At 42.8% G+C, this 143,549-nt stretch overlaps 2 protein-coding genes across 7 annotated transcripts in view; both read left to right on the forward strand.

Annotated features, from left to right (window-relative positions):
* The first annotated feature begins 12,347 nt into the window (after nucleotides 1–12,347).
* Nucleotides 12,348–108,100, forward strand: MARCHF8 (membrane associated ring-CH-type finger 8). Of its 6 annotated transcripts, none has more exons than XM_082311037.1 (9): nucleotides 12,348–12,435; nucleotides 34,685–34,863; nucleotides 51,928–52,059; nucleotides 83,657–83,707; nucleotides 94,981–95,060; nucleotides 95,366–96,211; nucleotides 98,149–98,329; nucleotides 100,949–101,096; nucleotides 103,545–108,100. In XM_082311037.1, exons 2-9 carry the CDS (start codon nucleotides 34,768–34,770, stop codon nucleotides 103,847–103,849), a joined length of 1,839 nt encoding a protein of 612 aa, XP_082167163.1. In that variant the 5' UTR covers nucleotides 12,348–12,435; nucleotides 34,685–34,767; the 3' UTR covers nucleotides 103,850–108,100. The 6 variants fall into 6 exon arrangements, with proteins under 6 accessions (XP_082167163.1, XP_082167166.1, XP_082167168.1 ...); XM_082311038.1 differs by lacking the exon at nucleotides 12,348–12,435 and adding an exon at nucleotides 12,917–13,015; XM_082311039.1 differs by lacking the exon at nucleotides 12,348–12,435 and adding an exon at nucleotides 32,930–32,999.
* A 9,532-nt stretch (nucleotides 108,101–117,632) lies between these two features.
* The window catches only part of ALOX5 (arachidonate 5-lipoxygenase), a 32,213-nt gene continuing 6,296 nt past the window's right edge, over nucleotides 117,633–143,549 (forward strand). Inside the window, exons 1-11 of the mRNA XM_082308757.1 lie at nucleotides 117,633–117,884; nucleotides 125,983–126,181; nucleotides 127,990–128,071; nucleotides 129,617–129,739; nucleotides 135,133–135,239; nucleotides 138,151–138,323; nucleotides 139,044–139,190; nucleotides 139,289–139,492; nucleotides 139,721–139,807; nucleotides 141,569–141,747; nucleotides 142,750–142,795. Coding sequence (XP_082164883.1) covers nucleotides 117,735–117,884; nucleotides 125,983–126,181; nucleotides 127,990–128,071; nucleotides 129,617–129,739; nucleotides 135,133–135,239; nucleotides 138,151–138,323; nucleotides 139,044–139,190; nucleotides 139,289–139,492; nucleotides 139,721–139,807; nucleotides 141,569–141,747; nucleotides 142,750–142,795 — 1,497 coding nt within the window. The 5' untranslated portion in view covers nucleotides 117,633–117,734. The remainder of the gene's footprint in view (nucleotides 117,885–125,982; nucleotides 126,182–127,989; nucleotides 128,072–129,616; nucleotides 129,740–135,132; nucleotides 135,240–138,150; nucleotides 138,324–139,043; nucleotides 139,191–139,288; nucleotides 139,493–139,720; nucleotides 139,808–141,568; nucleotides 141,748–142,749; nucleotides 142,796–143,549) is intronic.

Consider the following 143,549-nt stretch of genomic DNA (forward strand, 5'->3'; position numbering starts at 1 on the left):
ACTGTGTGCTTTAAATAAACCTCCTGAAGTTTTACAGATGTACTAGCAAAGGCAAAATGGGTGTTCAACAAATGGCATATATTAAGCTGCAGCCTTTCTCCCCTCCAGCTGATCCTGTACAAAAGCAGTTCAGTAATTGCATGAGACACGTCTATGAGCAAGCAGGTACTGCAGAATGTGATGTTGGAGGAATATACCTACTGAAAGCCTTTCCTCATTCATTCCCTTAATGTGTCTGAAATCTTTTTGTACGCTTACGTTGCTTGAGGTGTTCTAGTATAAACAGATTAATAAAAAACCTACAACAAACCACCAAAACAAAAGAAACCCCTCCACATTGCATCTAGGTAATTGAATGTCATGGTCCCTTTCTTGCCAGAGTCCTTAGCTACTTAGTTGGTTGTGGTATTAAAATGATCTATGCTGCATTCCAGTCGAACAGTAGAAGCTGATGAGCATGGCAATCAAAAGCTGGGCCAAAAAAAGAAAGAGGGTCGCTGAAAGGGAGAGAAGTAACTTGAAGAGTTATCATCCTTGGAGGAAATCCATTTCATGTAGTCCGCATGCAACTTCTTAAACCTTGTGGAGTTTTCAGAGAGTGATGATCTCGGGGGGTGTGGGGGGGTGGATTTCAAAAATCATTCTTCTGGGCAGTGATAAGGTAAAAAAGTAGTTCTCTGTGTGTGTGTGACCTCTAGGCTTATTCTTACTGGACAAAGTTGCACCTAGTATGAAGAACATGTTACTGAGCAGTGCTAGGTACTGTGAACATGCCTGTAGTTTTTATTTCATCTCCAGCATGGGACAGTATTTGATGCCGAAGGAAAAGAATAAGGAACAGGGCAAACATACTAGTGTTTGCCCAGCGATTACTCATTTGTGGCTCAGCAACTTCCTTAAGACAGAGGTATTGGTCTTTTTGTGGGTAGAGTAGAGATTTGGTAAGAAGTGGAATTAAAATAATATTGGCTGTCATCACTTAATCTGATTTTGCATAAGTATAATTGTCAGGACATTGTTTTGCAGCACATGAGAATGGCCGTGCTCAGATTTTAGTAAGACTGCGTAACTGAGACGTGCAGCAGGAAGTCTCTGAGTCAAACCTCGAGTGTGACTCTCCCTTTCTGCATATGCATAACAAAGTGCACAACGATACTTTTCAGAAAATACAATGTAGTAATAATCTAATTTCCACGTGTGTAGCTTCTCATAATTTTTATTATACCTCATTTTGATTATACCTAATACAGAGGTTTCTTGTGCAGAACTCTTCTGGTTTTGTTCTCATCTCCAATACTGTGTTACAGGCACTCTTACTTTCAACCAGTAGTACAGCCCTAAGAGCACTTAAATTTGTAATTAACTGTTTTAGTTGCTAATTTATATGCTATCGGGTTTTACCAAATCCTGTGTTAGACTGTGCTATGGATTAATTACTGTTTACTACGTAAACTTAACAAAATGGTTTGGTTCTCTGAGTATTAGTCAGTGCGCTGTGCTGCTATGGATTTGCTGTAGACAAATGTTTAGTTTTTGTTTATTTGTTCATGTAATTAGATTGTATCATAAAGCATATACATAATGATGGTTTAACCATGACTTTGGTGTGTGCTTCCCTCCCTTCCTGCCATATTTTTTGCATGCTGCTTTTATGCTTGAGGACTTGTGAGGCATAACCAGGCTGGTCTCTTGTTGAATGACCTCCAGGATTTTTGTGTCAAATTGATAAGCTCCACAGAGGTGTCAGAAATGTTTTTGGATCTTGGATGAAATATTTCCTTTTTCTGAAATCTCTAGAAGGCCATGGTGATAAAAATCTTTCTGCTTGCAATTCCCATCTCTATTCAGTTTGCGGTCCCCTGGGATGTAATTGCACTGGTGCCTTCTGCTAACAATCTTCAGTTGTAGACAAGGCTAGAACTGTTAATGCTTTATATTACAAAAATGAAGTCTTTCTAGTTTTTTTATATATAATGAGTTAGACACTTTGGTTTCTTTTGAAGTACTTCCAACTTTCATAATGGGGCACCATCTTCTGGGTGTAAATTGTGGGTCTGGAGTTGCTTGTGCCTGTAAGGAGTTGCTTCCACCTGCAGCTTTTGTGTTGGGTCGTGTTTTGCCAATTTTTATGTAAATCAGGTTCATCTTGAAATGTATTTGACACTTTCTCTGGTATCTGTGTTAGCACTGAGCTACAGTTGCTCACGTGAGGACATTCATGTAACTAAGACAGCCATGTGAAGCTACGGGACAGTTGTGTGAGCCTGTGCTGCTTCTGATTACTGTAGTTCTTACCCTGATTTTAGTTTGGGGTAGTTTTGCAATGTTTGTAATGGTTGGAATGTTGGGTGGAAAACAGTGAGAAAAGGTGATTTCCTTCCTGTAATTATTGTCCTGTTTAAAGATTATTGGCTAAAAAAATCAAAAGATGTGCTGAATAGAAAGATGAACTTAGGCTGTTTGTGAAGCAGATGTGTTTAGAGCCATTGGGATATTGTGGACAGTAACTCTTGGTTTTTAATATGTAGAACTGTAATTATTCACTTTCTCAACAGAAGTTTGCCAAAACAGTCTCCTGTTCTCTTTAGCTGGTTTCAGTTCCTAGTTTATATTTGGTGTTTCTAAAGTTACTTATGTGTACTATTGAATGTTGCAATCATATCTGTGCACAGGTAAAGGGACATTCCTTTTCACAATATTAGTTTTTATCCTCCTTTTCCCTACACACACTAAGCAAATATACAAATCAAAGGTTTTGCAAGCAAAACGTTTTAACTAATCAGAAATGCTTTTCTACCCCTTTTGCCAGAAAAGAGCAATTGCTTGAAAAGATAAGGAGGGTTGCGTTTCAACCGTGACATGTTACACAAAGGCCACGAGATGTCAGTGGAGACCCTAGTCTGAGAGCAGATTTGGGATAAACCAGTCAAACGTACAAAATGGGCACAGAACTATGTATTTCTAATGATGCTTAGGCTATTGCTTGTTTTGACCTATTTTATATTCCTAGGCTGTCTTTATTTTCTAATCAGTGAAACGTGGATTCCTTTATTTATCAGGTAGCCTTCTTGAGCAAAGTATTTCAGCAATCTGGTCTGTGTCCTCCCCCATTCCTTTGTTTACAGTAGGGTGGATGCTTGCCTTATTTTTCCTCTTGAGGGAAATCCACCACTCCCTTTTTATTAGAATTTACAGCCATAGGTTAAAGAAGGGGTCCTCTACTTTAGCTCTTTGATCCTCCTGAGATCCTATAGGATTTTTCCTGATGAATCCTTCCATCTGATAAGAGTTTCACTAAGACAGTTGCGTGGTTAAAGAACAAGTTGTACTTCAAAGCCTTTCAAGTCTTTCAAGAATGATGTGCCAGATTTTCTGTATATTTCTCTCTCAAAAGATGAAACCATGTCATCCAGCCACATGGGGATTGACTCCTTGAGCCAAGTTCTTTCCTGCAGCTAACTAAATCCATGAATAAAAATCCCAATTGTAACCAGTTTCTCTTGGGGCCACTGGCAACATCTTATTAGAAAGACTCAAAGGCAGTTGTTTCAAAGCCATCAAATGTGTCAAAAGGAATGCACTATTTGAGAAAACTGCAGAATCCAACACGCGTCTTGCCTTACCAATATGTGAATCTCTGTCTATAGCTTAGGTTCTGCTTATTCCAGCCATTCCTTCTCCCTACCACACATGCACACACGTTCAGTGACTGCGAGACTTTGCATTTTCAGCTCTTCTGTGTGTCAGTCTTGGTCTCCTCCATCTTTTTTAACAGTGAGTCCATGAATAAGCCAATATATTTGGGTTTGTTGTCAATGCAACCATGTAATATTTTTGCTCTATGTTCTTTGATGGCCATTGCGTGCATATTTCTTGAAAAGTATTCTAGCTCATTGTTTTGCCTTTCCCATTAACAGTTCTTCAGAAAAAAAGAAAAAGAAAAAAAAATCCTTTCATAAGCAGCAATTTAGTGGCATATCTACAAAAGTTTGCATAAAAGAGGAAGACAGCTATTTCCCAGCTTACTGTAAGTCTTCCGTGCAGTTTATTGGTACTCTGGCTAATTTGAAGCAATTTCTGTTGGCAGTGTTCACTGTATAAGATAGGTTTTGTTAGTTCTGCAGTATCCTACTGGAATGAGGCTTGCCTCGTAATTAGATCTTTTTCAGAAATTATTATAAGCATCAGTCTGCAAAAGAACTGCATCTAGAAGTGTGGTCCACTAGTTTATGCGTAACTGTTCTCTTACACAGGGACTTTGTGGCAGAGAACTTGCTGAGGTGTTAGCTTGCTGTGTGAAGCTGCAGTGAAGAGACACCAGGGGGCAGCGGAGGCATTTAAGAATGGCAAAAGTGTTGGGTTTGTCCAATAGTCAGATTTGCAAAGAAAACCATAGATAAGGAAAACTGTGATTATTTCTTTATGACCCTTATTCAGCCCACTCTGAAGAGATCTGAGGACGTCAGCAATAGGGTATGTTCCTTCCTTTTTCCTAATTCCAAAGTTTTTCAAAAAACTTTGAAAAGAATGGAAGAGTGCATCAAAAATATATGATTGTATGCTGGTTTTTATGATGTAAACTATTAGATATCTTAATGTATTGCAGAATAGAGAGCTCTCCTCTCTTCCTCCTCACTAACCCCGCAAGTAGGAATTTCAGAGGTGTCTGCTAGCTAGGTTATGCTGGATGCTATATCTGCAGTAAAAATACTGCCTGTCCCCATGATTTCATACTGTAGAATGACAAATATTGCTTTCTTTTTCTTACAGATACAGGGTGAGGATATGAATGAATAAATTCAGTGGTGTGTGAGGAGTGTGCACCAGTAACTGCCAAAACAAACACACCACTGCTTACTACTTGTCGTTTCTGGCCTTGCAATTCAAGAAGCTTTACAGGTCTTCAGCAACAGAAGTTTGTTCCTAAACCACACTTTAAGGCTGTTTTCAATCCTTTTTAATCCAATCTTCAGTAGAGCTGATTACTATATATCATATATATAGTGTGTGTATATATAGCTACATAAGGATTATGTATTCTAATCACATCTTTATGGTGAATTATTGCTGAAATTAGGTGTTCTGCCCAGCACCAGAAATTCAAAACAATACCTAATCATGAAAATAGCATGATTTACATGGTATATGATTAAGAGGGTTAATGAGTTGGAAATAGAAACATTAAAGTTTTCTAAAAGGAAAAATCAGGCGTTTCGAAACATCCTCTCTTCTTTCTCTGTGGTTTTTTTTTAACAAATGAATATGATTTAAAAAAAAATGTGAACAATTATGGTTTTTCTGTCCCTTATATCCATAAACTTAATGTGCAGACAGTCTTTTTATTTTACTTGAACTGATGTTGTTTGAACAGTAGACTTGGATTTATTTTGCATGAATCTAAGTTGTAGTTAATGCCAAGTGCTGGAACTGTTGCCCGTAATGGGCCATATTTGGGAGATGGTAGTGGTTTGCTAAAAACCTGCACTGGCCAGTGCAAAGTTATAACACATATAATGAAATATTATTGGTTTTAAACATGGTCTTGAGACTGAGAGTTGAGTGACAGGATTTCTTCTTAGCATTGTCTGTCTTCCCAGTGATCACAGGTAGTTCACTTTAGGGGAAACATGGGACTCATCAAAATAGATTGGATTAGCTTGAGATCCATCCAGTCCAGCGTCTGTCTCTGAGAATAGGAGGTAACAGACACTTCAGAAGAAGGTGCAAGAATTCTTCTGTAACCGAGTGTGCAGGAACCTGTTTGCAACACTGGATCTTACCTCCTATGCTAATGACTGGTCTGAGTTATGAAGAACGTTCTGCCTCAGTGTACAGTACAGTATTAATTTGGAGGCCCGTAAAGGTCTAAAATTATTTTTGAGTCTTGATAGATTCACAGTCTCACTTATTTCTATTTACGTGTTATGTGAAAAGCATTTTCTTTCACTGTAGTTTTGAATTTCCTACCATTTTTTAATTGAAATTCATTTGGTCTAGTGTTACGAGAAAGGGAGAACAGTGTCTCCTGAATATTCAGTATGTCCTGTGTTTGTATCGCATCTCCTCTTACTCATCTTTTTTATGGTAGCGATTCACTGTCTTTGCTATTCCAGAGCCTTAATTATGCTTGCTGTCCTCTGAATCTCCTCTAATTTTGCAGTATACTTTCAGAGATCCTTCTGTCTTATTTAGTTCCCTGGTTTCCATTTCCCTGTCTTGTACATTTAGCTTTAAGCTGCTCAAGGTACTGTTACAATGGAAACCTCTAAAATTGCAATTAAAATAGCATCTGGTAAAATATGTCCAGGGTTCTTCCAAGGGAGGTCCTGTAGAAATGCTTAGTGTTATTAATCTGTCTGTACTCTGGACAGGATATACACAGCATTAGTTAGAGTGTGAGGAGAAAATGTAGGAAAGCTCTGTAAGGGGAACATCTAGCTGAGTTCAGCACAATAGCTGTGCTTATGAGGAAGATGATGTCTGGGTTTTGTTGCACAGAAACAGGCTGCCTATTTTCATGCCTTCACCACATCTGCATGTTGGATGCATGCAGTCTATGTATTGCAGTAGGGAGAGCCAAAGCTGAAATATCAACTGCTAAGAAGTAGGCTCAGAAAATGTCTTTCGTCCTCTGCATATTTGGGTTTGGGGGGAGTAAGTTAATGTAACTTTCAATGCACTCCTCAGTGGTCTGAGGAACAAACCTGGAAGTGCCGCACACCAGTCAGGTTCTTTTTCTGAGTTCTGATCAGTAGAGCAGGAAACTTTTTTTTTTCTCGCTTTTTGCAAAGTAGAGGAAGAAAGTGGTGAGCTGTAGTCTCAGCTGCAGTACCACCTAACCTTTGAAGATGCATCACTTGTCACTGAGCTTCACTTTTTCCTAGTGGTGCATATCCTGCCTTGAATAAGCATTAAATTTACTGGGGCACAAAGAAGGGACTAAGGTACAGACTTCTCCTTTATTTTATCTGGATACTAAATGACTTGCAGTACTGTAAGGCGTAATCAAGTGTGACACCTTAACGGTGTTGATTGGATTTCCCTAGAGCCAGTTCACCCATACCTAGACAATTAGTTTTATCTAGAGAAATTACCTTAAAAGGTAAGTTTGTTGTATTTGCCAACCTTTTCCTTAGTTTTGAGGCTCAGTAATGAGAAAATCCCTATGAACACTTCCACAGAGGATAGCATTTATGAGGCCTGGGTTAGGCTTTATGACTGCAAAAGCTTATCTGCTCTGTGACAGATTCAAAGCTGTATCCAATCTTGTTGGTCTTCAAAGGCACCCTCACATGACTGTGAAGAGTTGCTGAAGTCGGCTGGGGTGCGTAGTCGTATGCCTGTTTGTCACGCACCATGCCAGATTAAACCCACTGCGTGTAGGGCAGGCTACAGTCATTGTCTGCCGAAGCCACAGTGTACGAGGGCCTTACATCACAGGACTGGGAGACAAGCGACAATTTGGTTTGCAGGCAGAAATGCTTTTTTCTCCTGTTGCTTTCCAAGTGAGACTTTAATGGCTGATGCCACTCTGTCTCAGAGATGGGTTTCAAGTGATCTCATCCTAGTGATTTTCCAAGGCCAGGTTTTAGTAAAATGTATTTAACACAGTGCTAAGTTGTGTCCTGCATCTGGACAGAAGAAAGTCGATAAATTTCAGGCACTTTGGAAATACACTTGTGAAGATATCTGCAAATCACCTGCTTGGAGCTGTGGTGGTGTTTTTATTAAAGGTGATACAAACTTTGAAATCTGGTGCTCTTCTAGTAAAAGCTGCTTCCTTAAGCAGACTTTGAACAGTGCATTCTGCTGGGTCACTGCTTGCAAGTCACCAAAAATGGGGCTACAAAGATAAATTATCTGAGAAAGAAAAATGGTTTATTTTACAGTGACTGCAGCTCTTTGGATAAGTTGCATGTACATATTTGATGAGTAGCCTCACTTCTGGACTTCCTTCCTTCTCAACTCACAAAGGGTCAGTGCTTTAACACTGTATGGTGCTTGTTCAGTGTCGCAACATCTTTCAGGTGCCTGCCATGCAATTCTCATGCATCACGTAATTTCTTCTTTCATTCAGTTCGAAGCTGTTGCCATTTACTGCAGCAGAATACAGTTTCCAGACAGTGAGCATCTTTCAGTCATCACATGTCTGAACGTTCCTGGTTATAACATGGATGTTCTGGGCTGGCAAAGAAAAGGCGTGTTAGTTGCTCCTTTCCTATTCTTGAGGGAATCAGGAAAACACTTAACTTTCTGTATTCTTGAAACTATCTCAGCAAATAATTTTCCTCCTAAAATTGGCAAGAAAGATGCATCTAGTTTTCTTGATGTTCTAAGAGAGAAAGAATGGCAAAAAGTGCTCCCACCTATCCTGTAGAGCAGACTTAAAAATACTGCTGTGTGAAGCACATTGATAATAGATTTTAAAGAATTCCAGATCTTACAGAGCTAAGTTGTTTTCTTTCCTTTTCCTTTCAGAACCTGAAATGGTCTTTGTGTGAATGAAAAACAGTCAGGAAGGATGTAAACTTTATTTCCTTCCATCTTTCTACTTGAATTTGCAGCAGTTCCTTTCACCTTCCGCTCTTCTTTTTCCTTCTCGTACCAGAATCTATGTTATTCACCTAGCACAGGCAGAAAACAGTAGAGCAACAGCGCAGGCAGCAGTGAACCCTGGGCTCACCTTCAGTAAAACTAAGGGTCATCAGAGAACTTCTGGAGAAATTCCCCTCATCTCTGCCAGTAGTGTGCATAGGAGAGCGTGAACAGATGGGGAACGCACAGGATGTGCAGGTGGAAGGAAGTAAAGGAACTGAGCCGACTTGGAGAAAAACTAGCAAAGAAAAAGCCTGTCTGCATGCATGTCATGTTTGCATGTGCGAGGGCGTATGCCTATGTGTCGATTTAAAGCTTCCTAGTCATCAGGCTTACATTCTTTCCTTTTAGTAGTTGTTATCCAGTCTAACAGATGTGTTTCTCTACATTTTAAATGAATAGCCACAGATGCACATACATGCATGTGAAATGAATGAGCATGTATGTACTTGAGTGCATGAAGGCACTTACACCTATCTGTTCTTTGCAAGGCTGCTTTTGGGGATGTGGATTTTTGGGATTTACAGTCTCCCATCAGCCCCTCACATTAGTGTGAGCCCCTGCAAGACTTCTGGGGATGCTTCCAGCCCTGAGTCCATAATGGCTGTTCTGATTACAATGATATAATATCACGTGGTTTTGTACAAAAAGCTGCAAGGAAGTGTTGCAGTTTCTTAAGATGATAACATAGGAGACGGGTATAGCTCATTAAATATATGGTAGCAGTAGTTTTAATTTATATTTGGAAACAGATTTTCCCCAGAAAATCTAAATAACTTCAGAGACCCAAACCACAGTGGAATACTAAAGTAATCCCCTAAAGTATTGTGGAGTTGCTATGGAAACATGCAGGTGCTCAGACCGATATTGATCATTTATAATCATCTGGGAAAAATGAATTATGCTTTTCCACATAAGAACTACTGTATGTATTGTCATAACTAAAGACAAAAAAGAGGCCACAGTTGTACAATGCGTATTTTTTACCATTCGGGATTTCTGCCCAACACTTTTCACGTCTTACTGCTAAAAGGAGTAAAAGTATTTCTGAAAAGCATAGTCTTAATAACCGTATGCTAGATCTGTGCTGCTTCTAGAGAGAATTGGAGTCTCCTGGGCACAGAGGTACTTCTCTTATTGTGACTTTAAACAAATTGAATTTACTGTTGATGGCAAGTATTTACAAAGGGCACATGTGTATGCTCACAGTCCAGATCCTCTGTGCAGGGCATCAGGGCATCAGCTCTTTCTGCAGACCCATCAGTATCTTCAGCTAAGCGTGACGTGCATTTTAGGTGCATATTCCCCAACTACAGTTTTCCCTTAACTTTGAGCCAGAGGTATCCAATTAGCGAAGTGGAGATGTTCTGTTCCCATAAATTTTTTAAAACCTCGTATCTCCTACTGAGATTGTGAACAGCAACACTAGCTGGAAGAATGTAAGATTTCCATTTGACTAATGGCCTTTAGCTTAAGTTTATTCTTTCTTCCCTATTTTTTAAATCAGTTGCAAGTTTGAAGGGGGAACATTTGCAAAGGCTTAGGTTTTCATTTTCTACTGAGGGCTGTGAGGCATGCAGAGAGGATGTTCCACAGTAGTGCTTGCTCTTCAGCATTGAGGCTTTAGTCCTAGCTCTGCAGTCCTGTGCTCAGGAGGTTGTTGCAGAGACTTTTAACTCAAGAACAGCAACACATGTTAAAATACTAGACAAGCTTTCTGGGGAAACTTAGAGACTGTGGACTAATAGTTGCAAAACACGGGGAAGGCTTAAATCTGCAAAGGAATTTAGGCACTTTGCTCCCCTTGAGAATTAAGGGGGTTGTACTGGTGGCTTATTGCAGCTTTTTACATTTCAGGCCTAATCATTAGTTATTCTAGTTTGCCTGGAAAATCTGCTCTCTGTGTGACTGTATTTCTGTATAATTTCTGCTTCTATTCCAGTGGTGTCTACAGGCATCTTTCCTGGTCTGGCAGCCAGTACTGGGTGGTGAGCTATGCTATACCCACAGTGGGATACAATCCTAGCCTGAAAAATAATTTTAAAAAACCACAACAAAATGGACTGAGAGTATGAAGGAAGAAAACAGCCTCCTCTGAGATATCCACGTGGCCTCAAGGTAAACCAGCAGTACAGCTTAGGATGGCAACAGATTCTCTTTACAAGCCAGCATTACGATACACTGCCTATCAAAGAGGAGACGGTTATCACTACATATGCGTGTTACCATACCCTGTCTTATAAGGGGATATGATCTCTTTTTTAACTTCAGTCTACATGGGACTAAATAGGAATTGTAGACACGCTCTCTTCTTCCCAGAAGACACACTCTGTACTCTGTGGGTGGTGCTTCTCCCACCTTCACTACGTGGGTGCGCTGGGTCCTAACTCTGAAATGTAACGACGGAATTTCAGCCCAGCATCTTTGTGCTCTGAAAACGTATTGTAACATGTCATTTTTCTGTAGGGGGTGGTTGTACTCTGCGTCAAAAGGGGTTACCTTACTCATTTCACGCTTTTGTCACTGTTCTCTAAGGGTAAATGTCATCTCCCTGGAGTCCTGTAAATTATTGATGTGAAAAACTGCAGACTCAGGAGATTAAAAACTTATGACTAAGTTTAGTGAATGAACTTGCACGTCAAGTCAGGAGCTTTCCTTGTTTTCTGTCTGGTTTCTCTCTTAATAGTATCTGCTCTCTTGTCTGTGCTGCACCGACAGAAACAGTTCGGCGAGGCTGCCTGTCTTCCTGCTCTCTTTCACTTATTCCCAAGCGGGCGAGACACCATGTCTGGACAGAGGAAATCTCTCCCTTGGCATTTTCTCGTCAAACTCTCTCTGCTTTTTTCTGCTGTGTAATTGAACTCGATAGTATAGCTCACCTATTCCAGCATATTGCAGATCTTTTTTACCAATTTTCCGCTGTGGGAAGAAATGACAAAAGTATACTACTTGCAAAACGTTAAGTGTAAAACAGCAACAGAGAATATGACACCCAGATGTAGCTACGGGGCAAACTCCATTTAGTACTCCAACCTTTTCATTTACATAATCTTCTGCTGATAAATCAATACATGCAGGTGAATAACTAATACAAAACACTTTACGAAGGTGGCTATAAGCCATCTTCAGGCTTATAGCATGCATAAATTTTTCAGAAGTTAAATGTCACCTTATGAAGTTAGTTTAGCTATTTTCTTCCAATTCTGCCAAAGAGCAAATCGTTTTCCCCTCGGACACGACATGAGCGGCACCGTTTGTGGCAGGAGGAGGTCAGGGTGAGAGCAAAGCTCGGGACAGCTACAGACGGCTCGCTTCGCTGGCGGTTTTCACCTTACGGTTCCCGGTAGGCTGCCGCCGCTGCCGGCCCCCGGCCCCCCCCCGGGCAGGTGCCAGAGGCCCCGCCAGGACGGGCACGGCGAGTTTGGGGCGGAGGCTGCCGGGGCACCAGGGGCGGGGGCGCGGCCTCACGCGGGGATGCATCTCCGCGCCCGCCCCTGGCGGAAAGCGCCACGGGGAGCCGGCCCGGCCCTGCCCCGCCGGAGGGAGCCGCGTCCCCGGCGCGCTGCAGCCGCCTCGCTTCCCCGTCCTCCTCCGGGCCACGGCGGCGGGGGCGGGCCGGGGCGGGGCGGCGCGCTGACAGGCAGCCCGGCCGGTCGGGGAGCCGCGGTAAACAGGAGCCGGGCGAGGGAGCCGGGGGTGCCCCGGCCCCGCAGGAGCCTCCCAACCCCCGGCCCGCCGGCGCCACGGCCCGCCGCCTCCCGGCCCCGGGCATGGGCAGCAGCAGCAGCCGCCGCAGCCGGAGGAGGAGCCGCCGGCCCGGGCCCTGTGCGGGGCACCAAGGTAGGCTCGGCCGCCGCCCTGGCCGTGGGGGGCCGCCCCCGCTTCCTCCGCGGGGCCGAGCCGGGTCCGCCGCCCCTCCGGCGCGGGGGGCCGGTGCCGCGGGGGGGGCCGGTGCCGCCGCCGCGGGGAGCGAGGCCGGGTCGCGGGGGCGGCCCGCCCGCTGTGTGCCGCTCGGCCGGCGCAGGGGCCGCCTGCCCCGGGGGCCGCTGCCCCGCGGCCGCCGCTCAGCTCGCCCCCGCGGGCACCGCCTCGCCCCTCCGGGTCCGGCGGCGGCCCCGCCCGCCCGCAGGTGAGGCGCCTCCCGGGAGGCGCTCGGTGCCGCCGGCGAGCAACAGGCAGCTGTGCGGGGGCGGCGTGGCCCGGCCCGCGGCTGCCCCCCGTGGGACCGGCCGGCGCGGCGCGGCGCGGCGTGGCGGCCGGGGCAGCAGGGAGCGCGGCGCGGCCGCGGGGGTCGCCGCCGCCGGCCCCTGGGGCGGGGGCTGCGGCGGAGCCTCCCGTCGTTGGCCGGTGCGGAGGCTCCGCTGGGAGAGTTCAGGGCTGTTCCTCTGTCGGAGCCGAGGAAACGGCACCTAATTCACTGGTAAGAGGCTTTCCCACCTCCGTCGTCTTTGTCTGCTCAGCCTCAGCTCGTCTGTGTGCGCGTTGGCGCTGGGAGTATTAGTATGGCTTAGGAGAAACCGATGAGCGGATCAGCTGGGTGGGAAAGGCACTGTGTTTGCACTAGGTCTCCGGTGTGGAGGAGGACCCGAATTTGCATTCAGTTAGCGGTGCGGAATGAAGATACACCAGAGATAAAACTGTATGCACGATGTGCTGGTCACAACGTGTTCGTAACGCATGGCGAAGTTTCACGGCAGACTGAGAAATAGTCAGAATTCCTTCATGCGTCCTGGAGCTAGCTGGCAGATAGAGTCATGCTCAAGTTGTTCTGAACTGTAACACTTTAACTTTTCCTCTTTTTAGTAAGCTGGAAGTGCAAACAAAGCTGGAATTATAACGTGCCAGTGCGAAATCGGTTTGTTTCAAACTGCAGTGCAAGAGGGCACACAGCTCAGACTCTGGAGTTGGCAAAGGACTTGGATACTTCCAAGCGTAGCAGATTTGAGAAATAACCCAGCAGCGTGAACATGGAAGAGACAATTCAGGTAGAGCTTCAGTGGAGGTGGAAAGAGATCTTGGAAGGAAGATGGGGGTAGAAGAGGAGAGCTGGTCTGACAATAACACTTCAGCTGAAGCAGCAGCACTCTTTATGAACTTTTGCTGCTGAAATTAGCTTTGGAGTAGTGTCAGATGAGGCTGAGATTGATCCAGTAATAGCCATAATCAAAAATTTTCAGAGGAAAGAAGTTTTCTTTGAAACACACTTATTTATCAAGATGTTTTCTTTGAAAGTTATCAATGCTGATGAATTTCCACTGATGCAGAGCTCTGCTAAGTCTGCCTCTGGGCCAGGATTGCTGGAAACATCGAGGGTCCTGGCTCAAGGGTATGCCCCAGCACCCAGGATGGTATCTGCTGAGGGGTGTTGGCAGCTTCTCAGCTGTGGCCCAAACCGTTTGGTGCCAGACTGCCCCGAGCAACCCTGTAGCTGCTCGGAGAAAGTGAGACATTCCCCAGGATTTGGTTCTGCTGCGGTTGCTGAAACTGATAGGACTCCTGAAGTCAGAACAGCTGCCCCTTTGCTGGGGACTTTGAGTGACTTTCGTTACAGTCTGATGTGAACTTAAAAAATTCACAATTCACTGAATATTTGTTGTTATGGAGTTGGGTTTTGTTGTTGTTGTTTTGGTTTTTTAAGTTGGCTTTCAGCTAGCCCTAGTCAGCAGTTTTGCTTATAGAGGTAAACCAGTTGAAAAGAAGCGATTTTCTGGTTTGGGGTGTCACACGGGAAGAAAGGCTGCAACCCTTTTCATGCCTCAGTGTATGGATATGTGGCCAGAATTGGTGGAGGTGTCCTGATGAGGCAGTTATGATCCCACTGCTAGAAAATCCACCTGTTCCCTGGCTGCTTTTGCCTAGTCTTAAGTGTTATGAGTATAGATGAATTCAGCACACTGGATGAACTTCCTATATTTTCAGGATGAGGGGTTTTTTTAAAAAACTTCCATTATTTTAGGTCTAACCTTTTGGACGAGCAATTCTCCCATGGTCAAGGGTGAAAGGACTCAGTCTTCTCAACTGCTGAGGCTGTCACACATATGTTGGGCAATGTACTGAAGTCTCTTCTCCGCCAGCCTGATTTCCTCATTGCTCTTCGCAACACTGGTATTAGTGGGGGAGGCAGATCGCTGCAGGAGTGCGGCAGCTCCCAGTAGTAATGCTGCTCAAGGAAGGAGCGGTAGGTGGTTCTTAGAAGTCCTGAATTGATTCTGCTGCCTAAGAAAAAGGAGTCTCCTGCTATGGGTCTTTCCTACCATGTACCCCAGAAGCAGTCAGCGCTAATGTGACTGACTGATAGCCAGCTTCAGAAATGGTGAAGAATAGAGTGAGCATGGCCATTTGCCAGAAAAAATGAAAACAGGAATGAAGTGTCCTCTTATTTATTTATTTTGGGGTTTGTTTTGTTTTGCTCTGGTCCTGCCCTTCCTCCCTCCCCCCAAAATATAAGGAACTCTTGGTCCTGTGGAAGTGTCTAGTATTCTGTAAGAGGCTGTAGCTGGGCTACTTTAAAAAACGAACAGGCTTTGAAGGAAGGAGCTTGCAGGAACCCTGGACATCATTGTGCTTGGACTATGTCTGCACGTGGCAGACAAATAGTGAATAGCAAAGCTGTAGAAGGCTATAAAGAATGGTATACTTCAAGTCTGGGAAAAACTTCACTTCTAGGGCATAAGGTATTAGAGGGGAAATCTTCCTGGGGAACAAGCTATCCAGTTACTGCCTGCTCCAGTTCTTTCTCTGGAGCATCTAGTGCTAGCTGCTGCAGGAACTGAGTGAACCACATAAACCACACATCTAATTCACTGTATTAATTTCCATAGTGAAACAGAACTCGTGCAGGTTTTACTGTGACTTCTGTTTTGCTGACTTGTGCATTGACTGCAAGATCTGGTGGCAGCTTGCTTTGGCATAGCAGAGCTGGCATTAAACTTGCTGAGTGGGCTTTGTTTGTCGTGAAGTTTCACAGCTCCAGGTCCTTGAAACCCTCTTCACAAAGTCAGGGCCAGTTTTACTTGTTCTGTTGTCTGGCTTTTACTGAAAACACTACTTGTCCAAAGAACTCATCATTTCCAAAACAGATTCTTTTTCACTGCTTCCCACAATGTTTTTGTGGGTCTTTCATCAAGGTATCTAACCACATTCATGTGAAGCATTAAAAAACCAAATAACAGATTACATTGTGTTTATTGATTCTGGGGTAGGTAAATGGACAAGAGCCCTTGGAAGCACAGTCTTTTTGCAATTAAAGATATGCTTTAAGAGCTGTGTTATTCTTAAATGTAACTCATCACCAGACAGCCAGACAGTTCACAAACAGCAAGAGACAACTCAACCATCAGCATTTTCTAGTGCTTGCAGTTTCTTTCCCCAGGGACCAGGGGGAAGACTGGCCTCTATTATGTGCCCAGCTGGTTGTGGGGTTTGGGCCATATTAGATCAAAGAGATATGTAAATGTAAAAAAAAAAAAAAAAAAAAAAAAAAAAAGACTGTTGAGCTTCCCTATTTTTCAAAATAGGTGCCTCTCTGGAGTTCACCTTTGATACCTGCAGGCAAGTAGGGGAGCTTGGTAGCACATCTTGAATTTAACCAGAGACCTGGCAGAATGTTGTGGTTGATTGAGCTTGACTGAAAACAGTGTTGGAAATTTTGATGCCAGATATATGTCTAATGGGTGGAAAATACTAAAAGATTCTAGAAATCATGGATGAGGTTTTCCGTAGTTTGATGAAATCAGGTCAACTCGTAGATGAGCACTTTATCCCTGGAGACTCATTTAAGGATCCCAGTTGTAAACCTTGCAGAATATATGGCCGGAATCAATATAGAATATAAGCACTGTATATTTTGGGGTAGGTAAATCCTATGTATCAGTTAGGTATGCCTTGATATCTGCCCCTTAAAGTTTCTGTCATTCAAAAGGCATCAGGAGGACAGAATACATGTCACCAGTCCGATCTGCAGGTGAGGCTGGTCATCAACAACTGTGCCAGAGTTTCTCCTTGGGAAAACAGGCATTGGATTTAGGAATGTCATTTAACAGGTGACTGAAAACCACTAAGGGTGAGTTTGACCCTCAGTTTGGCCGCGGCTTCAGTAAGATCATGTGTTTACACACCGTCAAGGATAAGAGGTTCATTGCAAGGAATAAAAATATTCCCAGCTGTTCTTCCCTGAGCAGGTAGCTTGGCTTCTGTCATGTCCTGGACACAGGACAAAAAACATTTCTTTTTGAATCAAAGGGTCAGTTGGATAAGACAGAGGGGAAGGAAACAAAGATAGAAGGATCTAGGGTGACAACCAAAAAAAGAAGGAAAAAAAAAAAAAGAAAAGAAAAAAAAAAAGTGCAAGGTTACACAGGAAGTTGCTAATTTTAAAAAAAAGCATACAAATCCTTTGTGCCCCCCTTCCTCTCTTTATTTTTAAAAAGTCTTTCGCTTCCTCTTTTTTGTGTGTACTGAGCCTGCAAGGAAAAGTATCTGTAGGAAAAAAAACCAACATTTCTTAATAAACAGATATGCTTCCCCTGGGTCTGATCTGCTGATTCTGATGACCAGAATAATTTGTCACTCAGATTTACTTACTGCTAATAACTCTGTGCCATCGGTGCAGCTTGAGGAGGTTGGATGTACTTCTTGTCGCCAGAGTTGGGTTTTAAGTTCTGCTTTCTTTTTACACAAGAATTTGTGTGGGGACAGCAGTGGGGGTCTGCGTATTGCCGTGACTCCTAGCGCTGAAGGTTACTGACTTCTAGACATAGCTTTTGGGTGAATTTTGCCTGTAGAGGATCATTTGAGTAGTATTAACTGAACAGGAAGCAACCGACTCGCTGTGTACAGCCTGCCCTGTAGCACCGATTGAATGCTGAGGAAGTATTCAGTCAAATCTTGCTACCGTAAGTGCTTCTCTGGGCAGTGGGGCTGAACCTGGCCTTTACCTTCCTGGGAGAAGGAAGGTGATGTCAGGGGGATTATCAGTGGGAGCTCCTCCTCTCCCAGGTACTGCAGGGCTTACAAAAGGGATGCCTTTGTTTAATTTCATTCATAATGACCTCTTAAGGCATCTCTTGGTGGAAGAGCCTTCTTCGAAACCAAAGGGGGCTGTAGCAAGACAAAGAGCCTTCTCTGCCTATTTATATTTGCTTTCACTGTCACTGGCTCCTCATGTCATCCAGGACAGAGGATTAATCTCTCTGATCCCTCTATTTCTAGTTGTAAAAGCACAGTGTGCTATTGAGGGTGATTCACTACTAGGCCAATCCTTGTTATAATCTCTTGTAACTACGAACACGTCAGAAGAGGAAGGCTAATGGAAAAATGTGGCATATTTCTGTGTGTGTATATATTTTTTTACTGTGTATATATTATGGGAAGATTGATGGATTGAAACACAGGGAGTGATGCAATACAGGGCTCTGCCGTGCTTTCATAACATGGGCCACATCATAGCAAGAAATTCTGGCAAATGCCTCCTCTTGCCCTATCTGAGTGTGTTTTTGTCCCCTTCCCGCTTGTTTCCCATGGCCTCCTTCAGCAAATCACTCTTAGGGGACTTGCACTTAACAGCATGATGAACTCTGCTACAATAGATAGAAAGTGAAAGTTGGCAGTGGCTTTTCTGTTCTTAATAAGCCTGGTGAAGTCTGACATACCAGAGCAATGTGAAGAGCACGAGGTAATAGTTTACCGTAGGTGATGACAGAAAGGAAAATACACATGGGAGCAGTCTGGCTCTTTCTGAAGGTAACAGTAGGCTTTGTTCTTTTCCTTCCTTTCTGGTAAATGAAATGAGTTTCCCTTGTAGTTCTGCATCCAAAATGTTGTCCGTTTAAATGTTATTATTGTCATCATAGCTTCCAGGGTCATTTTCATCTAGAGCTTGCCTGCCAAATCTGAACTGGAAGTGCCGGGACTAGAAAGGACAGTTGTTGTCAGTGGTTTTTCTCTAGCACAATCTGTGACCAGTCATTTCCATTGAAGCTGCTTCTATAAAATGTGTGTATATGTGTGTGTACATGTGCGTGCATATAATACATAAAAACAAGGAGACTGAAGACTTGCAGAGGAGCTGCTGCTCTTTGACATCGCAAATGATCTCTAGATGAGAGGGTTTTCTTATACCAAACAGCATAAATGCATACTGAACTAAATGCTGTCTTGTTGCAAAGAGGGGGAAAAAAAAAAATCTGCGTAGCTCTAAAAAGAAGAGGAAGTTCACTTGCAGCTAAAGGTTTGTTGTGAGAGACAGGAAATCTGAGTCTTGTTCCTGCATCTGGCCTATGCTTTCTGGTTTAAGCTACTTCACCTATGTGTACCTTAGTTTACTGCAACTCTACTGTCATCTGTATCATGTTTTTTGTAAGGTTTTTGGATTTTTTTTAAAAATATTTTTTTAGCCTGCTTTCCAAGGGGAAGCGGGCTTATGCAATCATACTGCAAGTAACTTCTGAACCTGTTGGCTAAATGTCAAATACTTGCTGGAACTGTAGACATCGTAGGAAGAAGGGAATGTAAATTGCAATGTCACGACCCAGAGCTGCAGCCTCACCCTGCGCCGAAGCCTGTGGAGATAGCACTTTTTTAGACACAAGATAGTTCACATGAGGGAGTGGCCCTTATGAAGCCTGCAACCACAGAATACCAAACTGTAGGATATCAGACTGTACTAATCCTTCTGCCCATGGGATGGCCTTCTTCCATTGCAAGGCCTTCTGAGAGCCTGGGGTAAAAGGTTAAGTATTGTTACTAAATTAGAGGTGGCACGGTGGAGCAGACTCTTCACAAAACTAAGTTTTGATAACGTAAAGGGGTGAAGGAAGGAGAGATTCCCTTGTAAAATTACAGGAGTCTTGTCAGGCTGGCTTGATCTTGGGAGTTAACAAAAAAAAGTAGCATGTTTGATTAAAAGGTGGAAGGGGATTTTTAACTTTGCTCTTGGCATAACAAAGCAGAAGCCAATAAAAATGAGATCAAATTTCAGCCTTCTAAATGCATCGGTGTTCTTATGCAGTGTGTTAACACTGTAGCCTTGAAATATCTTATTGCTTTTGGGCGTGAAAACTCTCTATACTGCCTTTTAGCAGTTCCATTGCATGAGATGTGTATTTTGTTTCTGTGATTCTCGTGACAGCGATGTTCAACTATTTTGTACCCTTTGTTCGAGGGTCAGACCTGACAGGGCAGGATAACTCTATCGGTCTCAGTCAGAAGTTAAGTCTTTCAAATGTTGCAGAAATATTCACCAAGTTGCTTTCACCACAAAATTGCAGGGCTTGAGAAGTCTCCATGTTGTTCTGTACAAGCTGCTACATGCTCTGGCAGGTGTATGAGAGAGAGTCCTTCTCTGGTGAACCTGCGGAGCTCCCAAGGCCTTTTAGAGATGAGATTTGTTTAATGTGCCTTCCTAGGAGTGTAGGAAAACTGCACTGTGATGTTTTCCGGGCAAATCACTGAGAAGGTGGGGTTCACAACTCTGTTGTATTTTCCACATGGCAAAAGGTTCAAAATTATTCTTCTTTGACCTTTCCTGATCCATCTGATTGCTTTCTTAAATGAAATGTGTGGCTTTGTTTCTCGTGAAGCAATGTGCAAGTGATAGATTAGAACTGCAGCTTCAAAGCTACATGTTCAAAGCAGCAGGGGATGGCCCTGCCAGAGCCCTGTGCCTCGTACCAGGGTTGCCCAAGTGCTCCTTGCTTTTTACCCTTGTTCCGTAAGGCTGCATCTGAGATGCACATAGTAAAGTGTGGAAGCATCTCCTCTACGTACCTACATGCCAAATGCAGCAGGGCAAGTCTGATATATTCCTTTTAGTCTTTTGATGGTTTTCTTCCCAGGATTGGAGTCTCCCATCGTCAGCATCTGGTGTTTTGGAGACCCTGAGGCACTTGTATCTGCACCAGGCCTAGGCTAGTGATATTGATATCAACTTCTCCAACCACAAGGCAAGGATCCCAGCTCAGTTGCTGTTGAGCATGTTTGATTCAAGATAAGATTTCTCCCTGACTTTCCTTTGTTAGTGATACCCTGGCAAGAAGCAAGCATAGCATTGTGTGGACCAGCTGCCTAAGAGCAAGGAAGCTGAGTCAGGATCAGTTCCTTACATAGAAAGGGAATTAGATACATCATGCATTTTATTCTTGGCTGTGATCTTCCATTGTGTCTGTTAGATGTTTGTTATGGTTGTTTGCTTTCTCTGTGTACTTGAGCTCTACTTGTCAGCTGGGACACGTGTTCAGTCTGTCTTGTCCATCTTTGAGTGCCTGCCGGGAAATTTTTCAGTTGGCGTGTTCTCGCTATGCAGTGCTACAGGTGCTTTGCACAGACTTGGTAGGACTGTGATGCCCTGCAGGCATCCTGCTGGTTGGCTGCTTGGCAGCTGCCTTTTCAAGTCCTCCATAGCTGCTGTACTTAGGCTCTCTGGTTTGTAAGAAAGACCTGCATTGGTTTGGCTTAGCCTGTCTTTGCTGGCCGTGCCTGGTGCAGGGCTTGTGGGAGGAAGCTGCAGGGATGGTTCTGTTCCAGGGTGGATGCTCTGCTCAGGGAAGGTGTGTTTGCCAGTTGCATCTTGGTGCTTAGGTATTATCTCCCTTTCCACATGACCCCACAAAGCATATACTCATCCCTTGTCACACAGTTTGCATTGCTGCTTCTGTGAATAAGGGAGGAGAAACTCAGAGAGCTGATGATCCAGTCTCTGATTGGCCTCCTTTGAGCTGTATGCTGTGTGGCCCGTGGACAGGTCTTTGTGGTTGATGTAATCTAACTAAAGCATATGAGAGACGTCTGAGCCAGGAACAGGGAATTTCATAAGATGATGAAACTGTTGGGTCTCAAGTCTGAAAGTAATTCTTGTCAGCAGGGGATGGGAGTGGAAAGCAGCTTGACTGTACACAGTGCATCCCACTGAAGCCAGTAACATGGACATACTGCTTTTCTGAGATGCCGTTTATCCTCAGTCTCCAGCAACCCGTGCGAGTCAAGGATAGTTGGCAAGTTTCTGAGCTGAGCCTTTCTTCCATGGGCCTTTCCTTCTTCCTTTATTGGAATGTGCCAAAAAAAGAAGAAAATCACTGGCAGGCTGTCATGGTTTAACCTGGTGAGGAATAAAACAGCACAGTACACTGTCACTAGGCCTTCTGTGTCTCCTTCTATAAAAGATGCCACTCCAACATGACAGCTGTCAGAGGGACGGGTTACTTGAGCTTGTAAGTGTCTTCACCACTGGTGAGTGAAGGCAGCTGTGCCTTTCCAGACCTCTTCATCTCTCCTTGACATTCTTTCTAGGCTTTGAGCGAGTACCCTGAAGGCCTTAAGAAGTCTCTTCTCAGCTATATGATAGCTGCTTCCTCTTTCCTCTTTTCCTTGCAAAGATGACTGATAGATCATGGCTTTTGAAGAGATACTAAATGTTGCATTGGGAGTTGGTGTGTAAAATGTAGTCTTAGAAAAAGCAGTGACTAATTTACAACTGACTGCAGCTCTGGCTCAATCAGACAATTGCTAAAAATAATCCACCTTTAAATTCCAATTCCACAGTTGATCTCTAATTAGAGAAGTATTCTAATTCATAACCTGCAGATAGGACAAGATTAGGGACTGACGTGATATCTCTGTTTTGCCAGTCAGGAAAGTCTGGGCGGAATCAGTGTTTGGGAAAGGAATTTTGGGGGGAGACCAGGTGCTGTGAGGGTGATGGTACTGACTTTGCACTGGATTCATGCGGAGTCTTTGCCCCAGCTAGATGCCGTAGGGTGCAGTTTTGCCAGCAGTGTCTTTTTTTCAGGCAGAGAAGAGGTCCTCCTTGGTGGGCATCTTCTTCCTAGAGAATTTTTTTTTTTCTTTAAAAAACCCACACCCAAAAAAAAACAATCCATGAGCACACAAACAAACATTTGTATGTGTGTTATGTTGTTGTTTCTTGCTTGAAGCTGTTAGGTAGCATTGGTTGAGCACTGTAAGACAGCTGCCTGGGTTTGCTGCAGAAGCAGCCCAAAAAGGAAGAGGGAGCCTTTTCAGCTGAGATATTTAACATTTTCTAAGATTGGGGCCTGAATATTTTTTTAGCCTCTTTTTGGTTTTGTTTCTAAGTTAGATGGTTACTGTCCTCTATAATGGGGCAGTGAGTCAGCTGGCCTTGCTGAGCTGCGAAACTGTTAACTCTGCAGGAAACGTGGGTGATGTGAGATTGTACCAAATTGCTTCTTCAACAGAGGATGGTAATGGGAGCTTTTGCCGTCGCCAGGTAATACCATTCACTGAATAGCACGTGTCCCTGTAAAACAAGAAGTGTAACTTCCTCCAGGACCAAGGCTTTATGCCTTATTCAGAGAGAGCACGGCTAGCGGAGAAGGACTGTGTCGGGCATGATGTCACTTGTGGCACAGAGGGGACCATGCCTGTTCCTAAGCACAGTGCTGCTTCCTCTAGCACCCAGAGACTGAAGGGAATGGTTAGGTCCTCCAAGGAGAAAGCAGCAGTGTTTTGGTCACTTGTGGATTCCTGTCACTTTCAAAAATAGCAGAATTCATATCCTTCATCTTTAAATACTTTATGACCATCTTCATGCTGCGGTACAGCCCATGTGTGGGAGCCTGTGCCGAAGATGGGACTGTCTCTGGAGTGGAACATGCCAACTGTTTTAAGTGAGCAGAAAACCGAGGAGATTTTGTCTTGATTTTCTAACATCTGTTCCATTTGGAATAAGGAATAGTTTTCTTCTTTCAATTAAAAAAAAAATAAATCTTGCATTTGCCATTTAAAAATGGTTAATAAAAAAATAGTCCTTATATCTCCATTAGCCTAATTCAGCAGACATTCAAATTATTTGTCTGTAGTAATTTTTTTGTCTACTCTTCAGAAGAGCCAGTGTCCTTGAATATTATTGTAATTGTAACTGCTTAGAGAAGGAAACCACATGGTCAGCAAATATGGGTACTGGAAAATATGAAGGAGGGTAGGGTGGGGTCAGGTGGGTTTATCTCACTGCAGCTCTGAATGCAGTTGATGCAAAATTCTGATGTGGCCTCAACAGGTTCAATCGTCCCCTCTTTCCAGCAATACATTTTCCTCCAGGACTGATGAGATTTAACTTAAAAAAAAAATTAAATTTTTTCTTTTTGCCTTCAATTTCAACAGATACCTGATAGAAACTGCTGTTCCTTCCGGGTTTTGTCTTCACGAATGTTTCAGATTTTACAACAGTGCTCACGTGCACCAGAATTGCATGGGCCTTATTTAGCACACTTGGCTCATCTCTCTGGCTTCTGTCTAAACTAATTTAAAGCACAGAGCATCTGTTATGGGAGAAGGCAGAAAAGCCACTTCTAAATGTGATTGGATTGAAAAATGTGACATGTCAATTGGTATCAGTGATGTGGCCATGATCCTGAATTTTATTTTAAGCGTTTCCCTGTTTGGACAACTTCCCATATCAACTTCTTTCACTTGCCCTGTGGATATGCAATAGCACCCCAGAATCCATTCCACTGTATTGCCCCAGCTATCACCAGGTTCCTTCTAAACCATCTTTTGTCTGACAGTATGTTGTTCCCTAATGGCCTGGGCTTCTCCTCACCCTTACTAGACACTTGAAGCATCTGCTGGCGGAAAAACTAGAAGTCATTTAAGCAGTAGGGCAACAGAGCACTGCAAATCAGCCTCTTCTCCAGCAGCAAGAAACAGACCTGTGCAATTCTCAGGGTTTCTCATGAGTAGGCACAATTTCTCTGTACCTGGATACTTCACTCTGTCTTAGGAGCCTTCTGCAGCTGGTGGTCGTTGACTGGAAATGAGCAGCTAGTGGATGACAGACAGACTTCAGAAATGCTGCTTTAGTTCTGGTGATAGAAAAAGCTGTGATGGATTTGATTTAGTAGGATTGTATACATATCTTGCAAGTGCGTAGGAATGGATTGGTGGAGTTTAGTGCTGTTTCTCTAAACTTCTCATAAAATCCCTTAAGTTTCTAAATATTTGTAGAAACAAAGGGACTAATTACCGGATGGGACAGAAAGGGTCAACACTTGATTACTGAACTGAGAACGAGGACAACGGGTGAGGGTGCAACTGCTGGACACTGTTTTCTTGTCCATGTAAGAAGGCAGTGATTTAAGGAATCCACAGTCGTGCATTCATCTCGTGATCACATCCAGTGGCTATTTTAGGTACGGTGGGGATGAATGGCCCTTTATAGACCATGGTAAGGAATGCCTTGTCTGTGGGGTTCAGTAATGCCAGTCCCTTTTTTTTCGGATGGTGCAGAGCACCATTGTGGGGGGAGGATGGGCAGAACTGACATACGTGTGCCAGCACGCTCGCGTGAAATAACACCCTAATGAAGGGAAACTGTTTGTGCTGATGCTTCTCCGCTGCCAGTGCGTGTTGGTGTCAGTGCTGGCGTGGGGAGCTGGAATGAGGGAAGCCAGGCTGTTTGTCAGCCCTCTGAAGTGAGTTGCCTGGCCTTTAAACTACACCAGGGACACTTGCGATAAGAAGAGCACATGCAGCCTTTTTAACCACGCAACATATCCCATGATAAGGTTGCAGCTGGAAGAAGCCATCTTGTTCTGGCACTGCAGGGGAATTAATTCTATTCACAGACCTGGACTCTGTCTGTAGGCTTTATACAGCTTTACTTTTTAATGATAATGTGGTGACACAGAGATTCTTAAACTCTTCATAGTGTAATTTTCATGTTGAAATTGATGAGAAATACCATGTTTGTCTGGCTAGCAACTGTCTCAAATCAAGATCTGGCAATTTTTGGTGAGGATGCAGGTGTGAAACTGAAGGAGTGATTCAGATGTGTGCTGCTTTTACTGCTTGTCTTACTGTAGCACTTCAGTCTGTGCTCTTGGTTGCACCAGGTACCGTCTATTGCCATGGTAAGGAACAATACCACCCCCGCAGAAGCTATCTGTGCCTCTGAAACAGCCTGGAGGAGGGAAGTGGAAGTACTGTTATCCTTCCATTGCACAGAAGTGACTAAACTGAAGAACTTAAATGATTTGCCTTCCCGAACCACAGCCAGAGAGCACACCTCTGTATTGGTGATATTTGAAATAAAGTTAAAGATGGGCATTTATGTCTGTGGGGCTGTGGACCCCCCCCCAGCTGGTTATTCTGCCTGGAGCACAAGTTCTTGTGCAGCTCCCAGTACTGGTCCTTCCCGTGTTGCCCTCTGGAGAGGGACGTTCTTGTTGGACACTGGCAAATGTATAGAGAAGGTATCAGCATGGAAAAAGATGGAAACAAAAAACGTAAAGCAGACGTGCTTATGCCTGAATATACTTCCCAATAAAAATCTCTCACCGAAATCTGTTGTACTTTAATAACTCATAGTATTGCACTGTATTTAAAATGTATTTAAAATTTAAAACTTTGAACTTCAGGGGATAGCAAATGACTTCTGGTAGCTAGTTTTGCATGAGAAGTTCAGGTTGCTTTAAAAGTGGGAAATTGTCATTGAAAACATAATTTACCAATGTCATGCAAGTTTGTGGAAGAATTGGATACAGGATGCTTGGTACGTTGCCCTTTTTACTCTACACTTGAACTTTTGAAGACGCTGGGTTTGGGCTCTCCAGTTGCATTGTGCAAGTCCTGAAGAATGTGGTTTATAGCTATTTCCTCAGAAAGAGTTTAAAGGTTTGTCATAATGATCCAGAAGTCTAGATTTTATTGAGACTTCCAGAGCAAAAATATATTGTAATTTAAACCTGTGAAGAGTTACCTGGCATTTAACTCATAAATCATTCAAAAGAAATACATTCTTATGCACACCACTTTGGAAATTTCTTATTCACCCAGAGACAAAGAAGGAATGATTTCATACTTCTTCAAAACACAGAATCATTTAGTCAATAGTATTAACTATTCTTTTTTTTTTAATATTCTTTTTACTCTGGCGTAAGAGGAATGTTTTGCCTGGTAGCAGTTAAACAATAGTGAAGAAGGTTGCTCAGGCGCCTGTTGTGCATAAATAGCTGTTACAACTGTTAGCCTCTGATGTAATGGAAAATAAGTGATGTAGCACAGGATTTTCCTAAAAATGCATCATTGTTATCTGTGTACAATACAGAATGTGAGCAATGTCCTCACTGAACAATGATGAGACTGTTTTATTTCATCACTATCTCGCGTTGTAAATATTTACATTGTTTGAGAAACATAGGCTTTCATTGTCTTCAATGTAAATTTATGCATTTGTTTTTAATAGTCTTTATTAATTTTGAAGATAAAAATACAGAGCAATTTTTTGATGGATTTCAGAACTGATTTAGAGTTTTGTGAACCCCAAAAGGATTATAGTAGAGAATGGAAAATGATCATAAATTATCCATAGGTGTTACATTATATCATGTGGACTTGTGTACTAGACTAGAAATTTGCCTGCAACTGTATGTTGGTGCAGATTTCTCTCACTGGTATATACATGTGTTAGTATGTCCCTCTTTCCATTTGATTATAACCTTCATTAACATTTTCTTTTAAAAAACATCGATCATCATGTGGAGTGCTTTGCCAAATCATAATGACCATGTGGGTGTGTTTCTCAATAGATTTGCTGTTATTCTGGAGGTCTGAGGTGTTGCCTTGTCCTTGACATCACTTGCTGTCTTTCCCTGGCATGTCATAGTTTTGTGGGGTTTGGCTTTTGCCCATGAATAGCGGGGAGGGAGTGGTTTTTGTACCCCGTGGATGTACTGTGGACCCTTCTGCGCTGATTGCAGGGTCATCTACAATTGCAGGGGACCAACTGTGGCAATCTTAGTGGGCCATTCCTGAAGCTGTGTTCACAGTAACCTGACCTTTTTTATTTTCCTTTAATTTAAGAATTTCAAATTGTATGACACCTCACCATTGCTCTCTCTAACCATTTCTGTGGGTTAGTAAGGAAAAGGTGCATTGACCACTGCATCACCAGTGTACACACTGTGATGGAATCCACGTAGGTTACTGCTGTGCGATGCTTTTGGACAGGTAAAGAAGAAGGAAAAACAGCTTTTCTCAAAAACTGTAGCAATAGGCGTGGTACTGTGGCATGTTGTTATCTGACAATGAATATAATGAAGAAGCAGGTCATCATCCATATCTTTACAAAAAATTTTATTTGAGCCGTGTGATTAAGGCAGCCTAATTTTTGCTCTGCCAGAGTGGCTTCAGTGCCAAACCAGAAGGAAGAATGCCTCTTCTGGAGGGGGGCATTAATTTCCCAGGAAGCCAGTCTCTTTTTGTTGTGGGAGTTGATGGGAGCATGGCTAAGAGTGATAACAAGGCAAGTCCCGTACATGCTGTGATAGTGCATCCTGCTTGCAGCGAGGCTGAAAAGACTCACAGCTTGCGGTGTGATTCAGGTGCTAGACATGCTCTGTTCAGAAGCACCTCGGGGCAGGAAGGTGTGTTTAATGTGAAGCGGTGAGGTGAAATGGTGACTATCTAGGCGAAAGAACAGTGGCACCCCCTTATGCAAATAGATTTTCAGTGGAGCAGGTAGAGCAACTTGCTGGCTGAGAAAGCAGCAGCCCTGACTGTTGACCTCTCCCAGGCCCCCACCGTTCGGGCTTCCCTGTGTAGAGAATGAAACTTCTGCTTTACCTCCGTTTCTTTTTGCTTGTTATAGTTAGAGACTATCCCAGGGATTATTGCTGATGTTATTATGGACTGTTTCATCAACAAGGGGAGTACTTAAAAATGTGTATTACCTAGCAGACTACAGATGTAGTTAAAGAAGTTTTGCCTCTGTAGCAGGAGCTTGTCTGTGTGTGGGGAGAGCGCCTGGCACTTTGTTCTTTCCTCAGGACATCAGGAAAGATCACTGATGCTTCTGATGCTGGTGAGTTGCTATTAGTAGCATAAGCAGACAAAAGTAATTTCTTCTTTCTCAAGGGACTGTAATATCCATATTATTTTGTTATCGGAACAGAGGGGAATGACATTTGTTTTCTTCTGAATGCTACCAAGCTAGTTCATAATTGCACTTAGCAGCTGGTTTGATTTGAAGGGGACAGATTTTAAGGAATCTGTTTTTCAAAGGTGCAGATCCTGCTCAGCTTCCACTGAAATCAAGGGAGGGGGTTGCTAAGAGCTCTGGGACCATTATTTATTGATGCTGTAGTTTAACAGCTTGCTTGTCTAGTTTTATTATGTTTGTAGAAACAACCATATTCTTATTTTGAGAGGAGTCAGCCAGAGCTGGCATATACCTCTATTTCTCTATGCGTTGTATGTAGTCTACAGCTATATATTCCTGTATATTGAGAAGCTTTCAAAGGGAACATGGGGAACATGTAGAAGGATCTCTTGTCCCCTTTCTAAGTCTTTCTTTTGATTTCAACTACATAATAACATGATTTTTTTTTTTAAATTATTAGAAGAAAAATATTTTTAAGTCTTGAAGCTGATTATTTTTAGGACACTAGCAGGTGGAGGAAAGAAGGAACTGAGATAATAAAGTGAGAAGTTGCAGCTGAGCTAGTAAACAATGCAAGATATATGGGCAGAGGCATAGCTGTAAATAGCAATAATCCAGAATTATATCTGCCTGGTCTGAGCACAAAGGTTCTTTTCACTTCTAACATTGTACTAGCCCTGAAATATGAAAGGTACTGCAGGGAAAGAAGTGTTAGTTTCTTTCCCGTAAGCTCCCTTGATTAGATTTGTTTGTCAAGTTAACAAATGCATGTGAAGTGCATGAGCCTTGATAACATCTCCTAAATAATGCTGTTAACAAAGTACTGATTAAGCTACAGTAAAACCAAATGAAACGCAGATGCAGGATTCTCTTTTTGAAAATGCACATCTGTCCTCTCTAGAAGAGGATTATATAAGCTACATTAGTAGGGGAGGAGTCCGGACAAGCTCAAAATAAAATAAAAAGCTTCCAACTGGAGCCAACGCAAGCTAATAGGATTGGAAATATTTGCAAATACGGAAAATGTAGTCTAGAGGAAGTAGACATAAGCTATATCCAGCTGAAATGCCAGGGTAGGTAAGCAAAGGTAAGATGCACACAGGAATTTGCTAAGGTCACTGGTGGAGTGCTTCTGTTACCTTCAGAACAACAACAAAAAACAAAACCAAAGGATTTTTATGTTTGTGGGGCTTTGAGACTTCACATCAAGACCTCCAGCAGAAAAACAGATTCCAAATCTGTGTTAATACATTATTTCAGGTCTCGCTAGGAGAAAGTAAGCCAGCTGATGAAGATGTTACACCATCTTGCAGCAGTCAGAGGTTTCTTTGGAGGGTTTCCATTCCTGTTTAAGTTGGTTAGGTTTCGTGCTGCGTAGAGGGGAAGTTTCAGAAGACCAGAGCTTGGGGCAGCTGCAAGCTGGTAGGTCCCCTGAAGTCCACAGACTGCATTCATTCCGCGGCAGGATTGTTGTGGCAATGCACAGAGCTGCAGTGTCTGGATTATCTGGACAGCAGAGATCTGTTGCTTTGTTTTTAACCTGCCCATCCCCCAACAGATTATCAGACTATTGACCTATGTGATACAGCTCCCTGTCATTAATGGGGCTAGGGGAGTTGAAGAAAAGTGTGAGAAGCCTTGGGGCAGGCAGGAATGACTCACAGGTGAAATTCCATCCAATTCCCTTCTGGTAGTGACTATCATCTTGCTTATACTACAGGTTACAAGGTTTATCTTTCATGCACATACATGCAGATTCTTTTATAATCCAGGATGCCTATTGTACTTTAAATAGGAAAACAACTGTGATATTTGGCTGCTATTATTTTTTTCCCCCCCTCATGTGAGTAATGCAAAGCATGTGTACATACCTACCTACATCCTAAGGATGCTTTTCTTGTTGTAAGGCCTGTGTACATCTGCAGCCAATGCCATTACAGCTCCAGAGCTTCTGCTGAAGTTCTCCAGTATATGCTGTGTAGCAAGGGAATATGGTGGACTTTCTGAAGTGTAAATGACCTAATAAAATCTACAGTTCATACTGCGTGGATTTAGATTCCGGCGGATACCAAACCGCAGACAGGAAACCATGATTTGTGCTTACTTGCCCCAATCTAGCTGGGAATTTTTGGCAAAGAGCAGTTTAGCCTTTATTTTGAAATGTGTAATGGGCAGAGAAGCAGCAGTGGGTGGCAGGTGAGGGACAACAGAATAGTTTCCTCCAGCGGGGGTTCTTCTAATGGCACATCTCATTTTAACAGTCCACCAATTCACAGACTGTTAGTCTCATTTTATGGCTGATTTATGTTCTTGTTCTGTCAATGAGGAAACTGAGGTCCTGGTGGGGTGGATGATGTAAGTGGGTTTTCAAATGGTCTACCATCTGCTTCTGCTATAGTGAGGTTACCTGTTGTTGTCAGTTGTCCCCTCTCGTGTACTTAATGCTGATAACCCAGGGGAACATAATTTTCTGCTTCTGTTGCTGTCAGGAGACATACTGCTCAAGGGAATGCCCCAGTCACCAGGCCCAAGTCACATGCATGCTCGGCCTTCCTTTTCTTAACTACCTTCAGAGACGGTTTGTCTTATTCCTCTGAATATGACTGTTCTTGCTGCAGCTTCATGGTCCTAGCAACGTAATGAGGACCCAGCTGATGTGGTTCCAGGTGTCTGCTGGCATTTCTAGTTACTGTTTTGCCTGTCCTGCAGAAAGCAAAACTGGACTACCTGGGCAGGTGAAATCTTAGCTCCATTGAGGACTCCTGTGGGCTCTGAGGACAGGATTTTGACCCCTTTTGTCTTTTGAAATGGCATTGGTTTCTGAAGGCTCTCCACAATGGCAGTATTGCTGGAATCCATTTTGCAGGAACTAGATAAGGCGAACAGTAGAGCTTCAGGCTCTCTTCTGTCCTGGCATTCCTATATGCCCCAGCCAGGTCTGCAGGAAACCTCCTTGGGCAAGAACAGTAATCTGTATTTGTGGCTTATAGGCTGTTGGCAGCATCAGTAAAGAAATCTCTAAAGGGCCCAGCTGTGAAAACAGGCTTAACTTTATTATTGTTTGCTGAATGCCCAAACTCCTCAGAGGTTTTCTTAAGTATTTTCCTCCAGTGGATAATATGTGAACAGCCATAGGGGCAGGAGGAGAACAGGATCCCTCCCCCTTCGCAGACAGATGACCGCCCTGCCTATGGGACCTGGCTGGTGCATGTGCCCTCTCTCCCCCTATCCTGCTATCCTATGATTACTTCAGCTTTCCAGGCAAAAAGGAGCTGGAAAGTCCTTCCTCCATGAACAGAACAGCATCTACACCGGTGGTCATGGGACTTCCTTTGCTGGTGAGGTTTATGAACCAAATCCCACACAAGGGAGGAGGAAGTTGAGCCCTTATCTGCCGCCTCCTGGGTGAGTACACTCAGCTGTTGGGTGGAGATGCTGTAACAATGAGGATGTCTTACTTTGAGGGATGGTCTGAACATCTAACTGGAATCCTGAAGAGAAGGAAATATCTAGGAGTAGTCCCCTTGCCTTAGCATTTAATCCCTGGGGGCCTTTTTGGCACGCCCCCAGTTTGATGTGCTTGAAGCTTGGATCCCTCTTCGCAGGTGCCCAACTCCTCACGCCTGGATCAGGGAACACACGGTGTTAACTTAGCTGTGGAAAACATCCTGTGGAGCTTGTCATAACTTGCTTTGTGTTGAGTGGCATTGCTTTTCTGGCATCTTTGTCTGTTTGCACTTGGTATTGCAGATGGTCCGTTGACTCATGTAACTTTATCCTTTAATTAGCACTGTGGTGTTAACATGCTTCAGGTTGATACAGACAGGCTCTGAGTGTGTGTGTTGTTAGGGACCTTCCAGATTGGGGGTGCTACAGTGTGACATCTGGGTTAAGTTTAGAGCTTTTTCTAAGCCACCCTTGAACAAAGGCAGGCTTTATTAGAGCATCTGCCAGGCTTCTTTGCCAGAGCAGGGCTGTTTCACATCATCTTTGAATATCTAATTGGATTATATCTGCTGGTTGAGCTCTTTCAAAGAATTCTAACACACGCTATCCTCGAAGTACCTGCAGCAAAACTGTTTGGACTTGTTTGCCATCATCAGAGGGGTTTAACTGTGTTTTCTAGTAATTTTCCTTGTTCTCTTTATGGTAATACCATGTCCTTGCCTGCAAGCCCAGAACCCTTTTTGAGGGGGACACAGAGTGGAGTCAGTCTCCTTCCCCTTGGCTCAACTAGCACTGGCAGTAGCACAGAACATATTACCCGGCTTATTTTCGTTGGAGCTTAACGTTCTCTGGATTTCATTTCCTTATGTTTCCTTGGGAAAATACCTTCCCTTCCTGCTTTGTTTATTGCAGTTTGATATTCCTGTCTCAGCCCACGTTTCACTCTCCTCTGGCTTGGCTCCTTTAGAGGATGAAGCTGAACAGGTGTGTGGAGGACCCAGGGAGGTTCTATGTTTTCTCTTTATGCTGAGGTTCAATAGTGCTGGTAAGTCCCATGTTTCCCTCTGTCCTCCAATAAGGAAGTGTCCTTGTCGTTGCTTGTCTATGCATATAGATGTGTTTTATTTTTAAAATCAGTGATGCCTAGAAGTTATGGAGGCATTGCCTTCAAAGCTTTCATGCATGCTTTATGATGCGCCGCCTTGGCATCTATGGAAGTAGTATAAATCCTGACCACGTGTCAGTAACGCTTCTGAATTTGGCTGAGCACTCCAATGAGCAGATAACATCATCCAGCAAATGACGTGTGCGATTGGGAAGCAGCAGGCGTTGCCTGCATTTTTGGTTTTGCTCATGACTTGCTCTGTGACCTTTGATAACTCTTTCTCCCTCAGTGCAAAGAGGATACTGAACTATCATTCCCTGTATGAAGTGCCTTGGGATATGTAATTAATTTTTTTTTGCCGTTTAATCAAAAGCAGTCAAAAGATTTGATCCCGTTTTTATTTTACACAACTGCAGTACTCCTGTGGAGTCTAATGGAAATAGAACCACATCAGCCTCTTTTGCAGAATCAAAAACCTAGGAATCTTGGGCTACCTTTGAAACTTCCAATTAATTAAATATTCAATAAAAATTTTGTGCAATATAAGTTAAGGGTATGCACTAAGTACTAGGCTATAATACTTCCAAATTGTTAAGCAACATAATATGTAGGCCATCTAGTTATTCTCCGTTTTCTGCTGTCACAGATTCAAAAACAAACAAACAAAAAGTTGATGTGTTACGGAAACAGAAGAACAGTGCATCATCCAGTTGCCCTATTTAGTATAGTCCCTGCTGTGTTAATTCGCCTCTAATCCTTTCTTTAAACACAACTGATTGTGTCTCATTTGTGGCAGGTTACATTCCAAATAAACACTCCATGATCCTACATATTTCAAAAAGCTTTTTATTTAATGCAACTTTGCTAATCTAATAAAAGGTATGGCTAATTATGCCTGCCTTTCAGATTAGTATTGCCAGTTTTGGCTAATTTATGTCTATCGCTGTCTTTCCTACCTGTAATGCTTCCCTGTTGTATTAGTAAAGGAAGAATAAAGTGTGTGTAGTCCAATGGATTCCCAATTCCTAGCAAGGGATTTTGATTATATTATTCTCTAATAACCTTAAGAAAGGAAGAGCTCATATGATGCATCCTCCTATTGCCAGCTGGTACATGTTTATATGAATGACAGGAGCTGAATGGAGGCCACTGACTGTTTTCAACCAAAGTTATGGCATTCAGCCTGATTCAGGACGATGCCTGAGGCAGTTTGATCCAGTGTGGTGGGGTTGGCAGTTTAGGAAACTACCTGCACGAGCTTTGCTCTCTGCACCTCCAGGTAGCACGTTCCCGCTGCTCAGCTTGGAGAGCTGCTCTTCCTCCTTCTCCTTATCCATGCAGACTTGAGCGTGATCCCTGCCCTCTGGCTCTGCTCTCAGACCGCTTTCAGAACTGGTTGATTATTTATTCATTCACTTGTATAAATTGTGCTCTGACCTGTCTAGTTGTAGCTCTTCAAAACTCCTGTGTCTTTTCTCACCCAGCCAGTGCACCAACCTCTCTCCTGTTCAGAATACGGAGAGAAAATAAGAAGTGCACCTTGGTCCAGTTGATGGCTTAGCTTTGGTTTCAAAGTAATTGCATTTCAAGCTACTTTAACATCATCTAGTATTTTTATTTTTTAGGTGCAAGGCCTGACAATGGCACTGAATGAGCGCTGCCTTCAAGCCTCCTTCCTGTAAATGATAGGACCAAACAAGGCGGTGTGATGAACATGCCACTGCATCAAATCTCTGTCATTCCAGCTCAGGATGTTACCTCTTCCAGAGTCTCCAGGAGCAAGACCAAAGAAAAAGAGGAACAGGTACTGTCAGATATGCTTGATTTTCACAGGAAGTTATTTAAGTATAAAATAATAGGGATTATCAAATCAGACCTGATTCTGTTCCAAAGCCCCAACTCCTTGCATGACTGCTGCTTTTAGTGAAGATGAATGTCACCAAATTATCTATTTATTCTCATATTTGCTATTTTAAAGCAGCTGGCTGTAAAATTGTAGACATTTTTTTTGAGTAACTTCTGCAAAGTGCAACCTACGACCTTCTATTTTGCATAAGAATTCAAGGCAGATGGGATTTTGGATGATGGCTCTAATACTGTTGTCACAGAAGCTGTTACAGGTGTATTTTACCTTTCTAAAAGAAAACCATGTGGGGTGTGAACCCCTGCATGCAGCCGTGTTGTCCTTTGCTCTTGGCAGCATCTAGTAGCCATGTTGTGGTTTGTATTGACTGGAATATCACAAGGAAGGAAATACACACCCATATGTACACTTACTGTGCTGTTTTCTAGAGATACGACTTGTGTTCTTAACTTGGGCGCATGTGTGTGAACGGAATCATTTTGAGGTCCTGTTGTGCTACGAGAAATGGAATGCAAAAATATCTAAAGTATCTAATGATTATAAGTGTAATAGATTCTAATTAATAGGATACTTAGTAATTTTTAATAGGATACTTAGTAATTTTTAATAGGATACTTAGTAATTTTTAATAGCATACTGTGTCTAGTCTTCATGTGTCAACCTTATTTACCCCTGTGGTGATGGAGTTTAGGAGGCCAATCAGATCAAAACAACTTGTGGTAACTCTGACCATGCAGTGAGCCCAGAACTGGCAGTCCCAAGTCTCCTCCTAAACTTGTTCTTCATTTCTAACACAGCAACTTCAGTGTTAACAAATCTCCCCTGTGTTTCCTTCATGATAACTAGTTGCAGTGTTGATTAGCGTTTCCCTTGCCAGGCTGCTATTGTACTTTCTTGCCTTGGGACATTTGAAACAGAATAAAGTGTTTATTTAAGTATGTGCAATATTGCAGAGGAAATAATAGGGACTGGAACTATGCCAGCAATAAATTAGGCTAACCTGGAAACACTTCATGTTTCCCAAGTCTTGTCCTTCCTGTCCCCATAAGCATGTTCATTCATCCCCCAAGTGTCCTGTGTTCTGCCAAAACCACAGCTGGAACAGCTGGAGCGCTGGGTGAACTGTCTGCCGTCCTTGATGCACAGCTGTACTGACACCGCGGCCGCTCCTGTGCACGCAAGCCACAGCCTGGCCCCTCTGTGCTCTTCCCTGCTCCTGCAGCTGTGTTGCTTCTGGTGTTAACCTTTAACGCTGGATCTAACGAATGAGCTGGAGGGCAATCAAGTTGTTAATGTGCTGACTTTGACCAATCCATGTAAATTTTTGTGTTGCATGTTAGGACATTCAAGGCTACTTGCTAGTCAGAGTCCCTGTCAACCCTTGGGCGCAATCAGGACCCGCTGGCCATGACTGTGAATTTTGCTTATATTTGAAGTATACAGTAAAGGGGAAATAGGGTGCAAGAGAAAGAAATTGTAGATTATCGCTGCCTTATTTTTAATCACTTCAAAATGCCTGTTTTCTGTTTGAGGTAGGAACCACTGCAAGATAAAGAGCAGCATGCGGAGCGAGCATGAGCCTGTGTTGAGCAAATCTGCTGAGCAGTTGTAGATGATTTTTGTGCCCTACGTAACATCTGCTGTACAAGAGAAGGACACTAGGTAAAACTGAGAAAGAAAGCATTTGCATTTCAGTTTTGTAACTTCAGTACAAAGTCAGTGAACTAAAGTACTTTCATATTTCAGTTGCATAACTTTTCATTACACAACACAGCTCGCAGTTATTTCTTTGTGTTGTGGATAGCCTAGGCACAGTTCTCATGGATTTCTGGAAACACATAAAACAGTTTTTCTGAAGCAAATGCAACATTTCACAGTTTGATTCAAGTGCCATGATTTTCTTACCTTACCTTTACTATGTAATAGAAACATTCCTTACCTTTTCTGTGTAGGAACAACAGTAAGCACCTCAAACAAACGTGTACACTGTGGTCTTAAAATGTTTTGAGTTGTACAAAGCCGCTTGCCAATCTGAACAAAATCAAACAAACCCCAAACCACAATCAAGACCAATATTACTACTTCAAAGATAAATATGTAGGTTTGCTTTGTAATACCAAGCTGCATTCTTAGACCAAGTGCATTGCCAGGTGTGTGCTTTGTAGATTGAGCAGACTTAGGTATCTGTCTCCCCTGTTTATTACCAAGCTCTGGCAAAAGCAAAGGTGAATAAAGGTAGAGTGTTAGCTAGCAGATGAAATTTCGGCTTGCTTCTGTTCTTGCTATTGCAAACTAGACCTTTGGCTTGTCTGTACCTGCATCCTGCATCATAAGAAGTCTTTCAGAGGAAAGGCTCAAGAAGCACAGCAGCGGAAAATGAAGTACCAGTGTGTCTGGAGAGGGAACTTTGCCAGTCTGTGAAAAATCCGTGTTTGTCCTATTCCCCAGAAGGAAGATGCTTTATAGCCTGTTCTCTTATCTTTTGCGCTTATGGATGCGTTTAATTATCTACATTTGTAGTAGAGGTGCAGAAGAAAAATTCTCAAGCTGAACAGTTCGGATCTCTTACTATTTGTTCTCTTTCATGCTTCTGGTCAAGATGTAGCTCTTGTATTTCAGGTTAAGGCTTGACTGGTTTTAGAAATAGTTTTTCTTGCTACAAGAGCAAGTTTTCTGGGCTAATGATTTGTGACTAACAGTCAAGAATAGAAAGAAATCCTTACCATCTTTATCACTGCAATCCAGTTTCTCAAATTGGGTGATCTGTAGTCCCTAGACATGCCTCTTGGCAGATTAATATGTAGATTCAATACCTGTGGAAGTCTGGGGCAAAAATCCTGCTGAATTTGAAGAGGTGGTAAAAGGCCAAGCTCCTGCCTACCATTTCTGTTTTAAGTCCTCAGTGATGTGTATAAATAGCAGAGCCTGGTAGGTTCTGATTCAGGTTAGTGTAATTTTCAAGATTTGAAATAGTTGAAAACTGTGGTTAACAGGAATCTTTCATGAAACTTTGTCCATTTCCCCATTAAAAATGGAGAAGGTCATAAAGGGATTATTACTCTTGCATTTAACTCAGGTGAACTGTTAGCTTTAAGGGCTATTAATAACCATCATTAGCTTCTTTCTTATCCTTTACTAGGAATAGCTTCATACTTACCTGATTTAAGGGAGAGTCACTCTATTGTTTGTGAGATGCTGCAAACCCCCCCACCCATTTGGTGGGAAACACACTGGCAGTGATGTTTCCTAACATATCCAAAAGCTAACAGCTTTCAGGATTTGGACTGGAAATGAGGGAACTGACGCTGGCATGTGGTTGAGGTGTTGCTCTGGTTTTGTTTTGTTACAGCATTGCCTATTCGAGGGCTTTGTGCCTTGCTTGCTGAAGCACACTGATGTGTACCACAAGTACTTAGTAAACGTTACTGCAGTGAGTGAAGCTCCCCGAGCGATAGCTTTTACACTGCTCTTCTAAAAATGTGTGAGCAACTTCACAACCGTGGTCTCTTGTGCTATAATCTCTGCAGATCTCCTAAGCGGATCAGGGATGGCCAGGATCAGTGTTTGAATGAGAGATCATGAGATGTTGGTGCAAGTCATTCTGGGTGTGCAGTACTCTTTCTTCTCAGTGGCCTGGGAAGCAATACTTTGAGTTGTCATCAAAGGTCACATAGCATGTATCACAGATACAGATGAATGTTCTAGTCAAATTTAAACTTGCTAATTCCACTTGATCAACCGAAACTCCCGTCTGCCCTCTGCTCTAGAGGAACTATCTTGTCTTCCAAGTGCTGTGTAGTGTTACTGGCTGTGATGTGCTCAGCAGAGATGCTATGATCATCTCAAACATCTCCAGGTGCTTCTCAAAGCTGTCATCTTCGAGATACAATGACTACCTAATTTGTCTGGATGAAATCATGGTGAGAGAAGTACACTGTGCTGCATCTTGCTAAATTTCTTCTGCCTTCTTAATGATCTCTTGCATCCTATAACAGAAAAAGCACTGTGGCCTATTGATTCAAATAAGCCATGTCTTAGTGGAAAAGCAGGACTTACTTGAAGAAGAAAAAAAAGCAATAGATGCATTTGCAAGAATTTTTAGTCCTAGATCAATAGTGCAATATAAAGGTGCATGCTTTTACATTGTTGAATCCAGTGTGACACTTTGAGGGCTATTGTATTGTTTTTAAGGTACAGAAGCACTCTGTGACCTTTTTCATTCACTTTTTGAACTTTGAGCTGTGAATGTGGGCTCTGACTGGCTGAACTTGATCCAAATACTCAGGCATTTGTAAGGCTGTGTGTGTTTGGTTTTGCTTGCCCATTGAACCAAATCATTCATTAAGCAGCCAGGCTGCAAATCCTTTGAGAATTTCACCCCTTATTATTTTTGTACTGAAATTTGTGTGTTTGTGAGGCTACGTAGTATATTAACACTGTGCCTGGCATTCTTCCTTTATTAAATTGGCTTTGTACAGAAAATGGTTAACTATTGAAGAATTTTTGTCTGAGTATCCTTTAACTCTTCCATGGGAAGCAGAGTATGTCTCTTGCTGTGCTGCTTATAGGCTTAGCCTTGAAGTGGGAATTGCAAAGTCCTTTCCTGACAATTCAAACCTTGGCTTTTACTTAGCGTGTTTTTCAATGGATCATAAAGCATTTCTCAGAAAAAGTTGATGTCGCACTTCCCACTTTTTAAAAAGTAGCAATTAGACAATTTTTTGACAGAGCAGACAACCTGTGACAGAAGCACCCCTGAACAGCTGCAGTGAAAATGCTTTCATTTCTGCAGTCTGGGAGCAGGTAGGAATATTTCCCATACCTCGTCGTTTGAGAATACACCAGATGACTGAGGCGGTTTTAACATCCTTCTGAACTGTATCCCTGCAGCGATGCTGTCGTGCTGAGCGTGTGATATTTCCATGGCTGATTTCTATGCTAAAACAGACATTTTATTACATGTCTGTGTAGGAGCAGGTGCCTGAATGTACTCTCACTCTGATTACCTTCAGCAGGTAAACTGTCTAGTGAGGAGCACTAAGTAAATAGGAAAATAGCTTGAGAAACTGCTTCACACCAAATGCCTCTCTTCTCCATGGGTGCATTTGTACACGCTTGAACACCACCCTGCTTGTGATCGCTCCTTTTGGTTATTACGAGAGTTGTTCTTGTGCTTGTCAAGACAACTTAACTGTTACTTGTATCAAACCCTTTCTGGGCATAGCACTTTGCATTTGCTGTCAGGTGCCCCTGCGAACACACTCTTACGGGGCATTGCCTATTTCTTTACTCCTGTAAGTGTCTTGGCATCTGGCGGTAGTGTGAATGCCTGAGGTACTTCTGCCCTTGCCTGCCTGCCTTCTCCCCATGGGCAGTTGCCACCATTCCCATCCCTTGCCAGCTTTAGGGCTTGCTTCTTCTCTCCCATGTGTTCCTGGCACGAGCACCACTAACCTCCCCTTCTGTGTGGTACCTGGAGAGCTGGCAGGAACCACACAGAGTGCAGCCAGGCCTGGATGAAACTAGTGGAATTTGGAATTTAATTTGTTTGTCTCTTACTGACCTGCTACATGGTGTTGGGCAAGTCCCTTGGGTCCCTGGGCCATCCTGCCTCCCATCTGTCAAAGAGGGCTAGCACTGCTGACTAGACTTGTAAAGGGCTTCAGGTCTACAGATAAAAGCTGGGCAGCTGGAAGCATTTGTCACTAGATCCTTTGAGATGACTGCTTTGCCAGTCCCGCTCTGCAGCCCCTTCTGCTGAGCTGGACCAAAGCTCAGCTGCAGAATGTGGTGGGCACGGGGCGTGTGGAGAGCAGAGGGGTCTTCCTCCTACAGGTAGGCATTGCTTGACCTCGGTCGTGGTGAATGTGCAAAATGCTGTGACTTTCCCAAATTCTGCTCTTTTTGTGTTTGTGTGCAGGATGGGAAGCTGGTCCTCTCAAGCCCTGTTCTTGGAAGCTAGAGCATGCTGCTTCCCAGCAAACCCCTGGTGAAGGGGAAAGAAAGGAGGGAGGGGACGGGGTGGGAGGGAGGGAGGGAGCTGCTCCCGCTGGAGCAGTTCTAACAAAAAAGAAGTCACATCACGCCATTTGATTCTGCACTGTGTTTGTCTTGGAGTGTGTACAGCATGTGTATGTGAGGAAAGGAGCAGATGGCTTCTGAGTGGAGATGAATTACGAAAGGCAAACTGCGGGAAGTGGTTCCTGAAAGGGATATGAAGGAGGAGAAAACCCTTTATTTTAAAAATTCAGTAAACATTACAAAAACTAACAGCAGTTGATACAGCAGCAGAGTTTTTTTTATATAGTGATGCTTCAGAGAAGAAACTTTGAAAGTTTCAGGTTTTGCTGTTTGCTTGTAATCAGACTCATTTATATATGATCTCTGTTTTGATCTTGTCTGCTTATTGCATGTGAACTTCTTGCTTTGGTGTCTCAAGACCAGAAACTTAGTTAATTATTATGATCTGCAGCTGTCGCATTAACCTGAATCCTTAAACCACCTCTCTGATATTAATGCAATCTCTGTCTAGCTTTCACTAGCAGTTCACTTGAACAAGCTGAGCGTCATTCTTAGAAAAATATGATTTTATAAAAGAAGTGCTGGTGTTAATTATATGATAGCCAAGTATGTTTTGGTGGTGGTGTTTTGCACGTCTGTTGATGTTTCTGGTGTATGTTAATGCGCAACAGCTTTCCATAAAGGGAGCCCTGGATCTGAGCTCGTGGTCTTAGAGTTTATATTTTTTATTCCCTGGCAAAAGCATGCTTGCTTGTTTGCTTTCTAAGGGAAGTGTGTGTCAGCCATGATCCCACAGAGAGTTGTATGTGTGTAATAATGTCTGTGTTGGTACAGAGTGCCTCTGAAATCATCACAGCTCCACAAAAACATGGGTCAAGGTCCTACTCATACTTTGCAGTGATTTTCATCATCCTGTGGCTATACTGTTTCTTTAAAGTGATGCTGTCAGGTTCCTGCAAACTGATTTTTAAAGTTCTTTGTTTATGAAAGGTAATTTCTGTAAATGAGAGACATCAGAAGTACAGGGGGTTTTCTCCTATAGGATGTTTTGCCTCATGCATTGATGCATAGTGAATGACTTTGTTGGTTTGCGCTTTCAGACAGATGTGTTTCTTTACCTGGTGAAATACTTAAAGTAGGTTGGGTTTTGGGTTGGTTTGGGCTTTTCTGGGTTTTGTTTAGATTTTTTTTTTTTGAGAGAAGAATAAAGACTAACAATTCTGTTTAAAGGTGTAACTTCTGAGAAGTTTTATATAGCCTTAGATTTGCACCCCTGAACTTAGGTAATTCTGCTTGGCCTTTATGGCATTTATGAAGAATTCTTGATGGGGGCAGGGAGAAGTTATTCTCTGGAAATTGCTCCTCTGTGCTTTGCTGAAAGCTAAGCTCTTAGGAGTACAGCCTTCTGAGTCAATAGTCCTCACACCTAGCAACAAAATCCACCTTTGGGATCCATTCAGCTTCTCTTAGTCCCAGAAGTGATGGTCTCTCATCTGCTACTAAACGTGTTTCTCTTTGGTAGCAGACATTGCTTCTGTTTTAGGAAGTTGCTTATGGAGATTTTTCATGACAGCCACAAGTCAAAGCATGCTTTTATCAGTGAGCAAGCCCAACTGTGCATTCGGTGAGGTCAGTGGCTGAAATTCAGAATTTAATTTTCTAGGAGTCAAGAACTGAATTTTGACATCTTCAAAGACAAAGGGAAGAATGGGATCACCTATTTGTGGAGCTTTAAGTTTATCTACAACCCAATTCTCTGTTCTTGTAAATAAGCACTACTTTGATGTTGGTGCAAATGAGTAAAAGTGGCTGATTATAATTTTTTCATATGCTTGAATGTAGACTGCATCTGATTCCTTGTGGACCCGACAACAGGTGGCTGTGTGGATCAGGGAGAGGATCGTCCTCACATCTGCAGCATTTGGCTTCACCCCTGCACTAACTGCACGCTGTGTGCTCCCACCATGTTCTTTAAGGGTGCAGCATCTATAGTGTTCCTGGAGGCAAGAGTCTGGGACCATGTCACAAAATGCTTTCCACGCACATTATGCATCTGTCACTGTAACTGCAAGCGTGCATGTTTAGCACAGATATTCATATACTCAGATTCTATGAGTAGTATGGGTACAGTTTTTGGTATAGTTTTAACATTAGAACATTTTCAGTAATAAGTTTGCATCTTCTGCTTAGGTCTTTCAGGGACCTTATAGTAAAGAAATGGGATGTACATCTAAGTTTTTTTTTGTGTCACCTACTTGAGCCTACAACAAAGCTGGATTTGGAGACACAGATTTCCAGTGTGCCTTACTGCCTTGAAGGATAATTGCATTTCCTGCTCTTAAATACTTATACCTTGGAAAAATCACTACTCTAGATCTCACAGACATAGAAGTATTTATGGCTATTTATCTATAAAAAAATCAATCATTTTTTTTCTAACTCTCAAGTCAAATTCACTCTCTGTGTTAACCGGAACTAATGTGTGGTTGTGTTCATTTAGTTAAGTATATTGTACTTAGTATCTCAATGAACCTGTGAGATTTTTGGAGGATTTTTTGGCTCCATTTTTATTTTTAAAGTACACTCTAAATTGCTTTAGGTGTGAAAAATTACTTGTTGCTCGATGTTCTTGAATTAGCTTATAAGCAGTTCTTGACTCAGGCGCTTCCAATATGAGATGAAACCTTAGAGATCTACAATATCTTAATATAAAAGCAAAAAGACTTCTTTTGCCTTTGCTTTCACCTTCAAGCCCATTCTTCAAGGAAAAAAGAAAGATAAGAAAGCGTATGTGTTCTGTCCCTTATTTAATGGCTCTTCAGCACATTATGCCATATGTTTTTCCTTTAGATAATATGCTGTAGCACTGGAGAGTGTATCGTTCAGTCTACAGAGCATAGAGCCGAGAGTTGTCTTTTGGTTGTAATTCTGTTGTGGTTTTGCAACCCCTCTGTATCACATTCTTACTGCAAACAAACACAGCAATCTTGTCAGTGGGGAGGAAAGTATCAGAACCCTGTGTTTCTTACTAGTCTTTCAATTCATTAATTCTTCTGATTGCAGGTTTAACTTTTACTGCAGAGATCATATTCTAGGTTTCTACACTACTAGCAACTGTCTCCGTACAGGATTGTCTGTGCAAGATATCCACAGCCTTAATAGACATTTTGATCTTTTCACAAAGGAAACAGGTTTATGTGGCTTGTCAGCTGATTTCAGTCATCGTTACTATATTTATGTAGGGCTGTTTGTAACAGTGCTGTATTTACCCTTTGTCCCAGCCTTCTTGGACAAGCTTCAGTATGCCTAGGAAGTGAGGCAACAGTATATCACCACGTAATTAAATATCATCACCCACACATACACACTTAATTTATCCAAGAGGTTGTCTACTGCTCCAGCATGTACCAATTTTCTTTCCCAACCTAAAGGTTAAGACCGGCAGTAGAAATTTGGAGTGAAGGGGCATGTGATGCCTCCCTGCAAGCCAGGATTATCCCGTTACTGTGTAAAGCAGTACTTCCCAGCACCCTGATGTTGACACTGAGTGGCGGCCCCTCCCAGGAGTCCCTCCCTTCCTCTGACACTAGCATCCAGCCACGTGTGTGCCACTCAACATCTTCCAGCTCTGCCTCTCCAGCTCGCATGCTGGCAGTCACCGCTTTAACTACTTCATGCTTCAGTTCCTTTGTCTACACGGTTGTATCATGAGGATTGTTCACATTAGCTAATATGTATAACAGGCTTCCAGATGATAATTGAAAATATTGACTAATGCTTGGCTTAGCACTGATCTTGTGGAACCAGCAGGAACATCTTCATTTGATTCTCTGTTGACAAGGCCAACTTCAGATCTGTCAGGAGTCAGGTCTTCACCATTTAACATGTTTTCTGTTGGTATTGCTTCTTCCATTTTTAGGTGGAAAAATAAATAAAAGGAAATGCTCCACCATATCAGACATAGTAAAGATGGGAGTTCTGGTGAGCTAAAACAGACTACTAGGGAGATGTTAATAGGAGATGATAGGCTGGCAAAAAAACCAAAAAAACCCCAACCAACCAAAAAAAAAAAAAAAACCAGATGGGGCAAGTATGTCTACAGCAAGGTAGCACTTTCTCCCAGTCATGTCCTGAGCTCAGCTGGTCTGAGGGATGTTTCTTCTGCAAGAGTTGGCAGGGAGTGGGTAACACACCCAGGTATTAGGGCCTTCTTTTACACTGTTTGTTCTGTGTGTTTTGGAGCCTGAATAAGTAATGCTGTTTTGAAAGATGATACTTTTTAATGGTTACTAGAATGAGCTGACTGAAGTATAGGAGCTTGCAGTTTCCATGGGAAACTGGGCTTTTCTCATTAATGTGACTGGGAGCAAGCAGCCAGGAGCTCAGAGACACAACCTGTATGGCTGGGCTGCGTTTCCCCGCCCCCGAGCTTCGGTTCTCACTGTGTCATGTCCATGCCATGCTGTTTTGTTCTATTTTTTTTTTCCCCTTATCATCTATAAACCTCTGTTTCCGTTTGAATGTAGATACAGCAGAGAGCACAAAGCACTGCTGTTGCTCGTAGATTTATGAGCATTTTGAACTCCCCCAGTCCACCTGGTCTCATGCCGAGTAGGACTGGTGGCAGCTGCTTATCTCCTGAAAGCATTCCCAGTTTTAGCCTCTGCCCAGCCCTGCTGCTTTACCTCCAACCTGCCAGGAATCCTCCCGCTGCCCCCAGGAGAGATCGGTAATATGTGTTGGATGTGCTAGACCTCATCTCCAGATCAAAGTATTTGCTTTCAAGGGTTCTGATACCTGGGTCTAAATGTTTTAGCAACTTGGTTTCAGTCTGACCTTTGTGACACAAGCTCACCTGTAAAGCAGCTAGCAGCTAGCTACCATTACGAGAGCCCTGCAGTTCCTTAAAGACTTCTCTTTGACCTCTCCCTGCCTCTGGTTCTACAGCTACTCATTTAAAGGAACTACTTGAAAAGTGTCATTCTCCAGTACCTCATCCAGCAAAACCCAGATGTGTTTCCTCCAGCCCCCTCTGAAATGCACTCTCACCATTTATCCTCTTCCAGCAAATGTCTGCTGTGGTCTCTCCACTCTCACATCCACCACCAGCAATTTGGCCGCAGGCTCTGGTGCCGCCATGCCGTCTGTCCCCAAGGATGACGTGGGGGTAACAAACTGGAATACAATAAGTAGATCGTTGAAGTCCTTCTTTAAGACTGACTTCTGTCTTGCTGCTTGTAGTAAACCTAGCCAAGGCGCACACACAAGTCTCAGTGGAGTAGAGTGAAGAAAGGCAGATGAGATCAACCCATTTTCATGACCCTGCTGTTTTTCAGTTCAGACATTAAGACAGAAATAACTGTAAAGTCTGAAGTTCTGGTTTATAACCAGAATTTTTAGGGGTGTTCAATGCAGAGCCCTGACCCTCATGTCTGTTGCATCCTTTCTGGTTAGTTCTTGTGCAATATTTAGGTGGGGTTTAGCCGTTGTGAGTTTTGAATCTGATTTTTTTTTTTTTTTGAGGAACTTCTGAGGAAGCTCTTGCAGTTCCTCTTTATAACAAAGTTCTGGTTTTTACTTTTTTTCTTAAATTTCTCAAACGTGTGTGAAAGTGTCTTAACTAGTTCCTACATGTGCAGTTTTGTTGGGGAGAACTTGTGTGCAATCCACTATTCTGAACTCAGCTATATTTTCCGAGGCCAAAAAGCAGAACAAAGAGCCAAAACTGTAGATGTAAGGGGAAATAAAACCAGTTAGGAAGCTCAATATGCCCCTTAGTTGCTTGGCCTTTTCAATTCATGTTCAGTCACCCAGTTTTCTCTAGTCTGAAGTGCTTTTTGTGGATTTGGTTTAGGTTTTGTTTGTTTGTTTGGGGTTGGGGGGGGTGGCAATCAATCTTTTAATGCTTTTTTTTGGAAAAATTCTTCAGGCTCTGTTGTTATACTCCACTCTTGTAGGTGCATTAGTGGCACCCACAGTACTTGGATAAGCACCATTTTTGGGTTGATCTCATCTGCTTTGCAGCATTGTGAATTTACTGCTGCAGTGACAAGTATTTGAATTAGGCACAGGCAGCAGCCAAAAGTCAGCTCCTACCTGCAGGTACTGCTGTCTTTCTGCCTATTCCATGGAAGCATGGGATGCTATGTGGTATTTGTTAATGCTTGGTAGAGAGTTTGGATACTGGTGCTAATTTCCATTAAAAACAGATATAAAATCCTCACTTCTTTTTTCCACTGTGGAATTCGCATAGGCTCAGAGAAACATCTGCTGGATCAAAGTTTGTTAGCTCCTTCAGTGTGTTCGTGATTGGTGAAACTCCTTCCAGCCTTGTTTGTTTGTAAAAAGTCTGGTGTAACATTGGATCTGCACAGCCTGCAGCGTTTCACAAGCCAGAGAGGAGCAGTGCAGCGCTTGCACAAGCATGATTATGCGAATTCACAGACAGGAAACACTGCTTGCTATTTAACATCTCCTTATCCCATCTTTCCCCCATTACGTTTGTGCCATCCAAACTGGTTCTTCCTTCCCTCCACCCTCCTTCGGGGTTAGACCTGGGAAATGTCCATCAGCTATTACCAGGCAGTACCAACCGAGATGGTTGCAGACGAGGTGCTTGGGCACACACAAACTTGGAAAGGAATATAATGAGGTAAAAATGGGAGATAAATTGTCCCTGGATCATGACTGTCCTTTCCTAACCTGTGGCCAGGGAGGACCATAAACATTCATCCCACTGAGAGTGTATCTGCCACTTGAGATGCACTGCAGAGAAATGCCCAGCTTTACTATTGTTATTTTACTCATCAGGGGATAACTGATCTTTTTGTACCGCAGGTTTCAATTCAGAATAGTTGTGTTTTGGTTTTTTTTTTCACCCAGACATCAAAGAAGTTCTGATTGGCAGCTCGGAAATTTGCGTAAGGTCTGAAAGGAGGATTTATAGGAAACGAGCAGATGGTCTACTAGAGAATTTCCCCAGGAGGCTGCAGTTATTTAAAAATGGGAGAAATGAAATAGACTGTACAAAATTTGACTGTAAAATTAACTGGCCAGCCAGCAGCTAAATACTTAACCAAAATGATTCAGCTTGGCCCCTAGCATAAGCATGTAATGAAGTGATGTGTCTGTGAGCTGACGCCACACACATTATTTTGAGTTTCACCTAATAAGTGCGCATGAATGAAAGATGATTTTGCTATGCACGGTTCTTGCTGTGGTGGGGCCTCTCCTCTCACAGTGGCAACGTGATTGTTCAGGCATGCAGGAAAATGCTACAAAATGCTGTTCATTTTAAATGAAATATAAAGCTGTTCAGTGGAATTTCTTTAATTTTTAAACTGCTCTTTTTAGCCTCATAAACATAAGAGTTAACATATTGATTAAATTCCAATATTTGGTTAAATAATCAAATATTTAATATTTGAGGAAAAAAAACCAAACTGCTTTATTTTGGGGATGCAAGACTCGAGGATGTTAACCGTAAGTAGTCAAATATCATGCCACTTTAAAAAATTAGTGAACTCATGTCACTTTGGAGTTGTTTGCCACGTGGCTTTAGACTTTCAATATCCACGTTTCCAACGTTTTTTCTTCTGAATCTGTGATACATAGAAATTAGGGGATTTGTGTATGGGTGGGTGTTTTTAAATGGACAATGAGATTTTTAGTGCAAATCCCATCATTTCAGATGCTAAAGTTTTAAGAAACGCAAACTTTGTATGCCACATTAAATGAACGATGGATTCAGAAACCAATTGAGTTCATTATTCTTTAAAAAGTTGAGAAAACACCATTTTTCAAAATTTAAATCCCTACGAAGGACCCTTTGGAGAAGGCAGATAGGCTTTAATTCTCTCATGTTATGTTTTAAATTGAATACCCAGCGGAGGGAACTGTCTGAAATAATAAAAAGCGTTTAATTACTCTCATGCTCATTTGTTTGTGTTCTGGTTTGCTTCTCCCAGAAACTTACTCATAGCACCTGGTGTCATGGGAGTAGTCCCGTGGGCCACGTGCAGCCATAGTTCTGCTGGGAGTCCATTGGCGTAATGCTGGTGCAGAATGTAATTAAACCGGATTTCTCTTCCAGCCTGCTGTGTTTGCATAATTCTTCGTAATGGTAGTAATACACCTATTGAATTTAGAAACCAGCCTTCATAACCTTTGACCTAACCTCCTGAAGTGCTAACGGGAGAGAGTAAATATCCAAACGGCTATGTGAAATTCTTAACTGAGCCTAGATACGTACTTCCCTGTACATAAAGCCTTACAAATGTGTGTTTATGGCAGATTTTCCCCCTTCCCTCCAGCATTTAATTTCCATTAGCCTCAGAGTTAGAGCCTCTGGAAAAAAAAAAAATCTCATAATTCAATGCTATCTTCCAGAAATTAAAAAAAAAAAACATTTGGAGAGTGAATTCATGGCAGTGCAGTTGCTCAGGTTGAGCTAAGGCAGAAATTTTGTTTGCGAAGTGCTAGCTCACACTAGTCCCGTATGAACCAAAACCAGGCACCGCCCTGGGGGTGTGCAAGAGTCTGCAAGGCTGACACAGAGGGTGAAGAGTATTCTGTTGTTTAACCAAAGTTCATCTGGTATGAAAACATGGAGAGGCGAGTTTTGAACCCTGCCATTGATAGAACTAATCTTGCAGTTTATTATTTGCTATTTGCTGATGTTTCTGAAATTAAGTCAGTTGTATAGAAATGAACAGAACATACCATGTTTCAGAGCTATTGTGCTGCACTCTAAAAGATTAATTTCCGATGTTTAATCTGCTACTGTTTGTTTATAGTGTAGAATCTGAGTCTGCCATATGATTATGTGTCCTATAACAAGGTGTAGTCCTTTTGGCTTCCTTTGCAGAAACAAAAGATCTGTCTATGAAGTAGTCCTCCTGCATCTGTCATGTTCAGCCCAATTGCTTACCTTCTAGTTCATAGGGTACAAGGCCGAGTTTATGCAGAGCCCCTGCCTTCTGACTTTGGGCAGCCCTGCTAATTCCCTGAAAGCTTCTTGGTTCCCATTTTTACAATCGTGATGGAGGAGCTGGAGGAAGACATTAAGGCCCTGGTTTTTAAACGTTAAGAGCCTTTGCCTCCTTGAGGTTTATCCGTAGAATATTGATAAGTGAAGTATTTTCATAGCCTTTGTTATGGATCTGATAATATTTGTGTTGATTTGATTTTTGTATTGGATTTCTCCTTTCTAAAAAGGAATGTTCAGTCTGGGGGGAGAGAGAAAGAGCGAGTTATGAAGAGTGCTCGGGGTATGGGACCAGCTGTGGTGGATGAGACAAAAGGTCCATCTAGCTCAAGGTCCTTGGCCTGAGTGAGAGAGAGAAAGAGAGAAACAAAGTATGTACAGAGTGATCCTGGCCGCAAGATTTGCACCATGTAATTTTGTGGTACAACTAAATTTTGAATGGGGTGCAGTTATCTGAAAACCTCAGTTTAAAAGTGGATGTGGCAGGGAACTGATGAGGGTGAGAAGATGGTCTGGAAGAAAGTGCAGTTGAAGGGAAAGGAAATCCTCTCCTCTGCCGTGTGGTGTGTATAGCATTCCCAGGGTCAGAGGGTGTCCCAGGGAAAGCATGACGATAAATGCAACTGTCTGGATAATGTCCTCTGGAGAGGCCTAAGGTTAGCTTTGATCCTTGCAAGAGGATCACCCTTAGCAGAGGTGAAAGAAGGGTCCTTCGAAAGTAACAACCAGTCATGACTGAGCACTAAGTGACTCTAATGTGTTGAATATTCCTTTCTCTTTGGTCTCTCTCAGTTGTCTTCACCTTTTATCTCTCATTTTCTGCGTAAGTCACCTGAGGCAGGGGTAGAAAGCAGGGACCGACTCCGAGTTTTGATGTGACCTGAGGAGTGCGACCTCAGAGATGTCTAGAGAGTTATGTTATGGCCAAACTGAAGAGCCACGGTTCAGGATTTAGGAAGCTGGACGCATTCTCTCACTGTAAACCATACATTAAAGCCATGTTTCCTTTACAGGAAACTAACAGCTTGTGAGAGCCTTGTCAGTTGTGTTTGGATGGCTATGTCACTTGTATTGCAGCAGGTAACTGATAAAGAGATGCCAAATAATTTGTTATCTAACAATGAAATCAAAGCAAAACAATTCTGAGAAATAGAATTGAATCCGCAAGTGGCGTGTATTGACATTTGCCTATTGCAGTAATTGCACTTGCAAATTAGTCCTGTGTTCGCTCTTTGGAAGAATATCTGAAAGTAAGTGATTTTTGTAGTTAACTTGCAAAGTTGTACTAACATAGCGGAATTTATTGCTCAAGAGAAGCAGCATGTGAATTTATCCCCCATATTCTTCCACCCACTAAGTTCTTCTAAGCAATTTCTTTTCTCTGTAAACAGTCAACTGAACTTGCCAGCTACAGCAAGCATTTTTTTTTTTTCCACCTTCTTTGTGCTGTATTATTTTCTGGTCTGTCACATTCTTTCTCTGTCTTCAGTGTTCATCTTTATACAGCTTCTCTTGCGTCGCAGCCCTAAAGAATAAGAAAAATTAATTACTGAGCCAGTGAATTTACTAGTATTGTGTAGTCCAGAGATATGGCTCTGTGCTTATCATGCTTTCTTTGACTTCTAGGTGCATAGATTTTTATCTTTTTTAAAAAAAAGAAAATCACCAGATCTATTTGTTTGACTAATGAGTAGAGGAAAGAAAATTGATCTGGGAGGGGCATCCTCCTTGCTCTTTGGACATTGGGAGAATTTTTATGCTTCACAGCACAAAAATTGCTAGGGATTGCTTTCGGGAAGGGGGGAGAGGTGGACATCAGCTGCTGCAAGGAATGGAGCGTGTTCACAGGAGCTCTCATGCATTATTCATCACAAGCTCTTTTCACTGGGATCAGCTGGAGGAAGTAGTTAGTCTAGTTTGAGCTACACTAATATTATATTTTGGGGGCTTAAACAAGCCCAGGCAAGTACAGCACCAACTCTTTCTCTCATCTGCAGGCAAATGTAGGGCAGCCAGCAGCTCTGCTTACACAGCTCCATCTCTTTAGTCTGGATAACAGAAGTCATGCAACCAGGGGAAGCTACACGGAGGATACACACATGCATTCATGCTGGAAAATGAAGCTTCAGGTAGGAGAATGCCTTGTCAGCAGAGTATCTTGGCTTTACAGTTCATTGTAGGGATGCTGTTAAGCCCTGCAAAATAAATATGTACGTCAGGGCAGCCTGTCAAGAGAGGCTGCTGTGGAGGCTCCTCGTTAGGGTGCTGCATGAACGATCCCTTTTAGTGTGATACTTCGTTCAGTTCTAATTGTGAAGCTACTTTTTTTTAAGCACCTTTCCTTCATTCACGCTAACATTCTTCTGAAGGTGCTGAGGATTAAAAGTAGAGAGACAACTTGCTGGTTTTTGGAAATTTTTGGGGTTGTTTTTATTTAAGCTGGCTTTTTAATTGTATTGGTATTAGCACTTTTATTTGGGGGGAGGAGGTAACTGTAAGAGATTCTGTTAAAACACAGCTGGATGTGATAAACCTTAAGCTCCAATTGTGTCCTTTCAGAGCATGTGCATTTGAATGGCTGCAGTATTTACTACCTTTTTTTTTTTTAATTTTCTGAATAAAGATGCTTGTAAATTGGGGCTTCTGTTCTCAAAAGCTTGTCTGTATTTTCTAATGTTATCAGTTGTTCTAAAAGAAATCTACATTCCTTCTCTGTACAAGCTTTGTATATTTAGATATCAGGACTCGAGCAACACCATTAGTTCAGTTTTAGACAAAGAAGGGGATTTTGCAAAACCTTATGGAACAATAACAAAGGGTCTTTGTTCTGTTCTGTGAGCATTATTTGCTGTGCAGTGTGTGGGTTTGTGCATGTGTAAGAGAGGGAGGTATACAAACACATAATCTCATTTGGCAAGAATGTTCAAATGTTACTTGCTTTGTGTCTCTGAAGTATGTGTGCTGCTTCTGGCTGCTGACTGCATTGGTGCGTGTGCGTCCCGCCTGCCTGCCTTCTCTGGTTGGGGGGGTTGTTTCGGTTTGGGGAGGATTTTTTATTTATTTATTTATTTAGGTGGGCTGCTAAAACCCCCAAACTTGAAAGTGCAAAAATCAAGAGTCCCTGCTAGACAACTAGGACTAAACAGTGCTTTGCTGTGCAGACAAGTTGTTTTCTTCTCAAAACAAGAGCTTGAAGTCCAATCCAGGGTTTAGTAAATAAGCATTACTGGTGGAAGCAGAAATTGTCAGCTTTATGTGAAATCCCCTCGGAGGAGATTAATGATCACGTGCTTCTGGTGAAGCTTAAATGTACGCTGCCTGCCAGTATGTTGTCTTCCAAGATGACTTGATCATCTAAATAGAATTTGCATGTACACAAGAATGTGATATTTATTGACATTTATTTTCTCCTTTTGTTAACAATTGGGAATGACAATATTTTGTCACACACATTATCAGCCTGTGACTTCGGGGGTGGGAGTGGTGGGAGACACATCAGGACTTTTGGGAGTCCTAAATAACTTGAAACGTTGACTTAAAAACTTTAAAAGCTCCTTTTGACTTCGTATGTTAAAGTTTTTGAAATTTATATGCTGTACACACAGAAAGAACTGATCTACTACTTGAATTTTGCAGATGCTTCAGTATTTGTCGTGAGATAGAGAGGTGACAGTCTAATACTCTTACAACAGATTGTGTGACCTTTCAATGCATAAGATCCTTGTTTCATGTAGGCTCGCTAGCAGGATTCTTTATCTGATTTTATTAGACTTGTGAGGTCCTATGCATTCAGTTACTTGATTGAAGTCAGCGGAATTAAGAGATGGATTTGGGATTATGTGATTTAAACTTTAAGATTTTTTCTTTTTAACATTAAAGTGTATTTTACTGCTTCACTACTCAGTTACACCTGGAGTCCAGAGTTGTGCTGTCTAGTCATCAGGGTACAGGGAAGGAACAGTTATTTCTGCACTTGGCATGTTTAATGTACTGGGCTGATGTGTTGATAGTTTAAAATGAAGTTTTCTAAAAACATCTCTGTGGTGTTCTTTTTCAACTGTCCACATTCAGATTTTGTCTGTACTCAGCCCTGTTGACACCCACTCAGCTGATTATTTTTTTTAATAATCAAATAAGATTTAATACTGTCACTGTAGCACAAAACAGCAATTACAGCCTTATTGGCACAGAGAGCACTCAAGCGCTTATGTTCGCCTCCGGCTTAAACCAGTTTGGGCCCAGATAAGAGTGTCATCATTGCCGTGCCATCTGAAAGTGCTCAGGCTTATGCCCATGCTTCAGAAATTCCTCAAAATGCTCGTACAGCCGAGGCTGAGGGACCTGGAAGGACTATGACACTGCAGAACATAAAATCTCACTCTTGCGGAGAGGAGTGTTATTCTGGTGTTTACCATTTTTTTAGTCAGACATTATTATTAATAATAAAATAAGGAACTTTCACATATCTGGGAAATGGTTGGGATCAAAACATCTGCAAAAATTCCCAAAGATTTGCTCCATCAGCTAAGAGTGAGGACAATATTTGGGCTGAACAGAGCACCTCAGGCATTACTTTCAGATGCAGGAAGGTGAGAGTTTGTACTGAACAAACAAAACCAGCTAATGAATAAGGGGGAAAAAAGGGCACAAATCCAATTTTGGTTATTTTTCTGTAGATCATTGTGAAGAACTGGAATCAGACCAGAACAGGAAACATGATACTCTGTGTTCAGACTGTGGCAGGGAGCAGGACTGAGACTTATTTGATAAAACTCCTTACCAGTTTCATCTCCTATCTCAGTGTCTCTTTGTAATGGAATATGAAGGTTCCTAATGGTAGAGTCAGAAATATAATTAAAATATTCAGTATTTGGCAGCAGCAAGAAATGATACAAACTGAAATGAAGAGTATGCTTCTGTTGGTATTAAAGGAGTGAATGGAAGAGGAGTTACTAGCTAGTTCTGTGATATAAAGGCAGCATCGTATTGTAACAACATTTAAATGGAATGGTTGCAGCTGCGATGTCCTTCGGAAAAGTAGTAAAAACCAGGGAAGGCTAAGCATGGTGGCCTCTTCATAGGACCTATCAAGCAGTGGAGAAACTTTAGGGTTTTTTATTTCTTGCTGACGAGATTTTAAAGGTAGGTCTATGGTGGGAACAGATGTAAGTTTGTGTTTGTGGGGTTTTTATTTAAAAAAATAACTGAAGAATAAATTTAGGTTGAAAATCAATTTTTCAGTAGTGCAAAATGAACATATTTTCAGTCCATGGCCTTCTGCCACTAGGCTGTCTCCCAGAAAGCTTAGTGGTGGCCAGTATTCTAGTGCCATGGTGGGGCTGCAATCAAATTGCTTGTGATGACAAATGATGTAAAATTGATCTGGAGCGTATATTACTCCGCATTCATGATTTCAGTTTTATAGCCTGCGGTACACCATCCAGCCTTTTCTCAGGGTCAGCCAGCTTCCTTATGGTTTTGCCACTGTCCCTTCCCCCAGAGTGGGGTGGCCCTCTGCCTCCGTCCTTTGCCAGCAGTGGGGAGGGACAGTGTCTGGCTCCCTCCCATGGATGTGGTTTGAGGGGGAAACAACAGTGGGGCTGCAGGAGGGAAGCTCCTCTGCACCTCCTTGAGGAAGTGCAGTATGCCAGGCTGGAGCTCTCCCCACCTCCGTCTGGTGGAGGAGGGCAAAGGAGTGCCATCGTGTCCTTCTGCTTCAGCCTCAGTACCGGGATGGATTTGGCTACTTCATCGTGGGCATGTCTTGGCCACTGGTGACAAGCAAGGGTCAGTAAGAGGAGGGACAGAGACTGTTTCCCTGCAACCACACTTCCCCAGACCCCCATGTCTCGTTGTCTAAAAGGCACAGGATGCACCGATACCATGATAACAGAGCAGGAAGGACCAAACCCATGTTGTCCATCCTTTCTTCCCTCCTGGAAATGACTGCAGGGCAGGCAGAAATACAAAGCTTCCAATAGGGAAGTACCCTATGTAAGATTTGGTGGAGACAGGGATATCGGGCAAACATGCACCTCCATGGATTGACTGCAAGTCAAGTAAGTCAGGACTTGACTGCCGATACAGCCAAACGGAATCCAAAAGCTGTGTCAGCACATTAGTGCGGAGACGTGCAAACCCGCACACCGCCTCTCTCTGAGCAAGTCTCGGGCACAGGGCTCAGCGACATGCTGTCTTGGCTATACAGCTCTGGTTTGGGCTGGTATATTTGTGCATTCATATTAAAGTAACAGCAAATTAACAGGTTGGAGGTAAACTAGTGTTTTGATGTTTTGCAAGGTTTTGTGTACAATAAATGGTAGTGTGTGGTTGCAGTTGGGCTTTGGAGCTTCCCAGTTGTATATTTGCCTTTCAGCAATGTTTAGAGGACAATCGTGAAGTGAGATGACTGTAGACTCGTACAACATCCGAGCTAAAAGCTAACAGAAACACATTTCAACACTGTTTGTAAATGTCGGCATATGGACGCTTATGACCTTGGGTTCAGGTACAAAATCATGAATACGGACAGGCCAGTGTGGGACTGCAGACCTCTCCAAGGCAGACCACCTGTGTATTGACCTCTGTAGAGAGCTTTAGCCTTTGTGCCTTTCCTGTGCTTCTGGAGAAGTCTGTGTGAAACTAGTGAAGGCTGGCAGCTTGAAAGCACTGAGAAAATGGAGGTCAGGGAAGAACTGACAGCAACTATTGCAGTCTGGAATCTGGGGAGTCCGTTTCTGGTCTGTCTGCAGGGAGGAGCACAGTCCTCTTTATAGGGTCATCCTAGGATATTTTCATCTGACCTGGGTCGCTGCACTACAGGTATTTGAGGCGCTGGCGGCATCTTTTTTTTTTTTTTTTTTTTTCTCCCTTGCTCCCTTCCTGTCATGCATTGTTGTTTTCCTGATTTGCCTATTTTTTACTAAGGTCAAAATTCAATTTCTGGAGGGAGTCATCCCCTATATGGGAGCATGAAAAAATGTTTTCTTGAACCATTCAGGACTAAATGTATATCATGAATGACGATTATTCCAGAGATCTGACTCAAAGACCCAAACAGTCCTTTATGCTCACAGTAACAGGAATGCTAAAGTTGTCAACGAAGTCAAGATCGTAGCTAGAACTGAGAACATGAGAACTGCTGTGCCAGGTTGGACCAAAGCACTTTGTGGCAGTGTGCAACAGGAGATGCTTGGGGAGTAGTGTAAAAACAGGCCTGTGATTATGTAGTATGTCTAAAAGTAGGCATATCATCAACCATATAATGATGCCTCCCCAGAAAGCTCTCCCAGCCTTCACTGATTTATAGCTTAAGGACTTTTCTTTATTCAATAGTTCTCAATAGATTCCTGTTCCACTAATCTCTCCAATAGCTTTTTGAACCCAAATAAAACTTTGAGCATCCACAACCACCTGGGGCAAAGAGTCCCACCATTAAATATGGATTGTGCAAAAAATAGTCTCTTTTTTTGTTCTGAACTGCTCATTTCATTGGATGGTTTTCATTCCCTTGTTCGTTTACTGGAGAGATGGAAAATTATTTCCTAGTTATTTTCTCCATGACCATTGGGGTTCTGTTAACTCTTTTCCATGTTGAAGAGCCCCAGTCATTTAGTCATTTCTCACATGGAAACCATGTGATTCATTCAGTCACCCCATTACCTTTTTCATATCCTTTTCAGTGTTACTAACTCCTGTTTGATTTCTGTGGGATGAGAACTGCACACAGTGTATAAAATAGCATTTCTGGGTTTGCAGAAGATGACAGTGGTTTCCTGGTTTGTTTTCTGTCCTTTCCTTAATAATTACAAACAGTTGGGGAGTTTTGGTCCACTACTGAGCCCTGAGCTGATGTTTCTGTAAAATTATTTTTATAACCTGAAGATTTTATTCCTAAGTACCAGGTCCCCAGCCTTGAATATGTAAAATTCAGCTTGTCACTTGACATCTATCCAGCCTGCATGTCATCTGCTATTTTACTAGCTGGTACAATGAGGTGGTTCTGTACCTTGCCTTGGCTAATGACAGGAAGCTGTACAGGAAGTAAACTTTACCACCTTGTAATTAACCTTGCTTTTCAGGCTGTTTTGTATTAACTCTCTCCCTGTGACACTCCACTGGTGACTTCCTTCTGCTGTGAAAACTGATTTTGTTTAAAAAAACAAACAAACAAACAAACAACAAAACCACCTTGGAAAAAAAATCCCAAACTATTTAATTTGTGAAATAACTTTCCTTTACAAAAGCTGCAATATATAAGATTTATTCACTAGACTGCTAGTGATTGCTTCACTGATCCTTCCTAGTATAGACATTGGCCTTCTTGCTCTGTAGTTTCCTGAATATCTCCTGGCACCTTTGCTAGAAACTGGTGTTGCACTACTCGCCTTCCATTCCCCTGTTACTAAAGCACTTTTAAGCAAGAGGCGATGCTCTGTGGTGATTATTTTAATTATTCCATCAATCCTTAACTTTGGGGCCAGGCTACTTTTAGAACGTAATAGAATTTAGGATTTCAAAACCAGATGTTCACAAATACCATTGATTTTAGAAATATTTTCTTGACCAATCATCCATGTGCAGATAGATATAACAATCAAGTATTCACTTAAAACTAAAATTATATCTCACAATTATTTTAAACTTAGTTCACTTGTCTTCAAAAAAACAGAACAGAAGATCTCCCAGCTTATTTACCTAATATGATTGTGCTAAATTTTTTGTAACTTCATGTATCAAATCTTTCTTTAGAAAAAAAATCTTGATTTTTTTTCCTTTGGATTTTTTTTTTCCCCTTTTTGTCCCAGACTACTAGCTTTTCTCAGACCTGGTTCAAAGATGAGTTTAAGTAATAAGAGTGCTGAAGTTTTCTTGTTTATTCTCCCATGCTCAAGGTGGAAGAATTCAAAGGAAAATGAGCATAGCCAGAGTGGCAGTTCTTTAAAAAAAACTTTTTTTTTTTTTAACTCCATTGAAATTTATTTCCTCTTTGAAATGTCTTTAATAAAAGTTCTGATCCTCAGTCACAAAATGTTTGTTATCTGATTTGGAATATGAATTCAATCAATTTGTAATACTGCTTGCTTTTGGGTTTTTTGGTTTTTTGGGTTTTTTTTTTTTTGTATGGAGGTACAAATAGAGGTACAGGCTTGATCTGTCAAATGGCTGTGAAATTAATATGGCCTGGGCATTGTATGTAAAGATCTCCAGAGAAAATTCAACTTCTAATTGAACATGAAGTAGCTTCCCCGCCCTGCTGCCCCCAAAACATTAGCCTGACGAACCATCTCAGCAGGAGGGTAACAGTCTTCAAGTATATCAGAAAGCAAGAGGTTAATAGGAGGAGTCAAGAATGCAGACTTAGGAAAGATTCTGACTTAGTACAAAACTTAGCTTTTCTGTATGAGTGCATTTCCTTCCTAAACTAAGGGTGTTTTTGCTGGGGTGTCACTGTAGAGCTGTCTGCCAGTATGCTTCTTTCTAAAGGTTAATCCCTAGCATTAGTCATGGTGAGGTAATTATTACTACTATTGATTTGTCCAGAAATATTTTTTACCTTCTATGTTTTAAACCCTTCCAGATATTCCTTTGGACTTCCTGCAGCAAAGCGAAGCTCTTAGTATGGTCCTTGCCTGCTCCACTCCCAGTTTTTGGTGACATTTAGAGTCTCTGTGGGGTTGATAGCAAGGCTTCACTTGAAGTCACTTTTGAGAACAGGTACTTTCACTCTTCAAGCATTATTTTTTGGTGGCATGTGACAGTGGCACTGAAGACCCCTCATGTTATGTCCTGTTTATTAGGTATTAGGTATAGGTATTGTAGGTATGTAGGAAAAGACCACCTTTCATCTCTCAAAACTGTCAGTCTACAAAAGTGAGCATGCACAGCAAGAAAAAGTTTTGCTTGCTCCGTTTTACCCCTAAGGAACTGAAGTATAAATTGAAGTGGCTTGCCCAAGGAGCACACAAAAATGATTAAACTACAAACACATATTTCCCTGACTCAAAAATCAGTCATGTATCCTTGACCACTTCCTTCACTAGAACTGGTGTTGGGCTGTTCCCTTCTGAGGCCTGAATTCTCTTTCAGCACAGGTACTAGGAGTACCTGGAAATGCAGGGAAAGGGCTTGTCTCCAGGTTTGCCCATTTTACTCTTGTTTGACCTTCCTTTTAAATAATCGTATGTGATTACTGTAATTCTCAAAGCTTTGAGTGTTGATTTCTGAGGGGTGTCCGTGGATTTTAACTCTATCTGTTAAAGGCAGCCTGGTCCTAACTAGCATTGGTGATTCTGATTAGCAGAATTTGTTGTCTCTTCATGAAAACTACTCAACTGTACTGCCGTCTGCCCACACTTTTCTTCTTTCAAGAGATAAACGTGGCTTTCAGTAACGGTATATGGTAGTAAATTTTTAGAAGATGATGCAAATTTCTAAAACTTTTGCAATAAGAATGGTTTGACAGAGAATTGTGTCTCTGTCATATGCAGCATGGTCACAAGTGTTATAGATACCAAGCCATACCTTCTGTGTTTGTTAATAATGCATCACACGCCACATAGACTCCTTCACTCTGAGCCATGTCAAAGGACTACAAAGGTTTTGGAAGAGCAGGAGTCCTGTCAGCTACAATAGAAATGAGTCAGCCTCTATGGGGAAACCCTACCACTGCATGACAATGTTAGAAGAGTGTTTACAGAAAGGCAAAAATAGGCAGTTGTCAATAGACAATTCAGACAGAGCTATAAAGCAGAGCTAAACTTTGCTAAGTTACTGTTACATTGAGTTGCTGAGAAAAACAAGACACAAAAAAAAAGGGGCGGGGGGGGAGAAAAAAGAGAAACCTTTTCTATCTGGATCTTTAACAATCATAAATCTGTAAAGAACAGAGAGAATTTCAGATTATGCACTTCTTCCCACCTCCTCTCCTTTTTGATGTCTTTTTGTGGCTTGCTCTCCTTCCCTTTCATGTCTCTTCTTGATGTGTTTTTGACATTGGGATTTAATTTTTGTTAAACATCGCTTCTTCTGGGTATGTTGTTTTCACTTACAGATTCTTTCCACTTGTTGCTAAAGCTGTGCGTTTCTTTCTTACGGTTGCATTTGCTAAAAATACTGTTTTGTAATGTGTCTTGGAATCCATACATTTCTTTGTTAGCAACATCCCTTTCTCATCTGTGTGCTATACATGGACAAAAGACACAGACCATGATTAGGGACCTTCCTGGCGCTACTTTATTACCTTGACTTCAAGCTCACCAAGTAACTAGTGCTGCTAAATGTATTTGCTTGGTGGTTGTTACAGGTGTGTGGGAACCTTCCATGGCTTAAACCAAGATGATCAAGAACAGCCAAGCAATCAATGCCTTTGCCAATCATCTCAGAAACTAGGCTTTAATGAGTCAAATTGGCTGGAAAAAAGTAGGTCTCTGAAGACCTATGTTGTAAATTTCCTCTGCCTCTTTTAAAAGCAAAACCTGTGAGGTTCATGTCACCTTTTACTCTCGCTGAAGTGATTTTAGCTTCTCACAAGAGCAGTTCCACAATGGGTTTGAATGAGATAGCAGTTGTCTCTCTCAGTATGGCTTCACAGGCTCTGTAAAGTCTGATTGGGAGCTGCCCTTCTTCAAATGAGTTAAAATACCCTTGCCCTGAACTTTGTCTCCTGCTTGGTAGTGAATTAACTTTTCAGTCATTTGAATTGAATTAATGTGCTTTCTTTATGAGGCTAGCCATAAGGAAATCAGAAGGGCCCAACTCAAGCCTTTCATCATACGGCTGGACAGAGCATATCCACAGACGCCACTTCTTCCAAGTTCTCTTACTTTGTTGTTATCTGCAGACACCAGAAGGGTACTGTAAAGCTGTTCAGAAGTGCCTAAAGACATGGGATGTGCTCCAAGGAGCTTATTGTCTCAGGGAAGGTAAGGTAATGTAGAAAAGCATTGTGAGAGGGTGATTTTTCCGTTTTTTTAGTTAAGGAGTTCAGTACTGAAAGACTGCACAGACTATTATCTCCTCCTTCCCCTGCCCTTTTTCTCATCCCTTGTTTCTCCATTTTTGCCTTGTGGCAAAGGACAGGATGACTTCAACCTGTTGGCTAGGTGATAACCTGAGGCAGCCTGGCCTCTGTGAATGGCAGCTTCATTTGGTGAAAAAAGCCCTGAATTTCAGTCCCAGTAAAGAGAAAAAAAAAACAACAACCGAACAAAAACCCCCAAATGGCCATCTCCACCCCCCAGCCAAAACCAAAAAGCATACTGTTCCTTCTTCCTGAGATGTAACACTTTCAAAAGCAATATCTAAACAGTGGTACTGAAAGAATGAGATGATTATGTTAAAAGAAATGGTAATTTTTTGATCTCTGGATTGAGCATGAAAGGACCATACCCATGCATCTGTCCTGCATATAACTGAAAGAAAGGTTATGAAGATAAAGGTTCCTTTTGGTTTTTTTTTAATCTTACTCTTTTTTTTTTTTTTTTAAACTAATGCTTGAAACATGTATTTTTAAGATTTTCTTCCTGTCTCTTGCGGTTTACTAGGCAGTGTTGCTAACTTATTTTTATCATGTGTATTTTGGTGTACTCAGCCTTTGTGATTGGGGGTGTGCACACTCGTTTCATGAATTTTAAACTAATTTCATTATTTTGAAACTTGAGTCATGTTTTTTTGTGTATCAGAGGTTGACAAAACTGAATTGCGGTTGTTTAAAAAGTGGTGAACAGTTTGGCTTCTAAGTACTAGAGCTGGTAGTGCTTCAGTGGCAATTTGGTAACTTGAATTGGCATATTCCTAGACAAACTTTATACTTGGTCCTAGTGTGGACTGTGGAAACATGTGAATCTTTCACTTTTACTTTTTTTTTTTTTTTAAGTAAAAGTGAATCAGTGGTAGAAATTGGCAGTTCAAAAGAAGAAGGCGGCACTGAGGTAGCAGCAGAGTGCTGGGAAGAGGAAGAAATGTCTTTAAAATACTCTTCCAGGGCCTGGTTTTTGCACCTTCTGTTGGGCAGCTGGGCTGCTGTCAACATGGGGTTTTGTGTTTCTCTTGTTTGGGGATGTTTTTTTCCTTTCTTTCTAATTTAACGTCAAGTTCCCAACTTAGCCTAGCATAACAGGAAGCAGTCTTAAAACCAACCAATTTGAGCCCCCTTATGTTGACCTTGATGGTTGGTTGGTCTCCATATTGAGACGTTTTGTGGTTACTACACACTGTTATTTCTTTCTCTTGATATTAAGTTAATAGTTTTCTTTGAATAGTTTTTGCCATTCCATCTGGTTTCTGTTAACAGCTAATTTTGTTGTTTCTTGTCATCAGTTTCTCTCTTGCTGGCTAATGGAAAATTAGTGTTTTATGACTCATTGGGGTGCTTGGTTTATCTCGATTGACAGTCAGTTGTTAACATTAGGACTTTGAAATGTAACAACGCTCTTCCCCAAGGAAGTCTTTGTCTGTCTCAAAGGGGTCAGATTAGTTTGAAGAACCAGATGTAGTACCTTAGGCTATTTGAGGCACCAGCTCTGCTTTCAAATCCAGGCTGGGCCATCATGGTTAGAGTAATAATCCCTGTGTTTTCTCTGCTTTATTCAGGAACTATGCTTCTGCTATTTTTTTTTTTTCTTTTTAATACTTCCTTCTCCCGTAATTGTGGCCCTGCACCCACTCTGGTCTTCAGGAGAGCACTGACTGTGTGTTGCTCTCCCTAAGAATATCCCTTGTTTCAAGTCAAATTAGTCTCCTAATTTCTGTTGGCTTCCCGTTTCCCAGGTTACAATCAGGGGTCAGAGTAGGAGTTGACTTAGCGATCATCTGTCCTGCAGTCTGTTGTAGTTATTACAGTTAGGCAGAAGCTCTTAAATTAAGAAACGATGAGCCTAGCTGAAGCCAACATCCCTGAAACGGCTTTGTGTATGGGAAAGCTTGGGAGCTGCTGGTTTCAAAGGGTCAACAGTTTATAACTGTCCCTGTTGTTTTTCATCAACCTTAAAGTAATGAACTTTGACAAATTATTGTTCATATACTCCATCATTGCCACATTAGCATTTTAGCTGAGTGGCTTGCCCCCACTTGACCAGCTGTTTCAAGCTGCCTGTGTATTTCAACTGGAAGCATTTTCACAACGAAAAGACTTTTTATCAATTTTTTCTTGTGGCTGTAAGGGTAAGAGAGCTAAAAACTTGAGCTGTACTTTGAAGGCTCATGATTTACCGCCATACCTGTACTCAAATGGCAAACACACTGTAGACAGGCAAAAGAAAAACTAAAAAAGATCTTGCTGTCCATAAAGCTTATTTTGATTGGGAAACTAATACCGGCTGTGTGAGGCTGGGAGTTTTGTGTGGGTATAAGTTGCTTTTGCACCATGGTTTTTCATGGCATACCTGTGACATTTAAACAAATTACAACCCTATCCAAGCTTTTAATTAATTAATTTTTAATTAATGCATTGAGCATTTTCTGTCAAAAACTGCTATGTTAAATGTAAAGGGGAGTTGAAGAGTGGTGCCAGGACCAAGCCAATTCCAAAGTAAGGTAGCCTTAACCTACACAGTGTTTAAAAATAAGAGGACATCAGTCTTCCTAATAAACCATAAGCACCGGTGTTACAGATAATGAGAATTCTAGCTCATTACAAGCTGAATAAACCATTTCTATAAACCATTCTATTCCTCTGTTTCCCTCAGCTATACTGGGGCAAAGCTCTTGCAGAGGTAAGATTGAGACTATCTCCAGGTTATCTAGCATACAATGTCACTAGCTGTCCTGGGTGGAGAAGAACAGGTGTAAAGCAATGCATGTGATAATTCAAGAAATAAAACAAAGGTAGCCTTTTTAAAAAAACAAATAAAACGGAGGCCAAATTCATACAATGCCATACAAAAATCAAGCTAGGTAAATGCAGTTGATAATCTGACCCAAAGGCAGATTTTTTTCTTGTTTTTTTTAAAAGATATTTTAACGTTCTTTAATCAAGAAACTCAGCGTATTCTACAAACTCAGTATAATACTATGGCAGATGACAACTGGGAGAGACTTAGTGATGGGAGCTGAGGTTCTTTTGTCAAATGATTTCTGAGATGCAACAGCTGTAGGATGGATGTTAACAGTCTCATTTCTGCAGCCCATTATTTTGAAAGTGGGCAAGCTACAACAGGGACAAGGACATTCCTCAGGTGGGTACAGTTGGAAAGTGAATTCCTCATTCTCCTTTGCCATTAGATATTCTCCCCTAGCCCATGAAGAAGCATGTGAAGCAGGCCCTTCAGTCCACATTTTGTTGATGCTTCAAACCGTTAATGGTTTCTGCAAATTGTCTCTCATCAGAAGACCTAAATTTCTCATCCCAAATTGAACAAAGAAATGTAAGAGTCATCTTGCCATTAAAAAAAAACAAAACAAAACAAAAAAACCCAAAAAATTAGGGGGAGAGGAGAATTGTTTCTTGTTTCTCTCTTCCTCAGTTGTATTGCAGGTTATATTGCTTATTACTTGCTATATCCTCTTCCCCCTTTTTGCTCTTCTGCTTTTTATTTAAAAGAGTTTTCACTTCTGCCATGCCGCGTAGCAGCTGCTTTTGATTTGTGGAAGCACAAGTAGAAGTCTTCTTACGTGTCTCACTCCAGGGAACATGTTAACATGCTTTTCACTGAAAGGAAAAGAAAGGTGAACACAGATATATTTGAAATGAAAACAGAGCATCCGCAATATCAAGAAGTGTGAATTTAACGAGGAAACATGAGCTCCTGAATAGCAGTGGGAAGAGAATTTAAGTATGCTTAGTGTGATGCAAGCATTTTTTCAAGTTGTCCTCTTCTTTACCATTTATAGATATGAACCAGTTTTGCCTGTCAGTGCTTTTCAGAGGTGATCTCTGACTTTCTGTCCCATTCTTTTCAACTGAGCTTTGGGAAGGTTTGTTATCCAAGGCCGTAAAGGACTGACTACAGATAGTGAACCTCCTGGTTCCCAAGCCCTGGCTCAGTGGTCATCCTAACTTTTGCTCTTTTTGTTTGATGCTGTCTGTGATACAAATGAAATCAAGTACCTTGTCACTAAAATTCAGATGACACTTGCAGGACTTCTCTTTTTTGAGAGGGTTTCTTTGGCTTTAAACTAAGCCTGTAGCCCTTGGGATTTGGCCCTGTCTAGTGCAGATTCTTTCCATTAAATGAAACCAAAATGTAGTTTGTAGGGGTTTTTTTAATATATATGTATATACGTGCATGTGTGTGTGTATATATTTTAATGCATTTGACATAAGCCTGGCAGCTTTTACTCAATACACCAGTATCCATGCCTCTTAGTGTCTTTTGGCAGGTTGCTGTAGTCATCTTTAAATTTTCTTGTATTGCGTTATAAGCTCTCTGAAGCAATTCCAGCCTTTTGCCATGTGTTGTGCTTAGCACCACATTGCCCTGCTTCTGAATTCTCTTCTGTCTTGAAAGCATCAGTTGAATTTGGCAGAGTTTTCTATTTTCTAAATTACATCCAGATAGGATGTTCCAGTTGTTCTAGGCCCTCTGGCATTTGTAACTCTTGTTAGTGAGTTTAACTCCATATCTTTCAAGGAATAAAACTATCGCTTCTGTAAGTGTTTGTTAGAAGGGCATATTGAACTGGAAGCCAAATGTAATGCTCCACCTTTGAGGAGTGTTAGCTAGCAGAAAAATAAAATCCTCCTGGATTTAAAAATTATTTCAGTTCTTTTTTTATAAAGCTTAAAAGAGTTCCTCTTTGTACCCAGGATTAGATCTTGTGAAGACGGCTATATTTCTATCCATTTTAGTTTCTTGATATGGAAGTCACCCTCCTTTATATAGCATCCCAACATCCTTTTCTTGCATTGAATTAAAAAGTATTTCCAAATTGTTTTCCAGTGGTGATGGGGAATGATACAGAGAAAGATGATATAGATGATAATAGAAAGACAGGAGAAAAGGGCTAGTTCATGTGGGAAGAGCAGCAGCTAAGAAGAAACAAGGGTGATAAAAGGCACAAGGAGACAGAAAATGCAGGTATGACGTGAGTTAAGATGGTTCTGGTGACGGCGGAGGTGGCTGAAGACACAGTTGATGTGGTCGCTGGTTCATTTGCTGTTCAGCTTGCTGCTGAACAATATAAAGCAATGCTTACTTATAGGCAATGTTTACATGTGGGCTTTGCTGGTTTTCACCCTGTCACTCTCCAAGCAGCTCCTATGTCTTAATCCCCTTAAGCCTCTAGCCTCGCACCAAAACATGTCCCTCCTGAAATGTAATCCTCTTACTTCAGTTCCACTGCTATGCTCCAGTTATGCCCATGTGCTTGTGAGCACAGGCAGCAGAGTTTCCACGCATGCCAAAGGTTGGAAAAATTTAAATATCAAAGTACTTAGATGAGGAATCTCCACACAACTATTGTCCAAAGTAGTGTTTCTTAATCTTGAATCCCAAGATCCCAACATCCCAAATCCCAACTTTTTTGGAAAAGCCTGTAGATTCCTTATGCTGTGGTGCCCCACCTGTAACCAAAAAAAAATTAGGCATCTTTGAACGTTAATTTATTGTTTGTACTGCCCTCAGTTTGCTTGCCTCTGTGCACGGGAATGAGGGCGTTGTGGAGCACCTTCTGCATTCTCATGGACCTCCATGCTTAGAGATCTAAAGGCCATTGTACAGCCAGGGAAGTGCAAGGAGAATTTGGAATCACATTTACAAGTAGTGGGGACAAATAGAGAAGTTTCAGGGAGGAAGACTGGTGGGGTGAATGAGACCATTCTTCTGACTTGGAGGAAGCACTTACTAAGGTGTAGTTAGTGCTTTGCCAGGTGGTGGGCTCCAGGAGGCAGCTCTTAAGGCAGAGCCCAAAGTCTGATACTCCATGTGAAAATCAATGCGCTGACAAGATCCAGCTTGAAGATTTACATTCTACGACCAAGAAGAATAGAAGGGAGAGATCTCTGTCATGTTCTCCTTGCTTCAGCAGGGCTTCACTGTACGTGGAGCTCGTCCTGTTCAAACCACATGCACTATTCAGCCATGTGCGTGTAAGAGGGCACAGCTGCTGGCTGTGACACTGAGCAACACCACGTATAAGCGTAGGACAAGTAGGGATGAATTTCACTCAGGGCAGCATAATTTCCCTGTGCCTCAGGTTTCTGCTCTGCCAAGTGACTGCCACATGTGCCTGCTTCGGGATACTGATGTCAAACTCCAGGATTGTATTTTGCAAGAGACCATAAATTGCAAACTGGCCTCATCATGTCCCTCTTACAGTTATCTTAGATATCGTCTTGTTCAGCTTATTTTGAGCTGCTCCCTACTGCTGTTCAGCACTGAACAACTGCAGTATTTCCCTTTGGAGGGGGAATACTGTTTTGAAGGAAAGGTGCTATAGAAGAAGCACGTTCATTGTGTGCTAAAGTTTCAACCCGGTAGTACAGTCTTATTTTCAGTGACAATTTGGGTGTTAACTAAATGCACGCTGGTATTAAGAGAGGTTCTTCCAATTTTACATCCTCTTTTTGATGTCATCTGTTCTGTCCTCCAGGATACTAGGAGCAGATGGTATTAAGGAACCTCACACGAAAAGTATTAGTTTTTCTGAGCGTGTTCATAGAGAATTGGCCACTTATCCCTTTGAACTCTTGCTTTTGCAATTTACCTCTCTGCCATGCTACTTTGTTCTTAGCTGCAGGATAAGATGGCCCATTTCACTACTTTGAGTTTTTAGAACTCTGAGTTTTAAGTGACTGGAAGAGGTTTGTCCATCTGCTTTTCTCTAGAAAAGAGATGTTTTCTTCCCTTTCACGTGTTGAACAAGAGTTTACAAGGGAAGCTTATTTAGAGCCTACAGGGAGCATGTCGAAGGAGCAACAAGCTTTTTGCAGACCTGATATTTAAATGTCCCCGTCTCCCTGTTTTGAGGGTTATTAAAAATTGATATGTAAGATTAATAGGTAGCTGTCATAACTACAGGGTGAACTGTACCTTTTGGTCAGTTTTTAAATGGTTACCCTCTCCAGGTGCCAGTCCTTCCTGCACTTTCCTCTGAGTTGGTTCCCATTGTTTATGATGTTTGTTCTGTTGCAGGAATCCCTGCTCACCAGCCTCAGGTCTTGCCTGACCTAACAAATTATTTAATCCCATCAATTAATTTCCTCCTGGATGCCTGTGAAAAACACAGTGACATTTGTAACTTCCTCAAAGCAAAGCACTTACGTGTGGAATGGTGACAGGGAGGAAAAGGGTTAAAATGCAAAAGACAAAATGTAAACCATATCTAGCCTTTAGCCTTTCCTTGCAAATTGACATCAGTCTTGCTTACCTTTTGTAAATGTCTGTACTGAAATGCAAAATGGGGAAACTCCAATATGGGGGAGTCTGAATGTGGACCAGGATGTTCTAGTTTGAGTCTTCATGCTTTTAAGTCTCTGTATTTCAGAGCACAATCCAGTTGTTCTTGCAGGTTGCATCCTTATCCTATGCTACTGTTTCATCAGTCCAACCGCTTGCACTGATGCAACTCAGCAGCATCTAATCCTTCCCCCTGGATTGCTGCCTTTCCCCAAGTGCTTATCTGGCCAAATCATCTATTTCACCTTTTAAAGAATGCCTGCACAGTATCTGGTATTTCTTTTTTCACTGGATGCCTTCTGAACGGCCCCTTTAAAACTAAAATCTCAGGGAGAATTTTGACATTTTGTAATGTCCAGATAGGCAATATTGCTTGTCTGGAGTTTGGCCTTTAAGAAAAATTGATTTCCAAAGCAGCAGTAACTTGTTCTTTAATGTCCTAGAAAATACTTCAGTAGTCATTTCAAACTGGAAGGACAGTACTTACATTTAAGGATAACTTTATCTTTTGTGTTTTCAAAACTAAGAGGAATCAGAAATAGATTCCTTTCTAGGAAAATAGGGGGAGGGAGGGGCAGGGTATGGACTGGGAAGTTCCAGTTCTGGATCAGAACCTTCTTGTAATGAAGACGTTTGTCAATGTGATGCCCCAGGCATAAAAGCTGACAATCTGAGGATCCTACCTCACAAATGAGTACTCTCTGCTGGCTTCTAGAGCCTGTGGTGAAGCCCCTATTTATTGCTTCAACTTCTTACTCAATTCCAAGTGTAGAGCCCAAGAGAAAACAGCCTCCATAGAGATCTGACTATATGTATTTTCAGAAGGTATACAGAAATGCCTTTAATAATTTACTGGTTCTTTGTGGGGTTTTAGAAGTTACTTTTAAAAAATACAAAATGTATTTTTAAGAACATGTATTACCTTCTAGAACAGCTGCAGATTTCATAGATGTCCAGATTTCTGCAGATAATTAATGTGTAAAGTAGAGAACATAGAGGAGATTGAAACTGAATTTTTAAAATCTAGCTTTGGTGGGGATCAAGTTAAAGGCAGTTTGACAAAAGCAAATTGTGTAAGCTAATACACTTTTTCTGAAAACTTTGATGCAATTTCCTGTGACAAAAAACCACCAGCGCTCAAAGCTCTAGGGAATGAAGGGCAGGAGAGTTACTGTGAATATGAGACATATTTGTAACCCTTTCCCCTTGCAAAATAAACTTTAGAAAATGCTATGTCAGCCTGTGTGCAGGAATGCAGTGCAGTCCCCAGTAGGTCAGCCAGCACTCTGACAGCTGCAGTTCATTTTCTGTTTCATAGGAATAAATGCGAGAGGTAGAGGAACCCAGTGAGGTGAGTTGTTTAATACTGCTCACGTAATATCAGTACTTTTAAACTAATGCATGTGTTTTTCCATAAAAAAACCTCTGAAACCAAGCAGGATTTTACTGGAACTGGAGCATGAGAGATGCGGAAAGAGAATGAGTAAATGTCTTCAGTTAAGTGGAAAAGCTTCTATTCCAATAGGCTAATGACCCAGAGATTTTATTTTAGCAGAAAATGCAGGCATTCCTGGGACTGCGGTGGTAAATTTAGTTCTTACGCAGCTGCTGGCATTCAGCTCATTCAGACATACAAAAACCTCAACCCTCCTTATTAGACAGTGAATTCAGCCCAGCTGAAGTTTCTCAACTGGTTGAAGAGCAGTGCTCTTTTGGAAGGCTTCTCTTCATCCAGTAGTCTTTGGCAGTCACCCATGTGATTGCCTCAGACAGTCTTCCACTGTAATCTGATGATTCTGGGATTACAGTGATGGGAAATGAGGCTGCCTACACAGAGCATCCCATCCCCTTTTCAGCCACAGCTGCCCTGCCCAGGAGTGGTAGTTAGTGGTGCTCTGAGCACCGTACTCTGTATTCACACCACCTGCTCAAAAAACATCTTTTTTTGCTTTTACTGGTTGTTGGCCTTAAGGTTGACTGCCCTACTGTGCTGGGTCACTGGGCTCATCCCTGCTTTATTTAGCCAACGCAGCTCCATTGGCTTCAGTGTTGCTCAGTGTTAGCACTGCACAGCGGTCCCTTCCTGCACAAAGGTTCTTTTAGAAGTGCTCCTGCTTCTCCCTGCTGAACGTGAAGCAAATGTAGATTTCCATGTGCAAAGGCAAACACATGTTTCTCTAGCTGACTCTTATTGCAGTTTCGTCTTCTCTGCTTCTCATGCTTCAAGGCAAGTCAGTATTTTTAAAACTACTTTAGGTCCCAATCTGCTGAAGTGTGCCTATTACCAGTTGCAATTACTGAAATGCTGTTTTTCAGATCAGGATGTTGATAGTGGCTCAGTCTGAGTCTTCCTGAGACCACAGGCATTTCTTCTTGGTTTTGGTGGGACCACTGTGTCCACATGGAGTGCTGGTTTATTGCTTCCGCCAGGAAATAATTCATCCAAGTGTGTGTGTCTTAGCCTGCAGCAGCTGGCTTGAGTCACCTGCTTCCAGGTGTTCTTCTGAAGGTATGGGACACAGCTGTGAAGTCTTGTTATTTAGCTATGTGTCTTTTCTTCACTACACCTTATTTATTTACTTTCTCTTTTAATAATCTGTTGCTTCAGCTGTCTTCATAGAAAGACTTGTCTTATTGTTGCTCACCCCAGCTGTATGTTGCTGAACTCCTTGCATTTGTGCAATATCTCTTACTAACAGAGGCCGAACTCCTGACCTGATTGACATTAGTGGTGGAATTCCCCCTGACGTTCCATGAAGCCAAGATTTAATTTTTAGTGACCATATGCAAAAGCTGTTGACCTGCCATTGTTTTTTATACTGTTTCAGTGTTCATTTCCACCTGGTCTTTCCCCATGTTGGCATTCTGTTTGCTTTGTTGACTGCTGCTATATTTTTGAAGAGAGAAAAGATCTGATAAGGTCTCCTTTTCAAGAAGTACTGCTGCTGAATACAGAACTAAAAAAGACAAAATGCGGCTCACCGTTTTGCTTTCTGTGCCTTTGTGGAAGACTTTTCTCTTATCCTGTATGGTCATACCATCTTTTTTCTTCAATAACTTCTTTAAATAAAAAAGTTGAAATGACCCTCCTAAACAAAGATAGATCTCCTGTTGGATTTTGTTTTCACCCTGTTGGCCTCTCGAGTTGTGCTTATCTTCTCTGAGAGTAGGAAAGGTATCAAAAATTTAGAGAAGCTAAATCTTCTGAGCACTTGTCTTCTACCAAAAAGATTTTTTTTTAATCGATTTTCATTTGTGGGCATAACCGTGACTGCCTCCCGGGAGGCAGTCACAGTGCCAAGCCTGACAATATTGTCGAAGCATTTGGACAATGCCCTCAGACATATGGGGTGAATTTTAGGGTTGTCCTATGCAGGGACAGGAGGTGGACTCAATGATCCTTGTGGGTCCCTTTTAACTCAGGACATTCTATGATTCTATTGTGACAGACATAGCAAAGAAGGTGGGAACATGATGTACACATATACCAACGATCAATATCGGTAAACTGGATAGCATCAGCTGTTAGACATGGATTTAGGTGGTGTTAACTGACTTGATAGATGCTGAATTCTTATCCTGCTCCTTTATCAGGGACCCACTTGATGAGTGATATACAGGAAAGACTAATGGAGTACATTAAAATTCCGCTTCTGTCCTTTACTTTCCCTGCATTTTCGTTCTTCTTCCCTTGATATCTGCGATGTATGGTGCGGTACTTTCCCAGTTCCCACTGTATGGTTGGAAGGTAACCAGAATCAGCAGGATTTTCTCCTATGAGTAACAGGTCCTAAACATCCTCTGAGTGAGAGACTGCCAGAGTATCTGCTTATGACTGAAGAATGCAGTATTTCTCAGCATGCCCCTTGTTTGCTGGTTTCTGAAACTTGTTTATCTGTGACTCTTGGTAACCAGCACCCTCAGTTCCTTTAACATTACTGAATATGTTGGAATTTCAAGTGCAGCACCCTGAATGTGGATGTAAAGTTAATGACTACAGATTTTTAGCTAAAAAGGAAGCACATTTAGAGTGTGTTAAATCCTCTGTGTTTAGGAGAAGAGGTTTTTGCAGGTTTTAGCACTGTGCAAATCATAGAATTGCTTTGTCAGTGAGAAATGGCTGTCTTGAGTCACTGTTGTTCATACAGGACTCATAGCAAAGGGCATGGTCCTGAAAGACAGACCTGTGAAAGCAAAGGACGTGCATTGGCTACTTCAGGTCTGAGTTTTGCAGAAAGCCCTGAAAATCGCAGTTGCAAAAAATGCCCTGGCTGGGCTGGGCTGTGGGAGGAGTTGGTTAGTGATAGCATAGGAGGGTGGGGGTGTAGCCAGGTGTTTCAAACCACTGCCTTACCGGGTTTTTGCCATATGCTGGTACTTTAACAGTATGATGACTTTAAATGTTCACAATGCCAAACAGTGCAGAACACTGATAGCACCAGTAGGTGCTAAGGAATGATGGTGTCCCTAGTACTGCTCTTCTGCCTGGTCCCATGTAGCCTTCTCTGGGCATGCACTGCTTGGCTGCATCCCAAAGCATCAGGTGAAGCCTCATATGAGACCAACTGTGCTTCCCTGACAAAATGTTATAAAATACTCTTGGTTACTGGTTGAAGTAGCCTGCTACACCTAGAGACGTGTTTTTGCCTTTGTTTCTGGTATCAGGGATTGTGGTTTTGGGGAAAGAGGGGGTAGTTGGCTGTGTGTGTGCTTTCTGCAGGGGTTTTTATTAAGTTTTAACCTAAAAAAGATATGTAAGTGTATGCATTCATACATGGCTGTTCTTAAAATGACTTGGGCTAAATAGCTGACCTCTGAATTTCCTGCATAATTAGCCAGGAACTCTGAATTGTCACTTAATTTATGTTTTTTTTATTAGCAGATTTATGCTTTAAAAGATTCTTGTTCTGCAGTTTAAATGCACTACCCGTTAAATGAAGAGTATACCTTTTCTCTTAGCTGTGCATCATCTTTCCTCCCAGAGCAGTGTTTTCCATAAGTAGTTTTGGCTTATTTCTGTAAGGATGGTTGAATGTGTTGTTTTTCTTAGATATTATTCTTTGTGTATTCCTTACAAACAACCATTGTGAGAAATGTAATGTGCTTAAAGCTTTCCAGAACATTACAGGTTAGATTTTTACAAGGAACTCACTCTAACCGGTGTTTGGCTAAGTAACTTTAATGGGATCTGTAGGGCCCAGTTCCTCATTTACCTAAATTTGTGTGATTATTTAACACTAAGTGAGTTTGAAATGCTGCGGGTCAGAATACTTTGCAAACTGCACTGATAAAAATGGGAAGATGAAATTTCAGGTAAAACCAAGCTGGTCTGTACTGTGTAGGTGTTGCTAAACAGGTCTAATATGTACAGTTGCTCTTTCGAGAGCTCTTTGTCACGTACTTTTGGCCATATCATGTTAAATGTTACCAAAAATATCCTGAACGCTTTCCCAGCATCTTTTGGGAAGTGATTTCTCTAGTTGCTATAGGGAATATTGTTTGCCCTTATGGTCCATGCAGTCAGAAATAGGTTAATAAGCAATCTTAATATCTTAAGATGGAAAGGGAGGAAGAGAAGAGAAAATCCTTGAGAAAAATAGAAGCAACTTGAAGTATCAAGTTTCCTTTGGAAAGTGTCCAGTTTTCTAGTATTGTTCTAAATCTGTTTTTAGATTCACGTGGCCTTTGTAACCTTGGCTAAGAGATGATTCTGTGATTCACTGTTTTAACAGTATACTTCGATGGTATAATATGAGTGGGAAATCAGAGAGGCTTTGTGGACCTTCTTAGCTGAGCAGAGGCAGTGATCCAGGCACATGCGTCATGTCCAAGTTGCACACGATGTGCAGACCGTGCAGCCGCCTGCCACCCTGCCGGAGGAGCACGTGCTAGCACGCAGCCTGGTCCCACAGCAAGCGACTGAACCTGCAGGGTTGCGTAGACGCTGAGAAAGGTCAGCTCTTCATAGAGTTCATCTAGACTGCAGGCTTCCTATGTCTGTTGGCAGCTTGAGAAATTCCAAATTGCCAGTTGCCTAGAGGGTTTTTTAATCTGTTAATGTTTAAAATAGGCAATTGCTATGGCATATTGACATGTGAAGCGTACCATGAGAATTCCAGCAGTTGCATTAAATGCAATTGCTTCACAAAAGATAGAATGTTATTCCTTTTAATCTGTTTATAATTGCTGGCTTTCTCAGTGCTTGTATCTCTCTTTCTGCTGTTAAATACATGAAATTGTTTGAAACAGCATTTTTGCTGTCACACAGGTAAGCTTAATGCATACTGCTTCCGTTATCAAGAAAGGTGTATATTTTTGGATCATGTCTTTTGTAGTTCATATAATTTGTTCCCTGAGGGAAGAATTCATTTTTATGTGTTGCATCACATAAAGGCGTGTATCCATTTTAGGCAGGTTGTCTGGCAACAGCAAGATAAGAACATCCATAAAACATGCTGGATGCCAAACTTTGCAGTTTACTTTCTTTGTTAGGAATTGGGCACGTGGCAAGCAAATCAATAAGTGTACAAATGAATGTAATTTTAATGAAATGTATCAGACTGATGGTCTTGTGCAGAAATAAAAATTTGCTCTTCCAGGTGAGGCAGCCTCAGCTCAGCAAGATGAAGGCTTTTATGTCATCTTCTAGCTCAAACAATTGAAGAGGGGAGATGGAGATCAGATCTCCATTTTGAAATGGCAGCTGGAGACGCAGGTTACCCATAATCAGATGCACTTTCTGGAGCCTTTGGAAGTAAAGCAAAGCAATGCAAAAACCAGAAAAATGGTTTGTTGAAAAAAGTCTGGAGAACAAAGCCATGGAGAAAAGGGCTTTTTTGAAAAGAATGTTCTCCTCACTTTATCCATTGTATGGTTGGACTCAAGAACAGATCCAAGCATTGTATCCCACATACTCCTAAGACCAAACTGACAAGACTAAGCACACAGCAATACACAATGAGTAAGGACTTATACAGAAGTGGACCACATCTGGATCATGTAGGGACCTGCATGCCTCTCAGGTTTGCATGGTATCAGGCACATCCATGCAAGCTCCAAGAGCTATTCACACGGCACGCTGGAGATGAAGCGCATTGTGCTTCTGGCCGTACTGTGGTGCAGACATAGGCAAGAAATTCTTATTTAACTTCAACATTCTGCTGTGTTTGCCTTGTTCTTTGAATTCCCTCTCATTTATATTTCTTGTTTATGATCTGTTAGCCTTCTTGACTCCCCTTCCTAAGCCCCTAAGGGGCCTGTTCTTTGAATTCCTTGAACTCTGCCATTAAAGATACTCGATCTGTCATCTTTTCCCTTCGTTGGTCTTTCTTTTTTTGTTAAAGCCATATGATCTCATGATTTTATTTCTGTTGCTGATGTTCTCAGGCACAGCTGTAAGTTCAGCACCTGAAATAAAGCTTGTTAATTTTCCTGTGTTTTACTTCCAGCCTTGTTTTTTGCCTTCAGGTTATTTTTCCAAGTTTGTCTCCCACTATGTGAAGTGGCTTGATGTGAACATGAATGAGCAAGTTAGTGAGCTGTCTGAGTAATCTACAGTGAACTTGCTGTAGATTTTTCCACTGTGGTGGAAGATCTGAAATCTTATATTGGGTTTCTGCACTCATTTGTGAATGGCTGGGCTGAGGGAATCAAGTGGGATCATCCAAGAGCAGAAGATACTGGACTAAATGGACGGGACAGATCGTTTGGATTCCTTTTTTGATATTTATACTGGGTCTCTAGGAAGGCAAAGAAAGGAAATAGGTGGCATGATTTCCATCACCCCTCTCAGTTTTCAGTGTCCGGGGGTAAATACTGGACAAGAGCAGAGACGCAGCAGAGACGCCATTACTGTTCTTTGCTGAGATGCCATTATTCTTCCAGCTGCATGCAAAGATCATTGACGAACCTTGATGATATTTCATCACATTTTATGGACGAAAATTTGAAATGAGTGAGGTTTAAGAAGTTTGCCAAGCACTGGCTTTATAAACTGTTAGTAAGTTTATTGCTCTTCCATGATGACCTGGTGACTGCCAAAGAAATAAAGAGCATATTCAGTTGATATGATGCAAAATACCATTTCCTACTGAAGTAATTAAATGTTGGGTTCTGTCAGTCCCAATATCTAGTGCTGACAAAGCTTTTATAATTTAACAATCCGTTGGTTTTGACAGATGAAGGAAATAATTCACAAAGCCTTCTCCCATTTCTTTCCTCTCATTCTGTCTACTTCAGACAATTAGGTGCACATGCCGATATTGTCAAAAACAACAACAACCCCTCTCCCCAGACTAAAAGCATATGTTCTTTTTAATTTCTACTGTTCACGTATAGGGTTGCAGTGCAAGATTTGCATAAATTCTGGGAAGTGGTTGTTAGGAAATCTGACACAGTTATAAAACCTGAAACAATACCTGGGTGCGTATGGCTGTGTGTTTGTAGAACAGCTGTGCACTCATACTCTGGTCATGGGACTTGATGGAAGAACTGAGTTGTACTTGCCAAGCACTTCAGCGCCTCACCATTTCAAGCAATGCCATTCTGTGTCCCATTCTGTAATTCTCATAAGATCTAAGAATGAGAGTTGCTGTATGAATGGGAGGAATTATTACTTATTCATTCTCTTCTGCGAAGTTTTTTATTAAGGAAAGCAGCCATTTACCCGGAAGACTTTGTTGGAATGGTGCCCATGCCACTCATTGTTGATAACAGTAAGTGCTAGATATTTATCTTGTGCTTAAACTATCGTTGTAAAATGCAATTGTACGGCACAAAATGAGATTAAAATGGCTTTCAGATTCCACGTAGAAAACCACAAGTAGGCAGTGCCCTAGCCAGTCTGCCCTGGTTTGTTAACTGTCTCTCTATTGGGCTGAGGCATTAGCACTTGCCTTGTAGGGATCTGCAGCTGGAGCACTGCAGTAAGGAAATCATCAAAACAAAGGGCTCTGCTCTTCATTACTGAGATTTTAGTTGGAGAACTCTTATCATTAGATGAGGATCTTAACCCATTTTATCATGTAAGATAATGTAACATAAAAGCTGTATTGCAAAATGGGGAAGAGTGCCCTATCAGGCCACTGGTGTGTTAGAGAATTAAGACTTCAGCAAGGAGGCGTGTGCTAGGTTCATGCATAGCCATTGGTGGCTTGAGGAGGAAGGAGGACCCTCCTCTGGTGCCCTCTGCTCTCCTTTCCCAGAGCAAAAGAGAATAAAATCACCATGCTAAACCATTGAGAACTGCCTTGCAGTTTCTTCTCCAGGTCTATGAGCAGAGATAAAGATGGAGTTTAGTATTAGCTATTCTTAGGACTGAATAGGTCTGTGGTCAGGGATGTAGCCAGAAGGCAGCTACACAAGCTGTGAGACTGCTTCCTCTATTGTCTTCTATTTACCTGTCTTAATGACTGAAACCCAGAATGTTGGAAACACAAAATCCAAACCATTTTACCAAGATATTCTTCTCCTTCCATCCTGGCAAGGACATCCAACTTGTATTTCTTTAGGGTGCACGCTTGCTGCATTAAGTCTACAGCTGAGTTTGGAGGAAGGTCTGCATGATACATTGGTATTCTAAGTGCACAAGAGCAGCTATGGCTGCCTGAATTGTTATCAGTGGGTGGGGACCCTCCTTCTGGCTCAGGTGATAGGAACTGGTGTTTTGGGGTTCACAAGGCTTCTGGGTTTGGCTGTGTAAGTTAAGTAGCTGTTGTGCTTCGTGGAAAATGGATATGTTATGGTAGGAAAGCAAGGGCAAAATAATTTGAAGTGCTGAATGTGGAAGACTGAGGTAAATGGGAAGATGGGAGGGAGGTGTTGGCTTCTAGATCTCTGAACTGAGAAGGGAGAGGTGTCATGCAAGAGTAACCAAGGAATGGTGGCAGAATGGAAAATGAGCCAGCAAGGTGGTAGAAGGCAAGATGAAGAGCCCTGCAGGAAAGCAGATGTGAGGTGAAGCAGCTGCTGAAGGAAGGAGGCAGCCCTGTCACTCACAGTAGGGAGCAAATTCAAGGGGAAGATAGAAAAAGAAAGGAAGGTTGGGAGGGGGATTCGGGCAATTGCAAGCAAGCGCACCCAAAGTTTAGAGAAACGTGTCACTGTAGGAATGGGTAGCAGTTTTTCTGTTTATCAGTGATTTCTCTGCCTCTGCCTTCCTCTTTGTTTCCCTGGAGCCAGGCTCTGATAAGGACCTTAGAGCAACAGCTGGCAGTGAGTGGCTCAGGAGAAGTTACAAGTTGCACTTGTAATTTTTTCCTACCTAGTTTTTTTTTTTTTTTTTTTTTTTTTTTCTTCCAGTGCCTGCCAGGTAGTTCTAGTTGAGTAGGATGATTTTGAAAGGCAGGATTCCCATTATCCCATACAGAAAGACTGGTCTGCTAAAGTAGAGTGACACTTGCTTTAACTGGTGATAATTGTATGGTCCATGCTGGCAGATATTGCATTTGTCTTGACCTTTCATTCAAGTGCAAAGACCAATGCTTTTGCAAGAGGGAAGGAGAGCTTGTTTGGAGCTGTAATTACCAGACTAGAATATGTTTTACTGTGCAATGAGAACATGCTAGAAAAAGTCTCTGAAGACCTTTATTTGTTGCGTAGTGATAGTACCATAATAGAAGCTTAGCCTTTCCACTCCCATGTCAGCGTTAATTTGTGAATAATTGGTAAAAGATCCCACCGGTGATGGATATAGTATGAAAAGTGAGCTTTTGTTTGCTTGCCTTTAAAATAATTTTTATCTGTTTAATGTTTCTGTTCCTCACTTAGTAATTGTGCCTACCATTAAAATCTACCTATTCCAGGAGCTCCTTCTGTGACTTTACAGCTCTTTTCTGTCTTAATGACTGGAAAACACACGGCATCCTTAATGGAGTGCAGCATGGGAAACACCAGCAAGCACTGGCTCTGTTTAAAGGCTTCCACAGTGCTTTTTCCTGAAGGGTAGATGTTTATTATTTTATTTGCAAAAGAGAATTAAACAGCACAACTAGACTTATGCACTGTATTACTTAGAGGTGTTTCTGTTGCTGTTTAATGATTTTTAAAAAAATAAATAATTTTTTTGGTCCTTTGCAGAAGCTGGCAAGAAAGCACTGTATGTTCCTTCAGCGGGAGCGCTACTTGAGTGGTCATAGTGAACTGGAAATTGCTGTCGCGCGGCGGAACTCAGTTGTTTATCTGTTTTCAGCCCAACACGTTTTAAAGTCTGCATGTATGTAAACTGTGAGACTTGGAGCAGCTGTTTCAAAAAATGTCTCTGATTAGGAGACAGGCTAAGACAGGGTCAGTTGGTGTCCAAGGGCTGAAGCAATTTTATCTGGGTGATGGGGCTGCTTGGTAGTTGACAGGTCAACCAGACTGGAAAATGTCAAGTCTGTGTTGGATCTGGTAATGGCTATTGGGTCAGTTATCACTCCTTGGTGCTTCTCTTGCTAGTCGGTGTAAGTAGCCCACTAGAGTACAGATTTTGGCCAACCTGGGCTGAGGCTGTAGTGAATTTCCTGTTGACTTTATGGATGTACCGGCTTTATGTGGTAGAGCAACTGGGATCTGAAAGAGCGCTTAGGTGTCTAGGAGTCCTTTAGAAAGATCACTGATACTTAAATATATGTGTGCATGCAGCCCGTAACCCTTAAGGGAATATTTTTCAAGACCGCTTTTTTGTTTAAAAATGATGACTTTTCAATATCAAAACCAACTGTTTGCAGTCATCTACTGACTGAAACCTCTGATAGGTATGTTTCCAACAGCAGATCAATAAAGATAATATGAACGTCTGTCTTTTAGAGGGTGCTGGCATCCATCAGATAAAATCAGTTCTGGGAGCAGAGCAGAAAGAATAGTTTCTGTGGCATGGCTAAGAGTGTTTGCTCTGCATCATTTACCATGTGCAAATGTAGGTCTTGTGCTCTAGCCTGTTCATGCTTATTGAATTTTACCACATCCTTTTCAACACAGGTGCTTGTGTAAGTTCAGTCATGCTCCCTTGCAGGCATCTTCTTCAGCTAGACAACAGTATTTGGGGAACGTTGAGTTAACGTGAAGAAACCTCTGCTCTGTTTAGTTTTTGTCTTCAGGAATTTCACCCAGAAGTCTTTGACATCTAGGGCTGGATTTGAGACTGTCACTTGTGTGGAGCCTTATGTGTTGCTTCAGGCAGGCTTCTTGGTCGCGGGTCCCAACTTCACTACAATTTTCCCTTGTCCTAAATAGCCTTGCTTTGTTTACCTCCCTCGCATCCCTGGAAGGCCAAGCATAGCCTGCTTCCCCCTGCACCTCACACGTAGGCAATGACAAGTTTTTGCGCTTGCCAGTTTGTGTTGGTCTCTTAGTCATAGCTTGTGAACGTGTCCCTGCCCCCTTTTTTGTTCCTTCTGTCTTCCATAGCTTCAATGAACTTCTTTTTTTTTTTTTTTTCCCTGTTGCTATAGTTACACTGCCTTTGATGAAATCAGCTAGGTCCTTCCCTTACAGTTGGAGTAAACTCTCAGCCATACTGGTTCTGGCAGTAGTCCCGTCCAATGTTAGTCTTCACATAACCATTATGTCCATGTTTTTGGGGGTCTTTATGTGGTCGTTTCTGCTCCAGGAATACTGTTATTTATGTAACAAAAGCTCATAGTCATCTCAAAAATCAAACTCAGCCTTGCAATATGCAAATCTGGCATTCAGTTCAATGGTAATTTAGGCCACAACTATTTCAGACCTTAAACTGATCCTTGCTGATTTTTAATTTAGCCATCAGTCAGAATTGAGGGGGGTTCACTGGTTGCTTCTCCTCTCTTCTTCTGAGAGACTATTTTCCTGTCTTCTAGGTACTCAAATTCCTACCTACAGACGATTTCAGAACGCTGTATTTGTTTCCTCACATTTTTAAGGGAGGAAGTGCAGTTTATATCCATCAACTGAGGCAGTGCCCAGGACTGTATTGAGAGACAACTGGTATTGTAAGGAAGGGACTAGCTGCTTTTGTAAGCATATGCTGAAGTTTTTGCCTTGCCTTCTCTTTTCTCAACACAAAGCTTTGAAGTTGTTCTGGGGATGTGCTGTAGGAGGAAATGTCTGGGAGTGCAAGGATCTCAGAAGTGTGGGTGTAGCATCTGGGTGCTGAGCCACCCGGGCTGACTTGATGTGGGCTTTCATCATAGAAGGTTGCTTGAATTATAACAAACCACAGGCAGAAGGTCTGAAACCAGTGTGTTCTATCCAAGCTGATGTAGGAGTAACTGCAGTTGACTGGGTTTTTTCTGTCCCCATTTGTTATCTATGCAGGACTTCTGATCTCAAGCTCTGTCTGATCAGCCAGTGCCAATGAGAACTGAAAGAGATGTTAAGTGTCTCTGTTAGGTTAAATTATCTTCAGGAATAAATGTGAAAGAGTTTGGTTCCTAAAATCCCAGGTAAAAGGATGCACTTCTAGAAACTCTAATCCAGCATAGAGTCCATAGAAGAAAGTAGTAAATTTGCCCTCTTTTTCAGGGCATTTATATCTCAAACCAGTTTGCATCCCAGCTTCACAGACTTAGAGGAGCATAGATACTGTTCTGTAACCAACCATTATGACTTGCTCTGTTTGTAATATTTGTTTAGAAGGAAGTATTTCTTGTTGGATTTTATTCAGAAAAGCTTTTGCAGAACAATTTCTAGGCTCTTACCAGTGGAGCAATCATGTCCGGTTATACTTGTGGTAAACTCATGTTCAGAAACTAGGAGCCCTTAAAGGATGAAATATCTTGGTGAAACCTACAGTTTATTTTGGTAGGAGATAAGATTGTCATCCTTATCAGTCAGGATCTGTGCACTGAAAAGTGAGTAACATACATTCGTCACTGATTTCAGTTTTGAGAATTGCAGCTTCTGTGTTTCCATCTTGTATGATATTTCCAGTTTAAATCCGAGTTCTGTGGTAAATAGGAAGTTCCTCAGTAATTCTACTTCATCTCCTGAAATGACATGCATGTGGTTATTCACAGTTGTTTCTGGACGTCACTGTGATACTTTTGTTTTTCTTTAAGCAAGAGCTTTCCGTTTTAGTGGTTGGATGTTTGCCTTTGGATGTAGATGAGGCAGGGCTAAGACATATCGTTTCCAAAATAGATGTCATCTGAGGAAAGGGCTTTGCAGTATTAATAGAGAGAAGAAATCATTGTTCCAGTATTTCTCAGTTTGTACTTGTCTCGCCTATGTGATTTTCTGCAAGGTAATATCTTGTTAAGCGAACAAAGCAATTTAGTGATTGTGGTAAATCAGGCTGATGTCAATAGAAGCAACATCCTTAAAAGCCACAGCTGTAAGACTTTCTCCATGGAATTTGGTTTCTAATTATAGCTTTAAAATATCCTTATAACTGTGATTTGTTGCTGCAGTGATCCTCTTCTTCCTCTTTCAGAATGAGAAGGCTTTGGGGCATTCCGTGAGCCGCTCTAGTAACATCTCAAAGGTATGTTCCTCGATACAACTCAGTCTTTGATAAACTTGGGGATACTGGGATTTCTTTCATTTCAAAACTGGGGTGATATATGTGACAATGTGACCAGTAGAAAATGCTTTGCATGCCTGCCTGTCATTGATAGTCATTCCTGAAACATTAGAACTCTCAGGTGTTTTGCAGACTCTCTTTACAGGTCAAATGAAATGGAAGCTACGGTAGGTTTTCTCTTTCACACTGTCAGCCTCCTTAGCTTGGTAGGAGCAAGATAGAAGGCAGATGCCTGAGATCTTACCTTGGGGGACAATCGCTCCAAAAACATCACTCAAGTATGTTCTTTTATACCATAAGCTATCTGATGTAATGTTCTCTGTAAGATATGTATAGCCATGCATCCTGTAATATGTATTGGATGTGGCTAAACATTATTTTATTGTCACTTCAACACTGCATTATTATTAGCGCTATGAAATGCTTTGTTATCAGGGCATGACTATGTAAGTATTTTAAAATATTTGCTATTACAGGCCCTGATCTTGTACGGGAAGCATGATGCTCTACCCATTCTAATCACACTTCAGCATGGCCAATGGACACATCGAAAGCACAGTTGCTTTGTTATGCCATTAGGAAAAAGTATCTTCTATCTAAGATAACTTATTACAATACATATCCTACTCCTACTTCTGCATTACAAATCAGAAGATTTTTAATTAGCTGGAAGCCTGACACCTTTTTTCTTACATAAATACAGTTGCTTAAAGCCTTCATGCAAGCAAGGCTGTGCTGATTGACCAGTATTTTTCATGAGGTGCATAAGAGCCTTAACCCTTTGTTGCCACTATTGATGTTGCTGGTAATAGTGACTTTTAATGAGAGTCTGAGTCATTATGGCTGTGACAAGCTCAAGTCCCTTTTTTTCTATTCTGGGTACTTCAGGATATAGGAAACTATTCATGCCTATCTCCAGCAGAGGAAACAGTGGCTGCACTTAATTTATGGTTTATATGGGCACAGACAACTTTCACTTTGGATCAGAAAGACAAGATTACTGGGTATCTTAAATAATGAGCAGGGCAACTGTCCAGTGCACAAGGTATTGACCAAACTGAAGGTGTTGTTATCATGGAGTGATGTGGGATTTTGTTTTGCATTCAGCATCAGAAAATGTGCATTCACAGAAAGGGTTTTGAAATACATACCATGTAAGTATAACTTCTCGTCTGTACTTTTCTAAAGTGGGACTGTGCCTGTTCCTCTCACCCTGGCTCTTCTCTTCTTAGGGATCCTTAATTGCATTTTCAGGCATTGTTTAGCAGAGATGGTAGTTTTATTATTAAGTGTCATTGTACTTTTCCCAGACTGTCTGAAATTCAGCACAACAAGCCTTTTGGCAGCAGCAGTTTGGTAGCCATACAAAGCTGCACAGTTCATTCTTAATTTATCAAGAACTGGTCGTATGGCAGTGCAGTGGAAAGGACCTTGTACTCTGGCAAAGCTCTCCCTGGGAGTGCTGGCAAATGAGACATCAATATTTGCATTCAGCTTGAAACACTGAAATGTTAATCGTGATTGTTGTGTGTTGCAAAAGCTAAAGTTCTCAAGGGGAGCAAAAGTCAGCTATGCCAGTTCAATGAGTGAGACTTTTTGGTTGCAAACATAAGCTTCCCAGAGGTACTGATGTTCTTACTGCTCCTCTGTCACCTCTGTGTCTGATCCGTTCTGTGTACTTACTCCACTCTGGAGATGGCTTCTAACAAGGCCAAGAGGTGGAAGTTCCACTGGTGAAATCAGTCCCCTGATGTGCCTCATACATCCAAACGCTGCCTTGCGCATCGAGCCAGTTCAGTGCTAAGCTGCGGCAATTTATTTTGCAGTCTACAGGTGGGTTGGCTGTTGCAAGGAATTTGTAGGACAAAACAAGAAAGATTATAGTAGTGGGATGCTGCGTGGAAGCTTAAGTACATGGAAAAATTTTCATTAGTTCTGAGGTTTAATAGGAAAGTGCCTTTTATTTTTGTTTAGAATAGTATAACAACCTGGCCAATAAGGCAGATTGAATACATGTAAAAGAAAAAGTATGGAAATGCTTGGCTGCCTATATAGCCCTTTCTGAAATCCTCAGAGCTTGTTGATACTACACTGTTTTAAGAGGAGCTATTTAACCAAAGTTGAGTTTAATCAATTATATGCTGCACTTCCAGATATGTTCGTGTGTGTGTGTGTGTACAGAAGTAATGATCACGCTTCCTGCAAATGACTGCTTCAGCTATTCTTTTTCCACCCAAATGTAGCTTACAGCATAGCAACGTAGCAAATCTGCTACAAATCCTTGGCACTGACACTTGATTCAAAGCCTTTCTGGTGCTGATATGTCATTATGAACCCGCTGTGATTATTACTGTGTATCTTTCCACTGCTCTCAGTTGCACAGTGCAATATGAGTGGAAAGGATTGAGTCAGAACTCAGCCTCTAGCCAAGAGGGGATGCTGTGTTACTCGATGTGACCAAGGAAAGCAATGCCCTAGGGCTAAAAGTGATCAAGGAGGGAGGCAGACAGATGGTGCCACTGAAAATGAGATCAGCTGGTAGAGGTAGCAGGACCTCTTCAAACATAGACCCCAAGTGTTGGGGCCAGGTGGAGCCGTCCCTTGGGAGGAAGGGGCAAAAAGGCAGTTCTCCAAGAGGCAGATGCTAAGAGAGGCTGAAGAGACGCTAGTACATGTGGTTAGGCCAAGAAAAAACAATCACCTGAATACTTGGCTAGGGACGGAGGCCAGAAGCAGCAGAAAAAGGAGTAGGGAATAAGATGTAGGAGGATCTTCATATGGTGCCATTAGATTTTGTGCAGTCTGTTGCACACCGGGGGATGTGGCATTCCTCCAGGCCCTTCTTTGCTTTTTTGGTGTGTATATTTCAAACACTCCTTTTAAATCTGCTCCACATGAAACATTTGAATTTCTGGAATCTTTTCTATGTTTGTTTTGAAATTTAAAAAAAAAAAAAAAAGTGTTGAAGGCAGGTTGAAAATTGATTTAGTCACAGGACTTGGACATGGCCCGATTCCCAACTTGCCCTGCTCAAGCACAGTGATGCTGACTGAAACACCCCTGATTGGCACAGGGGTATACAGCCCAGGTCCACATCTCGACTGTTTACCCTAAGCCAGCATTTTTGCTAAGAAGCCACTTTTCACTAGTAAATGCCTTCATCATACAAGCCACACAGAGAAATAATTAAGCTTTATAGAAGCTTTGTCCTCTAAATATAGATGAAATTGACCCTAAACCACAGCTAGTCACTGAGAGAAGCTAAAAAAGGGATTTTCACAGTGGTGGTTATTCATGCCCTCTGCTCTTAGATAAAGGAATTGTGCTTACAAGCAGATTAAATGAGGTTACTAACAAAGCTGGTCTGTAAACAGTTATCCTCATATTAGTGATATTGTTTAGCTTTAAAGTGTCTGATAGATCCTGAAACTGATGATGTGACATATGGAAATATCTTCAGGTCATCTGTGTGCTGTTCCTGTCATCTGATTGCTCTGGAGGGCGGATTTTAGCATAGTGGGGAAGCACTGTAGTCTTATTTTCATGACCCTCTAAGGGGTAACCTTTGAAAATGCTAATACTGGGATCACAGCAAAGGAATCAAAAGTGCACTCCTTAAAAAATGTAAACACTTTGTCTTTTCTGAAGGCCTGTACAGTTTTATCTTTTGAGCAGAAGCACACTGTAAAGTATTAAATTATTCTTGGGCTGAATGGCAGCCAGTGCAGATGCAAAGTGGTAGCCTAAGCTTGCTATGAAATTTAAAATCCATTTGGGCTGTTCATCAGCTTGGAACAGATTTAGAAAAGCATATGAATACACACGTCCACTGTTGCCTGAAGCTTTGATGGATTCAGTGAGCGTTCATCCGTGGAAAAGCAGTCCAGGTTTTTCAGTCACAGAGCTTAGCTGTCCTGTAGCCTATCAGATGACCAAGGCTTACTGAAAAGAACTGCTGCTCGAAGGTGTCCTGTTCAGGTACATGAGCCTGGGGGTAGGGAAAGAGAAGTTGCTTAACAAAATAAAAAAAATCCTTCTACTGAGCTATTGGGGAAAGGAAAAGACAGGAAAAATTGTATAGTGTGAAGATTAAGGTGTGCTCTTTCCCCCACCCACAAGAGCAAGTAATCTCATGCTGGCGTGCAGTGCAGTCATGTTCATAAGGAGTGCAACAATCTCCCTGTGCTGTGATAAATCCCCCCTCCTGGGGCTGGATTCTTACTTCATATAGGTATGAGGGCAGCCTGTGAAGGAGGAACCTGCAGGAGTTTCCTTTTCTCTTTTGTTCCCTCAGTCCATTCAAGGTACTTTGAGGAAGATTTTAAAGTCGAAGGGCCATTTTTTTTCTTCTTCTTCTTCTTCTCCCTGCAGAACCTGTGTAGTTGTTACTGGGTTTAGTCAACATTAATCCTGTGCTATAGGCAGGTTGAATTACTCTTGGGGAGATTTTGAAAGTATAGATAGCCTCCTTTCTCTAGTGCCTTCATCTCTGGTATCTCTAGAGAAAGTTCCTGCCAGAATCTTCTTTTAGATTTCTTTAGGAAGAATGAGGGGAAGCTGACTGCAGCTTCGCTCCTAGTTTCTAGACATAATTTTAATTATAGTCATATACATTATATAAAGTATGGAATAAAATTCTTCCAGTAGCTGACTGCTGGTCCCTATCGAATAGTTGCCAAAATTACATGGTAGAGGTGATCATCCTGAAAATTTCAAATGCCTCTTTCCCACATCTTCCCCATTCCCCTCCGTTTTTTTTAACCACTCTTCATTCTAATAATGCATCTTATCCCAGCTAAAGACACTTGATTTTAATATGCAGTGGAGGTCAAAATGGCATGAGTCTGATAAGGAGAATTTAATGGAGAAGACCAGAAGTTACTGATGGTTGATCCTGCCATGTTGATATTTAGGAAAAGCTTTCAAAAACAGCCTGTCAGCAGGGCTGTCTGCCTTTCACGACATCCAGTCTGTCAGTAGGCCTGTTCTGGCTATCTCAAGTGTCAGGTTAGTAAACTTGGCACGGCTGGTTGGTCTCGTTGCACTGCTGCCTGGGTGTGCTAGTTCAGCTGGAGGCCTCCTTTGGCGTGCGTCTGTTCCACAGATGAGCTTTGGTGACTTTACAGCTGCAGTGCACTTTTGCAAGAGCCATCAGCCAATGAGTACATGGAATACAGCACATGCTGAAAGCATAAAAACACAAATAGGTTGCATCTTGGTGGATGGCTGGAGCCAAGCAATTGTATTTGTTCTGCAGTGGCTCGAGAGAAATGATGGATGTGTCCCTTGAATTTAATCGAGACCTCCCTGCCTGCCTTCAGCCCATGCTCAGGACTTCTCAGCATAGCAGGCAGAACTGAATTTTGCCACTGTGGATGAGACAGGGCTGGGGCTGCCCCTGTCAAAGGGAGGGGAGGTAGACGGGGCAGGGGTGGCACAGTCAGATTCCCTAGGTCTCTTCGTAGATGTCCTTTCCCTATCTGAAGACTAGCCAGGTTAGCTGTGGAGCACCTTGCAGTGGCACTTGGTGCCTTTTTTCACAAGGCCCCCGTCACTGTTGTTTTCTTTCCTAGATCACTGTCTGTACCTAGATCCTGCAGAGGAACAGGTATGGGGTGGTTGGTCTTGATTTCTGTGGTGTAACTAAGGAGGGAGCAGAGCCTGGGGCTTTCACTGTCTCTGGAGATGTACAGTGCAAGATAAGTGCCTGCCATGTCCATGTCTAGCAGCAGCCTTGCCTTCTTAATACACATTTAAATGGGATCTGTGCGAGAGAGCTAAAATAGCTCTTTGGCAATGAGTTGTTCTAAAACACAGGGTGTGATAATGGTCCTGCTGATTCTGTCTTTCCCATGTGCTTCTGCCACATTTGTCATTGTGATGTGTTAATACCAGGAGAGACTGATGTGATTCAAACAAAACTCCCAGTGGCCTGTTGCAGATCGCAGCACTGTGATCTTGGTGCTGCAAAAGCATCGCAGTGCAGGGGGATTGCTTGGGCCTGGGGGTGGGGGGATTAAGGGTAGTGGGCCTCGATCACTGCTTGTGCTTGGGACAGGACAACTCTGGGGCAGTGGTGGGAGGTGTCTCCACTTAGCCAACACATACTATGGTTAGCTGTGTCTCCTTAATCCCCAGAGGGACTGGTGGTAGTTGAAGTTGGCTCAGTGGAGAAGACCATGACTGTGCTCCCATAGTTCTTACAGGGAAGGGAGGCAGACAGAAACTGCTGCAATAGTCTAGTGGCACTGGAGATATCTTTCAGCATCAGTCTTTTTGACAGCAGGTGCAACTACCTTTTAGGATTTTTATTGCTCTCATTATATATATATATATGTATATATATATTTAGCCCAGCAGAAGAGCGTAGTTTTGAAATGGGTTCATCACAGTGTAAAATAAAGGCAAACCCACAGTCAAAATGCCAGGTTGAAATTTGGATTGTGGAGTGTTTGGCTCCTTGCTCTATTGCTAAATTTGTGTTTGTCTGAAGCTCCTTGTGCTGCGGTTCCTCCTGAGTAAAAGACTTAAAATTGTACTTCTTTTCTCTAACCCTTTGTCTGCCCAAAGGAGAGGTGTGCTCCGTTATTAAATGTGTATAGTGCTTAGTATGTTAGTTCCAGGTCCTTAGCTGAGACTTCTAGGTGTTTTTGTAGCACACATAGTAGGGCCACAGTGTTGTTCCTATTCATGTGACACCTAGAAATGAAGAAGTTTGCAGGAAAAACCTTTTTTTTGCTTCCTTTAGACTTCCAATCAGTGGAGGAATTCTTTTGGAGTTGTTTCTAACTTTTTACCTTCAATGAATAATTTAATAAGGTTTTTAGAATGTGATAAACCCTGTTCTTGAAAATGAGGTTTAATTGCTAGTACTCAAGTGCAGCCCAGAGTGAGATGACAGCAACTATACTCAGAAGTGCCATCTTGGATAAGCGGGTTATCTCGGAGTACACCCAAGCCATTGGCATGTTCACTATGGCTCACTTCAAAGATGACTTTATTTTCTGAGGCAGGGTAGGGTTTTTGGTGTGCAGCACGTAATCACAAATAGGTAATCAGAAAAGGCTGAGTTCTTTCACCAACAGATCACACTGTTCATGGAGTGGGGGCAGAATGAGAACAACCAGCTATGGGAGCACATTTTTTTTATATATATTTATATATTTATATATTTATATATTTATATATATATATGCATGCACACATACACACACACACACACATATATATATATATATGTAAAAAGATACATATTTCTTCCTGATGGCAACCCTCCAGAGAGCTGTAGGCTTCCAGGGATTGCTGCTTTCAGAGTCACTGTGATTATCTAAACACCAGTACAGAATGCCACACTGTGACCTCACTGAATTGCATTAGATGGGAATGTCAATATACAAAATTAACTAACTATTGACCTTTAGTCCTGAGCTATTTTAGGCAACCAGTCTGACTGTACAGGGTAACTCACTAGCACATGGCTCCAAGGCTGGTCAGTGGAGGTGATGTTCCTCCATGCGAAGGGCGTGAAAGTCCACAGAGATTCACCAAGCGATTCTGGGGTTAGAACGGTTGAATTCAGGCTGTCAAGGCTTGGGCTACCCATCACATAATGAGCATGGCAGAAACTTCCTGTGACAAGGAGTGCTTTAAAACCTGCTACTGCTGTCACCATCGTAAGTAGCCAGTTCATCCAATGGTGCTGCCACTTGGGAGGCTGCTGCTGGGGCATTAAGAATGGTGTGTGTTCCTGAAGCTACAGAGTGGCAAAAGCTTTGACTGCGTATTTTCCCAGCCTCTCCAAAGCTGAGCCTTGAGTGGGAGCAACATCAGAGCTCCAAAGTAGCTGGATCCACCTCTGTGTTGCATTCACCCACCACGTTGCCTCTTCTTTTGCCCTGTTCTGGCCCAAGGCTGCCAGTTTTTCTTCTTTTCTGTGGTACCTCTGTGCCTGGTAGCTGCTGTATCTGAGTCAGTAAACCCAGGCGAGCTGTATGGACTGGTGAGTGTCAGCTGCATGCACCTCTGCTTCTAGGACTGGCAGAACTTACTTCTTGGGCTCTTGGCAGCAGCTTGCCTTTTACTATGCTCTTCTCTTGTCACTGCGTTGTGCTTCACCATTAGAGGCTCATTGCTGTAAGCGACTGATGTTCCTCCAGCAGCTGAAGCTAGGGAAGTGACTAGCATTAAACAAGCTCAGTAAAAGAAGTGGTTAGTTTTACCTCACCTCGCTATCCTAATCTGATTTGCAATGCAGCTGTGTAAATAGTTTCACAGGCAAAAAGCGTGGGAGGAAAGGAGGACGGACTGAGAGACTGGAGGCTCATTGAACCGTGGCTTTTGGTGGTAGCCACAGCTTAGGTTAGCTTAAACAGAGGGTGGGGTGTAACTTCCTCTGATGTTTTGTTGTTCCACTTTGTGGTGCCTTTCCAAGTGTGTTCACTTCTGTCCATACTTTGGTTGTATTTGCGTTATGTATAAAGATGGAGCAAAGGACCTCCTGTATTGAAGCAGGAAGATAGGAGGAAAAGGAAATGTGCCTCTGATGTGGGCTTTTTGCAAGCTGTCCTGAACAGTGCTGGCATCTAGAAACAGAATAGTAAGCTTGAAATGCAAATGAATTTCCACAATTTCTTGTTTGTCCCAGCCTTTTGAATTCCCAAGTGGCGAGACACTGTCTTGGTGCCAGGCAATTGAATCAAGAAACCAGTAACATAGTTTTGGAAGGGAAATTTTGGGTCATTGAATCTAGTCATCTGCTATTAGACTGTCACATCATATATACCGCTGTCTTTTTTTGGAAAGCTTCATTGCTAAAGTGAAGGAGTAGAGAGATTGGGTTCATTCTAAGCAGGTTACCTTATGTGATTTTCTCATAACATAAAAGCTGAGACAGATTTATTAATTGATTTGTGACTTCGGTTCCAACAATATATGGCTCTGTTTCCATGGCAGAATGCAACATGCTGTTTTACTACAATATTTTGTTTTTAGAAGATTGCTAAATATGTCTTTTTTAAATAATTCATTAAGTCTTATTAATTTTCATTTGCATGATTATAACAGCAGATTTTAGTGTATCAGGTCTTTCACTAACTTGTCAGTCTTTAAAAAAGAGTAATTGCTGCACAAAGTCTTTTTAAAATATAGGATTTGAAGTCAGAGATGTACCTGCTTTTAGGAGAGATTAAGCATCAAATAGAGGACAAATTTCCAAGTAATACCTGAATTCACCTCACTGTATGATCAGCATCCTATATTGTTAGCATGTGCAAGTGGTGTAAAATGTAAAGAGCCGTAGTTTCCAGCATAAAGCCAATAATTGATCTTTAAATCTTTAATTTGTTTTGTCACAGTCATAGCATAGTTCAGTTTGCTTTCTGGCCCAAGGTTATTCTCTTGGTTTTTATTCTATACATGTACCTAGCTGGGTAGGATGGGAAGTAAGTTACAGTGTCTTGCTGCGGATCAAGAGGTGTGTGTTTGAGTCTTGCCCTCGACTCCTGCAGACCCAGCTGTAAACGGATACCTGTGTTTTCAGGCTCAGTGCACCTGAGACATCCCAGTGTGAGGCCAGATACATTGCTCTCTGTAGTGCTGTTGGCTAGAGAAACAAAACCTTAACAGATGAGCCCTGTAACACAGAAGATGATAGTTGTATCTGTGTTTATAAAGTAGCATGTGTATCCTAGTATACCCATCTTCTCTCGCAAAGAAAGAAGAGTATATTGTGTGACAAGGAACCTTGCTTTTGCTATGAGAGTGTAAAAGCCTGCAGCAGCCTTGTTTAAATATACCATAGGGGTTTTTAATAAATTAAGCATAGAGTTGAAGAGACCTGAGACAGATACAGCGTGTGTGTGTTTCACCGTGACCAGAGATCATGAAAGCAGTGATGACTGAGCTAGCTCTGGCATCTCAATCTGAAGTACAGGGTTGGGCACAGCATGCTTCTGTGGCAACACACCTTTCACAACCTGAGGTCTCTCCTAGTCTGGCTTTGTGCGCTTGCCTGGCCCAGGTCTGTGCTGGCTGTGCTGGTTTTTGTGCAGCCCAGCGTGGTGTTGACACTTCTGTTGTTCTGCTGATTGCATTGTTCCTTCCTCGGTTTCAGACTTTGCTTTGCAGATCAAGAGAGCTGTAAACCTTTGTCTGAATTTTGAAATGTGAGCTGTGTTTTGCAGCAGTGGGTGAGCAGCACAACCTATCTGGCAGCTGTGGAACATGGGAGAACCAGGTTTAAAGATTCTCTATTACGAGGTTATCAATATAGGTCACCTCCTTGCCAAAGCCTCTAGGAAGAGTTGAGAAGTTTCTGTTAGTCACCCACAGAATGTAACAGCGGAAAAGGCCTATAATAGTAGCCCATCAAGTCCCAACTCTGAGACAATGATCGTTCTTATCATATTGACTTTAGAGACTTGTCTGTTAAGTGTTAAATATGCCAAGAGCTTAACTTTATTTTTTTTTTTTGGTTGGCTCAGCTGAATTCTGAATTCTTCAGTTATTCTATTTCTCGCTGTGCTCGTTGGGTCTTACGAATGTGACTGCTGCCACACCTCTTCTCCAAGTAGGTGGAAGACCCTGTCAGAGTAAGAGCAGGATGAAGGCCTCGCAAAGTACAAAGAGTACTTCAGGGAATGGTCTGGTTTGGCAGATGGTGCTCATGTGCATATGCTAGTAGGGAAAATAAGTCCCCAAATAGTGTCTGAGTTACTGAATTACTGATGGTACTGTCTTGTGGAAAAAAAAAAAAAAAAAAAACAAAAAACAAACAAACAAAAAAAAACCAAAACAGCCAACAGCCTCTAATCTCTTGTCATCATTATAAGTGGAAGGATTAGCTATTATGTGGTAGCTAAATTCCGACTAGTCTATACACACGCCTCCATCTAATTATTCTAATTACTGTAGCATTGCTCATTTCCTGAGCTATTCTTCTGTGCAGGGTTTGACAGCCGGCAGGTTCTGCTCCAGAGATGGCTGCATTTGACCTTGGGGCAAAACGTTTCTGTTCTGATTACTACTTTTCCAAGGATGAGGCTGTGTGACCTCCCTTTCTAGCATTTGACAAGAAAGCTGCTTTCTTGCAGCTAGCCCTTGAATATCTGATAGAGTAGAGTGATATCTGACTCCATATGCTGTTTTTAACCCTGACGGTGATTGCTGTGCATACCAAACTCTTCTGACTTGTGACTTGCTTGTTTGTTTGTTTGTTTGTTTTAATTTCACTGCAGGCCGGAAGTCCAACTTCTATCTCTGCCCCTCATAGCTGCTCTCGGACTTCTGTTACACCATCCAACCAGGACATCTGCAGGTAAAGTGTGTTGTTTGCATGGCTACAGTGAGGCTCATGCGAGGTTCAAATTAAGAGAAAACAAACCTGAAAAAGCACGTGTATGGGGAAGTAAGCGATGTGGGGTTCCCATATGAAGCATCCCATTTGTTTGACTCGACTGCTGTCTAACACTGCTTCGTTGAATCCCACTGACTGTTTGGCCCTGCTATGTTTGCCATTCCCACACTAGCCATAATTCTCATTTCTTCACTTTTAATTATATGTGTTCTCTTATGTAATTGTTTTTTACTTTCTGTGCTTTTATTCCACTGTTCTGCATGCAGTTCCAGTGCAGTGTTTTCTGAGTGTTGTCATCACAGTCCAGTGCAGTCTGCTGTTGTCTTGAAAAATCCTCACTGCCAGAGCCCTCTGACACAAGGGGTCACTGTGACAGTAATCTGTCAGGACACGTTACATGCAGCAAAGAGAAACCCCCGTGGGCAGGATCGGGGCCAGGCATTCAGGTCTGCTAAGAATGTAAAGCCCACCCGCACTCTGAAATTCTCCAAGTCCCTCAATGACGTGGACCAGAAGGCGCAGAGCACCAGTGAGTGCTTTGACTATGTGGAGCGAACACGCTCAGAAGGCAAATTGACCCCGACTCAAGAGCAGTGTTTAAGGATTAACAAATTTCATCTTAAAGAGAGGAAACCGCTGAATCTCAGGCCTCTTTCTTTTAGCAATTCTAAGCACTCCTACATCCCTTCCCTTTCCAACTACTCGAGTGCATCGGGAGGAGCAGAGAACCACAGCGCTGTACATATCCCCTTGCTGGAAGACAAAGTGGACCATGACACCTCAAGGAGCAAAAAACTGTTGCGTTACCTTTTTTCCTTCTCCCACACCTCCAGCACCAGCAGCCTGCATAAGTTCCACGAACTGGAGAGCTATTCCAGTCACTTCCAAGCTGAGAAATCCTCCAGCGTGCTGGTGGAAAGCACGGACTTCTGCTCTGATGATATGGGAGACGATGACGTCTTTGAGGACAGCACCTCAGTGAAACTGAAAACAAAAGAGCAGCGGGCGCCGCTCTGTTCAGTTGAGAAGGACAGTGACCTTGACTGCCCTTCCCCCCTCTCAGAAAAATTCCCCCCTCTCTCCCCTGTGTCCACATCGGGGGATACCTGCAGGTTGGTTTACCAGAGAACCACCTACCTTCGAGCCCTCCCATGTGCGGTGGTGACCGTTCTGCTTTCCTCTGCCTTTGTGCTGTTTCTGTCTTTTCTGTCACCTTGCTTTAATATGTGCGATTTGAAGCATGCAGCCCTCTCCCTGCTGTCCTGCACCCCTCTGATGCACTTAACAAGGCTACTAAGCAAAAGAATTTCCTTTGGAGTCAAATAAATTCTCTAGCAATTTGTTTGAGATTTGGGGTTCTGAGATGGTATTTTTCTCTTATCAGTGCCCAAACTGGGAATACCATGAGAGAACCAGCTATGCATTTTAAAGGCCAAGCTGAATATGTCTTAGATTTTAATGAGCAATGTGTTGTCCTCACAGTCGCTGCTGGTTTGGTCAGAGGGTGGGGAGTCAGGAAAACAGTCTGTTTGAAAATTGCTTCTGAGAACAGGTCAATATAGCTTAAGATTTTTTTTTTTTCATCTTTTCCTCACAGTTTGTATCCCACCACACTTTTTTATTTGTGAAGGGCTTTCTGGATGCCTTAGTCAAAAGGGGGATCTGAGTGCTGGGTGTTAGTGGTGGGCCTGTGTGATGTCCATAGTGTGAGGTCCAAAAAGGATGGGTGTCTTTGTTCCAACTAGAGAGGATTAATCATGTGCACAGGTGGTGGGAACAGCCAGCTCTGGACTGTCTTCAGGGTGACTTGTCTGCTGGTCTGCCCCATCCCAGCTCCAAAATGTGGCTGAGGAGCAGGAGCCACCAAGTACAGGAGCATCCCTCTACCTAGCATTTTACTATCCTAATTTTTCTCCTCCCTGACAGCACTTTCTGAAGCTGGCTTTGTTACTACTTGCCAATATTATTTGATTTCCCCCCTTGTTACCAGCAAAATCTAGTTCTGTACTGGCTTGTCATCAACAAGACGCTGTTGTAATCCACCCACTCCTTCATTTCCACTTGCCAGCTATCAGCAAGGTCGCAAGAGGCAAGATGCTACACGTCAGTAAGAGATGTCAGTAATAGACAGGGATGGCAGCATGCCAGGATGTACTTCACATATGCTTAGTAACTTATATTCATTCCTTGAGCTCCTTACCATCCGCCTTTCAATTCATGACCTCTTCCACATGGTTAGAAGGACGTAGTGATGTTTGATGCAGCCCAAGGGTTATGTATAAATTGAAGACGGAAATCAAATGCCAGCACCTGGTAGTAACACTGTATCGGGTGTCCCTGCTGTCTGCAGTTAGGCTGTGAGGGAAATGCGGAATTTTGCAGAGCTGATGCTTCCTTAGCAGCTCTTGCAAAGTAAGAATTGGAGAGTAAAACCATTAGTCCATTTCGAATAGGTGAATTTTGGGGAGATGCAGTGCTGCAGCTTTGCAGTGTGGATCTGTCTCTTAGCAATTGGCACTAGAAATAATCACTTCTCTTGTGCAAAATCCAGGCTCTCTAAATTAACGCTTCATGATACTGGAGTGGGCTGTTTCACCATAGGTTTGGGAATTTTGGTTTATCTTCTGTTTCAGGTCGTAATCCATGAGTAGTTGTACCTCTCTGTGCATATTTTGTCTTGGAAGTGCTGTCTGATCTCTTTAAATGCTATTTTCAGTTAAGTGCTGTTGTTCTAGATGAAGCGTTGTCATTTCTTACCCTGTTTTTTCTTTTGGATACTGCATTTCTGTCAGGCTTTGTGTGTCCACCTCATCCGTTAGAAAGCAGCTGTCTAGTTAGCAGTGTCTGCGCTCAGTTATTTTATGCCTGTGTATGTGCTTGTGCAGCAACGGAGTTCTTTAGTTTTAGCTCCTTTACGGAACGCATTCCTTTGATATGTATGTCTCAGAATCCTCAATGGACAACCATGTGTGATCACAGGTATTACATGCCTCTTCCACATCCTTTCTGCTTCCTCTCCTCCTAATGAGCAGCTTTGCTTCTGATTCAGGATATGTCACTGTGAAGGAGATGATGAGAGCCCTTTGATTACCCCCTGTCACTGCATGGGAAGTCTGCATTTTGTACACCAAGCCTGCCTGCAGCAATGGATCAAGAGCTCAGATACGCGATGCTGTGAACTGTGCAAGTATGAGTTCATCATGGAGACAAAACTGAAGCCTTTGCGAAAGGTAGGCACAAGACCTGCTTCCCCAAGGAAATGCTTTGTTAAACACGGATCCACTTTGAAAAGAGACTGTCCCTGACTGTGAGCCCCCAGCACTCCCCACGTATTTATCATGTTTCTGTGGCTCTTTAGCAAGTCTGGTCAGTTTTGTATAGGTGAAAAAGTATTTAAATTAACACTGGCAAATTCAACATCAGTGGAATCCAGCTCTGTGAGTTAGCTGTTGTAGCCCGGCAGCACTCTGCGTGTAAATGTACATACATACACATATACATATGTGCATGCAGCAACCTGATTTTTTTCTTTATGGTTACATTTTAGAGTTGATGCACAAAGATACTTGCTGTGAAGTTTTCCACATTTTTTTTAAATATGGAGTTTTGTATTACTGTTATCTGCTTTAGTTTGCTGCTGCAAGATCCACATGGCTTTTAAGTTCTCTTGAAAATATGAGGATTTGAGGTTAAACTTACTTTAAATCACACTTTCTGAGCGCAATTTGGTTAAAATTTGTAGCTTTTTTTCTTTTTAAAGGAGCAAACCTATTTTAGTGAAAATATTACAGTGTAAGTAGAAGAAGGTTCACCAATAAATGTGTTTTCCTTTTTACCTTTTCTTAGACTGTGAATGACTAGGTTTTAGTACTTCAGGTTGCTAGAACCTGTATTTTTGTTTCATAGAAAAGTACCTTTCATAAATCTGGTGACTTAAAGTATAGGTACTTAAATGCTACTTGTATTGTAAGGTCAGTTTTGCAGTTGTATCCTTTTTGTTCTCCCACGTCCTCCGGGCTTTGAATTTCAATTGGTCCTTACCATCAGGATTTTGAGATGGAAGTCACTGGTATTCTTAGCGCAGACGAATCTTGCCAGATCTGCCAGAGTGGAAGAGATGAATAACAATAACCTCAGTCTGGAACTAGAATAAATAACATTAAATTCAATTATAATGAGCCTAAATCATGTAGGGTGGGAAGTCTGGACTGCAGCTGTCCAAAAGCTGTTATGAGAACTTGTCCAATTCCTAAAAGTGACTCCTAGTAGAAAATAGAGCAGATTTCAAACACCTCTTGTTTTTTTATGGAGATGTACGGTCTGCAAAGTTATACAGCTTAGTATGTCCAGTTGATAGGATGATCTCTGCTTATTACTGTGGTGAATCGTTGCCTTCGAAGAACTGCAGATTTTTCCTCGGTAGCCCCTTGGCGCAGAGTGTTACTACACCTCTGAGCTGCAATATTGGCTGTCATAGGCTCTGTTACCTGCACAGACAATACTTTGCACAGCCCAATCATAGAGCATTAAAGAAATTACTCTAGAGAATCCCCAGTAAAAAGAGTTGCTGTAGTTGGCAAGAGGCTGCTGTTTTTTCTGTGCTTTCTCTGCCTGGAGTGGGTGGGAAATATATAATTCAACATAATGGGTGATCTCAGTCACACCAGTCAGGTCATCCTCACTCTCTTCCACATTATTCCTCCTTTTCAAAGTTTTCTTTTTGTGCAAATTATTCTAGGAGACATGAAATGCACCTCTCTAGAAACACATAGGTATGTATGAGAAGCTTATGTGCCCCGGCATATATTTTGTGAAAGTGTGAGAAAAGCCCATCTTAACTCTCTATTCCAAGCAGATATGCTGAGGGATGTGTATCCCACATGCAAAAAACTTTCATTACGTACATAAGGGAAATTGCCAAAAAATAATTAAAAAAAAAAAAAAAAAGCTGCTGAGTGTCTCAGGTAAAAAAAAATAAAAGCTGTTTTTGAACATTTCCTTGCATATTAGAAGCATCTATAATAATTGTCTAGTTTCCTTGTATCTTTCCTAAATGACAGCAACCTGACTTTGTGGTTTCTATTTGGGCTCTATAAACATTATTGATAGATGCAGGATTTAATTTGCTGCATCCTCTCACTTACAAAAGCTGTCATCCCAGTTCTACTGTATATTCTTAGGGCACATGTATTTAAGTGCACTTGAAACACTGAAAATAAAATATGGGTGTTGCTGCTGTAAGTAGTGTTAAATATACGTGAAGATTGGATGAAACCCTCAGAGGTAGGAAGTGAGAACTAAACAGCCTCGAGCTGAGAGCTAAACAGCTTCACTGTGCACCGAGGGACTCTAACGGAGCTCAGCGTGAGATGTCTTACACACACTGGTCAGTTGGATCATGTACCACTTTTATTGCAGTGTTTTATTGAATGCCTGCCTGAGCAAGAGTACCCTTTGCCACTCACGATGCTCAGCTGTGACTGTGGGTACCTGCTGTTGAGTGGGGAACACACGAGGGAGCAGCCTTGCTTGCGGTGCGCAAGGCCAGTGTCCTGGAGTTGTCCCTGCATGGGTAAGCAGGGTGCAATGACACTGTGCTGAGGCTCCAGATCAGAGCTGATCACTGGAGATCCCCTCCGGTGCCAGGATGGCCCCCGTCACAGCAGGGTGAGCTGCCAGCCATCGCACACATGCTGTGGTCAGAGCAATAACGCCGCCTGACTTTTAAAATCCGTGTTAGGAGGAAACTGGTTTCCTGCCTGGTGTTTGTTCTTATCAATGTTCTCTTTTTATGCTCTCTAGTAACTACAATAAACAATCTCTTGCTCTGCTTCTGGGTTTCTTGCCAGTGGGAGAAGCTGCAGATGACGGCCAGCGAGAGGAGGAAGATCATGTGCTCTGTAACATTCCATATCATTGCCATCACCTGCGTTGTGTGGTCTCTCTATGTCCTGATAGACAGGACCGCTGAAGAGATTAAACAAGGACAGACTACTGGTATGTTACTTGCTTATCTTCCCACTTATTCTCTTGGAATAATTATTTATCCTGAATGCAGAGAGGATGCGGAGCATGAGTGTGCAAGTAATGTTTATACTTAGACTAGTCAGCTTTAGCCTGAGGTTGGGTTGGTTTAAAAGCACAGTTCTAAAACGATTTAGTTAAATCAGTGTAAATTCATCTGTGGGTGCTTTTTAAGTCTATTTCAAGTCAATTTAGTTTGCACTTGTGAAATGCACAGATCGGAGAGCTAATCCACTGTAGCCAGACACAAAATTGCACTGCCTTAGCTAATTTAGTTTTGAATTGGAACATTTACTGAGCAGATAAGGACGTAAGCATTTGTTTGCTGCTATGGCTACCTTTTAACTGGCCAAAACCAGAACAGTTTTTAAAAAGAGAAAGAGTAAGAGGAACCTATGAGGTAAATCAACAGGGTTTTCTTTCTATTCAGTCATCTGTGAGGTAGGTTAGCACAAGTTTCCTGTGAGAGCCATGTTAGACTGGAGAAATTTTTGAGTGGTTGTGCCTGAAGCAGAAGAAATTCCGGTTGATTCTTAGAACTCCAATTCATGCAACTGAGATGAGGTGCACTGCAATTCATGTAGTGGCTGCCACCCCACTGCAGGGATGTCTTAATTTCTTGAATAGTAGGTTTTCTTTAGTATGCCAGCTGTAAACTTACCAAACTGAAATCTGTTTACCTGGGTATGCTGGGCTGCAAATTTGCAACTGTCACAGAACTGTTTCTCAGGCAGCTGAGCTGTCCCGGAGGGTGGGGATAGAAGGGATGGGGTATCTACCAAGGCTGGGAGCTATTAGAAGGCAAGCTGTCCTTGCTCACAGAGCATTGCATGCCAACCAGACATGCAGGTGGAAAGTGTTTTGCTGGTGATTGAAGAGCTGGGGAGGTAGCTAAGCATCAATAAACCTGCAAATCCACAGAGCTGTTATAGTCTCTTCAGAGCAGAATCACACTTCAAACTGAACAGTTTTGCTGTCATTTCTCATTTGGGCTTTAGTTTGATTGTTCATGACTTCAGTCAGGAAGCTGCTTTGAAGGAAATCTTTTCATTTCTGTTCCATCCATCTCTCTTCCATGTACAGTGAAAATTGTTGGCCTTTCAGTGTAAGGTTTCCATATGATAATGAAAAGCATATGCTTTCAAAGATTTATCAACTCCAGGTTATTTTAGCCAATAAATATATTAGATGAACATGAATAAGAGGAATAGTGTGAATATTTAGTACATGATATAGTGCCTTCTTTGCACCATTCATTTGGATTCTAAATCTGGGGAGTGCTGTAATGAGCTGGGGGGTGTAGGGAGTGTGTGTGGGTATACGTTCATGTCTGCAGACAGGCAAGCATGTACTATCACTGCCTACAGATGGCATCAGATAGCTCACCTGTGAATCAGAGGTTCAGGTATTAATCACGGGTGGGATTTCATCAGTAGTCACACTGCAATGCCCTTTGTGTTTTGGAACTAGTTTTCATTCCTCCCACACTGCCATGCATTTCCAAAAGAACACCGGCCTGTATCTTGGTAAAAACTTTGAAGACTGGGAGGGCCGTGACTTTATTCCCTGAGAAACCTGCTAGTGCATGATTCAGCATGGTTTCATATCCATCTTGTGATGCCGCTTGTCTTTAAAGAGGAGAGAGGCTGGGTGGATACAGTACCTATGTAAGCAGAAGATGAATAAAATGGTCTCTCATTTAAAAGGAATTGATAGAGATGTAACAAGATCCAATGTCTAAAAGTTCAAGCTAGACAAATTCAGGAAAAGTAATGGTGGTCATTTTTAATGACGGAGAGTAAGCTTGCCAGAATGCTTCAGCATCTCCAACACTTGCAGTTTTGCATCAGGAGAGACGCTCTAGTTCAAGATACTGAATCTGATGCAGATAAAATTGTCTGGTCTTCATAAGGAACATGTCAAGCTAGATGGTAACAATTGTTCCCTTTTGAGTTTAAAGACTATGACTCCATGTATTGTGTGATCACAGAGTGGAACAGACTTCTTGGGTCACTGAGTTGAGTCTCCTGGTATGAAGAGGAGACCATGCCATAGAATCCCTTTTATAATCTGATCCAATTTCTGTTTAAAAACAGGTGTAAAAGGACCTAAATGTATTATTGGCTGTTGCCTTGACTCTGGTTGTGATTGTGCTGCAGAAGGGCACAGACACAGAGAATCAATTGTTTTGTTTTTCCTGTGGTGGGTGAGAAGAAATGTGATACATGAAGTAAAGTCTGCGTGTGTTTGACTTGAAGGGGGGGGAAAAAAGGCCAAACAAGAAAAATGGCAAAATAAGAATAGTTTGCATGGTCCAAACTCTGTGACAGTTTCCTTACAGGATGTTTTTGAGAGATCCAATGTAATCCAGACAATGTTGACCAGGTCCTTTTTCTTCTTTTTTTATTTTCTTTCTTCCAGGGATTCTAGAGTGGCCATTTTGGACTAAGCTGGTGGTTGTGGCTATTGGTTTCACTGGAGGACTTCTGTTCATGTATGTACAATGCAAAGTGTACGTACAGCTGTGGAAGAGACTTAAAGCTTATAACCGAGTAATATATGTACAAAACTGTCCGGAAACTAGCAAAAAGAATATTTTTGAAAAACCTGCACTAATGGAGCCAAACTTCGAAAGTAAAGAAATGCTTGGGGTTCACCATTCAGACACAAACTCTTCACATTACACAGAGCCAGAAGACTGTGCCGCAGAAATCCTTCACGTCTGATTGCTGGGTGGGAGGGGTGTTTCTGTATGTCCTTGAAGATTTAAAATATCATTGTTTACTGCAAACTGCTCTACCTTTTTAAAATCGACTAACAGCTGAGGGCTGGAGGATGAATTTTTTTACATTTGTTTTTTGTTGGAATTTTTTTAAATCCCCTTGGCATATCTGTCAATGTCATCACGGTTGCATACCTCTCAATGTTCTGTCTCTCGTACTGGCTGATCAAAGAGCCACAGGATACTGAGTAGAATGAGCCTTGGGTTTGGTATCAAGCAAGCCACTAGTGAACTGTCATCAACTTCATGGAGTCTGTTACTTTAGAAGATGACTCTAAATGATACTGGAATATGTGTAGAGTGGGGTTGGTTTGTTTGCTTGTTTGTTCTTTAAGCGTGATGAAGGAGGTTTTCCCAGATGTTGAGGGAAATGAGAGAGCTAGAGTCTAATCTACTGCTAACATGGCCACTAACATTTTGTCTTAGGCAGCAGGTGTAAAATTTTGCTTTACATATTGTGATGAGACTTACAAAGCATATAGCACTTTTAAAAATCTTTATTTTGTAATATGTATGTCAAATGAGAATGAAACTTGAAAGAATGTGTCATTTTTGAAACATTTCTTCATTCTTTACCCCATCTGTTCTTCTAGAACGTAAACCTCTTGCCTTATAAAAAAAAAAAAAAAATTAAAAAAAATTCCAACCTGTGATTTCCACCACATGCCCACATTATCTTACTAAACATAACACTAAAAAACTCTGCCTCTTCGGGTTTCCTTTCAGGAGCAATTTTTTTCAGAGGATATTGCACTTGTGATTTGTGTATGGGGAGTAGTGGATGTGTACACTGTTTGTTTTCAATGCGTAATGGTTTCAGTGCTCTGTTTTGGGGATTGGTTTTGCTTTTTTTTTTTCAACAGGTCAGACCATCAATACACCTGCAAATATATATCTGATGTAACTTTCATTCCAAACCATTGGCAAAGGGTTTGTTGCTATATTGGTAAAAATGTGAGCTGTTATGGAAAAAAAGATACTTAGTCAATACAGCTGAAATTGGTTTTCCTTCTTTAGTGCTGTGTCATGTGTGAATTACCCAAGATTTTGACATTGTCAGGGGAGATGCTGAGATCAAAGTCTAGGAAGTAAATATTGCACTAAGTGGATGAGTTCAAAAATACCTGTCTGGTTTTAGTCCTGATGTGATGCATTGCGTGGTCAGAGAATAGTTTTGTCTGTGCTTTTGAATTTGGCACTGGCTTTTTAATCAGTCCACCTTAATGAAAACAGAGGGACAGCTTTAAAATCTGTTTGCAGGGCTTTAGCCAGAGTTGCCCAAAGCCGGGGGTGTCTGCTGTTAATTCTCTTGACCAACCTGCTTCACTGAACCACTGTCCAGCTTCAAGCCCTCAGTTAACCAAAGTCTCAGTGTGACTGGAGCAGAAACGAAGCCCCATGAAAAGTCAGCACATGGGGCCTCTGCATTTGAAAGCTGACTTTCCCTACCTGAGCCCTATCTAAATCTCTGTAAAGGCAATGATAATCTTCTGGTTGGTCTTAGTAGGAGTTGCCTGGACATCTCAGTTAGGTAAAAGCTTCTGTTTATTTGTTGAGATACTGAACTAAATCCCCAGCTCTGGTTCAGGTTTTATGTAGTCTTTTTCAAGTACAGCTTTCATTGGGCAAGTTCTTTTCGTAATAAAAGTAGTTGCTTTAAACTTCCCAAAGAATAACAGTAGGAGATCAGTGATTTTTTCTTCTTAAAATTTAATCTCAATTTATTTCTAAATTAATATTATAAAAGAAGGCAGAGAAGGGACTGTGGTAAGAGAACACACACCAGTGGTTTCTGAGACCTGTTAGAGGAAAAGCGTGTGTGTGCATGTGTGCCTCCACATGGTCTCATGCTTGAAGCTTACTGGCTGTGATCTTCATGAACAATGTGGTACCTTGTTCTTGAGATATTTTAAAATACCCAGACCTCTAGGCAGTCCTAGCAAAGCTGCACTGGCATGGGTTTGTGTACTGTGCTAGGTATAAGGATGTTCCATGCTTACGTGATACAGGCAGACAAACCCTGCATACCCTGCTAGTAGCAGGGCAGCAGCCTTCATGACCATACACATGTAGAGTTTGTTGCCTATGCCTGCCATAATTTAAAGTGCAATTACTTGGGCTGTTTCCTGAACTCTGCTGTGGGTGATCCTCTTCTATTACGAGAACCCAGATAACATACTGTCTTGTTTTGTTTTCTATTTTGTTCTGTGAAAAGATTTACTAGATAAACTCAGGTGGGTTAAATATCAGGTATTGCACACCATGATATTCTTCTGAAATGCCCAAGTGCACAAGGCTTACATGTCTGTGAGATGCTCACAGCTGCAAGATGAACAGAATCGGCTGCCGACTGATGCTGTGCACATTCTCATCCCATCTCTGGCCAGTAGATGAAACGAAAATGGGACTAGTTCTGGTATGAAACTTGCTGGTTCTCCAGCTCGCACCTGAGAGGCACTGGTGTCTGACTGATGTTCTGACAAGTGCCGATACAGCATACGGTAGCATGCTGGTCCTGTTTCAGTCACTGTCATACACGATTCTTGGTGAAACATTGTGCAATCTCATTTGGTGTTTTGGAAGCTCCATGTGGCACATGCCAGGTAGTGTTCAGTGTATTCAGGATACTAAAGGTTTTTGCTGCGCCCCTGTGTATCTTAACTTGGGAAGAAAAATCATCTCCAGCAAAATCATCTGGGGAAAAATATTTGCAGATGAAGCTGTTTTAGCCAGTGTTGCTGCTAACCTTTCTCTCTCCCAGCAGGTCTTTTCTGAATGAAAATTAAGGCCTAATATTTAAACTTTTTATACTGCTTAGGAATACTCATACCAGGAAGGGCTGCAGAAGAGATCCATCTGTCAGGGGTTTTCATTTATGCTGGTCAAACTTCTCGTGCTGATTCTTGCTTAGTGTTAACAGTGGGCTTCTGGAACTGTAGTTCTCTGCTTCTGCACGGTGCCATCAAATGGTGTGAGAAGGCTTGAATGGTGCTTTTTCCTTCTTTCTCTTCAAGGAGATACTGTTGACTTGTTTTCAGCTTCCAGCTGCGAGGCACTGATGCTAGCTCAGGTGAGCTCTGTCCTTCCCACCCAGATGTCAGTAAGGGGAACGACCACCCCGTGTCAGGTCAGGCTTTGCAACACTTCCTTCTGGCAGCTTCTGAAATGACTGAAATAGAAGTCTGACTTTTTTTGGTCCTTGTTCCTTGGCCAAAGTTAGTTTGGGTTACCTGGGACTTTTCTGAGACCAGAATTGAAGTAGGAGGGAATAAAAGCTTACTACCATCTACCACCATCCCTTCCCTAGATTGCCAGAGCCTTTGCTGATATGTCCCATGCCCTAGACATATGACCAGACTCCCGTTCTATTGATTTAAAGCCTGTCCAAAAAAGCACCAGCTGTGCCAAGGAAATTTTCCTGCTGTGTTGTATTTGGTATATCTGCCAGGTCATGAACATGCATTATGTTAGAAATACAGCTGTGTGCTGCAGAAGGTTGATCCCATTTAAGAGATCATGAGATGTTAAATTCCTATGAGTTCTCAGGACTTTCTTCAACTGTAACCCTGTATTTTGGGAGCAGGGGGGGTGGTTAAAATGTTGCCCTGTGTTCTGAAGAGATGGCCAGACCTGGGGACAGCTTCCTCTGGTTGAATGTCATTGAGATTGGCTTTGCTTCAGAAGGAGGGATTCAACAAAGGTTACATTGAGCCTGCAAGGGGTTAGAGAAGTGCTGGGCCTCTGTGCTGGGCCTGGGAAATCCTGGGAAGCAATAGTAACTCGCTGTCCAAGCCCACTTCTGCCCATCCACTGTACTGATCGGGGCAGCAATCCCACTTGTGGCAGTCCTCTAAGGAAGGGGTCTGCTTGGTGTGCCACTCTTCAGAAACTTTTGAAGTGATGCATGGGTATGGCCACACATGGAAGCTGGTTGCTTCTGCCCTGGGTTTGGCTGGGTAAGTATCTATTACAAAGTGGGACCCAGGTCCAAATTCCTCCTAAAGCTGAAGTGTGTTAAGATACAGATTTCTGGAGTAGTCTGCTGTGGAGATTGTGGCCAGCAATGAAAGGGAGGTTGGCGATTCTGGGTTGGGTCCCTCTCAAATATGGGTGAAACAGGGCAAATACAAAAGCAAGGATATTGCTGGCTGGATTTTCACAGCGTTATATTAGATATGCAAAGAAAACTTACAAGCAGGACCTTTTGTGATTTTTTTAGTTTTGAGATACTGCAGTGTCTGTATATTCCAATGAAGTACTGAAAGCACTTGTCTTTGTATAGAAGATAACTGTTTAAAAATTGCAGCTGATATTGTATTTAGGTAAAACATTTGTAGATAGGTAATTGTATAACGTTAAACGACTTTACACTGGCATGTGTTGTATAGTTTATACAAGACACTTCACACTGCAGAATTTTTTAGTTAGTAAATTTCTAGTAACTTAAATGTATAGTTTTGTATCCTTTCATGTATGTTCGTTTTCTCAGTATTACCACTTGCAGAATTATTCTTAGTTTCTTAAACTGTAATTGGTTATTTGTGTGTGATACATGGGGTTATTGACTGCAGCAATAAAGTGTTTCTATAAAAACAAAAAAAAAAAAAAAACAGAACAAAACAAAACCATTATAGTATCCATTTTGTTTGAAAAAGCGTTAGAGGCCCATGCGAGAGAAAAATTGAGCTCTCCAATAGTAAGATGATGATCAAAATGAGCTACTTTCACTGGGGTAAACATGGAACTTGATGGCTCTTCAGTGTAGCAGGCCAACGCAGAGTAGCATCCCATGACAATTTGATGTTAAAATGATTCATAAGGATAAAGGGATAGTTAGGCATCAGAGTAAGTGGGCAACTCCTTCGATTCAGTGAGAAGATAGAACTGTGCAGGTGCTTTAGGATCAGATGAAGGAATCATGGGGAAAATTTTCTGGCTTGTGCCATGCAGGAGGTGGGGAGAGAGGATTGCTGTGGGCCTTAAAATCTGGAGCTTCTGGAATCGACACGGAGTGTTGCTACAAATGCTTCCTGTCTGAAGTCAGCATTCTCACATGCATCGGTTTCTATGCAGAGGCGCAGAGCAGAAGATGCTCATTACTATGATTCTCCTCTAAGAAGAAAAATAACTTAGTGTAAGTGTGGAGTGGTGTATGGCTGCATTTGTCCTTCATTGTTGATGGCACGAGCACAATTGCAGTACTTTCACGCCAGGAACGAGCCTCAGAATAGGAAGTCTTCCACAGTTTCCCTTGAATAGGTTTCTAGCACCAGCAGGTCAAGGAAAACAGCTATCTGTGCTGCTGTGAGAAGGTTTGTAACAAAAGCATAAATGCCAAAGAGCAAATAAGATCCGGAAAGTTGTGTCTGTAACAGACGCAAGGGGGCTCAAAGAAAATCTATTAATTTATATTTCTTTTTAAGGAGTGATCAGTTTTTAATTTTCTTTTAGGTAAGAAAGGGGAGGAAATCTTAATATTGCAACCCTTGAGAGGTGCCTCCCATGCAAAACAAGAGGCTCTGTCCTATTTTCCCTTAGTGAAGCAAGTCTGGTTGTAGTAAATGAAGCTATTTACATAAAGTTTGCAAACTCACTGACAAGACCTCTATACAAAAATACGCTGCTGGAGAGATGGTAAGATAAACCTGCAGTTTGACTGACAGTCTCTGGGATGAAAAGCTGATAGACAGTTTAAGGAACAGAGCCTGTAGAGCCATCTGGCTTCTGGTTAAAAAGTGCTCCTCATCTTGGGTTCAGGTACCTCGAGTTAATTGTAAAATAGCTTCTTCCCTCTTGTAAACTATTTTCATCTGAAAGAGTATTACTGTCACTATGTGAAGCGTGTCCATCTCCAAGGCAGAGCAGAGCAGTGGCTCAGCAGCATGTGGCACAGCTGTGACTCCAGGATTTTTCAGCTGGTCCCCAGGAACTGGAGCTGTCTGGTGAGTAGTTACTGGTACCTGGCTGGCAGGACAAGTGTGACTTGCCTCAGAGCGGGGCAGAGGGAGGCTGTTGGGAGGCAGGAGGGCAGCGGCAGGGGTTGGTGAGATCCAGCTGAGTGCCCTCTGGAGGCTCAGGAGGTGTCCAGTGGTGGAACTCCAGCTGCTGACTCTGAAAACCAAGCCCTCAAGTCTCAAGAGCCAGGCTTGTGCCTGCACTGCTGCTCAGCCCATCCTGCAGGGACTGTGCATCCTCCTCTGATCCCACTCTTCCCACAGCCGCCCTGTGGACCACCCTGCTGTCACCCACCCCATCCATTTCAGATTTCCCTACCCCCAGCCTGTTCTCCCATATCATGGTGTGTTTGGCCCTTTCCATTCATTCTACTTTTGCAACCCAGATTTCCTTCCTCTTCCTCACTTCCTCTTTCACCACTGTCATTATTTCTCAGTCACTCGGCTTGCCTCTGGGCAAGGCTGTGCAGAGAGAGTTGTGCTAGGAGGAACTAAATTACAGCCAGCATGGGATTCAGAGGAATGACCCTGGAAGTACCCAGAAGTGACACTGTGCGAATAAAGCTCAATGTCCACCTGCGATCCCAGTTTTTCCTGTAAATCCTCTAGGCTCCAGTCTCTGATGTGTAGGGTGCTCTCTGACGTTTTGGGATTGTATTGTGTTACCACAATACACAGAAGAGGATGCTTTTTCAGTCTTGGGATGGATGGATGATATCAGAAATCAGGCAAGAATATCTCATTATAGAGCAAGCACTGAACAGAGAAAAATTCATTCGTCTTGGCTAAATGGAGAGAAAGGAGAATACAATTCAGAAAGGAGGCAGGAGAGGTTTTTTAAAAAAATCAAAAATTGTTAGAGGCCTGGGTAAAGGAAACGGAGCAAGTTCAGTGCGTTACACAAGGGTAGAATAATTGGAAATGTAATATTGTTCGGGCAGGGTCAAGTGATGGCAAACTTTAAGAATACTCTTTTAAAGTGTATTCTAGGGAAAAGGCAAGATTGGTGGCAGAGGAACTGAATGCTGAAAACAGAGATGAGACCTTGCTTGAGAGTGTTAAGGAGATGAATAAAGTTATCTCAAAGGCTTTAGCATCAGAGGAGGGTTTGAAATAACTGAATATAACACCAGAAGGCTGCGCAGAGCAGAGGGGGGAGATCATCACTCAGGGTGTGCTTGTTAAATCCTGAAGCTTCAAGGAATCAGGCTTGCAATTCCTAACATTTTAAGACTTCACTAAAATTAACCTCCCAGTCATTTTTGCTGGGAGCCCCTTGCTGTGTTGGTTTGCTCTGATACTCTGTCTCAAAGGCCACCTGCAAACAAGGCAGGCAAAGCAGGCTTAGGAGAATTCATTGCTGTTAGAGGTGTAGGGTCTGGTGCTGGGTACAGCAGGTTCCTTTGTCAAGGGAAACAGTTATCCCTGTGGCTGGGAGAGAATAGGACATGTCTTGGCTGATGATCCCGACTGAGAAAGCGCAGCTGTCTTAGAGAGTGTATGTAGTACTTCCTATGTGCTTTACCCCTGAGCATCCCAAATTAACTCACAAAGTACCATTGTTCCCTTCCTGTGGATAAACTGAGGTCTCTCTAGAGTCTGGCTTGCCACTTGTCTTGCTCTCATGTTTAACTTCCTGCTTTTGAAAGTGCTGTGCAAAAAGAGAACTGATTCTGATCATGGGATTAGCTAAACCAGTGCTTCTCATGCCAGCAAGACGATGGTTTATTTTATCCCAAAACTGTGCTTTCAGGACCATGCTACATTCATGGCCACATCTAAGCAGTTGATGTGCACCAGAGAAATCAGACAGAAATTAAATCAAACCATTCTGTTGAGCAGCTTTCTTGCAGCCCTGGACCAAATATAGATGTGGTAGAAGTTAAAGGTATTATTTCAGGGATCAATTTGGACCTGCCTGACTTCAGATTAGAGCTGATATTGCACAAGCCTCTATCAGGACTCCACCTTTGCTGCTGGGGCTTAGGACTTTTGCACCAGTCTTCAGTCTCCCACAGCCATTCTAGTTTTGCAGTTCTCAAATGTGCGCAGCACCAAATGATACCAAAAGAGTAGTCACTAGTGCGGCCGTATTCCTTGTGCTTGCCTTGTCCATGGCTTACCTGTCCCATGCCTCTGCTCTCCCCTCCTCTTTAGCAGTGTTACCTGTGCAGCCTCCCAGCACTGATTTGGGGAGGGGAAGCCTTGAAAGCAGACTGCCTTCTCTCTGTCTCCCTCCTCTCCTCTTGCAAAGTGCCAGAGTAGCACAGCTACATCCATGGAGGCTGTGAGAGGATCTGTAGATTTAGGGGGAAGTGCTGAAGTCAGGCGGTCCCAGATCCCATCATCCTCAGGGCTGAGGAAGGTGTCCTAACATCATGCTAAATGGGATGGAGGATCCAAGGAACATCACCTCAAAAAGGAGATAGGAAGGTCATGGGGAGAGAGATGCTCACAGCCCCTTGCAATATGGATGATTCCTTGCACAAAAGGTATAAAGATATTGTAATAAGTGTTGATATAGCAACCCAGTTGGGGGGTTGTGAGAGATTCAGCTAGTGTCAGAATTGCCACTGCCTGGATGGCAGAGCAAGGACACTCTGTGCTGAGCTTTGCAATCCTAGAGATAATTTCCGAACACTCTGAGCTGGGACAGAGGCAGGTCTATGAACAAGGAGATTTTTCTTCCCCTTCTGGTGGAGCAATACACAATTAGCACCCATATGTTCTCAGCTATTAAGTCCATGCCCCTTAGATTATTTATGTAGCTTGGAAATTTCTGTAGGCTCTACTGATCCCCTCCGTCATTTGTTAATTACCATGTTGTATCATTCCTCCCCACTCCCAGTCCTTATTAGCATATTTCAAGAGAGCCATCTGCCCACCCAAATTGCCTGTAGCCTCAGGAGGCCTGTAAGATATGCGACATCTTCACAGAACAACCTTGTTTTTCACTGGCATTGCAAGGAGATAAAGAGGGACAACAGCTGACTTCTGCTATGAATTTCCATGTAGTAAATCTGAGTGATGCTTAGATGAACAGGAGCTGTGAATAACAGGCAGTAAAATCCGCGGCAAAGTAGATGTGCCCCCTTGCAGGGGGCTGTCCTAGCCCCCCACTAACACAGCCAGCTCAGGAATAGCAGCTGCTCATGTTTTAAGCGTCCGGTTTCCCAGCTCCCTGCTTGTGAGTGTGCATATTCCACCACTGCCTTGTGAAACCATCTTCAAGTGAGGAGTGAAGTGGGTAAGATGCAGAGGGGCTCAAGGGTGGAGATGATGCAGGGAGTGGTTTCTTACTTCCCAGGAAAGCAGCTTGGGGAGAAATAAGCCCAGGCTTGCTGCCTGCATCGGGTCTGTGACTGGACGGGACTGGCTGCTTTTGCAAGCAGGTGCCAGAAACCAGCACTGGGTCTCAGTAGCTGCGCACACAAGGACTGCCAGGCACGAAGGTAGTTATCGATAGCAGTTAGAGATCGATTACTCTGACTTTTGCATTTTTCACGCTGGCAAAGGAGGTGATATTGCAGACCACCTTAAAATAGAATGCAAAATAAGAAAAAAAAAAAGTTTTTTTTCTATTTTTATTCTATTTTTCACACTGGCAAAGGAGGTAACGTTGCACTCCACTTACAACAGCAGCCCCTTCTTCCCCTCCCCAGCTGCCCTGCTCCCCTCCGGCCGCCGGGCCGCGGGCGGGGAAGGCCCCGCGGGCCGGGCCGGGCCCAGCAGGGGGCGCTGCTGCCCAGGGCGGCGGCGCGCGGCGCCCCCGCTTCCCGCGTTTCCCGTTTCTGGGTGTTTTCCCTAAGATGGAGAGCCCGCGCTGCGGGAACCAGGCTTCCAGGCACGTGCGGCGCAGCTCGTTCCCCAGGCGCTTACAGACCCGAGGGAGCCGGGGGCTCTCAGGTCCGTCCCTTGCCGGCCGAAAGTCCCGGGCATCAGACAGGGCAGCGGTGTCCGAGCGCCCGGCCCGCGTGCAGGCTGCCGGTCCTCGGTGCCTGGAGCAGGGGTGCAGGCTGGTGCCTTGGCCAGGGAGCCCCTGGTCCCAGAGTGCCTCTCACAGGCAGCATCTCCCTTGGTCTCCACGCCTTCCACTGTCTTAGCAAAGGACTTGATCATCTGCTTTAAAATGCAGCTGCTGGAAGAGCAGGCCGAAGTGATGAGGCTGACCACGTGCCGCAAGGGAGTTGGTGGTTTCAGAAAGGAAGCCGGAGACCTGGCGTCGAGGTCTTCCCCAACCTGACTGGCTCAAGCCTCCCTCGCCACCCCTGGGAGACGTGCCATGTGCAGGGTGCAGCACGATCTTCCCTTTGCAGCTTAGCCACCGTGCCAAGAGGACGCCAGGGTGGCGTTGGGGGAGCAGGGGAAACCCTGCAATGCAAGTCTGTGTCTGATCCCATAGCCTAATCTTTAGGACGCACACCTTGGATCCAGCTATTTCCAAGAGTGGTTTCCTTGTTTGACATCGAGCAGCTATCTGATACAACACAGAAGAGAATCAATCGTGCTGGTGTCCCATACAGTAGTCGTCTCCTCAGGGGTGAAATAATGTAGTCTCTTGATAAAATGGCTGGGTTTGTTTTTTATGTATCCTGACATTTTGTTTGGTAGGATTTTGATGAAACATTTGAAATTCTCCCAATGGTAAATATTACAAATAAATCATTGAAGGTAGAAATCATGATAAAAGTGAGAGGTGCTGAAGGAACAGACTGAAAAGAGACATAGTGGTGAAGGGGCTGGGGAGAGGTAACAAATGTATTCCTACAAATTTCATGTACAGGACAGAGCTTAGCTAGTTATTTTCTTTAATGGGTTGGTAAGAGAGGTTGTAACACTGTAGCGAGACTCCCCAGTCACACCTCTGTACAGAAATGATCCGAACGGTCTGAAAACAGAACTGATGAGCCAGGGGAAAGGGATGGAGCTGGAACGCTGCATTGGAGCTGAAACCCACCAATCAAGGTTTGAACACCACTTTGTTCCGTATTTGCAGCAAAAACTAAGGTGCCCAGAAGGTGGCCTTGTGTCTGACAAAAACTGGCTCTGCAGCACTTGGCATGTTAAAAGGGTTTCAGATACATCTTTCAATGAAGGCTATGAACCTAAATTTAGAAACTTTAGGGCTGACAGCACTTGTGCAAAAATGAAACTGATGTATGATTTCTTTGAAATCTTATGTAAAGGAAAGATTAAACCAAGGAAGAACTTAGGAGTTCATGGTGCGCTTTCCTGTGGTAACGTTGTCGATGGAAGGGATCACAGTGCAGCAGGCAGGATCCCTTGCTGGTTAAATCTCAGGAGGAGCGATCCGATCTCTGGGCTGGGATTCTGCAGCTGCCTTGGGTGTGCCATGTGACAGCTGGCAATCTTGCAGTTCTGGGTGTTATTTAAAAAGTAGCAGTAGACTAGAAATTCATGCTGAGCAATTCAGTAGAGCTAAGAAAGGCACAGTGAATTTTTTGTATGCCTATACGTAAATACATACCCTGAATGTGGGCGAGCCTTGAAATCTTAGTCACAATATAGCAAGTGGTTGAGTCTCTATTTGTACAGAAGAGATGGAGAAGACCTTCCCTGACTTGTCTGGGTGAGTGTAGCCCAGTAGCATCACTCTTCTGTGAAAGAACAGGAACCTTTCCAGGGCATCGCAGGCTGTCCGCATTGCTGCGTGGCCACCACTGGCTACAGTGTGTAAGACAAGCCACAACGCATCTTGGGTAGCTGCAGTTTTAGAAGCTGAAGCAGACTCCATAAGCATATCTTGCAGTGGTGCCCAGCAGTCCAAGTTGCAGCAGACATGCTGGAGTGAGGCATGAGGCACTTCGCAAACGGGTTTGCCGGAACAGAAGTAGGCAGAGCCAGCAATAACTTCCAACTGTTGACTTTAATCACTGTCTTTCTCTGTATTTGAAGGTTGGTGGCTGATAACGCCCACCCAGCTTCTTATGTGAGGAGACAGACTATATGTAGCGAGTGCCTCAGACTGAAAGTGCTACCGAAGTATGACTGAATTAGTATATGAGGCGATGTGAGCACAGCATCTGAGGTGCAAGCGCACCATGAGTAAAGCACTTCTGAAGTGGCTTTAATTTAGCTTGCTCTGGGTACCTGTCACTAGAAATTCACAAGCGCACAGAGACCAGCCCGGCAAACCACCCGACAGTGAGGAAACAAGGAGCTAGGTCTGATCGCAGAGCAATGGTGGAAGGACACTGGGATCTGCAAAAGCCCCATCCTGGCTTCTTTCAGCACAGTATCGTGCAGCTGCTGCTGGCAGCAGCATGAACGGAGATCATCAGTGAGGTAACAGAGGTGACAGCATGTAGTATTTAGTTGCCTGATGAAAATGCAGGAGAATAGCATTAGTGACCTTGGTGGCTAAAAGTGCCAAGCGTGCAGTGCCACTGCTATGAGGTTATTTCCAGGGTAGGTTGGACTGTGGAAGAAGCACAGCCAACTCTTCTGTTGTCTTAATGATAGCATCTTAATGATAGCAGGTATGTGGTGCTTGGTACACTCAGGGTGGGGACTGTGAAATTGTGGGGTTTTTAGACTGCCTTGTGGAAATGGGGTGTTGGTCGCGTATGTACAGCTCTGATGTGTAGATACGCTGGCAGTTAGTTAGCGTTACACACGGTTGTGCAAAGACAACAGGGTGTTTGAGAAGCTGAGAGGAATACAGGGAATAAAGCATGCCAGCAATAGTGCATATGGGGGTCTAGACCTGAGAAAAGGGTGAGTTGTACATGGATTTGCAGATTTGGTGTATATAATGAGGGTGCAGTATGGTGAGTATAGAGTGAGTAACTCTGGATGATAAAGAGAATGGGATATATGCAGTTTACATGTGGGGGTAGATTGTGGTAGTGGGTTGAGTTGGTGTAGTACACACGTATGGTTTGGGCAAAGAAGTGTGTGCATGCCTGCAAACTGGGGTGATTAGGAGGTGAGGTTACAGAGTGCAGAGCAGCGTGAGGGTGCATGGCTGAAATCCTCTAAGTGTAGAGGTGGTGAGGCACACCGAGCTGTGTGAGGGTGAGCTGTCCAGGGCTGTGTGCAGCTGTGACTGGCAGGAGCAGGATTGCTCTGCAGAGCAGCGTGCTGTGCGCTGAGGCTCTGAGCGCTGTGTTGGATTGTGCAACAGGAGTGGAAGGCTATCAAGAGGAAAGTGCTGTGCGCAGGCCTGTGTAAAGTGTGCTGGCGTGGAGCTGGTGCAGAGTGGGAGGGCAGGTGCACTGTGAGGGCTGTGTGCTGGGTGTGGGACAGGGGTGCAGGGCAGGGTGGCAGGGTACCTGTACTGGGGCAGGGGCGCAGTGCCGGGTAGCTGTGCTGGGGCAGGGGCGCAGTGCAGGGTAGTTGTGCCGGGACAGGGGCGCAGTGCCGGGTAGCTGTGCTGGGGCAGGGGCGCAGTGCGGGGTAGCTGTGCCGGCACAGGGGCGCAGTGCAGGATAGTTGTGCTGGGCCAGGGGCGCTGTGCCGGCACAGGGGTGCAGTGGCGGGTAGCTGTGCCGGCACAGGGGCGCAGTGCAGGATAGTTGTGCAGTGGCGAGTAGCTGTGCCGGCACAGGGGTGCAGTGCCGGGTAGCTGTGCTGGGACAGGGGCGCAGTGCGGGGCGCGGGCAGCTGTGCAGCACAGCCTGCCTGGGGGTGTCGGGGAGGGCCGCCGCGGGGGCTGTGCAGGGTACCGGGGTAGGTGTGCCGGCCGCTGGGGCAGGGCCGAGCAGCGCCGTGCGGTGGCGGAGGAGGAGGAGGCGGAGGCGGCGCTGGGCAGGGTCCGGGCTAGGACAGGAGCGCAGCTCAGCAGCGGCCGGGTCCCGTCGGGTCGGTGGGGCCGTGCAGAGCTGAGCTGAGCCGAGCCGCGCCGGCGGGGCCATGCCGTCCTACACGGTGACGGTGGCCACGGGCAGCCAGTGGTTCGCGGGCACCGACGACTACGTGTACCTGAGCCTGGAGGGCACGGCGGGCTGCAGCGAGAGGCACCTCCTGGACAAACCCTTCTACAACGACTTCGAGCGCGGTGCGGTGAGTCCGGCCGGGCGGGGGGAGCCCGCACCCCGCGGTTGCCCGGCCCCCGCCCCGGCGGGGTCCCAGGGGCTCCGCCGCGTACGCGCCGTCGCGCATCGCCCTTCGCGGCGCCTGGGGCCGGACCCGCACGGCCGGGGATGGCGGAGCCTTCTGCCGCACCTCGCCGGCACCCGGGCCCGCCGGAGCGGGACACCGGCACCGCGGTGCCTGCTGCCATCCCCGGCCGCCCATCGCTCACATCCCTGTCCTGAGGGTTAGCCCAGGCTGTGCTAGTCGTGGGGAAAGATGGGGCCCCTTGGTTCTGGCTTACAACGGGCTTTCAGGTTTTATTGTATTTTCCTTACAAATACTAAAAAAAAGTTGTGTGCTTCCTGTTGATAGGTGATGTTTAGGATCACTATTTACTAGTAGTCAGAGCCCTGCTATCTCCAAGGAATTAAATAGAGATAAGAGCATCCAGCGGGAATTATGATGCCTGCCAAGGGAAATGTGTAGGGCAACTTCAATGAAAGCTGGCAAACAGCACGAACATGCAAGTGTGAGAATGAAGCTGGGACTGGGCTATCAGTCATGCTATTCTTTCTAACCTTGATTTCTGCCATGTATTGTGCCCTGTCCTCTCTGTGGTCTTACCACAGTATCCTGGCTATCCATCTGTAATCGCTTATACTCTGAGCACTCTTTTAGAATGGCATTTATTTATCTGCTTAATTTTATTTTATTAATAATTTAAGTTATTTATTTATCTGCCATTGTGAAAATAATAGCTCAGGTAATTTGTTTTTCCCCTCCCAAAATGTGTATTCTATTTGGAAACCCAACACACAGTTTCCAAAAGGTCTGATGAGATTTAAGCAGCTTTGAAAGTTTTAGCAAAGTCCTCCTAAGTCCCTTTGGAAATGAGATCTACCGCTGCATATACAAGTGAGACTTCACTGTCACGGTGCTGCTTTGCCTCTAGGTGTGTTTCTTTAATCACGGGGTTCACAGCCCAAGTTAGGTTTCCAGTCTCTTCTGCATTAGACATCTCATATATGGCTAACAGAAGTCAGCATTTTGAATAAGCGTTGATGGCATGTGTAGATATAGTCCCCGGATATTTATAGCTGATGTTCTGAGGAGATACTCTAGCAAATTCAAGTGTGGGGACTTACCAGCTGCTGCTGTTGAAGTTACTTGCCTTCATGATTAAACATTCATTAGCTTAGAACCTTGTTATCTGGATGTCCCAAATGGACATCCAGTCATTCTTTCTCTCTTAGCCGGTGAACAGTCACATATTTTAAGCAAAGCTTAAGAACATTAACAAGAGAGGTTGAAGAAGACCTCAGATTGTCCTGCAAACTTAGGGTTAGGGTGCTCTTCTAGGAGGGCTGAGCCCTGCCCAGCTGAGGAGATAAGCTCCAGGGTCTCCAGCAATCAGGCAGTTTGCTCTTATCCCTGGGCTACAAAAGAGGGTTTCACTGTCTTTGAGAGGTGGCTGTGATGGAGAGCCTGGTAGTACTCTGAACATCTGATTGGACTGGATCCTGTCACAGGGAGAAAATGCCATGATGTAGGCATTAAGTATATGCTCAGCATCAAGTCTTGAACTGCTGTGGGACCAGGTCCAGCAGGAGCAGAGGTACCTGTGAGCGTTGAACCCCACTGGGTGAGGAAGCAGTGAATGAGGTTTGTGGGTGTTAGTAGCACTACAGCGGAGGATGTGTGCACCTAAAATGAGTACTTACATCTCCTCAGGAAGGTAGCTTTTAGGCATATTTGAAAGTCTTCACCTGAGTCCTAGCGTTTTATATAAAATGCATTGTTAGCTAAGTAAGCTTTCTGAGGCAGGGACTGTCTCTTTTTCTGTCAAACTTGTTTCCAAGTGCAAAGGTTCTTGCCTAAAACCAGATGAGGACTTTTTCTCCTATTCAAATTAATTATTTCTGTTAATCGTTATGTGTTTGATATACAAATATGCAGTCAGTTTTTTCAGCATGTGAGAATAACTCTGTGTTCCATAAAGTGCCTGGCTCATTGGACACTTGCAGTACGCTGTGCTAAGTTTTGTTGTTGAGGATGTTTTCTTGGGGAGTGCAGTGTGTTTCTCCAGGCACCTGTTCAGTAACATTGTGCCCAAAACACTGTGAGTCTTACTAATACGTTGTGCAAAGACAGAAGGAAAGAAAAGAAAAATACCAATAGGGAACCAAAAAAACAAAACTGAAGCTGGCGAAAAGACTTTCAAGTTGGTTGGTTTGGAAAATGCAGCAACTGCTCTCACAGTTCTGCCTTTAGTGTTTCTTTCAATAGCATCTCTATAATTTTCTTTTTCTGCAAAGCAATTCAGTTGTGAACACATTTGCAAAAAAAAATGCACTTTTTCAGTGGATGACCAGAATTTCACAGTATTATCTTGTAAGGGTTCGTCTGCTTTCCAGTGTCTTTTCTAAATGTTGGGCGAGGCTCAGTAGTTCCATTATCCTGGTAAAAAGTCTTCATTTGAATTAATGCAAATTGTGCGTATTACTAGATATGAAGAATGAGGGCTTGGGGCAGCTCTGAGTAGGAGATTTGTATGACAAATGTTGATTGAGGGAAACGGACATGGAAAAACCCGAAGGGACTTGCACAATGGTAGCTCAGTTGTAGTTTTTGTCTGACGTACTCCAAGTACTGGACACAGGCGATGTAGAAAGCCATAGCTGCTTTTCTTTACTCAGTGTCTTTTGAGTAAGTTCCTGTTGGTGCTGAGCGATTTCAAAGCAAGTGTTACGGTGTCACTCGGTTCTCTGTTTTCTTCCTGTTACCTCTTCATCTGCTTTTTGCTTTTGTTGAAAGAAACTCACTCACAAGTATTTCCAGAAGGGAAATACGGTTCTCTCCACTTAGAGCTTTGTGCTTATAGAAAGAGGGGTTGTCTGTGTCGTCCTTTTTGCAATATTAGGCTAGTCAGTAGGAGTCTCTCCTCAAAAAGAAAGAGCTTAGGTTTTGCGTGAGATTAAATTGCTTGAACAGGATGCTACAGGAGTTGGACAGTCCAATAGTCTTCATTAATTCTGTTCTCTCACTCTGAAATCAAACTGTGTAAAAAGTCCTGGCATCTCTGGCTCACCATGCAGTCATCAGGGATGCCATGTGTTCACCAGGAGACCTCATACAAATGCCATGGAAACCTTGAGCAATCAACTGTCAATTCTTACCTGGACCTTGTACCATTTTTGTAACCCGACACACCTTTACTGAATTAGCAAAACTGTCATCTCAGGTGAGCCCATGGTGTTGCTGGCTTGGAGGCAGTGAAAGCTGGGTGAGACATCAGGAGGGAACCCTTACTTTCAGAAGTGCCATTAAAATGGGAACTATGATGGTCATAAAAAGATTAAAAACCTTCAGGAACATTTAGGCTAATTGAATGTCCTTTTTGCATTACATAAACAGTGACTTGTGCAACTATTTTAGGGCCCTTGTAATATCAGCAAAGAGATTGCTACCAGAGGAATGAGTTTCTTCCAAAGATTGGCTGCCAATGTGACATTTCTATCAACTCTTTGGGTCTGAGTCACATTGCTCTTTAATTTAAATCTTAGATGTGTGTATATATATATATATAGGTGTGACATCATAAGAACTATAGAAATATATACGTGGAAATGAGGATTTTTTAAGAATGAAATTGTTAGCTGAACCTTTAAAGGAGATGAAATAAAAAAAGTATAGTCAGGTAGCTTGGGCAACAAGGAGCTGATGAGAAAATACGACTAATTTCAGACTTTCTGTGCCATACTAATCACTTGACAGCGATGGGTTTTCATGAGGACTTGAGCTAGAAATAATGCAGTATGTTTCCCCTATTCAGGGAAACTGGTTACCTTATTCTTCCTCTGTACATGACTAGCCCTGGAACTGGAAATGAGTCAGAAGATGGAGCATAAAAATCCCAAGTAGCTGAATACAAAGCAAATCTGATCCAGATGAAGTTTATAATTTGCTTCTGCAGGTTATTGCATTAGTTTCTACATGTTTAAATTCCCTTTATAGTGAGGAACACAAATGGGTAATAATTCACATATAGGTTTGTGGATTTGTTTGGACTGTGTCTCTGCAAGATGGCTACTTCCAGCTCCTGACTGCCGAATGCAACAAGATCATGGTAAAATTGAAAGAGAGAATTCATTTTGTGTTGTAATTGCATGAAGAGGTGCACAAGCAGGAAGTGGCTGAGTTTGAGATACATGGTATGACAGCCTGTGACGAGGGACTCTTTTGCGAAGTGCCATCTGGTCTGGGGAAGACATACGAAATTGCAGAAGTACTGACTCAGTGCAAAACCTGAGCCTGGTAAAAAGTTTATTCACACTGTTTTTACTGGGAAAACCAGGAGCTGGAGGGAAATGAACATGAAGTAGAAATGGTTCAAGTGCTGCCTATTTTTGGAAAGAAGATATGAAGATTGGGAAACAATCTGAGCATGTTATCCACGTTTTCTAGCCATCATCCAGAATTCTTTGTGTCGACTGACAAGAGTGAACCTGAGAATATTGGACGTGGGGTGATAGGCAAAGATCAAGGTGGTGTTTGAAACCAGTATTGTGGGAGGGAGGAATCTCCATTCACTTAGCCAGGGGCACAGGGGTATGTCCTACAGTCACTGACTGTCATGGCTGTGGCTCAAGGCACTATTAATGTGATTTCTGAGAAAAGCCACTCACAATTTTTAAGTCTTCACAGCTGGTTCAAAATCATGGATCATCAAGGGAGTGATCCTTTTAGCTGTTCTGAGATGGGGGGGGGGGGGGGGGGGGAGAGGGCTGTAGAGTCAGGAACATAAACTTTCAAAAAAATGTTTAAAATTAGTTTATTTATTGGCTCTACAGAAAGAACTATTTCTTCTGTGCTATGGAGATGCAAGGAAAAGTGACAAGCTTCATTTTGATATGCTGGTTGAAATCTCAACTCTGATTTTCATCTCTCAGCTCACATCCTAGCAGACAGACGCTGTCATCCCAAGCTTGCCAAGGACTGCCATGCTATTTGTGAAGCAGTTTGTTATCACCTGGTGTGTATGGGTGTGCTATTGACATAAACATTGCAAATTTTTATTTAAGACACAATGGGCTTCCTTTTTAAAATAAACAGTTCAATGTCTTTTGCTTTAATAGGCATGGGGAGAATGTAGCTCAGACTAAGATTAATCTGTTAAGTCTCAGCAAATCTAAATAAGCACCGTCCATACCCATTTTAAATATTTGAGCCTAAAATTAAATTAGGCTGCATATTAGAAGAAATTCCAATATCCTTGTTAGTACGAAACAGCCTCATATGAGTTGCAGTGTAGCAATCATGGCCTGGCAGTTCCAAAGTTGATTGAAGAACATCTTTGGGGAAAGACAGGCAAGGACAATGTTTCATTGCAGGATGGACTCCAAAGCCTGAAGGGTTTTTTATTTTACTCTGGCTTCTATGAGTCAATTAGATGTGACAAACTTTGACAGCTAGTATTTTTATGTAATGGGTTATGAGAGAACTGAGGTCTGTCGTCCCAAACTTGGGTGGACAGATAGATGTCTTCATCCCAAAGTGATCATCACAGCTGGTAATTCATGGATAGCTCATAGAAAAGGGTACTTTGCATCAGTAATGTGGGAAACTTGGGTTAAAATGGGAGACAAAGGGATGTCAAGGGATCCTTCTTATGTTTGATCTTCCAATCATGTGGGTGCAAGTTGCTATGAATCTTTCTTTTATAACAGTTGAAATAATAAGTGCCATCTGGAGGCACTTAATTTTTTTTTTTTTTCCTTTCTCCTGTCTGGAATTTAATCTTTCTTCAGTTTTCAGTTTTGGTCCTTGTGCCTTTCCCTAGCAAGAAAGACAGTAACAGTGGTCATATATCAAATGCCTGGGGAAGGCTAAGAAAGTGCTCCTGAAAAGAACAAGCAGAGTGTGGTTTCTAGGTCAGGACCCAAATGACAAAGCTCACACAGGCAAGTGAGTCTCCACAGGCACTGCAGCATGTCGATGCAGTACCTCAGCCTTTTGATCTCAGCAGCTGGTTGGCTTCTGAGATTGTTTGCTGTGTTGAGAAAATCCACAAGAGAATGAAGTCTCTACTTATAATCACATGAAGCTTAGCAGGATCATCTGAGCAGAGGAGGCTTTGGCTGCTGCTTCCATAGTTGCCATAGCCAATTCCGCTTTATTACGATGAGCACTTGGCTACTCCCATTTGCCCTAAGCTGTTTAGTCTTGGAAAGTGAGACTCAATTCCTGTTCCCCTGAATTGCCTAGTACTACATGGTGTCTTACTGGTCATATTTGAAATTTCTTCCTATGCTGGCATTGCCTAATAGTGCAAGTGCCACCAGAAATTTGCTGGGTGCTGTCTCCACATGCAGTAAGAAACTGCATGCATCCCTGAGAAGTTAGCCTCATGAGGGGAGTGAAGTACCCATCTTTGGGATACGTGTTCACTGTCCTAAATCTGTTAGGCAATTTAGCAAGGCACTTGAGTCAGCATTCATAACAGCCGCTGTGCTGAGTGGGGGGTGCTTATCATGGGCAAGAAGTGCTGAGGGGAGCACCTTGTCCACAACTGTCCTCGCAGGCCTGGCCGTGTAGCTGCGGCACTGAAAGCAGTGTTGTGGGAGAGGCAATTTACACAGTGAACTGGTGCCTGACCTTGGTGGCTGAAGTCATCTTGTTGTGTCTAGATGGCTAGCTCTCTTTGGCCTTCCGTGCGGCCGCTTACCACACCTCAGTAGCTAGAGCACTTAGCAGCTAAGGTCTGCCGATTACATGTGCTCACAGATACACTCCTGGTGGGCCAAGTGGCTCCACATCCATTTTAAGCCATCTGATGGTGAAGCCTGGAGAGGAGGCCAAATCATATATGTGGGCTGAGAACAGGCCTTCCACATGGAAGAAATGCTGAGCTTGGTAGTCGCAGCCATTGTAATTCAAACAGAAGGAGGTGAAAATGTTCACTGGTACTTCTTTTGTCACCCTGCTGCAGCATTCATCAAGAAAGGGAAAGCGTGGTATTCAGTCGCTTCCTCAGCCCGCCCAGGTTCAGAGCTGCAGCCCTTGCACCTCAGCAAAGCTTGGTGTAGAGGTAGCACCAGGACTGGTCTGCTCCTCACCTGAATCAGTGCACGGCCAATAACTCAAGGTTTCAGGGGCCTGTCCCTGTATGCCCCTGATGAGGGCACTCCTGAAGGAGCAGGTAAGGGTGGTCCTAGCCTTCAGTACCAGCTCAGTGCAAAGACCCTGTGACCAGACACTCAGCATGGGAAAGGACTAAACAGACTAGCTACTGTGCAAGTCTGGTCTGAGGTCCCTCCATGCTGCAGGAGTCAGGCCTTTGAGTTAACTCCAAACTGAGGAAAGAGCTAAACCACGTTTCCACATGCTGGCCTGCTTTTTGTGAAAGAATGAAAGAATGGAGTGCCTCCAGAGCTTGATGCAGTTCTTATGAACCTTGTTTTCAGTTAGCTACGTGAATTCCTTTGTATGTCTGGCCTGTACAAACACAAAATATATCATTGTCCAAATCTAAGCTGTACAAACATAAAATGTACCATTGTCCTCATTTTAAAAATGGAGAACTGAAGAAGACCGGCCACAGGAAGCACAAGACAAAGGGGATTTAGGTGATCTGGATACTGTCCTTAGTCTGAAGCACATATGACTAATACACACAGGTCTTTAGATTCCTACTCCAATGTGTTAATGTCATGATCTTCTTTCCACTCCAGTTGCATTAATAGATGTGCCTTAGCAATACCTCTTTCAGCTATTGCCAGGAGAGCAGTAAATGATTTCATGGTCTGCATGTTTTCCTCAGACTTGCAAATATTTCAAGGAGTAATATCATTTTTAGGTTGCATACCAAGATGTTTTGCCGTTTCTGGAGTGTTTTGCATGTTCTTGTTCTTTTATTCATCTTTCTGTTGCATTGCAGTCCAATAATAGATCTTCCTTTTCTCACCCACCAGAAGCTGGAAAGTTCTCTTGCACCCATGCCATATCAGGAAAGGCCAGGTACACTTGTGTAGTGCTGGTTGCGCTTCCTGCATGTGCAGTGGATCATTGACTGTATTCTGCTCTGTAGGTTGACTCCTATGATGTGACTGTGGAAGAAGACCTTGGAGAAATTCAGCTAATAAAAATTGAGAAACGAAAATATTGGTACCAGGATGACTGGTACCTTAAGTATATCACTGTAAAAACGCCAATAGGTGACTATTTGGAGTTCCCATGTTACCGTTGGATTACAGATGAAAAAGAGATTGTCCTTCGAGATGGAAGAGGTGAGAGCCATAAGAAACCTGATTTTCTGCAGAACATCCAGAATTCTTCCACCTCTCCTTCCCCTTTCCCCATGTACCTCCCAATCTTCTCGCTCACACTGAGACTCACTGCCCATCCCCTTCTGCATCCTAGGCAATGAGCTTTCCCTGCTGACTAGGACTGCTTTCTGAACAGTTTGTTGGTCTGGGCACTGGCAGTTGAGTTGGATATTTTTGGAAGCACATGCAAGGAAGAGTCCTTACGCTGGCTTGTCACACTGGTCTTGAATTTGAAGGCTGACCCTAATGCCAAATTTTTGTCTGCTCCACATCTCTGTTGCTGGAAACCCTTTTGATCTAATTAGAATTAGTGTCCTGTCTTTGTTTCATACTAAGCCCCTAAGTGGCCCATGATTAATTGCCTGTAAATTGTCTTGTTTTCTTGAGAGTGAAATAAAATTCCAAAGTAGGCTGCTCAGCAGGTGCAAGGACTGACTTGAAACAGCAGCTTCACTTTTCACCCCTTCTTTTTGCATGCTGTCAAGTCCAGGAGAAGGCAGGGTGAGAAGAATAGGACTGCTGCAAGTAGTGGTGACCAACCGAGAAAAGTGTTACAGCACTTCTGTGCTCTGTTTGGAGTGGCCTGTTGGACCTGAAACTTGTGTTTTAACTGGCTCTGACTACCTACTTGCTGTGATCAGGGTTGGGGCAGACATTTGTCACTGATGTTTGCACGTTCCCCTCTGTGCTTCCTAGGGCAGGTTGGCTGCTGTATTGGTCTTCAGCACAAGTGCCTGAAAACAGCTGAAAAAATATATGAGCTGATAAAAAAATGTTTATCTTCCCATTAAGTTTTTGGCTACTTCTGACTGAGGAATGTTGCCTTTTGTCCTATATCACAACTATGCGTCAGTTTATTTTTGGTCTCCAGGGGGACTTTCCATTTTTCATAGTGTGATTTATAACAACTGTAACACTTCCATAGAAAGCAGCTCTGCGTGGCTTTCAGATTATGGTGAGGTAAAGGACAAAAGCAAGTGAAACCCTACTGGTAACTTGAACACAACCAGCTGGAAACCGCTAGACATATATGTTATTAATTGTATTACCTCTGATATTTCCAATTCCAATCCCCAAACAGCTATTTCCATGAAACTCCTGCTGGCTTTATCTGCCTTTCCGTTTGTGTACGTAAAGTGAGTCACGTACCTTGCCCTTTCTCTGATCACTGAGGAAGTCTCTGTGTTGTTTAATAGTATAGTGTAGAAGAGCAAGCTGTCCGGAAATGAAGCTTCACTGGTTTTTCTTTCTGCTCTCATGATAAGAAGATAGGATTATTGCCCCAAGCTGACAGGGGAGAGCACAGCTCAAAGAGAGAGGATAAGAGATGTTTCCTGGAGATGTTTTTCAGCAGAGAACATTAGCTGGAACAATGTTGTGATTGCTCTTATTGACAAAAATTTCCTTAGATACTGAAATGTAAAATTAATTCCCATGACCCTATTCAGACCATTTAACACTAGATATGTACAGCAAGTGCCTACACTAGGAATCCAGGTTTTGTGTGCAGTTGAGACAGATGTTCCTAGCTTGAGCTAATTGTCCCTTGGAGGCACCAAGTTAGGAGCTTATCTCCTTCCACAGTTTCTCTAGGGACCTGTGTTTCTACTCAAGGTACTAAATTGGATCATGTAAGCATTTCCCACAGAAACTTTGTAAAGGTATAGATCAGAAATTTGAAGGTTTGGAAACTTTGCTCTACTTCTCAAGACCTGGGCAGTGATAGGTAGAGGAACCTCATAACCCTGTCTCTTTCCCCTGTTACACAGCAAAGCTCCCCCGGGATGACAAGACCCAGATTCTCAAGCAGCACAGGCGCAAAGAGCTCGAGACCCGTCAAAAAATGTACCGGTGAGTTTCCCATAGCTCCCCAGAAGGTCCAGGGCCTGTTCTCATCAGGTCAGAGTTTGGCAGAGTATGTTCAGATTATCATATTGCTCCAATTACTGGTCTGCTGGATAAGAGAAAGCATAAGTTGCCATGTTGGCCATATCTGTTCTTTACTTAGATGGAATTCACTGTAAGTGATGATCATCCTGGTGCAAGTGGCATTACTATATACATGAACACCAGACAAGCCTCTCTGGAAGCCTTAAGTGGGAATTCAGTGGTACAGTCTCTGTGTGGGCCCTCTGGCACACAGTTGTTCTTTCAAGGAAGATTTGAAGGCAGATTTCATTTGCCTTTTACAAGCAGTACTCCAGTTTCGGAACATGATCTGAACATGTCAGCTCTTACCAGAGATTTTTGGCTGCTGCAGCAAGCTAATTTTAGTTGTTTCCTGCACCAGGGTGCAGTGGAAGATCCAGCCCTGTTTGAGTGGACTGGAATGTGCTATCAGAACACAGTTGTGATACTCACCTTTATACCGTCATAAACATTTTTTCCTAATCAAGGTCCCAATGGGAAAACGCTATCTTTTATCAGTGGGTAACTCCAGAAGGCATTAGACCTTTCCTTTTCCTAGATACATACTCTCTGTTAAAATAACAAAAGTTTCTTTCGCTTGCGTCTCCTTATCATGAGAGTAACGATCAGAAAGACAGAGGGTCCATTCAGAAATGATTAATTGAGGCTTGGTGCATGTGTTGTTGATATAATTTGACTAAGATCTTGCTTACAAATTATGGGAAATAGAGCAGAGGAAAATATAGTTAAAAAAGAGACGTGGTACAAAATTTTGTTTACGCATGCAAAAAGGAAGGCAAAACCATTTGTAATTCCAGGGAAACAGCTATTTACAATTCAGATGCATAACTGATAACACACAATGCAGTCTGTGTGTGGCAGGCAATTTGGAAATACCATTGAAACAGTATTCTTTACAAATCACCTTCTTCTGTTTTGAAGTAAAAATGGGGCACAGTGCAAGAACATACATGGAAGAGAATGTGTGCCATGGCCATTAGGACATAAGACTCTTGTGAGGAGCTGAATCAAGACTACCTGTGTCTCTTGGAGAGTTGCCTTTTGGAGGAACCTAAATACATGTCTGAGTACTTTTAGCTGCTGTATCTCAGTTCTGCAAAAATGTAGCCCCAAGAATGAGTGTGCATTGGGCAGCTGTCTGTCTCTGTGTCCCCTCTCCTCCCGATACATTTGAAGCTACTGTCAGTTTCAACTGAATGTGACAAGTGTTTGGAAATATCACAGATATTAAGTTACTTCAAGTTTTGTGACGGTAGGTGGCCAAGCAGATGCCTTCCATTGTACTTCAGGATTCTGTAGGGTACTGGTAGGTATTGATGTGGTATAAGTCACTGGTTTGGGCCCAAATGGGTCTGCCACAAATTTACTTCATAGAGTTGAGTCACAGAAGCAATGTAGGTAAAGGAATGACATAGCTCTCATGCTGGTAAGGTTATATGGTTAATCCAGCCTCTCTTATTTTCTCAGCTGGAAGGAGTGGCATCCAGGCTTTCCCTTGAGCATCGATGCCCATTCTCACAATGATCTGCCTCGTGATATCCAGTTTGACAATGAGAAAGGAATTGACTTCATTCTGAATTACTCTAAAGCGTAAGTGTTTGTGGAACTTTAGGAGTTTTGCAAGATCTCTTTTGGGGCAGGGTAAGGATCTGATCACCTTTTAGGTTTCATTGACATCTCAAAATTGGATTCTTTTCTCCCATCTGGATCTGCAGTCAATCAAAGTACAAAAGAATTGAAGGGATTTTTTTTTTTTTTAAAATATCAATATTTTAAGCTTTTCATGCTGGGAATTGACTGAGCCTCTGCATTCTCATTAGGCACTATTTTGGCTGTAGATGGATGGAGGAGGCACTGGTGAAAAGCACAGGAAGAAGGACTATTGGCACCTGATACCTTAGGCTTTTGACTTAGTTCTCAGAGTCGCCCCCTAGAGATACCTCTCTCACCGGCTGTTTGCGATAATTAAGCCTTTCCAGTCACATACCGAAAGAAGAAGGTACGAACGCACCCTTGAGATCCTGCTGAAGAAAAGCTGTTCTGAGCAGCTTATCAGTTAACCACATCTGAGTGTAATCTGCTTGGGGCAACAAAGTCACTGTCCACCCACTTGCACTTGCCATGTCATTGAAAAAAACCAGAGTCCTGGCTGTTGGATGAGCCTGAATAATCAATCCTGCAGAGCTCTTTGAAATAGTATAGGATTAATGAGGCAAATAGGGCCTCTCTGGCCTGTGAGTCCCCTTCTGAGCTGTCTCACATGCCCAGGTCACATCATACTATCATCTCAGACATCCCACAATACTATCTGATGGTGGGATAGTCTGAGACGAGACAAGACTGGTCCAAGATCACCCACAATTTCTACATCTGTGATTCTGTTAATATGCTGGTCTCTTCATAGTTTTGAAAGGTGTTCCTCCCGTTATTTGGGTGATCAGATGGAGATTATGTCATCAAGCATAGGCTGGTAAGAACTAGGGAGTTTAATAGCCATACTGAGAAACTTGCAGGTTCTAATAACAGTGCATAATTGCTTATCTGAGTCCATCTGGGGAACTGACGGTGACTGAAACCTTACATGTCAGAGCATTCTTGGTGTTATGTTTATGCAGCTGAATTTCACTGCCAACACAGAGTCAAATCCCATGGCTTGTTCTGAGATAATCTACCTGCTTGTTTTCTAATTGGGAAAATTGGAAGCTTCAAAGAACATGTTTTTTCTGTCTGTATTAGCTCTGCTGTAGATTTCTCCCTCCCTCCTCTCTCCCCCACACTAGGATCTGTTTTTTGTAATGGAATGATGCTTTGTAACATCAGCAGATCTTTTTTCTTTTTTTTTTTAGTAGAATAAATCTCCAGCAGGTGTGAACAGGGTGATGGGTGTGTTTCTGCAGCACATATGGCTGGGTGGTCGTAGATCTTTCAGAGCTAATTGGAATAAGGCAGCTGAATAGCTTTGAAGACCAGGGGCCTCTAGCTTTCTATCTCGTACAAATTAGGATGTTAGGAGAATGATGGAACAGGTCGCAGAGTGCGTGCTCTTGTAGCTTTTTAATGCAATACTAGCTGTTGTACCAGAGAAGTGGCTGTGGGGTCACACAAGGAGTTAGATTAATGGTACAAAAGAGAGACAGATGCTTCCTGCCCCCAAAGCTTACCCAATGGCACATGTATTCCTTCAACTTTATATCTATCTTTAGACTTCAGAAGAACAAAATCTCTCATCTTTAATTTGAGCCGAAAGTTGAGATCCCTTGTCACCTCATGAAAGACCTTATTCTTCAAGCAGTCCTTTAGTATTCAGTGGATTCTTAAAGCTTTAAGAAGTTTTAAAGAATCTGGGGCCTTGACCATAGGTCCTTGGAAAAACCTTGACTCTGATGTTCCTCTTCCACAGACAAGTATTAGAACCCAGCCCTGCAGGGGCCTTTTAGTCAGAAGATAATGAACTTGATAATGGCCATCAGAAATAGTTCTTTGGGAAAATAAATTTAAAAAAAAAAAAGGCAAGAAAAATAAGCCAAGAAAACTGTGGAAGTTTACATAGTGTTGTTTAAAAGGCAAGTCATTTTTTTTATAAGGCCAGAAGAGATCATTATTGATCTGTAGTTAGGACTTTAATAAAATGCAGGCCAGATTCCCACAGGCAGTTTCTAAGTTAAATTATCAGTTTGAATTTATCAAATTATCAAATTTGATAATTTCACTTTGTTTACCTCCCAGAAAGTGCTGGGAGGAGACCCTATGCATATCTGTGAAGTGCTCTAAGATTCAATCAGGTGGGACAACAGTACAACCTGTTCACCATGAAACAGAGCCAGGGGTGAGGCCATCCTGAAAAAGGGAAAAACCCATCATAGTTGTTGTGTTGTGCTGTTGTGAATAAACCTGTGGCAAAACCAAGAAGAGGTTCCAAGCAAGGGAAGAAAGCAAACACTGTGCAGCTCTTCCTTTGGCCCAGCTTCAGGAAACAGTCTAGCTCAGAAAAGCCAAGGAATAACTCCTTTAAGGGAAGAGGAGAGGTGTAAAAACATACAAACCCCATGCAAGGTCATTGGGATCTCCTCTTGTTACCCTAGCAATGGCATGGTATTCCAAACTTTTAAAAATCCTATGTTTTTCAAGAGCTGTTGCTTCTAGCATGGTGTTAGCCAGTGCAAAACAGCTGTTTCCCAGCTCATTCAGGAGATCTGAGTGATGCAGGAGCATCTGAAAGTCAGAGATGACTGGTTTGCCATGAGTAGACATAATCAATTTGGAGGCTACATTTCGCTTCTAGCAATCCCATTCTGCCGGTCTGTGTACAAGTGAAACTTGCAAACAATTCGACAGAGTGCAGGGACATCTATTTTTGTCATTGGCTGTAAGGGCACCTCCCCATGAAGTAGGAACTGGAAACTTTATTGCGGATAGCCAGCCATTCTGCAGAACTGGTATGACACAAAAGAGATTTTTCGAAGGAACAGCAATGCTTCCTGCCTGATACATTTGGCTGAAAATCTAGACTTACGCTTTTGGTTGGGTGAACTGTGAAAAGCTTTGGAGAATTAGTTTGATAGCCATTATCTAGCTACCCTGTTGTGCTTCAGGAGCTTGGGACAACTATCTGCATGAATGGAATGGAGATGCATGAGGGACAGCATGGGGTCTTCCTTCAGTTTGAGTGCAGTAGGAAGGAAGACAGGGAGGTGTGTTTGGAAATCCAAGCGCAGGTGCAGAGTTGCAAGGTGTAGCAGTGGGCAGGGAGCACCTTTAAGGAAAAATGTGAGAGCTGTGAGAGTTGTATGAGACTTAGGGAGTAGTGGAAGAGGGGAGGGGAAAGCCCTTTTGCTTGGGACATGCAAAACTGAACTTAGAAAGAGGGAGATATGTCTCAGAGATTCCTTCTGCTGTTGCAAGGTTCGATCTTTAGATGCTGTTGGCAGTGGATAATTCTGTAAGTTTACAGGATTAATCATGTGTAGGTAGGGATAATCCTGAAGGTTTCCAGTGCTGATGTGACCTACACTGTCTAGCAAACAGAAACCCTCACCCTGGATTCTGTGCCAGAAACTCAGATTTGCGTAGCTATTTTGGACCAGTGTTGCATTTGGGCAGATCAAGTTGTACAAGCAACTCTGCCATTTTTACTTTGCTCTCATTTCTAGTATGTGCCAGAGACATCTGAGAAGTACTTGATTTCTTGGGGAAAACAGGTTTTTATTTCCTAAGTCCTTTCGAAGTTTCTTCCAAGATAAGAAATGTGACAGAATTCCTTTAGGAAGTAATCTTTGAAACATCTGAGAATGAATGTATGCCTGGCATTCAGCAGGTCAGACCACAGCAGGTTTGTGACTAGATCCCAGGTGCTGTGCCTACTGCTTGGTTTGATCAGGCTAATAGTCCCAGGTAGGAAGAGCGCCCTGGGCCGGAGAGGAGCAGTACATAGTGGTTCATGTGTCTAGTGTTTCCTAATCTTGGAGCAGTTCTGAAGGAGGGCAGAGGCTCTACAGGACCTTTAGTGGAAACTCTCAAATGAGACAGTCTCAAGTAACTCATCTCAAGCTGCTGAGTTATGTTGTTTAAAATAATTTAAACTTCTGGTTATGGTCATGAAGTTCATCTGTGATTCCAACAGCTACTATCTACCCAGAAAGTCCTGCCCAGTAGTTACCCTCCCTTTGATCTTTGTAGGATCATTCTGTGTCCCTGTCAGGTGTGAAGAGACCTCTGGAGAGGTCATCTCCCGTTTCAGGCTAGACAATTGCCTGCGTTTTACTTCCTAACATGCCTCCAGGCACCTCTTAACCTTGACTGCCATCTACAGCAGCAGAAATAGTCCATTCTACATGCACCCTGTCTGGGCTCAGTGTACCAGCAGCTCCTTTGTCTGGGTTATGGTCATGCTGGCCTAGAGCCCTCCTCCAGATTGCCACTTGCTGTTTTTCCAGGCTTTTGGTCCTCTTCAGCCACTTCTAATCCAGTTCTTTTTAAGGTGCTTCAGCCTAAGTTTACTGATTATAAATCCACCCTCCTGGGATTCTTCCTCCCTCAAATTCTGTTCGGCAGGATTTCCTGCAACACTGTGACCTTTCTTTACTCCGTTACCTGCCCTGCTTATACTGGTGAGATGTGTGTGCTTTTCTTTGCACATTTGAAGTATTAGTGGAAAGGCAACTTTCTTTTTCAAATTCATTATTTGCTTTCTAGTCAAAATAAATGATTTCTATTTAATAACAGGTTAGCATTTATGTAGCAATTTAGGACTTGTCATCTCATACAAGGTGAACTTGCTTGACTGTGTTGTAGACAGAATACTTTGCCAAATTAGCACTTTAAGTCAGATGTTTCTGGCTCCCAGCCCCCCATGTTCATGTGATGTCTGCAACCAAGCGATTTGGTTCCTGAGGTTAGAGATGAGCATCAAGTCTAACGAGCAGCTCAACTGAACAGAAAGCTCTCAAAAACTCAGGCCTCATGCCATAGGGATCCAGTCTGGCCTTGACCACTTAGATACTTACAGAAGCTGTTTTCTGTTTAGGAATACTGTCTGGACTGATCCTGGGTTGTATTTGTTCTGACTTAGTGCAAATCAATCTCTTTGTGTCACTGTACCCCTTTCTGAACTGGTGCTAATAATGATCTTAGCACTCTCAGCTGATGCTAACTACTAATGATGTGTGAAGCACTAGTTTTTCTGACTACAGTTTTGATATGTCATAGGTTTTAAAGCACTGCTGTTGTAGGCTGCCAAGAACAACTCGAGAACGGAGTTCAGTAAATGCAATAGCAGGGACTGGGCCCTTGAGACACCTTTAAGGCTTGTGTGTAAAGGTAGAGCCAGCAAATTTAATTCTCTAGGGTGACCAATCTCACATTCCACCACTGAAAAATTTATTGTGTGTAGGAACATAAAAGGGTGGAAAAGAATGGGGAAAAGTATTGAGGAAGCTGGAGATGATTTTTTTTTTCAGAGATGTTTTGTTTTGTTTCATTTTTAGGATGGAGAATCTTTATGTTAACCGTTTCATGCACATGTTCCAGTCCTCCTGGAGTGATTTTGCAGATTTTGAAAGGATCTTTGTCAGAATCAGTAACACAATCTCCGGTGGGTTTATCAGCATTTGCTCATGTTTGCGTCGTAGAATGACTGATTAGTTGTCTTGTACATACCTGATTAGGATGGAAGTGGCTGACCAGCACTTCCGCTCTCCCATGTTTTTTCATAAATAAACTGTAATCTCAGACTGCTGATCACACCAGCAGCCTGCAAGTCCAAAAAGCAAAGCTATGATCTCACACCAGCTAAAATTACTGGGAATTACTCAGTGACCTTCTCTGTCCTGAGCTATACTGGAGGCCAGGCCAGTTGGGCTTCTTAGTCCCTTTTGGCTTTTAGAAATGTATTTTCAGATATGTGAAAGTCCCACAGGACAAATTTTCATAAGTATTTCACATCTAAACCTAGAGATAGCTTAGTGGGGGTGCTTTTCAGAGCATATTGGCTATTAAGGCATTTTTGAAAGTTTGATCATCTATGTTCTCCGCTAAAGACAAGTACGAGGGTGACCCCTCTTGCCTCTTACATAGACCAGATCAAAGGCTGTTGCCTAACATCCCAGCCATGTGCTCAGCCCTGGTTGCACTGCTGCTAACAGTCCCAGCTTCTCGACCCTATCCCAATATGGGGAGGGTACCACTGCCTCAGTTCTGCTGTCATAACCTCACCTGTGGTTCCCCTCAGTCAGTTCTCGTGGGCCATTTGTGTCAATGACATGGGGCAGCTCAAATGCTTTTCAGTGGCAAATTTTTCCCCACAGGATTCATTTTGACAGAACTCGTTTCAGGCATGAAAGCCTGTGCTGTTAGGCCAACAGATCTGGAGATGGGCTGCAAAGAGCTGGGAATGACCTGGGAGCTGTAACTTCTTCACCTGGTCCTGCTGCAGCCAGGATGGGCCATCAGACCACAACCCGAAGTACCGTGGTTCTTACTGGAAATTAGTGCAAGCTAGGCCTGAAAAGGCTTGTGGCATTTATCCAAAATGTCTTCTCTTTCTTTTCAAAAATGTGTCAGAATTAGTTGTGCATACTGCATTAAATGTCTTGCCATTTCATACTCAGATCTTCTTACTAGAAGACAAAAATCCCTCTCTAAGAGTATGTATTGTATTCAGGGCCATTCAGTTTCTGCAGTATCTTTCATACTGTTAAAAACTCCATTGACATAGTATCAACATATCAAAGACAAAATACTTCTTTTCTTTAACCCTTTTCAGTATAAAATTCTTAGCACTTACTTGAAAATCCAGTAAAAAGAATTGCAGACAGACATGGGCTTTGAAGTTCATGGTGTCATTTCTGCAAAGCAGGGCTGGGAAGCCTTTGATTTGTGAGCCAGATCCAACCTTCTACTGTCACCCATGGTTACATTATTTTACTTTATTTTACTGTATTATTGGATATAATAGATACACAGATACTACAAATTGGTTAGCATGTGGCTCCTCAAATGTACGTGAATAGCCTGTTCAGATTCTGCAAAGGAAAATACTTTTCCCTCCTGCTCTGAAGTTCTGCTCCTCTTCAGGCTGCCTAAGGACCACTTAACAGAAATAACAGTAATTTCTGTGGTCTCGGGTATAAAAGCACACAAGGTGGCCAGAGCTATTAAAAACTAATTACAGCACTTTGTTACATTTGATAAGATTGCTTCCTAAAGTACTTTTAACACAAGAATTAGATATGATTTACAATTCATTTCATTCATTGATAACATTTCCATACTCATGAGCAATGCTCCAGTTCTGTGAGTTTTAAATGTTAAACATCAGTCTCAGTTATGTTAATGCAACTCTGAATCTGCTTATTTGCAAGCCTTGGCAGAAACGGGGCTAATGGAGGAGGTCGTTCAAGGCATTTTTCAGTCATGCAGTTTCTGTCGAAAGTGATGAGTCATTTTTTGTTTGCTGTAGACTTCAGATACAGCTCCAGACTCATTATGCAATTGACAGAAATGATGTAAATATCAACTTCAAGTAAACTTAACATTTTTCCACTCTGTTAGAAAGCATTGTGAGTTTTGAGACTTTTTTTTTAATTATCATTACATTCCTTCAGGCCTATCTTTTTCATTCTTTCACCCTTTGTAGAAAAATGAATTGCTTTCAGAAAAACTTCTGCCTCATCTGAAAATAGGGAGTAGTGGAGAACTTTACTTGCTTCATTTTTCCCCTGAAGACACCAATGGGATTTTTCATATTAATCATGTTTTTTCCGACTCTGAACTTGTAGGCTGAACTGGCGACATGACATTATGAAACAGAAAACTGCAATTGTCACGAATATCCAGTAGTACTACATATGTAATAGTAAGGAGATGAAGTACCTGAAACTATACATTTATTAAGAAGAGATGTTAATATTAGCAATTGAAAAATAAAGAGAGAGGGAAAAATGTTAAGCAAACAAAATAACCAGTGAGCAGTTTTACTAAGAAGCCCAAAATCAAAACCCTTCCCCAGGTACCCCTTACCCAGCTCCAGCTAAAAGAACTGCTCCAGCCACTGCTGTTCTTTCCTTACCCACATTACTCTGTATTTCTCTTCTCCTGCCTGTGCTATCTTTTTTGGCCTCATTCCTCTGTACTGCATATCCTGAGAATTTAAAGAGTGAGATTTAAAAATGTCATGGAAGACCTGAGAAGGTGGTCTGCAGATGGAGAGAGTATTTTTCATAGGAGTGGAATATTTTACTCCTCATTGCTTCTGTACATGTAGAAACAAATTATTATCAATTTAATTCTTCTCAAACTGAAAAGCAAATATTAGATTGTCCATTTAACTTAAGTGATTTTTCTAAAAATTCTATGGCACCTTTTGAATAATTTTCTTGCTACTTTCTTTAGTCAAAGTTGCAGTGCAGTATAACAAAAGATGGGGAGGAAGGGAGGAATCCTACAATGCAGTAGGATATTCATGCAGTGCAGATATTGATGCTGCAGGCTTGTTTTTCCTTTAGAATATGTGATGCAGCACTGGAAGGAAGATTTTATGTTTGGCTACCAGTTCCTGAATGGATGCAATCCTGTGCTGATCCGGAGATGCACAGAGATACCCAAGAAGTTGCCCGTGACTATGGATATGGTAGAATGCAGTCTGGAGAGGAACCTGACCCTGGAGGAGGAAGTGAAGGTAGGGCTCTGAGTGAGGTTGGACTTTATCTGCTCCTTCTCATATCCTCTAACATCTGAACCCCATTCTAACTGCCTTCAGCCACATCTCCTCTCTTCAGGCTGTATGTTTGGTCATGTAAAAGCTGGTTGCCTCTGCAGACTGGCAACACTTCTGTTGACTGTTTTCACCTGCTGTCCTGGAGCTGCAGGCCATGCCTTTCTCCAGGTCCAGTTAAAGAGATGTCACCAGGAGGTGAAGGTCCTTTTTCAGTGGTTTCGTCTGAAAGGTTAGGGATTGACTCTTTACCTCAGAGGGGCAAAAGGCCTCTCCCTTTCCTGGTAGGGTCTTACCCTCTTGTCACCCACAGAGTTGAACTAACACGCTGAAGAAGGGTTGGCAAGGGTGACGCCTTGCTTTTGTTTGTACGGTGAGCACAGGGGTCTCTTCAGCTGGCAGTGTGAAACTTGTTTGCATCTTAGTGTCACTGCATGAATGCCAAGTACTTAGTTGCTCTGTGCTGAAAGGCTCACTATCAGGCTCAGCGGACACAGGTCAGGTAGTTTGTGTAAAGGTGCTTGCTCTCTCAGTGGCATCATCCCTGAGCCACCATAAGCAAGGGCAGGCCAGTGGCCACAAGGCACAAGCTAGCCTCTGGCCGAGACTTCCCAGCCTTTGTTCTGAGCCTTACTGCTTGCACTCTGTTAAAACACATCAAGTTGTTTTTTTTCCCTCCCCCAGCAAGGAAACATTTTCATTGTGGACTATGAGCTGCTGGATGGCGTGGATGCCAACAAAACAGACCCGTGCACAATACAGTATTTGGCTGCACCCATCTGTCTGCTATATAAGAATCTGGAGAATAAAATTGTACCCATTGCAATCCAGGTGGGCTTACTGTCAGGATACTTAAAGGGATACATTGCTTGTTGTCTAATCTTAAACATGAATGACTTGGGGTTTTGTATTCTTTTTGTATCTTTCAGCTTGGTCAAAAGCCAGGGCCAGACAATCCCATATTCCTTCCTTCAGATGCCACATATGATTGGCTGCTAGCTAAAATTTGGGTTCGCTCATCTGATTTCCACATCCACCAGACAGTGACCCATCTCTTACGGACACACTTAGTCTCGGAGGTGTTCAGCATAGCTATGTTCCGGCAGCTGCCTGCTGTGCATCCCCTCTTCAAGGTTGGTCTTGCATGAAGGGATGTATGTGGATCAGGGTGGTTATCGCATCAGCTTGATAAACCAAAAGGAAGTCCTGGTGATAGCTCAGCTGAGATAGTTTGGCTAGCTGTACACTGCTTTGCAGTGCAGCTAGCCACCAGGACTTCCAGGACTTCAAACTTTACTCCTGGTTGCTGTTGAATTCAATCAGAGAATTTTCCTTCTTTCATTGTTTGTCCCATTTCACAGCTCTTGGTGCCACACATGCGGTTCACAATAGCCATCAATACCAAAGCCCGAGAACAGCTTATCTGTGAATGTGGCCTTTTTGACAAGGTAAGTAATCCCCTTTGCAAATCTTCATTATTCTTCATGATTCCATATGTGTTTTTATCATTTAACCCTCACATATTGCCTTGTTTCTTGACTTTTCTACTAAAGGACAAACATAACTAATATCACCTGAGAAACTGGCACACAGAACTGATGCCTTAAGTTAGCTTGTGTCTTGTTGTCCTAAAGATGGTATCTTTTACCTCTAAGTAGACAATTCAGAACTGGCCAATGTCAGTAATGAGACCGTATCTCACTTACTCATAGCTGATGTGGCTTTGGGGTATGAGTATAGGAGTGCAAGGTAACATAATACAGCCATACATCCCTGCACACAGTTAAGTCCCCAATTTCTTTTAAGTACTCAGTTATTCATCTTGGGGAAGGGTAGTGAGCAAAAGAGTTTGTGATTGCAAAAGGAAATTTCCGTCACAGAGAAAGACGTGTAGATAAGAGAGATTTCTAAGCCTGCAAATACTGTGTGTAGATCCAGCCTGTCTTCTTGGATTGCCATAAATAGCAGATCTGCTAAGATTAAAACTCGGCTTCACCTGAGTCAGTGAAACATAGCTGTTTATCATGGACTGTGGTGCAGCTCTTGGGTCAAATCTGAACATCTAAATCTGACTGCACTGGTATTTAACATGTACCCAGCTCTTCCTCCCTTGGCTCCACCAGAAACAACATGCTGCATCTAGGAACCACAACAGGTTGGCATGCAGCAGTCTCTGTGACAACACGCTAGCAGCAACTGGGAAGTTTGGGGAGGTTTCAGAAGTCCTTTCAAAGAGAGAGCCTGTGTTTCAGGACAACTCTGTCCCCCTTACACCTCTGGCACCAGACCAAAAGTAGCTTCCATGCTCCAGAGTTTTTCACCCAAGGAGAAAAGAGAGGTTAAATCCAGGCACCTTCCTTGTCTTCTGTACTCCACTGCTGACTGTGGAGACCTGGCAGGCACTCCCATCCCTTTGAGCAGCAGCATAATGTCCGTACCCTGTGCACGAGATGAGTGTGTGGCTAAGACCTGCCAGCAGCGATCCTGGAGTTCCAGAATTTGTTGGTTCCAATGTAGGTGAGCAATCAGCTGGAGGACAATAAGTGTAAGCTGAATATTGCTACACCGCTAGCATCATATGCTAGAAAAGCAAAATTTGGGAGCTTTTGTGCAGTGATTATCTAAAGAATTTTGCTGTCCCATTTGTTGTGGACATGCTGTGTTTTCCAAATGTAATGTATACTTTAACCCTGGCTAATCCTCATCAGTAGACACCCAGCAGGACTGATCTCCTGGCTTAAATTCCAGGGTGGCTAACAGTAGCCTGCATCTGTAAACACACTCTCTTAAACCACTGTAGCAGCAGTGGGTGGTTTAGCAAAAGCTCTGTTCTAATGTGCTGCTGGCTGCCTTCCTTCACACGCACACCATTTCTGGAGCATACGGCTGGCAGAAAGTGCTTTGGGTTCGATACTTCAATGTTGCTGTACTTTATTATGGTATTCCATTATAAGCAGGTGCTGTACCTATGGAGAAAATGTGAATATTAACAGTGATTCATGGGAGAGGTATGAAATCTCTGAAGTCAAAATGCACAGTTGCAGTAGACCTTTGCAGTTTGGTACTTGTTTGTGTAGAGGTGTGGTTTTCTTCTTGAAGAACAGATTCACCAGCATTTTGAATACCATCTCCTGCTAATTTGGAAAGCCAGTCTCAGCACAAAGTGAACATAATCTCCTACTGTTCCTGTCTTGGCATTCTTCCTGCAGGCAAATGCAACAGGCGGAGGAGGACATGTACAAATGGTGCAGAAAGCAATGAAGGATCTGACTTATAGCTCCCTCTGCTTCCCTGAGGAGATCAAAGCTAAAGGGATGGACAGCAAAGAGGATATCCCCTACTACTACTACCGGGATGATGGCATTAAAGTCTGGGAGGCTATAAAGAGGTAAGAGACTGTAGTTCTAGAAATGGCTAACAAAGTCCCAATGCAACGCTAACAAACCCGATGCAATGCTACAGGCTGGGGGAGGAGTGGCTGGAGAGCTGTCTGGCGGAAAAGGACCTGGGGGTGTTGGTTGACAGCTGCCTGAACACGAGCTGGCAGTGTGCTCAGGTGGCCAAGAAGGCCAATGGCATCCTGGCCTGTATCAAGAATAGTGTGGCCAGCAGGACCAGGGAGGTGATAGTGCCCCTGTACTTGGCACTGGTGAGGCCGCCCCTCGAGTACTGTGTTCAGTTTTGGGCCCCTCACTACAAGGAGGACATCGAGGTGCTGGAGCGTGTCCAGAGGAGGGCAACGAAGTCGGTGAAGGGTCTTATGAGGAGCAGCTGAGGGAACTGGGGTTGTTTAGTCCGGAGAAGAGGAGGCTGAGGGGAGACCTTATCGCTCTCTACAACTACCTGAAAGGAGGTTGTAGCGAGGTGGGGGTCGGTCTCTTCTCCCTAGTAACAAGTGATAGGACAAGAGGAAATGGCCTCAAGCTGCGCCAGGGGAGGTTTAGGTTAGATATTAGGAAAAACTTCTTCACCGAGAAGGTGGTCATGCATTGGAACAGGCTGCCCAGGGAAGTGGCTGAGTCTCCATACCTGGAGGTATTTAAAGAACGGATAGATACGGTGCTCGAAGACATGGTATAGATGGACTTGGCAGTGCTAGGTTAACGGTTGGCCTCAATGATCTTAAGGGTCTTTTCCAACCTTGACAATTCTATGATTCTATGATTCTATGAAAGTCACTGTCACAGAGACACGACTTCATTTTCTCTCTGCTTACTTTACTCTTTATCACAGCCTTGTGAACAGCACCTGGACTGTTTAGTCACATGGAGCCTTTTCCATCCATCATATCTCATCTGAGGAAAACTATATAGTCAAGCAAGCACTCACCCTTGAAAGACTGTTAGTTCCTGCTCTTTTCAGCCCTGTTTTCTTGCATTCTGTATTTCAGAGGCCCCTTTATAAGTGTGTACTCTTCTACAGGATTTCAGAGTCTAGTGAGTTGGAATTTAGCCCTGCAAAGGGAATTTCATTAACTTTTTTTTTCAGCTATGCACAAACCAAGAGAGAACCCAGCTCTCTGAGCCAGCCATGAGAGCTCATCAAGGTTCTTGTGGAGTGGAAATGTAAGCTTGGCTTGCATGAGAGAGTTGTGTTAAGAAACCAAATAAATTAGGCATTAACTGATTTGAGCAAAACCTTTTTTTAAAATGCCTTAAAATTGCAAGGCCCAAGTTTTGTCAGGAAAGGCAGCAATTCTGAGTTAGGAGAGGTACTGCAAGGCTGATCTACCATACAAACATGGCTCCTTTTCAGGTATGAAACACTGCTTCGGAATGGAAAGATTCATATGGGTTTTATTCTACAGTGGCATTTCATTTAACAATAATATGGGTTTTGCATGACATAAGTTCCTTGTTAAATACACAGCTGTTTCTGGGCACATGGCTTTTGAAAAGAATGTTCATTAAAAATCAGATATTTTGTGTACACAAAGTAGGCGGTTTATAATGCAAGCATAACATTTAAAGTGTTGGGTACATCTTTGTCTCCTGTGTTTTCTCTCTGTTTGGGAAGGCGTTATCTTGCAATATTTCCTGCAATTGTTAGTGCCCATTTGAGAGAAAAGGAAGTTATAACTTTTCTGTAGTTGTTTTTTTGATGTAGTCCAACTTTTGTCCTTTTTCTCTTTGCTGTGTTTTGTTTGCTGATTGAGGTATGCCTTTTCAAATACCAGATAGTAATCAGTCA

The sequence above is a fragment of the Platalea leucorodia genome (genome assembly GCF_965183815.1).
Source record: "Platalea leucorodia genome assembly, chromosome: 4".
NCBI classification, from domain to species: domain Eukaryota; kingdom Metazoa; phylum Chordata; class Aves; order Pelecaniformes; family Threskiornithidae; genus Platalea; species Platalea leucorodia.

Excerpts from the sequence above, each read along its gene's own strand:
- MARCHF8 (XM_082311037.1), top strand. The coding sequence starts at position 34,768 with ATGAACATGCCACTGCATCAAATCTCTGTCATTCCAGCTCAGGATGTT. Across the intron at positions 52,060-83,656 it reads GCTGGAAAATGAAGCTTCAG|AATGAGAAGGCTTTGGGGCA; the intron begins GTAGGAGAATGC and ends TTCCTCTTTCAG. Across the intron at positions 96,212-98,148 it reads ACATCGGGGGATACCTGCAG|GATATGTCACTGTGAAGGAG; the intron begins GTTGGTTTACCA and ends CTTCTGATTCAG.